The following is a 121,896-nucleotide window of genomic DNA, read 5'->3' on the forward strand; positions in this document are numbered from 1 at the left end:
TGCTCTGGAGCTGGTTTTCATCAAGGATCTCTCTGTCCTTTACTCTGTTCATCTTTGCCTCAATCCTGACTAGTCTCCCAGTCCCTGCCGCTGAAAAACACCCACGCAGTGTGATGCTGCCACCTCCACGCTTCACCGTAGCGCTGGTGCCAGGTTTCCCCCAGATGTGACACATGGCATTCAGGCCAAAGAGTTCAATCTTGGTTTCATCAGACCAGAGAATCTTGTTTTTAAAAAATGTAATCCATTTGAAAATAAGGCTGTAATTGAGCAAATGTGGAAAAAGTCAAGGGATCTGAATACTTTCTGAAGGACTGTATATGCCAAGTTGCTCTCTCATAATAGCATAATGGACCTGCAACTTTCATTTTCTCCACTCCACTTGCCTTTCTGCAATTTATCTTTAATTTATTTGTTTCCTCACATACATGAAGGGAACGATTTGGCATTTCCCATATAATTGATGAGGATCTCCATGTAGCAAATGTACAGTTCCTTACTAGATGTCCGTTATTAAAATAGGCCAACGGCCCCGGGTTGTGCACCAGGGCCCGCTCTTCCGGGAAGTCAACAAATGAAGTCTCTTGGACATTTGGATTCCGTTTTATCATTTTTTTCAATTGTAATTTTTACGTAGTTCAGCTACATTCCACCAGATGGCGACTGGCTGCTTATTGCAAATGGACAAAAAATCTCCAAATGGACATGGCCATTTCTCCTAAACGGAAAATACTTTGAAGACGAAACTCGGTGAGCACAGGAATGGCCAAATGGGCTTTTAGCCCAGAAAGAAGATGGCGTCGAGGCCTCAACGCTTTTTGAGTTAAGGCCCATTTTCTGGGATTAAAGGTCAAAAACAGCAATAGAGCACCAATTTGACCGCTTCACGTGAAAGTACATGAACCTACAGTGTAAGGAAAAAATGAACCAGCCATTTATCTACTGTAATTTACGAGAAATAATTCAATGTCCTTTCGGTGATGGTTAAAAAAATTACTTTTTTTCTTCCAAAAAAGTTATAGATCCAGTTTCAGACGAATCCGTTAAGGTGGGTTTCGGAGCTCTACGTGCTTTCTGTGATTGTCTGAGCTTTTCTGAACTCATACACACACACACACACACAGTCAATGGGGAGTGACACAGATTGGGGCTTGCAGACACACAGAGCCTGCAATAGTTACCTGCGTTTGAACTATCAAAGAACTGTCAGACCTAGAGCTTAAGAGCTTATGTTCTAGAGCTTAAGTCGATAGTGCACAGTGAGTTATGTGGCACTAGAAGGTTCTCAGGCCGAGAAACAGCCTTGTCCATTTGCATTGACTTCAATTAATTTTGATCATTGAGGAAATGACGACATTTAGAAAAGTCCCAGAATCACAAGACCAGGTGGTTTGAAACCGCCTCGGCCCGTAGAGACAGACCCTAAAGTTTCTGTCCGATAACTCATTCAGGGACCCTTTAGCAACGCCCGAAAAAAGTGACGCCTGGAAAAAATGAATTTTCAGCACTAATTAAGGTTGCTGCTCGGGCTCCGAATGATCTATCGAGCTGAAACTCGGGATTCGGGGTCAACTCAGCTAGGCCTACACATCATGTCAGACCTGGACCCACAGCTAGAATGTAACTATGTGTTTTAAGTTTTTATTATGGTTAAAACAGAAGGTGCTGTGAATTTTGGGCCTGCTCTGAAATATGTGATAGTTGTCTTCTAAACGTGTTGGACAAAGTGGGCTTGGTGTCAGGATGTATTAGTTTGGTGTCAGAATGATATCTTATTGACTGATGGACGCTGACTTGATGGCTGACTTTTGTCCATTTGCAATAAGTTTAAACAGTGATGAACCATCACCAAATGGACATGCTGAAAATCAACCGCAACGAGCGATAGAGAGGAACCACTATCACTGCCCGGCCATCCCGAGTTCAACCGGCCAGTCAATTGGGCATTTCTGCAGTAAATTAGAACTTGTCAAATTCGTGACGTTAAATGCCCATTGTAAGACATTGCAAATGGATCGCTGTGCATCTGGTAATCTGAACTGGTTACCAGTAGCACATTTTATAAATGTCTTTAAGGGGTGCAAGGGGTCATTGCACCAAATTGCACCAAATTCTTACTTCCTATGCCTTCCTATGATCAAACATGACAAATAGACGTTCTAGGTTGATTCAGGGCTTAATATAGTGATATATCATTTGGTCAGTATAAATGCCATTTGGACATTTCTTAAGACATTTGGATATGGTTTACTGACTTTTGGGTTCGGAAGCCAACATCCTATGATCATATATGGTAAATGGACATAACATCCTGATTTGGTACTTTCAATACTTATGTATGGCCTTTGGACATTTCCTATGCCATTTGGCCATGGTTCACTGACTTTTGTGTTCGTAAGCTGACTTCCTATGATCATATATTGCAAATGGGCAAAACATGAGCCTTACGGACAAACTCAATAAAATAAGACAAATGTATGTTCATACGGTTATTACATATGTATTATTGACAACAAAAAAACGAAAGAATTTAGTTTTTAAAATGTCGATTTTTTTTCATTTTTTTTTTTCAAAATTTCACTATTAGGTCTTCACTTCATGACCATTTGCCATATGACAGTCTACGATGAAGCGCGCTCGCCATCTTTGGGATTTTTGGGATGTGACACTTGGCAATTGCCATGTTCCACTTGCCATATGGTTTGGATTAACTGCGGTCCATTTGAGTGGTGTTTGCGATTGTTTATATGGTTCGGCAAGAAGTTGCCATTCAATTTTGTCCATTTCATGGGGTCTTCCCTCACTTATCCAAGGGGCTCTCCATTTGGAGGTGGGCTTTTTCTACTTTACTGGAGCTATGCCATGTGGTTTCACTTAATTTGCTATGAACATTATCAATTAAATCTTCGCAAAGGGATGGCAGAATAGGTAATGGAGTATTGTTCAGTCAAATCTGTAGCAACATCAGAGGTAAGATGGCGTTTCTTAACCTGTTAGAGCTCTAGGGGCGCTATTTCATTTTTGGATAAAAAACGTTCCCGTTTTAAGCGCGATATTTTGTCACGAAAAGATGCTCGACTATGCATATTCTTGACAGTTTTGGAAAGAAAACACTCTGAAGTTTCAGAATCTGCAAAGATTTTGTCTGTAAGTGCCCCAGAACTCATTCTACAGGCGAAACCAAGATGATGCATCACCCAGGAATTAGCAGAATTTCTGAAGCTCTGTTTTCCATTCTCTCCTTATATGGCTGTGATTGCGCAACGAATGAGCCTACACTTTCTGTCGTTCGCCCAAGGTCTTAGCAGCATTGTGACGTATTTGTAGGCATATCATTGGAAGATTGACCATAAGAGACTACATTTTCCAAGTGTCCGCCTGGTGTCCTGCGTCGAATTCGGTGCGCAATTGCCAGCTGCTTCTACTTTACCATTTGATTCAGGGGAGAAAGCATGTGTCCAAGAACGATGTATCAATGAAGAGATATGTGAAAAACACCTTGATGATTGATTCTAAACAACGTTTGCCATGTTTTCAGTCGATATTATGGAGTTAATTTGGAAAAAAGTTCGCGTTTTGAGGACTGAATTTTCTGATTTTTTTTGGTAGCCAAATGTGATGTATAAAACGGAGCTATTTCTAATACACAAGGAATCTTTTTGGAAAAACTGAGCATCTGCTATCTAACTGAGAGTATCCTAATTGAAAACATCAGAAGTTCTTCAAAGGTAAATGATTTTATTTGAAGGCTTTTATGTTTTTGTTAATGTTGCGTGCTGGATGCTAACGCTAATGCTAACGCTAAATGCTAACGCGAAATGCTAACGCTAGCTAGCTACTTTTACACAAATGATTGTTTTCCTATGGTTGAGAAGCATATTTTAAAAATCTGAGATGACAGTGTTGTTTACAAAAGGCTAAGCTTGAGAGATGGCATATTTATTTCATTTCATTTGCGATTTTCATAAATAGTTAACGTTGTGTTATGCTAATGAGCTTGCTGATAGATTTACACGATCCTGGATACAGGGGTTTTTTCATAGCTAAACGTGACGCAGAAAACTGAGCGATTTGTCCTAAACAAATAATCTTTCAGGAAAAACTGAACATTTGCTATCTGAGAGTCTCCTCATTGAAAACATCTGAAGTTCTTCAAAGGTAAATGATTTTATTTGAATGCTTTTCTGTTTTTTTGTGTAAATGTTGCCAGCTGAATACTAATGCTAAATGCTACGTTAGCCATCAATACTGTTACACAAATGCTTGTTTTGCAATGGTTGAGAAGCATATTTTGAAAATCTGAGATGACAGTGTTGTTAACAAAAGGCTAAGCTTGAGAGCTAGCATATTTATTTCATTTCATTTGCGATTTTCATGAATAGTTAACGTTGCGTTATGGTAATGAGCTTGAGTCTGTATTCACGATCCCGGATCCGGGATGGGGAGATCAGAAAGGTTAATAATGTGTTCAGTATTAGCCTGCACTATTGGCCTGAAGGTAATAAAATATACACAGTGGTGATTAAATAAAACAACATCAACAATAGAGGATATGTCTATAGAAATCCCCTTGGCAATAACCAGGTCCAGAGTTTGGCCGTGGTTATGGTGGACCAAGAACATTTTGGATAAAGTTCATAGAGCTCAAAAGATTCCGAAATTCAATGGCCTTGGAGTCAGTCTCTTCGTCAACATGTCTGGTCTATGTGCCCATAGGCGACGTCACCTATCTGGTGATGACCTGCCTTATAACAGGCAGGCCTACAAGCCCTCAGTCCAGCCTCTCTCAGCCTATTGCAGACAGTCTGAGCACTGATGGAGGGATTGTGCATTCCTGGTGTAACTTGGGCAGTTGTTGATGCCATCCTGTACCTGTCCCGCAGGTGTGATGTTCGGATGTACCGATCCTGTGCAGGTGTTGTTACACGTGGTATGCCACTGCGAGGACAATCAGCTGTCTGTCCTGTCTCCCTGTAACGCTGTCTTAGGCATCTCACAGTATGGACATTGCAATTTATTGCCCTGGCCACATCTGCAGTCCTCATGCCTCCTTGCAGCATGCCTAAGGCACGTTCACGCAGATGAGCAGGGACCCTGGGCATCGTTGTTTCAGTGTTTTTCAGAGTCAGTAGAAAGGCCTCTTTAGTGTCCTAAGTTCTCATAACTTGAGTCACTGATGTGGTCATCCTGTCTGGGTTGGCCCCCCCCCCCTTGGGTTGTGCCGTGGCGGAGGTCTTTGTGGACTATACTCAGCCTTGTCTCAGGATGGTAAGTTGGTGGTTGAAGATATCCCTCTAGTGGTGTGGGGGCTGTGCTTTGGCAAAGTGGGTGGGGTTATATCCTTCCTGTTTGGCCCTGTCCGGGGGTGTCCTCGGAGTGGGCCACAGTGTCTCCTGACCCCTCCTGTCTCAGCCTCCAGTATTTATGCTGCAGTAGTTTATGTGTCGGGGGACTAGGGTCAGTTTGTTATATCTGGAGTACTTCTCCTGTCCTATTCGGTGTCCTGTGTGAATCTAAGTGTGCGTTCTCTAATTCTCTCCTTCTCTCTTTCTCTCTCTCGGAGGACCTGAGCCCTAGGACCATGCCCAAGGACTACCTGACATGATGACTCCTTGCTGTCCCCAGTCCACCTGGCTGTGCTGCTGCTCCAGTTTCAACTGTTCTGCCTTATTATTATTCGACCATGCTGGTCATTTATGAACATTTGAACATCTTGGCCATGTTCTGTTATAATCTCCACCCGGCACAGCCAGAAGAGGACTGGCCATCCCACATATGCTCTCTCTAATTCTCTCTTTCTTTCTCTCTCTCGGAGGACCTGAGCCCTAGGACCATGCCCCAGGAATACCTGACATGATGACTCCTTGCTGTCCCCAGTCCACCTGACTGTGCTGCTGCTCCAGTTTCAACTATTCTGCCTTATTATCATTCGACCATGCTGGTCATCTATGAACATTTGAACATCTTGACCATGTTTTGTTATAATCTCCACCCGGCACAGCCAGAAGAGGACTGGCCACCCCACATAGCCTGGTTCCTCTCTAGGTTTCTTCCTAGGTTTTGGCCTTTCTAGGGAGTTTTTCCTAGCCACCGTGCTTCTACAACTGCATTGCTTGCTGTTTGGGGTTTTAGGCTGGGTTTCTGTACAGCACTTTGAGATATCAGCTGATGTACGAAGGGCTATATAAATAAATTTGATTTTGATTTGATTTGATAACTGTGACCTTAATTGCCTACCGTCTGTAAGCTGTTAGTGTCTTAATGACTGTTCCACAGGTGCATGTTCATTAATTGTTTATGGTTCATTGAACAAGCATGGGAAACCGTGTTTAAACCCTTTACAATGGAGATCTGTGAAGTTATTTGGATTTTTACAAATTATCTTTGAAAGACAGGGTCCTGAAAAGGGCCGTTTCTTTTTTTGCTGAGTTTAGTTTTTCTCTTTGCTGTCACAAAGGCGGTCGCTAAAATATTTTGCTTGCAAGGTTTGTCACCCACCCCCATCAAAGTTTCCCATCCATGTCCTAGTGAGTCTTTTGAGTAAATTTGAAATTAAAGATACACTAAATTTAAAGGGATGGCTTTAGATAAATGCACTGAAAACCGTATTGAATGAAAACTCCACTAGAAATTATTTTGGGATTGTTATCAGCGGTTGAAATTACATTTAGTCATGGTTTCATTTGGCCTTGTTTCAACTCTAGTAGGCATGTTCCTTGACGTAGTTATGTTGATCATCATTTGGCTGCTGATCCTCTGTTTCCACCCCTAAATGAAGGATGTTTTTGTTATTATTTGAGAGCGGCAAAAGGAGACATTGAGTGGAGGGCTGTTTATTTAAGCTTTATCAGTTAAGAACTAATTCTTATTTTTAATGCCGGCCTGGTTGTTATTCAGATAGTTAAGTTCCTTTTTAATGTTACGACTTGGATGTATGACAGATTGCATCCAGAAATAAGAAATTACACTTATAGATGAAAAATATCACCCTTACTGGCATATCCAGTCTGCAGCCAAACATGTGTTGATATTTTGTCAGTGATGTCATGACTCTGTGTTCTGGCTTATTTCAAACCCAGGTCAGTCAGCCGTAGAAACAGAGCGAGCATTCACAAGATTGCATTTATTACTGTAGGTGCAATGGCAGCCTTTAAAATAATCCCTGTTTTTTGGTCCAATGTGTTTCAGTTGGTAGAGCATGGCACTTACAACACCAGGGTTGTGGGTTCAATTCCCATGGGGGACCAGTACAAAAGTGCATGTACTACTGTAAGTTGCTCTGCTTAATGACTCAAATGTAACACAATAAAATGCATGAGGGGAATCTAGACCAATCCCTTCTTCATCAACACACATGTAGACCAGATATACAGAATCAAGTGAACATATGGAAACAAGTTCCCTTTGTTTTCCTCATCATGATTGTAATTTCACTGATCTCAATATGCTTCTGACAGAAGCAAAGACAAAAACAGACACTATTGCCGGCTTGTACAGTAAAGTTGGCAGAGATTCTGGGTTGAACGTGTGTCTGTTTTCTTGACCTTTATTCAGAGAGAACTGAAATGTCTTTATGATAGCAATGGTCGACATGGCCAATATGGCCTTTTCTTTTATTTATGATCATCCAATGATACCCTCTGACACTCAGTCACTGTTTTAACCCCTCTACTGCTGTACCAAGCCCACAGTTACAGTGTCACGATCATCGTCCTCCTCATCTGAGGAGGAGTAGTTGGAAGGATCGGAGGACCAAAATGCAGCGTGCTATCTGTTCATCGTGAATTTAAAAACAGAGAACACTTGCACAAACTATACAAACCGTGAAGCTATAAGAACTGTGCTGACACAAGCAACTAACATAGACAATCACCCACAACCCACAATGACCAAACAGGCTACCTAAATATGGTTCCCAATCAGAGACAACGACTAACGCCTGCCTCTGATTGAGAACCATATCAGGCCAAACACAGAAACAGACAAATTAGACATCCAACATAGAATGCCCACTCAGATCACACCCTGACCAAACAAAACATAGAAACATACAAAGCAAACTATGGTCAGGGTGTGACATACAGTATATGAAGGGTTACACTATACCCCTAACCAGAGTCTCTAGCAGATACCTTTCTGGGTCAACCATTACCACCAATGATGAATGTTAACTACAACTGTATTACCAATTGAGTAATTTTCTGGTTGTGCGGAAAGTAGGCAAATGAAGCAGGTCACAGTGCCCCCAGGACCCTGGCGGCTCATAGCAGGGATATGAGGTCATACTGCAGGCAGACTGCTCTAATGGCCCAGAGTAACCCAGCTGAGACCAGGCTCTTCCTGTCAGGACTGTTTGGATGTTGAGCCCTTACCTTTGGCCTGTGGAATGGTCCAGGTCCCGATAAAGTCGGGCTGCTGCTCTGTTTGAAAGGCTAGCGGTTGGGTTCCAAATGGCACCCTGTCCCCTATATAGTGCAGTACTTTTGACAAGAGTCCTACGGGGCCCTGGTCAAGAGTCCTACGGGCCCTGGTCAAGAGTGGTGCCTAGGCACCAGCTAATAGGAATCCATAAAAAATAGGCCTAACTCCACCCTATCTGAGTTATCTACTGCAGCCTTCATCCTCCACGTACAACACCCGTTCTGCCAGTCACATTCTGTTAAAGGTCCCCAAAGCACACACATCCCTGGGTCGCTCTTCTTTTCAGTTTGTTGCAGCTGACTGGAGCGAGCTGCAACTAACACTCAAACTTTCTTTCTGACCTTAGTTCCTTTATTTTGTCTTTGTGTTCGTTTGGTCAGGGCGTGAGTTTGGGGTGGGTAGTCTATGTTCTTTTTTCTATGTTGTATTTCTGTGTTTGGCCTGGTATGGTTCTCAATCAGAGGCAGCTGTCGATCGTTGTCTCTGATTGAGAATAATACTTAGGTAGCCTGTTTTCCCCATTTTAGTGGTGGGTGATTATTTTCTGTTTAGTGTTTTCTGCACCTTACAGGACTGTTTCGTTTTTGTGCAAAGCTGTCAAGGCAAAGGGTAAATACTTTGAATAATCAGAAATATAAAATATATGTTGATTTGTTTAACACTTTTATGGTTACTACATGATTCCACGTGTGTTATCTCATAGTTGTAATGTCTTCACTATTATTCTACAATGTAGAAAAACCCTTGAATGAGTAGGTGTGTCCAAACTTTTGACTGGTACTGTATGTACTTGTACTAACTAACTAACCACAAATACAGCGTTTCAGTCACAGACAATCATTATTCATGTTAACTTAAAAACAAGAGATATGTGATTTACATTTTGTTTGCTGTGGCTAATTCCCCCCCGACCACGGCATAGTGTCCCAGTGTTTCCCATAGTTTTACTACAGTTATTCACCTCACTAAACTAGTCCTGGGAAAGGTCTGTAGAGGGCATGTTTGCTCTGTTTAACGTCAGCTTGTTTGAGTAGCTGACTACTACATTAGCTGGCACAAATGACTGTAGCTGTGCAGCCTCGTGGTGACTCTGACTTAACTGCTATTAAACAGCTGATCGAGCAAAACATAGACTCTTGACCATAGGTTTTAATTCAGAGAGGTACGTTCATCCAAATGACTTATATAAATAAACAAGGTGCAACATGTATCACAGATCAAGAGCAATCCATCTTTTGAAATGTTTTTATCAAGAGTTCTGCACAGTTACTAGGGAAAAATGTAATTCTTCATCAATATTTTTGGGCTGTTACTGCGGGGGTTTTCTGGTATTTCCCTATTGTCCTAATATTATGGTCAATAGTATAATCAACCACACCGTCCTGACCCTGGCTCGTCTAATGTCACAATGCCATGAAATATTGCTCCCCAATTGGTCTCAAAGGTAGCAAATGCAGGGCCTAATAAGTGACCCATGTGGTAAAGTCATTTATGGTCATTATGTGTCCACCCCGCTGAGGTCATTGTAAAAGTTAAGAGAGTGCTGTTGGATTTAGTGACCGACCAAAATCTCATTATGTTTTTCTCTCTATTCGTGTTGAGTCTAAGTCCCCATATGTTTTCATTTTGTGCAGATTGTAACCTATTGTAAGCTAAGATGTAGTTTCTGCTTCCCCCTTGACTTGGCAGCTTGAATATCAGTGTCACTGCACACGCACACGCACATTCACATGCACACGCACACGCGTGTGCATGTGAATGTGAACTGGATTGATGAAGATGTGTTTCTCATTCAATTCCATCTTGCATCTAATATACTGTAATCATGCTTCCATGGCCAGATACAGTGCCTTGCGAAAGTATTCGGCCCCCATGAACTTTGCGACCTTTTGCCACATTTCAGGCTTCAAACATAAAGACATAAAACTGTATTTTTTCGTGAAGAATCAACAACAAGTGGGACACAATCATGAAGTGGAACGACATTTATTGGATATTTCAAACTTTTTTAACAAATCAAAAACTGAAAAATTGGGCGTGCAAAATTATTCAGCCCCCTTAAGTTAATAATACTTTGTAGCGCCACCTTTTGCTGCGATTACAGCTGTAAGTCGCTTGGGGTATGTCTCTATTAGTTTTGCACATCGAGAGACTGAATTTTTTTCCCATTCCTCCTTGCAAAACAGCTCGAGCTCAGTGAGGTTGGATGGAGAGCATTTGTGAACAGCAGTTTTCAGTTCTTTCCACAGATTCTCGATTGGATTCAGGTCTGGACTTTGACTTGGCCATTCTAACACCTGGATATGTTTATTGTTGAACCATTCCATTGTAGATTTTGCTTTATGTTTTGGATCATTGTCTTGTTGGAAGACAAATCTCCGTCCCAGTCTCAGGTCTTTTGCAGACTCCATCAGGTTTTCTTCCAGAATGGTCCTGTATTTGGCTCCATCCATCTTCCCATCAGTTTTAACCATCTCCCTGCTGAAGAAAAGCAGGCCCAAACCATGATGCTGCCACCACCATGTTTGACAGTGGGGATGGTGTGTTCAGCTGTGTTGCTTTTACGCCAAACATAACGTTTTGCATTGTTGCCAAAAAGTTCAATTTTGGTTTCATCTGACCAGAGCACCTTCTTCCACATGTTTGGTGTGTCTCCCAGGTGGCTTGTGGCAAACTTTAAACTACACTTTTTATGGATATCTTTAAGAAAAGGCTTTCTTCTTGCCACTCTTCCATAAAGGCCAGATTTGTGCAATATACGACTGATTGTTGTCCTATGGACAGAGTCTCCCACCTCAGCTGTAGATCTCTGCAGTTCATCCAGAGTGATCATGGGCCTCTTGGCTGCATCTCTGATCAGTCTTCTCCTTGTATGAGCTGAAAGTTTAGAGGGACGGCCAGGTCTTGGTAGATTTGCAGTGGTCTGATACTCCTTCCATTTCAATATTATCGCTTGCACAGTGCTCCTTGGGATGTTTAAAGCTTGGGAAATCTTTTTATCCAAATCCGGCTTTAAACTTCTTCACAACAGTATCTCGGACCTGCCTGATGTGTTCCTTGTTGTTCATGATGCTCTCTGCGCTTTTAACGGACCTCTGAGACTATCACAGTGCAGGTGCATTTATACGGAGACTTGATTACACACAGGTGGATTGTATTTATCATCATTAGTCATTTAGGTCAGCATTGGATCATTCAGAGATCCTCACTGAACTTCTGGAGAGAGTTTGCTGCACTGAAAGTAAAGGGGCTGAATAATTTTGCATGCCCAATTTTTCAGTATTTGATTTGTTAAAAAAGTTTGAAATATCCAATAAATGTCGTTCCACTTCATGATTGTGTCCCACTTGTTGTTGATTCTTCACAAAAAAATACAGTTTTATATCTTTATGTTTGAAGCCTGAAATGTGGCAAAAGGTCGCAAAGTTCAAGGGGGCCGAATACTTTCGCAAGGCACTGTAGTTAATTGTGTCACGTTTAACATTTTGAAGGGTCTTGAACGTAGCTCAGCGAGCAACACTTACTTACTGTATGTTTATTATGCCATTCAATAGGGGAGAGATGTAAGTTATCTGTGTTTCAAAACTGTCCTGTTCCCTGGCCCTCTACTCTACCCCTGTTTGAGAGACAAGGTGGTCATTAAAAAAATATGTTAAACACTTTTATTACAGGGATTTCTGGGGGCACGAATTACGTAACTCACGTTTCCTGCAGCTCCGCCAAGTTGTGACAAACTTTATTTAATTTAAAGAACAGTTTCATTTATTGTTTAATTAATTTCGCCTTAGTAAGTATTGTTGACATTGTTTCATATCTTGTTGCTCTTCCAAACCGTAATAATGTTAGTGAATTGCTGAATGGATGATTGCTGAAGTAGGCCGCAGCAAAGCCTTGGTTTTTCCTGAACGATTTACCAAGTGGAGAGGCGGGCATATTTGTCTGCTCCTGACACAGTTTCGGTTTCCTTGGTCGTCAGAATAGCCAAAGCAAGGTTTTTCATCTCGTTTCTCTTCTTAACAGTGAAAATAAGGATATAGTCAGTGTAAACACGACTTGACATAAGACGCCCGCATTCAGTTACCAAACTTTCGTCAGCAAGCTAGCACAGCCGCAAATGTAGCAAATGGTCATATTTCTGTAATTTAAAACCTCTCTAGTCTACAACTTAACTTCTATTGCTGAGCTTAATTTCCGAAACATAATCTGTCTCTTCCCAGAAATGGCCGATAAAAGAGACACTCACTCTAAAAGAGACGCCCCAAAGGAGGCCCCATTAAATAGTTAAATAAAGGTTAAATTAAACATTTTAAAAGGAGGCCCCATTAAAGCCCCAGTCTTGCTTGGGCGAGCAACCCCGCCAATCCACTTGCCAGGGCGGGAGGAGGACAGCGATTGCCAGGACACTGCCCTTAGTTTGAGGAAGTGCACAGAAGCTTTGAATGGGCTCAAAGGAGACATATATGATAAACTTCAAATGAAAATTGACACTCTCTCCACAACTCTCAGAAATGTCCTTAATTAAAGAAGAACTGAAATCATCTCTAGCTGCACTACAGGCAACAGTGACTAAACAGGGAACTACCATACTTGAACTAGAGTGCTCAAATGTGTCTTACAGTGATTACTTAACCTCCTTTAGGTCCCAGTGAATTCACTCTCATCTGTTAACCTCACTAGGGTAGGGGACACTATTTTCACCTCTGGATGAAAAGCGTGCCCAAAGTAAACTGCCTGTTACTCAGGCACAGAAGCTAGGATATGCATATAATTGGATAGGATTGGATTGGAAACACTCTAACGTTTCCAGAACTGTTAAAATAATGTCTGTGAGTATAACAGAACTGATATGGCAGGCAAAAACCCGAGAAAAATCCATCCAGGAAGTGGGATTTTTTATGAATGTAGTTTTCCATTGACTGCCTATACAGTATCCAATGACTTAAGACTCGGATTGCACTTCCTATGGCTTCCACTAGATGTCAACAGTCTTTAGAAATTGTTTCAGGCTTGTATTCTGAAAAATGAGAACGTAAGACCACTCTGAATGAGTGGATCCTGTAGTGTCCCAGAGCTGTTCACTGCGCACGAACCGAGAGCGCGCCGTTCTTGTTTTTCTTTTATATTGACGAAGCTATTGTCCAGTTGAAATATTATTGATTATTATGACTAAAAACAGCCTGAGGATTGATTATAAACATCGTTTGTCATGTTTCTACAAACTTTATTGATACTTTTGGGATTTTTTTGTCTGCCTGTTTTGACCGCCTTGGAGCCATTGGATTACTGAACAAAACGTGCCAACAAAACGGATATAAAGAGGGACTTTATCGAACAAAACAAACATTTATTAGGTAACTGGGAGTCTTGTGAGTGCAACCATATGAAGAACATCAAAGGTAAGTGATTCATTTTATCGCTATTTCTGACTTTTGTTACTCCTCTACTTGGCTGGTAGCTGTTTGTGATGTTTTGTTAGCTGGGCGCTGTCCTCAGATAATCGCATGGTATGCTTTCACCGTAAAGCCTTTTTGAAATCTGGATTAACAAGAAGTTAATATTTCAACCGATGTATAACACTTGTATGTTTTTACATTTTTTATTATGAGTATTTCTGGTTTTGAATTTGGCGCTCTGCAATTTCACCGGATGTTGGCCAGGTAGGTCGGTAGCGCCCCACACCCCCTAAAGAGGTTAAAGCGCTTAAAAGAAAAATGCAAGGCCTCCTGGGTGGCCCAGTGGTTAAGGTGCCATCAGAGACTCTGGGTTCGCGCCCAGGCTCTGTTGTAACCGGCTGCGACCGGGAGGTCCGTGGGGTGACGCACAATTGGCCTAGCGTCGTCCGGGTTAGGGAGGGTTTGGCCAGTAGGGAAATCCTGGAGTAGTAGTAGGGAAAGCCGGACAGGTGGGAGAACCTGGAGGGAGGAGACGGAGAGACAGCCTGGTGCGTGGTGGGTGGAGGAGGCACCGGATGGACCGGGCTGTGGGGGTGCACTGGAGCTCTGGTGCGCAGACTTGGAACCACTCTCCAGGCTGGATGACCGCTTTATCCTGGACCCTCCAGAGTGCAGGCACAGGTTTAATCGAGGTGTGGGGGAGCACTGGTGATCTGGTGCATACCACTGGCACCTCTCCCTTAGGCTCAATGCCCACATTCGCCCGGCACGGGCGGAGCGCAGGCATAGGGCGAACTGCACCCTCCCAGCGCCCCGGAGACACAGCACGCTGAGCTGGCACAACACGCCCTGGCTGGATGCCCACTCTCGCATGGCACTTGCGGGGGGCTGGCCTGTAGCGCTCCGGGCTATGAGCGCGCACTGGTGACACCGTGCGCTTCACCGCAATACACGGTGCCTGACCAGTACTACGCCTCTCCAGGTAAGCACAGGGAGTTGGCTCAGGTCTATCGCCTGACTCCGCCAATCTCCCCGTGTGCCTCTCGTATCTGTTGCGCTGCCTTACCTCATATCGCCGCCGCTCAGCTTTAGCTGCCTCCAGTTCTTCTTTGGGGTGGCGATATTCTCCAGCTTTTGCCCAGGGTCCCTTGCTGTCCAATATCTCCTCCCATGTCCATTTCTCCAGATATCGCTGCCTCTCATTACCACGCTGCTTGATCCTTTCTTGGTGTGTAGTTCTGTAACGATTGTCATCAGGAGAAGAGGACCAAGGTGCAGCATGGTAAGTATTCATAATACTTTTAATAAATACGAATACTTGAACAAAACATGACAAACGAACAGTTCTGCAAAGTGCAATGCACACAAAACAGAAAACAACTACCCACAACCCATAGTGGGAAAACAGGCTGCCTAAGTATGGTTCTCAATCAGAGACAATGATTGACAGCTGCCTCTGATTGGGAACCATACCAGGCCAAACACATAGAAATCTAACACACAGAACAAAACAGAATGCCCACCCCAACCAAACTAAAATAGATACATAAAAAAGGAACTAAGGTCCGGAAGTGACATCTGTAAACAATTGTTGGAAAAATGACTTTTGTCATGCACAAAGTAGATGTCCTGGTTGAAAAACGAGTTTTAATGACTCCAACCTAAGTGTATGTAAACTTCCAACTTCAACTGTATCATTCTTATTGAATGCCCAGTTCTCTTTTTCATTTGGCATTAAATATTTACACTCCCTGTATTTTAGATTTTGACAAATAAACATTTGTTGGATATATCTGAATGTCTACCATCCATTTGATGCTACAGAGCCCTATGTAGTTTATATAAATATATTCTGTGAATCCATAAAAGCAGACATTTTTAAAATATTGATTGAAAATATCCATATTTATTTTATGGTCCTTTATCTGGCTTTGGTACACTGGCAATGGTGTTTGGCATGGTGGACTGTGGAAGCAGAGTGCTTGTGGCGAATGGTCTCATCCAGTCTGCAGTACAGTGCGGTGCTAGATAAGACTGCCAGAAGGGGTGTAGAGCTTGTAGGCCTTAATCACCAACTGTTTGGACCTCTTGCAGAAGATTTGCTGGTACTGCAAATATCCTGGAAAGACATGATTGTGGTGTTACCATTTTACACTTTTTGTGGAAGGGATGTAGGGAAACACGCTTTTGTTGGTGAAGGTGTCAACCGATTAGGATCTAAGTGTTTAGAGACAGACTGTATTCTTTAGGGACAATGAGGGACATTGGGAGCTGCTTTTTAGAGGAAAGATCAGTCATCAAAGTTAATGCAGGTGCTTCTACACCTGCATTGACAGTGCTCAGACTGTCTGCAATAGGCTGAGAAAGGCTGGACTGAGGGCTTGCAGGCCTGATGTAAGGCAGGTTCTCACCAGACATCACCGGCAACAACGTCGCTTATGGGCACAAACCCACCATCACTGGACCAGACTGGACTGGCAAAAAGTGCTCTTCACTGCAGAGTCGCGGTTGTGTCTCACCAGGGGTGATGGTTGGATTTGCGTTTATTGTCGAAGGAAGGAAGCGTTACACCGAGGCCTGTACTCTGGATCGGGATCGATTTGGTTTGTCATGGCCTTGGGCGGTGTGTCCCAGCATCATCGGACTGAGCTTGTTGTCATTGCAGGCAATCTCAACGCTGTGCGTTACAGCGAAGACATCCTCCTCCCTCATGTGGTACACTTCCTGCAGGCTCATCCTGACATAACCCTCCAGCATGACAATACCACCAGCTGTACTGCTTGTTCTCTGCATGATTTCCTGCAGGACAGGAATGTCAGTGTTCTGCCATGGCCAGCGAAGAGCCCGGATCTCAATCCCATTGAGTGGATTGGAGGGTGAAGGCTAGGTAGCCTAGTGGGTAGAGTGTTGGACTAGTAACCGAAAGGTTGCCAGTTCAAATCCACAAGCTGACAAAGTACAAATCTGTTGTTCTGAACAAGGCAGTTAACCCACTGTTCCTAAGCCCTCATTGGAAATAACAATTTGTTCTTAGCTGACTTGCCTAGTTAAATAAAGTTTTTTTTTTGTTTTATCCCCCCAGAAATGTCTGGGAACTTGCAGGTGCCTTGGTGGAAGAGTGGGGTAACATCTCACAGCAAGAACTAGCAAATCTGGTGCAGTCCACGAGGAAGAGATCCAGGCCTGCATAGTACCTAACACAGCTGGTGGCCACACCAGATACTGACTTTTGATTTTGACCCCCCCTTTCTCCAGGGACACATTATTCAATTTCTGTTAGTCACATGTCTGTGGAACTTGTTCAGTTTATGCCTTAGTTGTTGAATCTTGTTATGTTCATACGAATATTTATACATTTTAAGTTTGCTGACAATAAACACAGTTGACAGTGAGAGGATGTTTCTTTGGATTTACTAAAGCGTTAGTTTCAGTTTGTTGACTATAATGTTAATGTATTTTGCTGGGTGGCTTTCACTTTTACCAATTTTGACCAACTAGGGTGAATGATGCGTCTTGCCATAGAGATCCAGCATGAACAAAACTACACTGATTGGCCCCAGGGGGGCGCTATAGTAATCAATTGTACGTACGTTAGTCACATGCAATATCTTTTTTTTCTTCTTTTTTTTGCCTGACTGCTCTGAAACAAGAAGCAACTCCCCAGGGAATTATTAACTTTTTCAGTCTCATTTAGCTTTTACCTCATATAATGACTTCCATGAAATTGATTTAAAAAATAAGCCTGGTTCATTCTATGGGTAATACGGAAGCTAGTGTAAGCCTAAGAGCTCCTGTCTAGCGATGGTTCAGATAAACATCAGCATTTATTTACAGCAAGCACGTTTATGTGAGGATGCATAAATGATTTTGTTTAGCTAGCTTGCTTGCTAACATTACCTAGCTGTGTAGCCTTAGGACTCCCAAGTGGTGCAGCAGTCTAAGGCACTGCATCTCAGTGCAAGAGGCAGTCCCTGGTTTAAATCCAGGCTGCATGACATCTGGCCATGATTGGGAGTCCCATAGGGTGGTGCACAATTGGCCCAGTGTCATCTGGGTTTGACTGGAGTACGCCTTCATTGTAAATAAGAATTTGTTCTTAACTAGTTAAAATAAATAGCAATATTATAACATGAATGACACTGTATTATATCATTACTTGTACTTCTATATTTGTATGTGAGGAGTAAATGTTCAATATTGATATGTTAACCGTTCTTGATCATGAAGCATTTTGTTAGTTAGCTAGCCGGAAACAAATTATTGCATTGGACATCCTAGAGTGTGCGGCTTGTCCTGTTCTTTTTAGTTTGTTAGCTAGCTGCTTAGTAGACGTTAGCTGTGTATTGCCAGCTAATTTAATGTGTAAAATAAACCCACTTGTGTATTGTTGCATTATTCAAGAGTGTAATAGGTTTTAGAAGAAAAGTTGCTTGGATTGTTAAGTACTTTGAGCTGACTGGCTAGTGGCTTCTGTGATATTTACAGTCAATTTGAGCTGCGGACCAAGAATGTCCCGTTGCCAGCCACAATGAAAGGTAAGGCAAGAATGTAATGTGAATTGAAAAGTAGAAATCTCTTTCGCCTCTCTGCTCCTCAGAGTCTCCTTCATCTCTCGTATTGAGCAGTGGGTGAACACAAAACACTACCCTGTAATGATAGAATTCACTCGACGAACACCTCAACCCAATTGATATATAGTATATGGCTCGGGCTTACACCTTTATATTGGGAAGTTGTATTAAGCCCATCAGATGAGAGGTTTACCAGCCAGGACAGTACTCTATCTTGTCAAGTAGTAAACTCCACTGTGTGAGGTCCTGGCTGCCTGCATGGATGCTGTAATAAAGAGATTGCGTTTCTACAGGGAAACCAGCATTTAATTGAAGAGGTGATTAGATTAGTGCATCTGCGGTTTGAACCCTTCCAGTTTATGTACAGATATGCTCATGTTTCCACAAAAGAAAAATGTAAAGAAAGGTTTCGAAACATGTCACATGGATATTTGTAATTAAATCGACACTGTGTCCAAATGTAAGATGGATATGTGCAGATTTCAACTGAGAGAAACTCAGAGGGTTAGGACATTTCCCCTTTGAAATGCATTCCTCACTTGGTTTTGTGAGTGTCTCGGGAGATTCCAGTGCTACAGAAGTGTTATAGCCCAGGGTATTCTGGAAAATTCAGAGAAGACAGGGAATGAGTTCATGTTCAGTTACTGTAATGTTTGTGTTCAGGGGTCATGACATGGTTGATTCTCCCTCTCTTTTCTGCCAAGGTGTTAGAATTGGCCCCTGAGGCCAGAGGGGTCTGTGTGTGTGTCTGTATATGTGCATGCGTATTTGTGGCCCTTATCCCCGGTTATACTTTTCTCTCATGGATCTTTCACTTGCAAAAAACCCACTATCCCCAAAATATTCTTACATGATTGATATGGGAAAGTTCAGTTTTAAAATTCATCATGACATATGCTCAGCCTCAGTTTCTATTACCTCAAGCATTCATTTTTAGGGGTTCAATGCTCAACTCATAAATTCACTCCAATTCTGCCCATTCATTATTTTTCATGTTGCCACTGCACTTATTATAATAGTCAGACGTTCTCAGGGGGAGGGAGTGATTAAAGAGATTGATTTTTCTTCTTGAAAATACTGGCTTTTCGAAGGTACCCAAATCATTTTCATGGTACTTTAGAGGTTATTGAGTTGTTATTAAAAATGTTGTCTCAAACCCCTCCACAAATCAACAAAACTATCGCAGGGAGTACTGTATCTCTTCTACCTTGTCACACCTCATCATTTCATATCACGTTCTTGGAGAAACAATCTCATGCAAGTATGAGTGGGAGTCACTTGTACTATTAGAGCTTCCTCACCTGTATAGTAGGACAGACCTGTGCATAATATGAGCAAATAGGGATTTGGTTAGGCCCTAAATCACTGTCTGAGCCTTACCGGAAAGTGATTTAGGCCGGGATTCAACAATTTAGGCCAGATGTCGACAATGCAGATTTTATAGGCAAGGTTACCGCGTTCGCAGAGATTACATTCACAGTATAATTTACAGTGAAATGCTTACTTACGAGCCCATTCCCAACAGTGCAGAGTTAAAAAGTAAGACAAATATTTGCTAAATAACAAAGGAAATAGTAACACAATAAAAACAATAACGAGGCAATATACAAGGAGTACCGGTATTGAGTCAATGTGCAGGGGTACAAGGTAGTTGAGGTAATTAAGTATGCACATGTGGGTAAGGGTAAAAGTGACTATGTAATGCCCGGGGTGTAGTGGAGGAAGAAGTCAGACGCAGGAAACAGAGAGTTCAGGGTAGCGATACTTTTAATTCACCACACAGGTGAAACCGACGCCAACCCAAACAAATGCCCCAAAACACGGGGAACTAAACAGTCCAGAAAATACACACATACACGGACAACCGTGACCTACAGTCGTGCACAGATGTACACAGAGAATAATCCCGCACACCCAGTAGGCGGGCCAGCTGGATAATAAAGCCCCACCAATAAACCTAACTAAACACAGGTTTAACTAATAAACAGACAAGGGGGAAAAAATAATCAGTGGCAGCTAGAAGGCCGGTGACAACGACCGCCGAGCGCCACCCAAACAGGAAGGGGAGCCACCTTCGGTAGGAGTCGTGACAGACTAGAGAATCAGGATATATAATATACAGAGTAACAGCAGCGTATGTAAATTGGATCTATGTGTGCGCGTGCATATGTGAGATGTCAATAAGCATGGGTGTGTGTGTTTTGTGTGTGTGTGAGCGTATTTGGTGTACAGTATGTGTGTGTTTGTGAATGTGTTGGAGTGTCAGTGAGGTACTGTATGTGTAAGTGTGTGGATTTCTCTGAGCCTACCCAACGAGCATATGTTAATTTCCTTTGTTATCTTCAAGTTTCATCTTACCCCTTTCTAAACCTCAATTGACCTCATTGCCACCTACTTTTGATCACTTGAACAAGAAATGTGTGCCAAACCATGCCCACCAAACAACCCTTAGCTTCCTGGACCTGTTTTAATGTACCTGTACCTCAGGTAAAATAGTCTGCAATTTCTTAGGAAACACGTCTGAATCTAAAATACTACAACTTGTATAAGAATGCTTTGTATCAAAACAGCTCATAGCTCATTCTTTCCTTTCTTTGTGGATTTGTGTGAGAACTTGACTAAAGCCATGTATAAAGCTCATCCCTCAGGAGAGCTATTTGTTCTGTGGTTATCTCCTTTCCTCTGAGCTGGAGGAGTCATATAGCTGCTTGCCTGTGGAGTCAGCATGGGGGAGGCAGAGAGGATCTATAATGAGTGGGAGGGAGGGAGGTGATGAGTAGAGCTTGGATATTTGAGGGAGGAGAGGGAAACACATTCCAGGTCACAGGTCAGCACTCAGCTCCTGAGATGGGAGGATTTAGTTCTCCTGGTCCCTTATAAACACAACCTTTCCTTTCTCTCAGATAGAATGAGAGGCAGTGTGAGGGACTGAGGGAAAGGGAAGGATGGTACTTCCCAGCTTGCACATTTGGTTACTTGGAAGTTGTGGGAATGTGTGTTTTTGGTTTCATATTGTTTCAGAGAATGGAGAACTACGTTTCCTTACCGCTAAAACATTCTTAGAACAAATATGAGCATTCCAGACGGTTCTGGGAACTTTTTTTGGCTGAAGGGAAGTTTTGATAATGTTTTACTCCAGTTCCTTGAATGTTTTCCTGTGAGGTTTTATTAATGCTCTGGGAACAGAAATTATTTTTAAGTTACCTTAAAGTAGTTAAAGAACGTTCTGAGAACATTATGTTATGGAAGTTTTGTTATGATTAATATTGAACGTTTGCCTAACACTCTGAGAGCGGATTGTAAAGGTTATTTTGGATGTTTTTTTTAATAACTTTCCTGAAAAAAATTCCATGTGATTTTAAATAACACTGCTAGCTTATTTTGGGTTATCTTTTTTTAACTCCAAACACAGATAGGACACATATAGGGAAATTAATTTGATTATGCATTAATAATCATGGTGGTGGTGGTCTCCGTTTTGCTCTACACACCCCACTCCTCTGAAATTGATGTGCCAACTTTTGTTTGTAGCATCCAAATCATTTAAAATCAAATTAAAGTGTATTTGTCACGTGCGCCGAATACAACAAGTGTAGACCTTACAGTGAAATGCTTACTTACAGGTCCTAACCAACAGTGCAATTTTTAAGTAAAAATAGGTATTAGGTAAATAATACATAAATAAAGAAATAAAAACAACAGTAAAAAGACAGTGAAAAATAACAGTAGTGAGGCTACATACAGTAGCGAGGCTATAACAGTAGCGAGGCTATATACAGGCACAGGTTAGTCTGGTTAATTGAGGTAGTATATACATGTAGGTAAGGTTAAAGTGACTATGAATATATGATAAACAGAGAGTAGCAGTAGCATAAAAGAGCGGTTGGAGGGTAGTGGGTGGCGGGACACAACGCAGATAGTCCGGGTAGCCAATGTGTGGGGGCACCAGTTAGTCGGGCTAATTGAGGTTGTATGTACATGAATGTATAGTTCAAGTGACTATGTATATATGATAAACATTTGATTACCTTTTGATGACCTGTTCAGGACCTGTTCAGGAGTCTTATGGCTTAGGGGTAAAAGCCATTGAGAAGCCTTTTGGTCCTAGACTTGGCGCTCCGGTACTGCTTGCCATGCAGTAGTAGAGAGAAGAGTCTATGACTGGGGTGGGTGGGGTCTATGACAATTTTTAGGGCCTTCCTCAGACACCGCCTGGTGTAGAGGTCGTAGATGGCAGGCAGATTTGCCCCAGTGATGTACTGGGCCGTACGCACTACCCTCTGTGGTGCCTTGCGGTAGGAGGCCGAGCAGTTTCCGTACCAGGCAGTGATGCGCTCAATGTTGCAGCTGTAGAACCTTTTGAGGATCTGAGGACCCATGCCAAATCTTTTTAGTTTCCTGAGGGGGAATAGGTTTTGTTGTGCCCTCTTCGCAACTGTCTTGGTGTGTTTGGACCATTCTTGTTTGTTGGTGATGTGGACACCAAGGAACTTGAAGCTCTAGACCTGCTCCACTATAGCCCCGTCGATGAGAATGGGGGCGTTCTCGGTCCTCCTTTCCTGTAGTCCACAATCATCTCCTTATTCTTGGTTACATTGAGGGATAGGTTGTTATTCTGGCACCACCCGGCCAAGCCTCTGACCTCCTCCCTATAGGCTGTCTCGTCGTTGACGGTGATCCGGCCTACCATTGTTGTGTCGTCTGCAAACTTAATGATGGTGTTGGAGTCGTGCCTGGCCACGCAGTCGTGGGTGAACAGGGAGTACAGGAGGGGACTGAGCACGCACCCCTAGGGAGCTCCAGTGTTGAGGATCAGCGTGGCAAATCTGTTGCTACATACCCTCACCACCTGGGGGCGGCCTGTCAGTAAGTCCAGGATCCAGTTGCAGAGGGAGGTGTTTAGTCCCAGGATCCTTAGCTTAGTGATGTGCTTTGAGGGTACTATGGTGTTGAATGCTGAGCTGTAGTCAATGAATAGCATTCTTACGTAGGGGTTCCTTTTGTATAGAGATGGCATCTTCTGTGGATCTGTTTGGGTGGTATGCAAATTGGAGTGGGTCTAGGGTTTCTGGGAAAATGATGTTGATGTGAGCCATTACCAGCCTTTCAAAGCACTTCATGGCTACAGACGTGAGTGCTACGGGTCTGTAGTCATTTATTCAGGAAGCCTTAGTGTTCTTGGGTGCTGGGACTATGGCGGTCTGCTTGAAACATGTTGGTATTACAGACTCAATCAGGGACATGTATATGTTTTTAAATAATATTCTTAGAAGTTCCTCTGAAAGTTACTTTAATTAACTGCTGAGTGAAAATTTCAAGATATAATTCTGTTAACTCAAACCCAAATAATGATGTTCTCTCGCCCTATACTCATATTTGTGGCCAAAGCATAAATTGGAAGAAAGAAAACACTTCAAAAACCGCACCTCAAACTTGTATCCCATACTCCTAACTAACCCATAACCCTGTGTGTGTGTGTGTGTGTGTGTGTGTGTGTGTGTGTGTGTGTGTGTGTGTGTGCGTGTGTGCGTGTGTGCGTGTGTGCGTGCGTGTGTGCGTGTGCACATGTGTGTCAGACCCCGGCCCTGCAGCTGTGGATCAACCACGCAGGTGGTATCATACTGTAGAGTTGGCTGGCGTTATGCCTACTCTCGGATACATGATCCACTGTACTCTGGATCAAATACTACAGACAACTTGCTGAAACTTGAGAGTGTGTTAAATATAACATTTTGCAAAAGAATAATGCACAATATTATTCCATTGTAAAAAAAAGTGTAATGTAATCTTTTTTCTGTTGTATTGAATTTGTTTTAATGTTTTAACTTCCTTCACTTCGGGTGCCATTACTGTTATATTTTCACATTTTGCAGCAAAGACTGAGTAGTGACTTCGTTGCACTACTGTATAATTATTCTGCAATTATGCTGTTGTAATGGAAACTATTAACACAATAGCCTATGTACAAATTAGGGGGGGAAAGCTGGTCAGACGAGCAGATCTAGCTGGACCAGTGTCTTAGACTTATCGGACCGTTTGTTCTGTGTGTCTGGGATACGACCAGACTATTTGAAATCGTTCAAGTACTTTGAGCCTTTTCTCTAGCGTGCCAGATGGGCTGGGTTGAATGTTTTGGGACTATTCCATTGGTTTATTTATCCAGGCATGCTTAATCAAGCACAGATTGAAGTATTTGAAATGATTTGAAATAGTATTTGAACCCAAGTCTGGAGATGAGCAGTGTTCAGGCCAGTGAGTGTGCCATAAAGCCGGGTCTTTCATTTGGCTTGGGCTGTCTTACTTGTCCACCACTGCTCCCCTGCTGTGTGTGCAGCTTCTTCTGACAAGTGGGGTGGGATGGAGGGACGGCCAATCTATGGCAGGCTTTGACACGCTGAGTACTCTCTTTGTCTGACGTGTCACCGAGAAAGACCCAGCAGCACTCGAAGTCGTGATTGGTGTGACGCTTTGCCATGGTAACTATGTTGTCGGCACTGTGGATGTGTGTGTCTGTGTGTGTTTTAGTAGGGATGGTGGCGGGGCATTTTCTCATCAACACCCCAAAACGTTGGATATAGAAGCTATAAATGATGTTATTATGTTTGAATAAATGTATGATCGGCGCTATGCTACCGTTTGTCTGCTCACAAGAAAGCTTGTTCTTTGTCAAACTGAACACACAGGAGACTCCCACGATGACCTGTTGTTGCAGGTTCAGAATATCCCCTTAAAGTTTTCCAAGAAAACTGAACTTTGTCATGCATCTGCTGCATGGTCTCACTGGTACCAAGTCCCACTGAACTTGTCACTCTCCAGACACCTCACAAGTCCCCATAGGCTGGAAAGGGACTATCCGACCACCAAAGGGACACACTTTGCCAAGGTAGTCAGTCACCCCCAGTGCACAAACTGATTGAATCAGCAATGTTTATTACACATTGTGTTGTGTTACAGCCTGAAATCAAAATGGATAAAATACTCTTTTTTTTCTCACACAATACCCCATAATGACAAAGTGAAAACATGTTTTCAAATGTATTGAAAATGTATCAAATGTATATCGTATATCTAATTTACATACATTACTTGTCAGTTATTACAGCTGTATGCTTTCACATGTGGATTGTATAATATTTGCCCATTATTCTTGTCAAACGTCTTCAACCTCTGTCAAATTGGTTGTCCTGCAATATTTAGTTTGAAGTGAGACCCTATATGGCATGACGCTGTATTTAATTTAAAGTCAGAACCCTTTGCTCATTCAGAACACATACATAAATACCTTGTAACATATTACGCTGTGCTTACTATAAAGTCAGACACCTTTGGTCATTCATAACACATACATGAATGCCTTGTATCGTATTATGCTGTATTATAAAGTCAGACACCTTTGGTCATTCATAACACATACATAAATGCGTAATGATGTAAACACAAACGTATTAACTATTAGGGAACTATCACTAGCAGCTGAAACAAATAAACATTAAAGACATGTTTAAATCATACATTTCCTTTTATTTGTAAAGTTTCAAATAGTCCAGCAATGCAATTACACTACCGTTCAAAGGTTTGGAGTCACTTAGAAATGTCCTTGTTTTTGAAAGAAAAGCACATTTCTTGTCCATTAAAATAACATCAAATTGATCAGAAATACAGTGTAGACATTGTTAATGTTGTAAATGACTATTGTAGCTGGAAACGGCAGATGTTTTTTGGAATATCTACATAGGCGTACAGTGGCCCATTATCCAATGGCATGTTGTGTTAGCTAATCCAAGTTTATCATTTTAAAAGGCTAATTGATCGTCAGGAAACCCTTTTGCAATTATGTTAGCACAGCTGAAAACTGTTGTTCTGATTAAAGAAGCAAGAAAATTGGCCTTCTTTAGACTAGTTGAGTATCTGGAGCATCAGCATTTATGGGTTTGATTACAGTGCACAACTGAGCAAGAGGACAAGTACATTGGAGTGTCTAGTTTGAGAAACAGACACCTCACAAGTCCTCAACAGGCATCTTCATTAAATAGTACCCGCAAATCACCAGTCTCAACGTCAACAGTGAAGAGGCGACTCTGGGATGCTAATTAGATATCCAATTTTGTTGTTAAAAAAGTGTGAAGAAAGTGTGATAAACCAGAAAGAAATGACAGTGTTATAAATGCTTTGTGAAGCCTCAATTGAATGTGATTCATAATGCCTTTATTAAGCAGTGCTTATGCCACCCTTTACATAGCATGTATGTCATATTTTATTTTGTGGGTTATGTCACATTTGACAATTGCGGTTATGTCACACAGCAATGTCTCTTAAAAGCTCTTTACAATGCATGATATACTGTTATAGACGGTTTATGAAGCCTTCATAAGCTGAATGCCATTTAAAGCAGGACCAAATTTCAACAACAACAACAACAAAAACCACTTTGTGTGTACATGGTGAGAACTTAAAACAATATTTGATCCATTTTGAATACAGGCTGTAACACAACAAAATATGGATTATGTCAACGGGTAGGAATACTTTCTAAACAGTGTTTTTTTCTGAAGGGTTCAATTTAAAAATAGACAAGGCATAAAGGCCTGTTCCTAGGCCGTCATTGAAAATAAGAATTTGTTCTTTAACTGACTTGCCTAGTTCAATAAAGATAAAATAAAATATTGGATTCACATCAAGCCAAAATCTATATTAAAGAATAGGCCAACATCAAAACAACCTTAATTTAAAGTGCATTTAAAGTATGATTTGATTAGATTTAATCTCATTCTTTCATTTAGACATTTGGTTGAGATGGAGACGTGAACCCAACATGTTAATGATTACATTTGAAATCAACCAAAGCTTGAAACCCTAGGCTTTTATGCAATTCAACATATAAATTATTCATTTGTAGACAAACTGGAATTCAAGCCAGACTAAGTCTGTTGCACAAAAGATACATCTCCTTCAAATGTTGATATTTTGTATTTATTCGTGATCCCCATAGCTGCTGCCAAGACGGCAGCTACTCTTCCTGGGGTCCGAACACACCAAGGCACTTCCATGACACGCAAAACAAAAAAGATGAAACAATGCATCATATAACACCGCTACACTACTACATATCCACAACACAAAATGCAAGATACCACCATACAACAATATTAAAATGTACTTGTGTGTAGAGTTTGGTTGCATTGACAATGACACACAATTCAATATCACTGTTGCACTACAGTAAACGGTAAATGGTTCTGTACTCCAGCACATTCGATTTGAAATAATACAATGATTCTGTGTGCACTGTCAGCTTTCATTTGAGGGTCTTTTAATCAGCTTTAATCATCTTTAGGGTCAGGTTTAATTTCAGGGGTCATCCATATCAGGAGAACCATTTAAAAATTACAGCACTTTTTGTATGTACGCTATTAGAAAAAAAGGGTTCCAAAATGATTCTTTGGCCCATAGGAGAACCCTTTGTAACAGTAGTTATTCAACCTTTGAATGAGAAACACAACCATGGCCACATTTTGAGAATATTGTAACTATATGTAATCATAGAACGTGTGCATTTTCAAGATAACATACAAAAGGTGGGTAAATCTGTGGAGGTCTTCACATTGCTATAATAATCTGTGCAGAATCTCGAACAGCCTTGATCACTTGCACTATTTACTTTGAATGTAATCTCAACTGCCATCCAGGTCGTTTGGTTGTGCTATTAGATGAAGCACATTGATAATACATTAAGTTGTTGTATTAATACACAATATCTGACATTGTATTCCCATTTTAAATCTGTTGTGCTTTTAAATGGTTTAAAGTGTTGTGATAACACATTTAGATGACAACTAAGGGCTCGTACCACCAAAGATCAGCGCTATAGCGCGATTGAAATTTAAAGGCAATGTTCCCGGGTTTGCAGAGAGACTGCATCCACGGTAAATGCTGCATTTACCGTCTCAATCGGAAATGACCTTTTACATTTCGGATTGAATCGAGCCCTAACCCCAAAAATCTGACATAGTTTTTCAAATTGGAATTTGGCTGTGCTTTTAGATGGCTGAAAGCATAGTGATGAAACAGTGGGAATTCCACAAACTTCTGTCTGTCTTTCTGAATGTGTGCATAAAGGATGAAATCCCACTGATCAACGTCTCAACCAAATATTACCCAAATTTCCACATTGAAATGACATGGTGCGCCCAGTAGGCCTTCTCCAAATTCCACATGACTTATATATACGTATATTTGTCATGTGATAAACACAATGTGTTCACTCACAGTGTTTTTACTACTTTATGATTGGCAAATAAAACAGAACCTACTCAATATTGCTATTGATTATTAGTAATTCCAGGACCATTAAGTGTTGTTTGTGTCCAAACAGTTATATCTTTATTGTTTTTCTTAATCTGATCTAATCTGAGTGAAACTTGAGATCTGGCGAGTGCATAGGCTGGGCAACAGACAGAGAGACAGGGGGGTGTTAGGGGTCTGGATTAGAGAAGTCTGGTTTATCGTTTTACACCTCCCCCAGGGAAAGCCACATGACCCTGCAGAAGGGAGGTAAAAAGATGTTGGGCCACGTTCTGAGCACTCAATGAGAACCACATGTGGGAAAGAGGGAGAGGAGGAGGAGGGGAGGTGGGCAGTGACTAAAGCCTGTCTCTGTGAGAGGAAAGAGAGTGCTGCTCTGAACGCTCCTCACATTTTCAACAGGCTGCGCAGGGGACAGGATCTAAGAGAACAGAAATCCCTGTGTGTGTGTTTCTGTGTCTGTGTGTGTGTGTGTGTGTCCGAGAGTGAATGAGTGGAAAAGGAGTACATAAATCTGTCTTATAGAAACATCCACGCTGGCCATTGGGCTCAGGACTGGAAGATACAGAGAGGTTATTCTGAGGAAGAAGAGGAGCTACACTGTCACATATTTATCTGATTAAAAGGGGAAGAAGAGGAGAAAGGAGACATGTCACGTGCAATCCCGAGAAGAAACACCAGCAAGCAAGGTTTGCAGAACCTCTTGAAGTGAGTAAAAATATGAATACAGTTTTTGGAGTACAAATAGATTGAATAGAGAAAGAGAGTTAAGCATGCTGTTTATCAGAAGGGAAGAGCTAGAGAAAATGATAAAGAAAAGGTATGCTAGACTCTCGTAAATTGAGTCATAGTGCTATATTATGTTTACAGGCAGCATGCTAGAGTAAATTGAGTTGTAGCTCCAGCCCCTTTCTCGAGCTCTTTGTTTTGTGGACACACGGCAGCAATCAGGTTAATAGTTACTGTGACTGAGGCACAGGTACTGTGTGGCCTAAACAGCGCACAACTCAAACACACGAAGCAGCTGGAAAATTCAAGACAAAATGCTGTATACTAATCTAGGAATGGTCTTCAATTACAGCTGGTGTTGGTGTTCCACATATGGACGTGAGTCAGAACCTGTCCTCCTTTAACTCAGAACACCCTTTTTTGCCTGAGGAAAACTGCTGCATTAATTTGTCTAAAATCCATATTTTACACAAAAAATACACTGAACTGTTTGATATACTGCATAATATCATCCATATGTTAAACCATGTGTCCATATATCCCCAGTTCTGGCTAGCCTCTCCTTAGTAAACATGTTTGTCTGATTGGGCACCAGAGGGAAGGATCAGTGTACTCTACTGTAGATGTGGGTCAGAGATCAGAGATCAGACCACACAGCAGCATACACAAAGCGTCTCCGAGGAGGAGTGCTGATCAAGGATCAGTTTTGCCTTTTAAATCACGTGTCTTTTAAATCATAATGACTAAGAGGGGGGACCTGATCCTAAATCAGCACTCTTATTCTGAGACGCTTTATAAATACAGGCCCTGGGCTTTCTCCTGCTGCTCTGATTACAGGAGGGGTTATTCAATGACCATTGCCCTGGGTCTTATCACCGTTGACACAACCTGGACAGGCACTGAAGCAGAGCGCCACTCTGTCACCAGAGACAGACCTTTTCATCAGCCCTCCTGACTGGGTTGTTTGTTGTTCATTTAGGAGGCTTGGAGGGTGGTGGAAGAGAGATAAGTAGAGAGAGAGAGAGAGGGACAGAGAGAGGGAAGAAAAGAGAGATAAAGAGAAAGATTATGAGAGAGGTGCATGGCACTTGCAACGCCAGGGTTGTAGTTTGATTCCCAAGGTGGACCAGTACGAAACAATTCTGCATAAGAGCATCTGCTAAATTACTGTAAATGGACATAACATGAGACATGAAAATAACATTGATTCCATCTAAAGAGAACCAATACAGTCCCATTAACGAACAGTCTTATTTACTTCCCAGTTTGAAGGAACACAGAATGCTGTTTGGGAAAGGGACCTTAAGACACTTCAACCATTATGATCAACAAAAGAATACGTGAAAGAGAGTGAATGAGTGCTGCATTCAGTCTTCAATGAAAATACAATCCTTTTGTTTTGATTGTGTAATCAGAGTTTTCCAGTTTTGTCAATGGGAGAGGAGAGGCAGGCTTGAGGATTTCAGGTGGAGCAGAGCAGGTGAGAGTCGAGGCTTAGGCTGCTCCGAGGGTGTGGAATACAAGATACATTTTTGTGGGTATTTTTTCAGGGCTGCCAAAAACGATATTTTCTCGCACAATTGTCTCTCACACACTTGTCCCTTTGAAATGCTCTGCCAGTTGCTTTGACATGCCAATGAGAAGTCTGTTTATCTTTAGGCACGGTGTTAAAGATGTGATTAACATCCAATGATAACATGTTTCAAACTGGTGTCGTCCCACAGCTTTTTGATGAACCTGATTATGGCTGTGTGTGTGTGTGTGTGTGTGTGTGTGTGTGTGTGTGTGTGTGTGTGTGTGTGTGTGTGTGTGTGTGTGTGTGTGTGTGTGTGTGTGTGTGTGTGTGTGTGTGTGTGTGTGTGTGTGTGTGTGTGTGTGTGTGTGTGATACCTTTTACTAGCCTTCTTGTTTACTCTGATGTTGCCATTTCTGAGTTAGGATGTTTTTTTTAGTGTGGGCGTATACCGTTCATTAGACCCGCTGATTGGCCAGCTCATCCTCTTCAGATGTATGACATCATATTCTATGAGTGAATAGCAAGCATTTTCTAAACGGTCTGTTTGAGAAAAGTTTGAGGTGGGGTTTTATGAAGTGTTTTTTTCTCCAATTTATGCTTTGACCACAAATGTGAGTATAAGATGAGTCAGCAACATTATTTGGGTATGAGTTAACAGAGCATTAACTTTTAAAAGTGAGGGCAGTGGTGGAAAAAGTACACAATTGTCATACTTGAGTAAAAGTACAAAGTAAAAGTAAATGCTATACATCAAATTCCATATTTTAAGCAAACCAGATGCCAGACATGACAATGCATTATATTGATAGGTGCATAAATTGGAACATATTGCTGTCCTGCCTGAGCATTTGAAATGTAGTACTTTTGGGTGTAGCGGACAATTTCTGGGAGTAAAAAGTACATATTTTCTTTAGGAATGTAGTGGAGAAAAAAGTAAAAGTTGTCAAAAATATAAATAATAAAGTAAAATAGATATACTCTCCCAAAAAATGACTTAAGTAGTACTTTAAGTATTTTACTTGTGTACCTTACACCACTGAGTGAGGGAACCGTTAGGAGGGGAGTAGAATGCTCTTCAACCAATGTGTTTAGGGAACAGTCATAAACACTACAGCCAGGCCAGGGAGTGCATCAGAGCTGTGTCCTAAGAAGCAGTTGGGCTAATCCTCAGTGCAGATGGTGCCACTCTGGGAGAGTGGAGAGAGATGGATGACATCAGCTTCAGACAGACACTCCTCCATCCCATCCCTTCCTTAGAAAGTGTCTGATTATGCCAAACCTCTCATCCGCTTGTCTAAAGGCTCTGTTGCCTCAGATATACTATCAAGTGAGTCCCATCCCATCATTAGAAGGTGTCTGACAATGCCAAACCCTTGTAGTCTTTTAGGAAGTGTTGTTGAAGTTTTGTATTATTTATTTGTTTTACAGATTTTCACCCCCGCAATGAAAGTATGGTTTTCAGTTTGTTCATGAACCATCATCATCTTGTCTAAATGTTATGTTGTCTCAGATTTACTATCAAGTGAGAAAGAGATATTGATGTTAGAAGCCAAACAAACTCAAAGTTTAGTCTTATTATTGTTTTTTTTAAAAAGCACTTACACAAAGCAATGAAACTGCCCTCTCAGAAAAATCACTTGACAGTAGTGTAGCTTTGCTAGCTGCGCTTGTGTCATAGAGATTTTTCTGAGATTGTTTCCATTTTTGTTCTGTTTGTTTTTGTCGGTATTGACATGCCGCTCTTTGAGGTACCAGATGAGGCCTCTAAACACGTTTTATCTCATGTTGTAACATTCATTTGAATGGGTCAAGAAAGGCATTTTGGTCTGTTTTGAATGAAGTGAGAGAGAGACAGAGAGAGTGAGGGCGCCTCCTCTGATAGATACATAAACTATCTAATCCCACACGGTGAGATAAGATGATATGCAAATAGTTTCACCAGAGCTGCTCATTGGACAGCTTTATCATGGTATTCCATGCAGTTGAGAAATTACGTGCGCATATACAGTTCCAGTCAAAAGTTTGGACACACCTCACCACATTGTAGAATAATAGTGAAGACATCAACACTTTGAAATAGCACATATGGAATCATATAGTAACCAAAAAAGTATTAAACAAATGAAAATATATTTTAGGTTCTTCAAAGTAGACACCCTTTGCCGTAAAGACAGCTTTGCATTCTCTCAACAAACTTTATAAAAACATATATATTTCACCTTTATTTAACCAGGTAGGCCCGTTGAGAACAAGTTCTCATTTACAACTGCCACCTGGCCAAGATAAAACAAAGCAGTGCGGCAAAAACAACAACAGAGTTACACATTAAAAAAAACTTACAGTCAATAACACAATAGAAAAGAAAAATAGAAAAAGCTATGTACAGTGTGTGCAAATGTAGAAGAGTAGGGAGGTAGGCAATACATAGGCCATAAAGGCAAAATAATTACAATTTAGCATTAACACTGGAGTGATAGACGTGCAGAGGATGACGTGCAAGTAGAGATACTGGGGTGCAAAAGAGCAAGAGGGTAAGTAATAATATGGGGATGAGGTAGTTGGGTGTGCTATTTACAGATTGGCTGTGTACAGGTACAGTGATCGGTAAGCTGCTCTGACAGCTGATGCTTAAAGTTAGAGAGGGATATATAAAGGCCCCAGCTTCAGAGGTTTTTGCAATTCGTTGACCAGTGCAATATACCTGCTGGAGCGCATGCTGTGGGTGGGTGTTACTATGGTGACCAGTGAGCTGAGATAAGGCGGGGCTTTACCTAGCAAAGATTATAGTTGACATTATAGACGACCTGTGACTACATCCAGTAGTCTACCACAGTAGTCACCTGGAATGAGGTAGTCACCTGGAATGTTTTTCCAACAGTCTTAAAGGAGTTCCCACATATGCTGCACACTTGTTAGCTGTTTTTCCTTCACTCTGCAGTCCAACTCATCCCAAACCATCTTAATTGTGTAGAGGCCTGGTAATTATAGAGCCAAGGTCATCTGATGCAGCACTCCATCACTCCCCTTCTTGGTAAAATAGCCTTACAGAGCCTGTAGGTGTGTTTGTTCATTGTCCTGCTGAAAACAAATGATAGTCCCACTAAGTGCAAACCAAATGGGGTGGCCTATCGCTGCAGGATTCTGTGGTAGCCATGCTGGTTGTGTGCCTTGAATTCTAAATATTCACAGACAGTGTCACCAGAAAAGCACTTCCACACCATCACACCTCCTCCTCCAGGCTTCATGGTGGGAACCACACATGCGAAGATCATCCTTTCATCTACTCTGCGTCTCTCACAAAGACACGGCAGTTGGAACCAAAAATCTCACATTTTGGACTCATCACACCAAAGGACAGATTTCCGCCGGTCAAATATCCATTGCTCGTGTTTCTTGGCCCAAGCAAGTCTCTTCTTCTTATGTGTGTCCTGTAGTAGTGGTTTCTTTGCCGCAATTCAACCATGAAGGCCTGATTCACACAGTCTCTGAACAGTTGATCTTGAGATGTGTCTTTTACTTGAACTCTGTAAAGCATTTATTTGGACTGTAATTTCTGAGGCTGGTAACTCTACTTCCTCTGCAGCAGAGGTAACTCTTGGTCTTTCTTTCCTGTGGCGGTCCTCATGAGAGTCAATTACATCACAGCGCTTGATGGTTTTTGTGACTGCACTTGTAGAAACTTTAAAAGTTCTTGAATTGTTCCCTGATTGACTGACCTTCATGTCTTAAAGTAATGATGGACTGTTGTTTCTCTTTGCTTATTTGAGCTGTTCTTGCCATCATATGGACTTGGTCTTTTACCAAATAGAGCTATCTTCTGTACACCACCCCTAACTTGTCACAGCACAACTTAATGTCTCAAATTCATTAACACTTTTTTTTGGTTATTACATGATTCCATATGTGTTATTGCATTGTTTTGATGTTGATACAATGTAGAAAATAGTAAAAAAAAGAAAGAAAAACCATTGAATGAGTAGGTCTGTCCAAACTTTTGACCAAATAAGAATACGAACAAAGTAAATTACATTATAATAGAATAAACATTTGAGCATAAGTATTATACAGGAACACACAATTTAAAATACAATATTTACATGAATATTGGGGAAGGGGGGATGGGGGCAAATGTATCAATTGAGCAGTATAATAAGAGTCTGGTAGCAACAGTTGTGATGTGTGCTAAGGTGAGGAGAATCAGAGCAGGTCCATTTCAAGTGTTCAGTAGTCTTATGGCTTGTAGATAGGAACTGTCTCTGAGCCTCTTGGTTGAGACCTCATGCTCCGTCACCGTTTGTCTGACGATAAGGGAGAGAACAGCTTGTGGCTGGGGTGTGTGGGGTCCTTGTTTATGCTGCCCCAGGGTGGCATGCCGAATTTCTTCAGCCGCCTTAGGAAGTAGAGACACTGTTGCACCCTCTTGACAAGAGTGGTGGTGTTGTTGGTTCATGACAAGTCCTTGGTGATGTGGATGCCAAGGAACTTGAAACTCGTAACTCTCTCTACTACAGTCCTATTGATATGGATCGGGGCATGTTCCCTCCTCTGCTTCCTGAAGTCAACAATCAACTGACACCAGTATGCCAGTAAATTTACCTCCTCCCTGTAGGCTGACTCGTTGTTTGGTTATCATGCCTACAACCGTGATGTCATCAGAAAACTTGATGATGGAGTTGGGGTCATGCAAAGGCACGCAGACATGGGTACATGAGTACAGCAGAGGACTGAGGACACACCCCTGGGGGGCTCTGATGTTAATAGTCAGTGTGGAGGAGGTGTTGTTGCCATTTCTCACGGCCTATGGTCTGCCCGTCAGGGAGTCTAGGGTCCAATTGCAGAGGGTGGTGTCCAGACCCAGGGCTCTGAGCTTGGTGTCAAGCTTGGAGGGAACAAAAGTGTTGAATGCTGAACAGCAGTCAACGAACAGCATTCTCACATAGGTTTTCCTCTTGTCCAGATGTGTTAAAAGCCGTGTGAATAGCGATGGAAATGGCATATTCCGTGGATTTTCTGGAGAGGTAGGATTGGAGTGGGTCTAGTGTGGCTGGCATCCTGGCATCAATGTGGGCCATGACCAGCCTCTCAAAGCACTTCATGATGACCGAGGTGAGCGTGACAGGGCACTAGTCATTTGGGCATGTAACCTTGTTTTTCTTGGACACCGGGATGATGGTGGTCTCCTTAAAGCAGGTGGGGACTACAGCCTGGGACAGGGACAGGTTGAATATGTTCAAGAAGATGACCGCAAAGAAGACGCCCGCCAGCTAGTCAGCACACACTCTGAGGACACAACCAGGGATGCCAACTGGGCCAGCGGCTTTTGAGAGTTTTCCTCACATCAGCCTTGGAGAGCGAAAACACCTGGTTGTCCAGTGCAGCGAGAGTCTCCCTGGATGGATTGTTATTTTCTGCCTCGAAGCTAGCATAGAATGTGTTAAGCTCGTCTGGGAGGGAGGCTTCGGTGGGCACCTCACAGCTGGATTTTCCTTTGTAGTCTATGATAGTCTGTTGACCTTGCCACATGTAACGCGAGTCTGAGTTGTCGAACATCAATTCAAGTTTGAGTCTGTATTGTCTTTTTGCACCCCTAATGGATTTGCGGTGCTCGGACCTGCTTGCCTTTTTTGCGTTGCGCACCACAGAGTCATCTGGGTTCCCAGATGTAGTAAATTAGCTGTGCTCCTCTCATTTCGTAACTTGTTCAACCACTTCTTGGAAAATTAATCTCTTCAGTATCGTCAACAACATGATATTGTGACTAGCTGATGTAATGGCCTCCACAAAGTAACTGTTCTAACTTGTTTCATGACAACCATGAGATCATCATGGAAAGGTTTCTCAGCACCCCCTCCTCAGTGTCTGTCTGTCTTTTATCAGGGGATGTAATTATTTAATAATTCAGCAAGTAAACAACATAACTTGTTTTGTTAAACATGTGCTATTAACCTTTCTAATTTACGCTAATAACGACTTTGTTTGTGAAATGCTTACTTTGTTACCTAATGCATCTGTAGTCAAGTATTACTTTACTACTTACAACGGTCAAGCAAACAGTGTGTTTTATGTACAAATTCTACACAACAGCCGGAATATATGTTCCTGTCCTCTTCTGATCTCTGTGGTCTCTGGGTGGCCAGTCTGGTTCTTTAACAGCCAGGTGTCAAACCTAACATGGGAGTCAGAAATTAGGGAATGAATTACCAGAGGGGTTCACATTTTTTGCCACATCATCATTCCAACACCCTCAGTGCACCTGAAAGCTTTATTGTTGGGGTAGATCATGTCCTTAACTTCCAGAGGGAAAAAGACTCAAGCTGCCAATATTTCGGCCTGTACTTTGCCAACCAAATACATTATCATGAAACATTGTAATTGCTTGTGATCCCCTGGCTGCTGTTAGGTTAGTTTTAGATCGCCAAACTTCCCCATCTCTGAAACTAAAGTCTGAAACCTAGCAGTGGCCTTCATCTCTGTGGGTTAAGGTTGTTGGTGGCCTATGCTCCAGGAGGAGTTAAAGCCCTCTGGCAGTTCCTGTTACGGGGTCTAGTTAATGGGTAATCAACTAGCTGTTCTGTTATCCAGACCCCGCATGTAGGGACTTGTACAATACTTGAACATGACTATTGAACTTGACATTCATGCCGTTTTAATGAATTCTTCTAACACATCATACTAAAACATGGGATCAGAAGTGGCTCGAAAGCCACGCACTTGTTATTTTTGTAGCTAAGTACAGTATAAGCTTAGTTACATTCCATAGTCAAAGAAACACTGTTGTCTAATGCTAAATACATTACAGCATAGTGATCACCTTGTTGTTAGCTGGCTAGCTAGCATCACCACTTACCTCGTTGACTGAAGGCAAAGAGATCTCCTATTCCATCGCCGTGGCAGTAAACAATCAATCTCCAAAACCTAAAAAAAATATGTTTTACCTTTATTTTCCAAGGTTAGTCTCATTGAGATTAACAATCTCTTTTACAAGAGAGACCTGACCACAAATGTTGCATACACTGTACAAAGTTGCATACACATTTACAACATAAAAACAAAGTAATACAGTTTAAAAAACATCAATTTACACAATGAACAGCAAGATGGTTTGGGAAAGTGTGGCGCAACTAGGGGTCAAAACATTCACAAAGCACCACTTAATTTTCCACTATAGTGTTTAACCTAGCTTCAAACTAATTTAAAGCAATTTCATCTGACAGAGTTGAGTCTGGACAATACCAAAGGCAGACTGCAGTTCTTCAAAGGCCTCATTCGGTAATGAAGCACAACAACTGTGTCATTAGCTTAAAATTAGCATTTGACACAATTCTATCAACAATATTAATATAGATATAGGGGTGGCAAGTAGCCTAGTGGTTAGAGTGTTGAGCCAGTAAGCAAAAGGTTCCTGGATCAAATCCCTGAGCTGACAAGATAAAAATCTGTTGTTCTACATCTAACAAGGCAGTTATCCCACTGTTCCCTGGCAGGCCGTCATTGTAAATAAGAATTACAGAACCCTATTGCACTCCTTTCTGGATAGTTAACATAACAGATAACTTGACATCAAACTGGACACACCGAAATGCATTCCTGCAATGCAAGTTGGATGAAGAAAGTAGCTTCATGAATACGTTCTCGACCCCTTGGAGTCGGAAACGCTGGCTCAAGCTCCTGTTTGTTGTCTCCGTGGTGCCTGAGGTATATCAACGCAAGCAGCCCAAGTTACTGGCTCAAAGCCATTTTACCAGTCGCTGATGATATCCTGATTGTAGGCTATAGTGGCACAACAAACAAGCAGAATGCAACGAAGTTGTCAAGCTTCTAGCACTGATGGAGCACTGCCGACTGTCACGCTGGTATAAAGGATTTGGAGACAGGCACAGGAATAAACAATTGGGTTTTTTAATATACACAAAACAAACACGTATACAAAACACTGGGATGTACCCAAACAAAAGAGCGAGGGTAAACCTTGTTGAACGATACGGGACGATACCCGTAATACAAAATATATAAAGCATTCAGCATAACAGCTTCACCAACTCATAGGTACTCACATCAACAATGGACATGGGAACAATAACCGACAAAGACAGAGGGAAGAGAGGGAACATATATAACATACTAATCAGGGGAAATGGGAACCAGGTGTGTGTAATCAGACATGACAGTCCAGGATTGATGATAATGAATCCTGATCAGTAAACCCTAGAAAGCCAGTGACGTAGACCTCCGGATCTGGTGAACAGAATGAGGATCAGTACCGGGGGGATCCGTGACACTGACCAGTTAAGGTGCGCCTTGGCCTTCTAGAAACTATAATTCAAAGTGAAAGACACTTCTATTGCCACATCCTCTCAGCCAAAGGCCTGCAGCCGGACAAAGAGAAAGTAAGAGTGATCCTCGTTATGCCAAACCCGACTGATGCAAAAGGAGAGCAGCATCTTATCAGCTTTGCAAACTATCTCGCAAAGTTCATGCCAACCCTGTCAGTAGTCTGTGAGCCTCTACGACAACTGCTGGACGACTGCTATCCAAACACGAGGCTGCGGTGCAGGAGATTAACTTCTCTAGGGTAGGGGGCAGTATTTTGACATCCGGATGAAAAGCATGCCCAAAGTAAACGGCCTGTTGCTCAGGTCCAGAAGCTATATGCATATCCAGAAGCTAGGATATCTTCTTGAGTGTAGGGGTCAGGATTTTTGTTTTTGGCTAAAAAACGTACCCAATTGAAACTGCCTATTTCTCAGGCCCAGAAACTAGAATATGCATATAATTGTCAGATTAGGATAGAAAACACTCTAAAGTTTCCAAAACTGTCAAAATCTTGTCTGGGTGTCTAACAGAACTGATATTGCAGGCGAAAACCTGAGGAAAATCCAACAAGGAAGTGCTGTTTTTCCTGAAAGCTCTCTGTTCCATTGGATGCCTTGCCTCAATTTAAAGGGATATCAACCAGATTCATTTTCCTATGTCTTCCTCAAGGTGTCAACAGTCTTTAGACCTAGTTTCAGGCTTTTATTTTGAATTATGAGGGAGAAAGATCACATTGTGTCAGTGGATAGCTGGGTGTTCGCAGAGTTTTGCTTGCCCAACAGAGTGGGGCAGCCATTGTCTCTCCCACTCCTATTGAAAAAGCTACAGTCCCGGTTGATATATTATCGATTGTATATTTTAAAGATTAACCTGTGTTCGTTTAAAGATTAACTTCTTGTTAAACCAACCACAGTGTCATATTTATAAAATGCTTTTAGGCGAACGCATACCTAGCCCAGAACATAGCTAGCCCAGAACAAATTATTTCAAACAGTAACCAGCCAAGCAGAAGCGTTACAAAACTCAGAAATAGAGATAAAATAGAGATAAAATTAATCCCTTACCTTTGATGATCTTCATATGGTGGCAATCAGAAGACATTCATTTACTCAATAAATGTTCCTTTTGTTCGATGAAGTGTCTTTATATCCAGAAACTTCAGTTTTGTTAGTGCGTTTTCTTCAGTACAGGCTCAAACTCAGTCAAAATCAGACAAAAAAATCCAAATTGTATCCGTGAAGTTCATAGAAACATGTCAAACGATGTTTATATTCAATTCTCATGTTGTTTTTTTAGCTTAAATGATAATATTTCAACCAGACAATAACGTTGTCAACATAAAAGGTAAACAAGAAATGCACATGCGCCTGAAAAAACACTGCGTCACGTTAGGTTCCACTCGTTCAGACTGGTCTTACTCCCTCATTCATAAGAATACAAGCCTGAAACGATTTCTAAAGACTGTTGACATCTAGTGGAAGGCATAGGAACTGCAAATTGATACTGTAATGGCATTGAATAGAAAACTACAAAACCAAAAAGAAAACTACTTCCTGAATGGATTTTTCTCAGGTTTTCGCCTGCTATATCAGTTCTGTTATACTCACAGACACAAATTTAACAGTTTTGGAATAGAGTAGATTTGCATAGAGTGTTTTCTATGCAAATCTACCAGTTATATGCATATCATATCTTCTGGGCCCGAGTAGCAGGCCGTTTAATTTGGGCATGCTTTTCATCCAAAATTTTGAATGCTGCCCCCTACCCTAGAGAGGTTAAGAACTTAAGAACATAATGTTGTGTTGTTACGTTTGCACTTTCTATTGAAAAGGATGATGTTAAGGGATATAGTTGATAGGTAATCAGCTAGCTGTTCTGTTATCCAGACCCTGCATGTAGGGACTTGTACAATACTTGAACATGGCTTTTGAACATGACATTTGTGTCTCTTTATTCATTAATCTAACATATCATACTGAAACCGTTCCCACTCCAGGAACTCCCGCTAATCACACTCACCTGTGACACACAACACTGACCCATCTGCTCTGGAGAGGCATTTGCCTGTTTGTCTTCAGTTTTGTGTGGCGACAGGAGTGGCATGCTCAGGCTTGCTCTGGTGTGAATTTACAAAGGGGCAAAAACCGCCCCAAAAACATTCCCTCAACAGTCTCACTGTCGGAGTCTGGCTCCTTGGCCCTGCGGCTGTTGCTTTTGAACGTTATTCAGAGGAAGTCGAGCTTAGACATTGATACAATTGTCAGGAAAGGCAACATAAGCCCCAATGTAAACCAGATTCTGTAAACCATATTCTTTGGAGTGTCTTTTCTCACTACTGTGAGAGTGAGTTCATGGAAATAAAGCTATTACAGATCGGTTACAGATCTAAAAGATGGAGTGAGAAAATGGGTCACTTAGATTAGGTTTAAATGAGAACAGATTCAGTGACTGAAAGAGGATGACAAAGAAAGAAAGGCCATCTATAATCCAGACACCAAAAGATGAATTACATCATCATCTGAGTCAGACATTTGACTTGTGCCAAGAATGAGATAATCCCATAATGCTGATTAAAGGAAAAATAATAAGAGGTTATAAAAGTTAAGTCAGAGAGCCTTGGTCCTGAAACGTCCACTACTACCATACCAACTGGCTGTGCTTGCGTCCTTGTCTCCACAATGGTTGTGCCCAAAAAGAATTGGAGACAAACTCACACAAATTATATTTTACCTCATAACTGATGTGTCAAATGTGCTATACTGTGAAATCGCCTTTGTGAAATCTTGAAATAGCTTCCTGATTCACAACTCAGTGGTTTTGGGCACTTGGTCATGTCATTCTCCCCTGGCCTCTCTCTCTCCTACCTATTCACGCTGACCATAACTGCTACGCGAATGGAAAACAGGAAAGAAAGAAAGTGCCTGGAGGCAAAGGGAGAAGAGGGGAATGAGGGAACGAAGCTGATGCTATTGCTTGTAACTGAAAATTACTAATGGGTGGTGGGGGGCTGATTTTACAGACCATCCCACCTACATGGCTCTTTATAGGGGGTGTTGTAAAATGGAGAGTCACTGAAACAGATGGGTTGAAGGTCTCAGGTGGTGGTAACAACACACCCACACACATACACACACACACACACACACACACACACACACACACACACACACACACACACACACACACACACACACACACACCACACACACACACAGGATCTTGGGTCTGGGACACATTAGGGCCCTATTAGTGACCTGAGCCTGCCTTAATTGATCCAGAAGCCAAATGGTTGTGCGTGCTGTCATCTGACACCCTGACACACAGATGGAACCTATTAACCACCAGTCCTCCTGCATTCACCCTCAGGCAAATACAAATGTATGTTTGTGTGTGTGTGTGTGTTTGCGTGTGTGTGTATTCACCCTGAGGCTAATACCATGGTCCCTTCGCTACACAACAGAGACATACAGCACAACAGACACGTCCATACGTGCTGTAGTATCTGCTCATCATAATTACAGAAAAATAGATGGCATGCACTTCCAGGCAATGTCTAAATGTCTAAATCAGCGAGGGTGAACTTTAAACCCTTTTTGCGTCCCATGGGGAGTTTGGTTTGTTCTGCCGTGGAGAAAGGGGAATAGACTGTTGTGATAAGTATGTTGCTGCAGTAAAATGCAAACAAAAGGACAGCCACATGTGTGTGCATGTTTACTGGTGAGGGGGATGCTGTGGTGGGTGAGAAAATCTCATCCGTGGCGAGCTGAACGCTGGGCTTAGCGGAGGGTTTAGGCATTGTTTTAAAAACATCTTCTTTGGAGAGCCCAGGCCGAGCCCAGGATGATGACTCAGAGAATCCATGTCAGCTATAAATATAACGCACAAAGACAGACGGGGCTAAAAACAGTTCCTTATTTAGGTTCTAAAGCTACAGTCTGTGATTTTGAAAGCTGTTCAATGGTCATTTCCATGATTTATTACATTTGTTCCCTAGTCCCATATCTCAGAAGTATACCGAAACAAGTGGCAAGGACCCATTTAGTTGTTTTTCAAATCTCAGACTATAGCTTTAAACAATGCATCTCTCCGGCTCTCCACAGAATCACCACCCAAAGGAGCGTTGAGGATGCAGAGGAGGTGGAGCGAGAGCGTCGGCGGAGGGCCCGGGAGTCCTTCCGCAGTATGGGCAGCAGCAGCACCTCGGACCCTGGAGGACTTTCACTAGACAATGTGGTCCTGGCCGAGGACGGCCTGTAAGTACCCAAATACAGTCTTAGGAAAAAAAGGTGCTCTCTAGAACCTTAAAGGGTTCCTTGGCAGTACCCATAAAATAACCCTTTGAAGAACTCTATTTGATTCCAGGTAGAACGCTTTTGGTTCCAGGTAGAACCCTTTTGTGTTCCATGTAGAACCCTTTCCACAGAGGGTTCTACAAGAACCTGCAGCCAAAAAGGGTTCTCCTATAGCGACAGCCGAGGAACTCTTTTGGAACTCTTTTTTTCTAAGAGTGTACTTTACTTTGACTCATCCAAGATGATAATGGAGTTATTGAACCTATAGTAGATCAGTCATTTGAGATGACTCATTTCCTGTCCCAAACATTACTCATTCACCCGCTCAGTCATGTCCCATCTCTCAAATCTAAACTACAGTGTCTCTATTACAGTATGTTTTGGATTGTACTGATGCAATGATTTATATTAAGGGGTGTTTGTCAGACTTCCCAGCTGTGGATGCCTCAGTCTATCATATCATGGGAGTGCTACTGGGACGGTTAGTTCCCCCTGCTTGCCATACATTCAGTTGTTTATGGATCTGCTCCACAATCCTGAGGATGCGTGGTTACAACAAATAAATATTTCCTTTGGGAAAAGCCATTAATCTCTGCATCTCCTCTTAATCCCTCTCTCTCTCTCTTCTCTCTACCCCAGTCGCTCTTCCTCCCTCTCTCTAACTCTCTCTCTCCCCTACTTGTTCATTCTCTCTCTTTTCTCTCTCTCTCTCTCCCGCACTCATTCCTTCAATCTCTCCGGGTGAAGAAGAACACACAGCTGCCTTCCCATTACAGCATCTCAGAAGAATGTTAACTACAAAGTGTCTTGAAAAATGACTACTATATCATGGCCCTTATGATAACTGCCACTTTTAATCTCACAGATTTAATAACAGACTGTCTCTCCAACACCTTCTTCAAGTGGGGAGAAGAGAGAGTAAAACAGCTGATCATGTCAATGGCTCCACGTTTCTAAACCTTTCTAAACCGGGTTATTTTAACTCTACCTATGTGTACATATTACCTCAATTACCTCGACTAACCGGTGCCCCCACACATTGACTCTGTGCTGGTACCCCCTGTATATAGCCTCGCTATTGCTATTGTTATTTTACAGCTGCTGTTTAATTATTTGTAACTTTTTGTTTCTATAATATATATATTTTTTTCATCTATTTTTTTACTTAAAACGTTTTTCTTCTTAACTTCTTAAAGCATTGTTGGTTAAGAGCTTGTAAGTAAGCATTTCACTGTAAGGTCTACTACACCTGTTGTATTCGCCGCATGTGAGAAATACAATTTGATTTGATTTGATTTAGTGAATGACTTGACGTGTAATTGTTGCTTGATCATAAAACAGACATTCGAAAATGTCAAAACCTTTTCAAGCACTCACTGTTCTCTTTCAGTTATTAATTTGCATATTTTACTCTGGCATTCACAAGAATCTCTAAGTAGCTCGAAGAACCAATCAAACACTTATGTCAGAGACAAACAGGTTGAGTGGCGAATGAGGGAGCCCCTCCCCTCTTACTAAAGAGCCACTCTCCCGCCCTCTGATCATTCTCACCTCTCTTCCTCACAGAAGAGTTCTACTCTAGCTCTCCTCAGCATTACTTGATCTGTTTTCCTGTTTAACTGTTAACAGGTTTGCCGTTGAGGTTAAGCCGCTGAACGCAGGTTTTTCCGTCTTTTGTGGTGGGTGACTTTACCGAAAGGAAAGTTTTTGCTTCCGTAAGTATTAGCCCATGGTGGGAAAAGTACCCAATTGTCATACTTGAGTAAAAAATATATATCTTAATAGAAAATGACTCAAGTAAAAGTTAAAGTCACCCAGTAAAACACTACTTGAGTAAAAGTCTAAAATTATTTGGTTTTAAAAATACTTAAGTCTCAAAAGTAAATGTTATTGCTAAAATATACTTAATCATCAAAAGTTAAAGTATAAATCATTTAAAATTCCTTAAGCAAACCAGACAGCATGATTTTTATGTTTTTTTTTATTTACAGATAGCCAGGGGAACACTCTAACACTCAGACATAATTTACAAACAAAGCATATGTGTTTAGTGAGTCCACCAGATCAGAGGCAGTAGGGATGACCAGAGATGTTCTCTTGATAAGTTTGTGGATTGGACAATTTTCCTGTCCTGCTAAGCATTCAAAGTGTAACAAGTACTTTTCGGTGTCAGTGAAAATGTATGGAGTAAAAAGCATATCATTTTCTTCAGGAATATAGTAGAGTAAAAGTTGTCAAACATATAAATAGTAAAGTACAGATACCCCAAAAAACTACTTAAGTAGTGCTTTAAAGAATTATTACTTAAGCACTTTACACCCCTGGAATTAGCTTGGTCTATTCTTCTTCCTTTTTGTCCTGTGATAGCTAGCATCACACTAGCTGCAAAGACTTGGCTATCCTACCGACTAGCTTTTCTACCTGGAAGGGAAGAATTACTAGCGAGCTCTCTCATTTAGCTCAACCCACTACCGTGCCACGTTGACTAGATCGACCTCCCTAGCTTTACTGCTTATAGGTCGAAAGCCATGCATTTGTTTGTCGCAAAATCAACATAGTGCTAGCTTCCTTTGACTAACTTTGTGTTAACTAGCTAATGTGGGGGAAAAAATAAGTCAAAATTGAATTTGTAGTATTTAAGCTTAACATGATGAACAGGAATGACATTTACTCTAACCAAATAAATCAAATCAAATGTTATTTGTCACATGCGCCGAATACAACTGGTGACTTTGCCGTGAAATGCATTCTTACGAATCCTTCCCAACGATGCGGAGATTAAAAATACAACAAATAACATAGTAGCACGAGGAATAAAATAAAATACACAATAATGGAGCTATATAGAGGGAGTATCCGTACCAGAGGTATGAACTATTTGAGGTAGATACGTTCATGAAGGTAGGGTAAAGTAACTAGGCATCAGGATAAAAAATAACATGAGTTAAATAAAAAACAGTGTAGCAGCAGCAAATGATGAGTGTAAAAGTGTGTGTGTGTGTGAGTGTGCATGTGTGTGTAATGTGTGTGTGTGTGCATATGTAGTGTACGTGAATGTGTGTGGGTTTTGTGCAGGAGTGACAATGCAGGGTATGTGAGTGAGTGTGTATATGGTGTGTATATATAGTCTAGTGAGGGTGTATATAGTGTGTATATATAGTCTAGTGAGTGTGTGTTGGCTCAGTGCAAGATAAGAGTCAGTGCAGATAGATAATGATTGGCCAATAATGTCAAGGACATGGAGGAGCTGGGCCTCAAATCAAAATAAAATAAATAGACAATGAATAACGATAATTTGGCTGTATATATGTGGTACGAGTACAAGTCAATGTGTAGGTGTATGAGGTAATTGAGGAAGGTGTGTACATATAGATAGGGGTAAAGTGACTAGGCAACGGCATAGATAATAAACAGTAGCAGCGCCCTATGTGAGGAGTCAAAATAGTTAGTGTTAAAAGGGTCCATGCAGATAGTCCGGGTAGCTATTTGGTACTTAGTATTCTCATGGCTTGGGGGTAGAAGCTATTCAGTGTCTTGTTGGTTTCGGACTTGGTGCATCGGTACTCCTTGCCGTGTAGTAGCAGAGAGAACCGTCTATGACTTGGGTGGCTGGAGTTTTGACAATTGTTAGGGCTTTCCTCTGACACAGTCTGGTATAGAGGTCCTGGATGGTAGGGAGCTCGGCCCCAGCGATGTACTGGGTCATACGTATAGCCGGAGTGAAGGTAGAAGGCTTATCTCTCATCTTGGTAGCCCCTCAATGGCAAGGCAAGCTCTGGATAGTGGAGAACATTCTTCTGCTGTATGGTAAGCCTTGGCAACTCCCGTTATTGAGGGATCTGCTGACCCAAGTGATCAGAGAGAGTTTCCCCCCTTAACCGGATGCCATATCCCTCTGGGCTTGGCCCATGAGAGGTTAAATCTGGATGTGACAGGCTTGCCTCCCAGAGTCATTGAGACTATCCAGAGTGCTAGGGCTCCTTCTGTTCCCTCACTGTATGGAAACAAATGGTGTGACCAAAAAACAAATCGTTTCTAACCTGGTGGGTAGGAGCTTTGGGCCAGTAACTGAAAGGTTGCTGGATCGAATCCCTGAACTGACAAGGTACAAATCTGTCGTTCTGAGCAAGGCAGTTAATTGCTAATGTCGATTAAGGCAGCCCCCCGCAGTTCTCTGATTCAGAGGGTTTGGGTTAAATGCGGAAGACACATTTCTGTTGAATGCAATCAGATGTACAACTGACTAGGTTCCCCCTTTCCCTGTGCTCTCTAACTGAGGTTTTATGCTTCCTGCAGGACCTTTGAAACTAGGGGAAGGCTGTCTTTCCAGCCACTATCTCGGCCTGTCATATAGGCTTAAACAAGGACAAGGTGGGAAAACACCCCTTGTTATGTCGTTTCATGAAAGGGGTATGTTGCTTATGTCCAGTTCCCAAGCTTTTAGTCCCGTCATGAATTTGTCTTTTGAGCTTGAAGCTATTTCACAGCGGCCTTTTTACCTCTGGAAAGTGTGGAGAAATATCTCTCCTTTAAGACCGCTTTAATGGTCGATTAGGTCTGCAATGCAAGTGACTGAACTACATGCACTGTCAGTTCAACATTCGTGACTACAGTTTGCCCTGGGATTTAACCTTGTTGCCCAACTTAGTCTTTTTACCTAAGGTCAGCGGCAATTACAATTGCCTCACTTTCTAGCTTGTGGCTTTCCACCTGCTGCCTTTCCCTTCTACAGAAGAGGAGCGGCTCCTCCGTTTGTGTCCAGTACGCGCACTGCGCATTTACTTGGATAGGACAAGAGCAATGCCAAGAGCGACCAACCCTTGTGTTCTGGGCAACTCCCTGCAAGGGGAGGCCCCTCTCTCGTCAACGGTTGTCACATTGGATTGTGTAAACTATTATATTGGCCAATAATAGCAGCTACAGGAGGGCCTGAGGGCTCACTCCAACAGAGGTATGGCTATCTCTTGGGCATTGTTCAAGGAGATTAAAGGAGATTTGTGATGTGGCTTGTTTGGCATCCACTTGTACTTTTATGAGGTTCTACCGACTAGACATAACTGCACCTTCATTGGCACATACTGCCCTCAGTGTCTGTCGGGGCCTCTGAGGGTTTATTTTGTGAGACTGCCTGGATTCGTAGAGTATGTGCTATACAGGAGTTGGCCATATCCCACTGTGAGGTATTGAAACAAATATTTGAAAGAGAACTTAAAGTTACTTGCGTAACCCTGGTTCTTTGATATATGAGTGAGATTGTTACGAATCTCTTTTGGCCCGACAGTCTAGGGGGGGATGGTAGTGAGACCCGTAACATAACTCATGTAAATTATAATAGTGACAAAGTAAAAGTGAACGAAATAACCACGACAACCGAAATAATACCGTCAAACTCAGGGTTTATTATAAACACACGGTAATGGGGGGGGGGAGCAGGAAAAGGGGCTGAGCTGGACCCAAGGAAAGAAACAAATATGCAAAAACACCCCTAAGCTAGGCTAGCCTATTTCAACAACAGCTAACTAACTAACCAAAGATACAGTGGGTGGTCCGCCCAGTTCTAACTAGTGTGTTTTAACAAAGTTTACCTACGGGTAGTGTATGCCCATGGGCGACTTGTCTTGGTTTCCCCTTTTTCCCACCAGCAAACACCATAAACAAAAACAATACTCACAGGAGATGACAAAGTGATTTGGAGGTGCTCAAACAAAAGAAGAGGTTAATTACACAAAGAGCGAGATCTACATACATGGCATTTACAAAGAGATTGTGCTACTGAAATCTATCAAGAGCAGAGATCTACCAACATGTCATTACAAAGATTTTAGCTCTCCTGACATCTACAAAGAACAGCTATCTACCAACATGGCATTACAAAGATTAAGCTCTCCTGAAATCTACAAAGAACAGCTATCTATCAACATGGCATTACAAAGATTGAGCTCTCCTGAAATCTACCAAGAACAGCTATCTACCAACATGCCATTACAAAGATTGAGCTCCTGAACAAACAAATGATGGGGTTTTTAAACCATGGGGAAGGAACTGTGATAGGGTAGGAAACAGGAGGAGGTGTGTCTTCTGATTGATGGGTTGATTGTTGACTGATTGGGGAGTGATGATTTTCACCTGTGAGGGGAGAAGGAGAGAAAAGAAACACACACAGGATACACACAGACACAGGATACACACAGACACAGGATACCTGTATCCGTAACACTCCCACCCTTAAAAGAGCAACCCTAGGGGGGATTGCGACTACAGTATTTAAATGAACACTCACAACAAATCAACAACCTTGCAAAACATACTGAAATCATCTTCACACACGAGACAAAGCATCTGCCAACACATTATCTGAACCCTTTTTGTGGCAGATCTCCAAATTATAATTTTGTACAATCAGCGCCCAACGCATAAGGCGCTGGTTCTGGTTGTACATTCGGTGGAGAAAAACTAAGGGGTTATGGTCAGTATACACAATCACTGGTAGGGCACTGGAACCAATGTATACTTCGAAGTATTGCAGAGCCAACAACAAAGCAAGAGCTTCTTGTTCTATTGTCGCATAGTTTGTTTGACATTTATTAAATTTACGTGAAAAATAACAAACTGGATGATCTACTCCACTCTTGTCCTGCTGCAGTAGAACAGCACCAGCACCTCTGGCACTAGCATCTACCTCAAGCTTGAACGGTTGTTCAAAAACCGGAGCAGCAAGTACAGGGGTACTACATAAGAGTGCTTTCGCTGATTCAAAAGCTCTCTTACAATCAGGGGACAACACAAATGGTCTTGCCGGACTGAGCAAATCAGTCAATGGAGCAACTACCGCAGAGAAATTTTTACAGAAGCTACGGTAATAGCCAACCATCCCTAAAAAGCGGCGTAGCTCTCGTCTAGTGGTAGGTGCAGGGAATGCAGTTATAGCCAAGACCTTGGCATCAACAGGGCGCACCTGTCCATGGCCAACCTCTTTACCGAGATAGGTAACAGTAGCCTTCCCAAACTCGCACTTTGCCAAGTTCAGGGTTAGAGAAGCAGTTGCCAACCGTTCACATACTACCCTTAGCAAGTCAACATGATCTGACCACGTAGACGAATAAATCACTAGGTCATCAAGGTATGCACTACAATTAGGAACGCCAGCTAATACAGAGTTAACCAGTCGTTGGAAAGTGGCTGGTGCATTTCGCATCCCAAAAGCCATGACTGAGTACTGAAGGAAGTTGTCTGGGGTCACAAAGGCAGAAATCTCAGAAGCACGTGAAGTTAACGGAACCTGCCAGTAACCTTTTAAGAGGTCCAACTTGGTTACATACTTAGCAGCACCAATAGTGTCGATACAGTCGTCCAGTCTGGGTAACGGGAACGAATCTGGCATTGTGACAGAATTTACCTTTCGATAATCCGTACATAACCTGGACGTACCATCAGGTTTAGGAACCAGAATGCAAGGAGAACTCCAAGGGCTTGAACTTGGCTTAGCCAGGTCATTCTCCAACAAATATCTCACCTCATCCCTCATTATCTTCCTCTTGGAAGCGTTGATACGATATGGGTGTTGCTTGATAGGAGTAGCATTTCCAACATTAATGTCATGTTCCAACACATTTGTGCGAGTAGGAACGTCATTAAAGAGACATGGAAAACTGTGTAGTAGCCTCACAATATCATTAGCCTGTCCATCCGTTAAATGAACCAGACCTGACTGGATAGACAGCAGCATTTCTGAGTTGGGCAATCTAACACACTGCTGTTGAGTATTGCGCAACTCCAAGCCATCAACATCATCAATTTGACAGTCCACTATCATAGCAGTAGTAGCAGAGGAGACAGCAGTACCTTCCTCAGTTTTTGAACTATCTAACTGTGTGATGGGTCGGGTGTGGTATGCTTTCAACATGTTAATGTGACACACACGAGATTGGCGTTTTCTATCAGGAGTTTGAAGCACATAGTCAGTTTCACTTATTTTCTTTTCAATTAAATAAGGACCAGAGAAACGAGCTGACAGTGAATATCCTGGAACAGGTAATAACACCAGTACTTGGTCACCTGGCTGTAGTGGACGAGAAACAGCCTCTTTATCATAGTGTCTTTTCATGCTCCTCTGTGAGGAAGACAGAGCTTCCTTTGCAAGAGCACAAGCTTGGTGTAGGCGCTCACGAAAGCGACTAACATAGTCCAACACATTCTCATCTCTGGTACACAACTCTTGGGACAAGAACTGTTCTTTAAGGACTTTCATTGGTCCTCTTACTGTGTGACCAAACACTAGTTCAGCCGGGCTGAAACCTAGGGACTCCTGCACAGTTTCACGAGCAGCAAACAAAACTAGAGGAACTCCCTCATCCCAATCTTTCTCAGATTCCAAACAATATTTACGTAGCATAGACTTCAGTGTCTGATGCCATCTTTCAAGCGCACCCTGAGACTCTGGGTGATAGGCGCTTGATACACGGTGCGTAATTGATAAGGATTTCAACACCTGCTTGAAGAGCTTGGATAGGAAATTGGTACCTTGATCGCTTTGTACCACCTTAGGTAACCCGAATGTCGTGAAGAATTTTATTAAGGCTTTACTCACTATCGGAGCTGTAATCCTTCTCAGAGGAATAGCCTCGGGGTATCTTGTAGCCATACACATTATCGTTAACAAAAACTGGTTACCCGATTTTGTCTTCGGTAACGGTCCGACACAATCAACCACCACATGCTCAAATGGTTCACCTATGACAGGTATAGGACAAAGAGGAGCAGGAGGAATAACCTGATTTGGTTTTCCTGTTATCTGACAGGTGTGGCATGTCCGACAGAACTGAGCCACATCTTGTTTTAAACCTGGCCAAAAGAAATGTCGAAGGATCCGATCATACGTCTTTGTAATTCCTAAATGACCAGACCACTGGTGATCATGAGCAAGGGATAACACATTTTGTCGAAAGGCTGTAGGAATCACTATTTGGTAAACAGCATTCCAATCTCCACCCGCGTCAACATGGGATTTCCATTTACGCATGAGGAGATTACCATCACTGAAGTAAGCCACATTCTTCTTCTTCACCTCTTCTAACGAGACAACACTAGAAAAACATTTAGCAAGCTTGTTGTCAACCTTTTGGTTAGCAATCAGCTGCTCACGAGTGACTGGTAATTGTATTGCATCAGCAATAACTTCAACGTACTTTGATTCTTTCCTGAGCTGTTTGTCAGAGGTGATCAGCTTCTCAGAGGTATCACACAATCCATCCTCTTGATCATCCTCTTTGAACAGAACAGTGTTCGACAAATCTATCACGTCACCCTCTTGTAGTGCCTGAGCACGAGTGACAGCACAAGCGGGGAACACATGTGGATAACTCTGTGCCAACTCATTCGAGAGAGAGTGGTCACTTTTATCCAATACTTCCAATACGGGTACTACCTTTCCTCCGGCAATATCGTTACCCATTATAAAGGTCACACCTTTCACTGGCAACATAGGACGTACCCCCACTCTGAATATTCCACTGATTAACTCAGAGTGTACTTTCACAAAGTGCAACGGCACTGGGACAAAACCCATTTCAATACCCTGCACTAACACACTGGAACCACAGTATGTATCGTCAGATAAGGGCAACACATCAGACAATATAAACGACTGCGCCGCACCAGTATCTCTAAGGATTTTAACCGGACGCTGAGACGCTTCGTCATTCGTTAGGGACACAAACCCATCGGAAATGAATGGTTCATAACTGCGGTCGGGGACTGGGTCTTTCAAACCACAGTTACCCTGAGGCACCTGTTTTGTTGCAGACCTCACAACCGTACGAATTAGAGCAACACCTGTTGGCGGCTTGGCACGAAGAGGCATCCCTTGTTTTCGTTTAAGTTTGAAGCAATCATTAATCATATGTCCCACTTTATGACAATAGAAACAGGAACGCTCATTCTTCTGGCGTGCTTGATATACTACTGCGGGCCGACTAGGGCTAAAGGTAGGAAACTCAGTGGTTCTACTCTCAGTTTGAGCCGAAAACACACTCTTGTGCGTCAACACAAACTCGTCTGCCAACACAGACGCTTCTGCCAGGGAGGATACTTTCTGTTCGTTTAGGTAAACTACAATGCGTTCGGGTAAGCAATTTTTAAACTCTTCCAACAAGATTAACTCCCGGAGAGAGTTGAAATCAGTTACCTTACTAGCAGCATGCCATTTATCAAACAGATTTCCCTTGTCTCTAGCAAATTCCACATAAGTCTTACTAGAAGACTTTCTATGAAACCTAAATCTCTGTCGGTATGCCTCAGGCACAAGCTCATAGGCACGAAGAACAGTAGCTTTGACCACTTCATAATTCAAACTGTCCTCCAGAGGTAGCGCTGACAAAACCTCTTGGGCTTTACCAGTTAATTTACACTGAAGTAATAGGCACCATACCTCTTCAGGCCACTTCAATGCTACGGCTATACGCTCAAATACACAAAAATAGGAGTCAACCTCCGACTCTCTGAACAAAGGTACTAAGGCTATCTGCCTACTAATGTCAAACGTGTTTGAGGACACAGCAGGTGGGGACGGCTCACAAACAGGCACAGTAGGAACGAAGGCTAGCCTCGCTGTCTCTGCCTCCAGTTCCATCTGGCGAATTTTAAACGTCATCTGCCGCTGTTCTCTTTCTGCCTCAATTTTACACATCATCTGCCGTTGTTCTCGTTCTTTTTCTGCCTCCATTTTACCCATCTCCAAATGCCGCTGTTCTCTTTCTGCCTCAATTTTACACATCTCCAACTGGAGAGTCTCTCGCCTAATTTGGGCTCTCTCTTCCACCTCTAGTTGGAACTGTGCTAAACGGACATCCCTTCTGGCATCACCGTTTGACAGTGGGGAGAGTGGTTCAAAATGGGACAATGTGGCTGGTGTTTTAGCCTCACCCTCATTATCAGATACCAATGGGCTTATAGGAGCAGTTACATCCCCTACAGGGTTAGTAGACTCAGGCAGCGGTAACACAAGCACCTGCTCTTCCAACAATACATTTAACACTAGCTGTTTAACCTCCGCCTTAACTACACTCTGCGGAATCGATATTGAGTAATGGTCAGCCAAGGTCATTAAATCAACTCTACGACATTTATCAAAAACCTCCCAAGAAGGGTTATCCAAAAAGGACTTCAAATCAAAAGTAGCCATCTTACACTACTTCACAAGAGCCAACGAAAATAGCAAACACTAATGCTACTTCAGCTATGACGCTCAACACTGAACTATACCACTACAACAATCTACATGAGCGGCATGGGTGTCAGTAAAGACAGATCCCGGATGAGGCTCCACTTATGTTACGAATCTCTTTTGGCCCGACAGTCTAGGGGGGGATGGTAGTGAGACCCGTAACATAACTCATGTAAATTATAATAGTGACAAAGTAAAAGTGAACGAAATAACCACGACAACCGAAATAATACCGTCAAACTCAGGGTTTATTATAAACACACGGTAATGGGGGGGGGGAGCAGGAAAAGGGGCTGAGCTGGACCCAAGGAAAGAAACAAATATGCAAAAACACCCCTAAGCTAGGCTAGCCCATGGGCGACTTGTCTTGGTTTCCCCTTTTCCCACCAGCAAACACCATAAACAAAAACAATACTCACAGGAGATGACAAAGTGATTTGGAGGTGCTCAAACAAAAGAAGAGGTTAATTATTACACAAAGAGCGAGATCTACATACATGGCATTTACAAAGAGATTGTGCTACTGAAATCTATCAAGAGCAGAGATCTACCAACATGTCATTACAAAGATTTTAGCTCTCCTGACATCTACAAAGAACAGCTATCTACCAACATGGCATTACAAAGATTAAGCTCTCCTGAAATCTACAAAGAACAGCTATCTATCAACATGGCATTACAAAGATTGAGCTCTCCTGAAATCTACCAAGAACAGCTATCTACCAACATGCCATTACAAAGATTGAGCTCCTGAACAAACAAATGATGGGGTTTTTAAACCATGGGGAAGGAACTGTGATAGGGTAGGAAACAGGAGGAGGTGTGTCTTCTGATTGATGGGTTGATTGTTGACTGATTGGGGAGTGATGATTTTCACCTGTGAGGGGAGAAGGAGAGAAAAGAAACACACACAGGATACACACAGACACAGGATACACACAGACACAGGATACCTGTATCCGTAACAGAGATATTTTACCATATTCTCCTACTTGCAAGAGTGTGAAGAAGTTTTGCATGCTTGGGAAGGAACACAGTGTGGGAGAGTGGCTCTTTAGTATGAGGGGAGGGGCTCCCTCATTCACCACTTGATCTGTCTGCCTCCGACAAACGTGTATTATTGGTTCTCGGAGCTAGTTAGAGATTCTGGCGAATCCCAGTGTGAGATACAGTATCTCACTCATAATATCAGAGAACCGGGGTTACACAAGTAACCTTAACCGGACCGCACACACGCCATCACGCGCATGTTGATTTGTCCCCCCACACCAGACGCGATCAGGACACGTAGGTTGAAATATCAAAAACTCTGAACCAACTATATTAATTTGGGGACAGGTCAAAAAGCATTAAACATTTATGGCAATTTAGCTAGTTTGCTTGCTGTTGCTAGATAATTTGTCCTGTGATATAAACATTGGGATGTTATTTTACTTGAAATGCACAAGGTCCTCTACTCCGACAATTATTCCACAGATAAAAGGGTAAAAGTTAGTTTTCTAGTAATAGCTCCTCCTTCAGGCTTCTTCTTCTTCTTTGGTCTTTATATGGCGGTTGGCAACCAAATTTAAGGTGCATTACCTCAACGTACTAGACTGGAGTGTGGCCCACAGTTCATCTTTCAATCACCCACGTGGGTATATGCTCCTAAAAACCAATGAGGAGATGACACGTATATTCGGGGCGGCAGGTAGCCTATTGTTTAGAGCATTGGACCAGTAACCGAAAGGTTGCTGGATCAAATTCCTGAGCTGACAAGGTAAAAATATTTTTGTTCTGCCCCTGAACAAGGCAGTTAAACCACTGTTCCTAGGCCGTCATGGCAAATAATATTTTTTTCTTAACTGACTTAAATAAAAAATAAATTAACATATGCTCCTAAAAACCAATGAGGAGATGGGAGAGACAGGACTTGTCGAACGTCACAAATAGAACTAAGTTCTATTTTAGCGCCTGGCTACGCAGACGTGCGTGAGCAGTGTGGGTGCAATGATTGAATAACATGTATGTATGCATTTATTTTGCAACGCTCGCGCACAGTCGCGTGCGGTCTGGTCAGCATGTAAATGTCCTCTTTGTCCCCAAGGGTCATAATAGTTCAGAGAGATCAAACTTCAAGACACCTGTCAAGATTGGTTTGGGGTTTGCTGTTATTCAATCTCTGTGTCGTTGACACTCGCGTGCTGCTCTCTCAACAACGTAATTACCAGCCCAGATTCAGACCTGCTTCCTTTCTCGTTGTTTTCAGAGTATCATGACATGTCAGAGCCATTGCATAAACATTCCTCTCCAACCGGTGCCTGTAGCCTATATAGGGCAGTGTCTTTGGTGCCAGAACGAACCCCTTCATAACATCTAAACAACATCTACATGACTAAACACCTGAAAAATCACACCACCACAATTACTGCCCATTATTTCTGATAATATATATAACCTGCCATCTGGAAACATCAATTTACTTTAGTAGCTAACCTGTTTAATCAACATTGGAATGTCTGGTGGGAGCATTCCATTCTGCCAGCTCCTACGAAGATGAAACAGACTTTCATTACAGGGCTGTTTTAATGAATGGGGGATAGAGAGAATAAAAAAGTAGGGAGAGGGATAGGGAGAAAGAGGTGCGCTGCTAATCTGTTAATCACTCTTTCTGGTAATTGATAGAAGGTTCATGGAGTCGTTCAGCCAGATGCAGATGTTTGGACTAACCTGGGGAGACCCCTGTGAAGTTTACACAATTAAATATAACTACTAAATGTCCTGTGGTCGTGTTGTATGAAAAGCAACACAGTATTGGTCTAGAGGCAAGTATCGTGCAGTGACTGCAGTAACGTTATAAGAAAAAAAATCAACACATTGTTAGTCTAGACTCTAGAGGTAGATATCGTGAGGTGACTGCTGTCTTTTTGTAACTAACATAAGAAAAAACCCAGTGTTTATTCAGCAGGTGTTGTGGTGAGGACAAAATGGCTGGGTGGTGATGAAAGGTAGTTAACATATCTTCTGTTGCGTCTGGACCACAGCCATGTCAATATTGAGCAACCTGGGGGAACACGGGGACAGTGCTCCCTTGTGTACTTAAAAAGAATGGATCTTCAAAAATGTAGGACATCTGGATTTTTGAGCTTTTCCACCATTTCAATACTTTGAAACAAATGAATAGCTCACAAAATAAAATGCTGATATGTACATTTATACTGATTGCATAGCGTTCTTGCCCTGTCAATTGGTTGTCAAAGAGGAGATGACGGTAAAATTCACAGCCTTATCCACTTTTATCACCATTTAGGCTCCCCACCCACTGCCCATCCACCATGGCCCCCACATGATTGCCTACCATGGCCCTCACATTGGGCTCCTCCTCTCTCTCTGCAGTTAGTCTAAGCCCTTGTTTACACTGGCTCTTAAGCGCTCATTACAGAAATCACTTCATTTAATGTCGGTTGACGGAAGGTAGCGGCTCTCGACTCCCAGGTGCCAGTTCATTTGTCCAGCTGTGTTGTCTCTGGGTCCCCACAGGGCCTGTTGTCCTCATAGGCCCCTTGTCTGTTTGACTCTATCCCCTGGTATCACCATTAAGATTAGCCTCTGTACTAAAATAACCCAGGGCTGATTCAGTGTTCAGCTGTAGCAATCTCAGTTATTGTCATCACTCCTCTCCCAACCCAAGTGTGAGTGTGTGTGTGTGTGGTGGGGGGATTCACCACACACACACACACACTTGGGTTGGGATAGGAGTGATGAGGTGTGGGTGGAAATAAAAACACACCACACCACATATACACTCATACATATGTTAGCCTGTGGCACCGGCTGTAGAGGAGGAATGACACCAGAGTCTAACAGAGGGCTGTTCCAGCTGTTTTCCTGCATTGTGTGTTTGAACTGGTCCTGTTGGTGTTAATTGATGGTCTCAGCAGCTCCAGTCCTCATTTACTCCTCTCATCCTGCTATCCATCCCCAGCACTCGCTAGGCCGCTGGGAGACAGCTTTGTAAGCTGTGTGTGGGCCACGGACGCTCTCACTGACACTGTAGTTGACATGTTTAGCCTTTACTGTAGAAGCCATGTTTGCCACATACTACAGAACACATTTGGCTCTTTGGGATGTTTCACGCCAACCAAAACATCTCACTGGTGGTCATATTACAAAGCTGTAGTCCTCTCTCCACCATCTGACTCAGTTTAGCTTTAAAAGGATCGTAATAAGTAGTCCTATTACCTTAATGATTGGATTTACAGGTACTTATTCAAAGGAAATTGAACATTATAGCCATAATGGTTAGTTTTATCCAGATTTGTTCTTCCTTGCCACATTCTTTAAGGGCTTCCTGACATTGTCGAGGGTTGTAAATGATTACAATGTTTTCAGGCTCAGTTAGGCAATCCTTGCACCTATATATATTTATATATATTTATTTTACTAGGCAAGTCAGTTAAGAACAAATAAAATTTTTCAATGACAGCCTGGGAACAGTGAGTTAACTGCCTTGTTCAGAGGCAGAATGACAGATTTTTACCTTGTCAGCTCGGGGATTCCGTTCTTGCAACCGTTCTGGTTATTACACCAACGCTCTAACCACTAGGCTACCTGCCGCCCTTCAGAGGCCTTTCATGTTATAAACTGTATCAAGCTAAATCTACTTCCCTCTCAGACCAGGGGTGAGTTTCCCAAAACATTCGTAGCACTAACATCCTTTTTTCGTCCATTGCCTACCAACGGACTTATAAAAGGTTAGGTCACCATTCAGATGAACATCATTAGCTATTGGTTGAGTTCCCAAAAACTTTGTGGCACTAAGATCGTTTTTATCTCTCCTCTTTGTGTCCCAGGTATGAGAGTGATCTGAAGCCTAGCAGCAGCTCTCCTTCTATGGAGGAGGACGAGGGCTTCAGTGACTGGACCCAGCGGTTGGAGAGACGCCGGCAGCAGGCCCAGCGCATGGAGGAGCTCAGTCAGGCCCCAGAGGAGCAGGACCAGAGGCCCCTGAACGGTGTCGCAAAGGCCCCCACACCACATACCCTCTCTGCCTCAGCCACTCCCACCACATCCACCTCTCGTCTGCAGAGACAACACAAGGCAGAAGCGGAGGATGAGGAAGAGAAGAAGTTGGTAAGAAAGGAAAGTGAGAAGAAAAGGAGGGAGCGAGAGGAGGTGGTGAGAGAAGAGAGGGTGCAAAAGGAGAGGGAGAGAGAAGAGGAGGGAGCGAAACAGAGGCAGGCGAAGATGAGGGTGCTCAAGAAGAGAGAGGAGGACCAAAGACCAGATGCTAAGGAGATGGTATTCTTGTGCATTATTTGTAATTATATGCTAATATGTGATTCATTAAGAATATTTACAAATTAGAATATGATTTTTCAAAAATGTCTGTCCTTGAAGTAGTCAACCATGTAAATGTTTAATGTTCTTCCCAGTTCCAGTTGAAGGAGAAGAGAAAAGATGTGAAGGTCTCCTACACATCCCAAGTCGTCCTGCAGACGGAGGCAAAGCATGCTAACACCAACGGAGACACAGCTGGGGAGGAAATTACTTCATATATGGCCAAAACCAAATTAAGAGCTCCCAGGTAAATCAGGGTGTATTATGGTATATGGATATGTATCACTAGATCTGTTTCCACATTCAATTACATGGCAAGAAAATCACATGGCAATTCACATTGGGACAGATACAGATATAGGAAACGTCGCCTTTCCTATGCGCTTACTGTACCTTATGCAGGTGCGTAACGGGCACTGCATGTGTGGTTTTCACTCAGCAGGGTTTTCAGGAAATGTCTCTAGCCATCCCTTTAAATTTGGTGTACTTTTATTTCTAAATTTTTCGACAGACTCAATAGAATATATGGAGAAAAACGGTTCAGAATATTAGGGATCAATAAAAGAAAGCCATGTGAATGCACACATATTCGTTTAATTTTCAGCATCAATTGGTAGATTTAAAAATACCGATCTTGTATACAGGGCATTTGGAAAGTATTTAGACCCCTTCCCCTTTTCTACATTTTGTTACGTTACAGCCTTATTCTAAAATGAATGAAATACAACATTTTATTCATCAATCTACACACAATACCCAGTAACGACAAAGCGGGGAAAAAAACACAGGAATACCTTATTTACATAATTATTCAGACCCTTTACTTTGAGCTAAGGTGCATCCCTTTTACATTGATCATCCTTGATATGTTTCTACAACTTAATTGGAGTCCACAAGTGGTAAATTCAATTGATTGGACATGGTTTGGAAAGGCACACACCTGTCTGTATATGGTCCCATAGTTGACAGTGCATGTCAAAGCAAAAAGTTCAAGGAATTGTCCATGAAACTCCTAGACAGGATTGTGTCGAGGCACAGATCTGGGGAAGGAGGCCCCAGGTTAGTAGGCCTCGCACACGCTTTTTCAGTTCTGCCCACAAATGTTCTATGGGATTGAGGTCAGGGCTTTGTGATGGCCACTCCAATACCTTGACTTTGTTGTCCTTAAGCCATTTTGCCACAACTTTAGAAGTATGCTTGGGGTCATTGTCCATTTTCCTGCCTCATGATCTACTTTGTGAAGTGCACCAGTCCCTCCTGCAGCAAAGCACCCCCACAACATGCTGCCTCCCCCGTGCTTCAAGGTAGGGATGGTGTTCTTCAGCTTGCAAGTCCCCCCCTTTTTCCTCCAAACATAACAATGGTCATTATGGCCAAACAGTTATATTTTTGTTTAATCAGACCAGAGGACTTTTCTCCAAAAAGTATGATCATTATCTCCATTTACAGTTGCAAACCGTAGTCTGGCTTTTTTTATGGCAGTTTTGGAGCAATGACTTCTTCCTTGCTGAGCTGCCTTTCAGATTATGTCAATATAGGACTCGTTTTACTGTGGATATTGTAACGGCTTTCTTCTATCTCCTCCTCGGACGAGGAGGTGTAGCAAGGATCGGACCAAAATGCAGCGTGGTTTGTTCGATACATCTTTAATGAAGACAAAACCACAAACTATACAAAAACAATAAACATACCGTGAAAACCGAAACAGCCTATCTTGTGCAAACGAACACAGTGACATGAACAATCACCCACGAAACACTCAAAGAATATGGCTGACTAAATATGTCTCCCAATCAGAGACAACGATAATCACCTGCCTCTGATTGAGAACCAATTCAGACAGCCATAGACTTTGCTAGAGAACCCCACTAAACCACAAACCCAATATCTAACAAAACCCCAGGACAAAACACACCACATACAAAAACCCATGCGACACCCTGGCCTGACCAAATAAATGAAGATAAACACAAAATACCTTGACCAGGGCGTGACAGATATAGATACTTTTGTACCTGTTTCCAACCAACATCTTCACAGGGTCCTTTGCTGTTGTTCTGGGATTGATTTGCACTTTTCGCACCAAAGTACATTCATCTCTAGGAGACAGAACGCGTCTCCTTCCTGAGCAGTATGATGGCTGCGTGGTCCCATGGTGTTTATACTTAAGTACTATTGTTTGTACAGATGAACGTGGTACCTTCAGGCATTTGGAAATTGCTCCCAAGGATGAACCAGACTTGTGTAGGTCTACCATTTTTTTCTGAGGTCTTGGCTGATTTCTTTTGACTTTCCCATGATGTCAAGCAAAGTGGCACTGGGTTTGAAGGTAGGCCTTGAAATAAATCCACAGGTACACCTCCAATTGACTCAAATTTTGTCAATTAGCCTATCAGAAGCTTCTAAAGTCATTACATATTTTTCTGGAATTTTCAAAACCTTTTTAGGGGCACAGTCAACTTAGTGTCTGTAAACTTTTGACCCAATATAATTGTGATACAGTGAATTATAAGTGAAATAATCTGTCTGTAAACAATTGTTGGAAAAATTACTTGGGTCATGCACAAAGTAGATGTCCCCAACCAACTTGCCAAAACTATAGTTTGTTAACAAGAAATTTGTGGAGTGTTTGAAAAACAAGTTGAATTGACTCCAACCTAAGTGTATGTAAACCTCCGTAGTCTCATTATTGTTATTTTATTGTGTTATTTTTCATTTATTTTTTACCTTAGTTTATATTCTAAATATTTTCTTAAATCTATTTTCTTAAAACTGCCTTGTTGGTTAAGGGCGTGTAAGTAAACATTTCATGGTAAAAAATACCTGTTGTATTCTGCATATCTGACTAAAAACATTTGATTTCATTTCATTTGAATGAAGGGTCTGAATACTTATGTAAATGTTATACCTCCGTTTTTTTCATATATATATATATATATATATATATATATATGGCTACAGAAGCATATAGCTTGGGTCTCCAAATTTCATCCAAAGTTATAAGGCCAGCATTTAATAAACTTCACAGTGGAAAAGGTGCTATGTTGCTGTGCTTCAGTTTGCTGTAATATGACTTGTTTCACATTTGTCTTTAGAAATCACAAAGTAAAATAGATCTAAAACAATTGTCATGTATATTTACAATCCCTCTTATCCAAACGGCTTACTAATTTACCTAGCTGCTTTCAATAGCCCTTATCAATTTGTAAATTACAGTGCATGGAGAATGGTGTTATTTCTATGGGGGAAAAGAAAGTAGATGTTGCTCCACTTGGAACCGACAGGTTGCTCGATGTTATTCATCGTTTCATCGCGCTTAAAGGTGGTGGAATTATGAGGGAATTAAGTCAAGGTAAGAATGCAGAGTATCGGTTGACACACTTTAATTTATTTGATTTTCACCCCAAATGAATAGCGGGTCAGGTCAGAATACGTGTAGAGAGAAAAGTGCATAAAAAGGTAATTACGTTCCCTTTACACGTAACAACGTCAGGTCGGAATTCCCCCCCGAAGTGACTCCTGGATGTTACACATTCTAAACCATTAGGAGACAGAGATATTTATTGAAATCCTGCCACTCTATGTACAGTGCCTTGCGAAAGTATTCGGCCCGCTTGAACTTTGCGACCTTTTGCCACATTTCAGGCTTCAAACATAAAGATATAAAACTGATTTTTTTTGTGAAGAATCAACAACAAGTGGGACACAATCATGAAGTGGAACGACATTTATTGGATATTTCAAACTTTTTTAACAAATCAAAAACTGAAAAATTGGGCGTGCAAAATTATTCAGCCCCTTTACTTTCAGTGCAGCAAACTCTCTCCAGAAGTTCAGTGAGGATCTCTGAATGATCCAATGTTGACCTAAAGGACTAATGAGGATAAATACAATCCACCTGTGTGTAATCAAGTCTCCGTATAAATGCACCTGCACTGTGATAGTCTCAGAGGTCCGTCAAAAGCGCAGAGAGCATCATGAAGAACAAGGAACACACCAGGCAGGTCCGAGATACTGTTGTGAAGAAGTTTAAAGCCGGATTTGGATACAAAAAGATTTCCCAAGCTTTAAACATCCCAAGGAGCACTGTGCAAGCGATAATATTGAAATGGAAGGAGTATCAGACCACTGCAAATCTACCAAGACCTGGCCGTCCCTCTAAACATTCAGCTCATACAAGGAGAAGACTGATCAGAGATGCAGCCAAGAGGCCCATGATCACTCTGGATGAACTGCAGAGATCTACAGCTGAGGTGGGAGACTCTGTCCATAGGACAACAATCAGTCGTATATTGCACAAATCTGGCCTTTATGGAAGAGTGGCAAGAAGAAAGCCATTTCTTAAAGATATCCATAAAAAGTGTTGTTTAAAGTTTGCCACAAGCCACCTGGGAGACACACCAAACATGTGGAAGAAGGTGCTCTGGTCAGATGAAACCAAAATTAAACTTTTTGGCAACAATGCAAAACGTTATGTTTGGCGTAAAAGCAACACAGCTGAACACACCATCCCCACTGTCAAACATGGTGGTGGCAGCATCATGGTTTGGGCCTGCTTTTCTTCAGCAGGGACAGGGAAGATGGTTAAAATTGATGGGAAGATGGATGGAGCCAAATACAGGACCATTCTGGAAGAAAACCTGATGGAGTCTACAAAAGACCTGAGACTGGGACGGAGATTTGTCTTCCAACAAGACAATGATCCAAAACATAAAGCAAAATCTACAATGGAATGGTTCAAAAATAAACATATCCAGGTGTTAGAATGGCCAAGTCAAAGTCCAGACCTGAATCCAATCGAGAATCTGTGGAAAGAACTGAAAACTGCTGTTCACAAATGCTCTCCATCCAACCTCACTGAGCTGTGCAAAACTGATAGAGACATACCCCAAGCGACTTACAGCTGTAATCGCAGCAAAAGGTGGAGCTACAAAGTATTAACTTAAGGGGGCTGAATAATTTTGCACGCCCAATTTTTCAGTTTTTGATTTGTTAAAAAAGTTTGAAATATCCAATAAATGTCGTTCCACTTCATGATTGTGTCCCACTTGTTGTTGATTCTTCACAAAAAATTACAGTTTTATATCTTTATGTTTGAAGCCTGAAATGTGGCAAAAGGTCGCAAAGTTCAAAGGGGCCGAATACTTTCGCAAGGCACTGTATGCTCCTTTTTTCCTTCAGCCGTCCTTCAATCTCTCTCTCCATCTCTCCCAGGGCTGTGGTACAAGTGGCAGGGGTCGAGGCTGAGGAGGAGGCGGAGGCCATCTTAGAGGCCAAGCTGGTGAAGATCCGGCGTAGCCAAGCAGAGAAGGAGAACCAGGAGCTTGAGCAGCTCAGACACAAGCAGGATGAGGCCGAGCAGGATCTGGAGGAGCTGAAGAGGAGGAGGGAGGAGAGACGCCAGGTCAGGGAGGGGGAGGAGCGCAGGAGCAGGGAGGAGGAGCAGCAGCGCCTAGCCAAGGAGGAGGTGATGGTCAACTGCAGTGTACAGTACATACGTAATGTGTAGCCTATGGCATTAAGAAACACAAACAGAAAGAGATGAAACTCAATATCTTACACATCAGCCGGTGGTGAAGTGCAGGGTAAGCCTAAGTAAGCACAGTTTACCCACCTTTTTTGGGGGAGTTACTCACCTTTTCTGGAAAAATGCATTGAAAGTATAGGGAGAGTGACTTTTTTCACCGCGACCACAGTCAGTTTAACCACCTACAGTATTATTATTTTTTTACCACTTAAATGTATATAAGGATGGGTATTCCGAGTCTTTTCGGGAAGCCAGAACATTTGACTCGGTTTAAAGAGCCGTTCATTTGGATCCCAATGGCTCTTCCATTTGGATCCCCAAACACAGGTGTGCCAAGCTTGTAGCGTCATACTCAAGAAGGCTCATGGCTGTAATCATTGCCAAAGGTGCTTCAACAAAAGTACTGAAAGGGTCTGAATACTTATGTAAATGTGATATTTCAGTTTTTAATTATTTTAGAAATTTGCAAACATTTCTGAAAACCTGTTTTTGCTTTGTCGTTATGGGGTATAGCGTGTTTGTTGATGAGGAAAAATAAAACAATTTCATTCATTTTAGAATAAGGATGTAACGTAACAAAATGTGGAAAAAGTCAAGGGGTCAGAATTCTTCCCGAATGCACTGTATATCTCCTAGATTTAGGACAAACACCTGTTTTTTATGATTTATTTTGTTGACTGTCGTTTTTGCCATTTTTTTATTTGTTATTTAATGCGTTTCTCTGGGCTATACTAGTAAAGGCCAAATTCAATATTTTATCAAGTATTTTTTTTTTTATATAGTCAAAGGTTTGGACACACCTACTCATTCCAGGGTTTTTCTTCCTTTGTACTATTTTCTATATTGCAGAATAATAGTGAAGACATCAAAACTATGAAATAACTTATGTGGAATCATGTAGTAAGCAAGAAAGTGTTAAACAAATCAAAATATATTTTATATTTTAGATTCTTCAAAGTAGCCACCCTTTACCTGGATGACAGCTCTCTTGGCATTCTCTCAACCAGCTCCATGAGGAATGTTTTTCCAACAGTCTTGAAGGGGTTCACATATATATGCTGAGCACTTGTTGGCTGCTTTTCCTTCACTCTGCAGTCTAATTCATCTAAAACTATCTCAATTGGGTTAATGTTGGGTGATTGTGGAGGCCAGGTCATCTGATGCAGCACTACATCACTCTCCTTTGTCAACAATTAGCAATGGAGACATGGTGACATCCCTGTGCAGTTTCAGACCTGTCCTGCAGCTCAGTTCAGAAGGACGACTGTGTTTTTGATGTGTCTGGGTGGTTTAATACATAATACACCACATTATTCATGTGAAGCTGTGAAATGTGAAGCTATTAGGGAAATCTAAAGTCAACCCACATTTACCACAGATATTACAATTGGGTCACGTGCAGCTGCACTCAGAATTGATGATTACTTGCATGCTGCCAGCTGAGAGCTTGTGGCCAGGATTGAAACAAACCAAACCTTAATTTATGTTGTGATGCAGTCACGACCACAAGTCTCACAAAATGTTGTTTTGTGTTACATTTAATTAACAAAATTATCTTATTTATACTTTGCAGTCAATTTTGACAGTATGATAAATGTTTCTGACTCATATCGATGCCACATTGGCTGATTTCTAAATGAGAAGTTGTTTTTTAGAGTTAGTTGCTCTTTAAAAATTGACACATGAAAAAAATAGCAAATTTCTAATGTAAAGCCTAACAGTTGGTTCAAAAGAACTTTTAGATGACCAAATTATTAAATTATGCACTGCAAAAATGAGCATGGACCTGAATGAGGCTCTCTCACATTACCTGTTGTTCCTGCAGTGGAAATATCCTCCAGATAATGTTTTTCTAAGTTATCTGCAGATAAATGTTGTCTGGAGCTCAAGAAGCTGTACTAGCAGCCTGCGAATCAGTGAGGCAAATGAACCACTCTTTCACCGATGTGATTCGGTTCCTGACGTTCACCAAAAATATTCATTGTGTGTCTTCCTGTACAGGAAGAAAAGAGGAGGATGAAGGAGGACATAGAGAGGAGGAGGATGGAGGCAGCAGAGAGGATGAAGAGCCTCAGTACCTCCAGTGTGGACGGAGATGAGTTGTTTAGCCCGCTCAATCCTAAAGGCTCCATCTACAAGGTAGCTAACGTTTCTGTTCCATTCATCTATACATCTTTATATACCTCAGGTTTGTAATTATTGCCCATGGTCATATATGACAAGCACCATTCTTGTGATGATATGGCAGTGAGTTTTTGAGATCATGGATAATGATAATGATACCTTTGGTTTTCTGTATAAAATAAAGTGCTCTATACAGTGGGGCAAAAGGGTATTTAGTCAGCCACCAATTGTGCAAGTTCTCCCACTTAAAAAGATGAGAGAGGCCTGTAATTTTCATCATATGTACACTTCAACTATGACAGACAAAATGAGAAAAAAATCCAGAAAATCACATTGTAAGATTTTTTATGAATTTATTTGCAAATTATGGTGGAAAATAAGCATTTGGTCACCTACAAACAAGCAAGATTTCTGGCTCTCGCAGACCTGTAACTTCTTCTTTAAGAGGCTCCTCTGTCCTCCACTCGTTGCCTGTATTAATGGCACCTGTTTGAACTTGTTATCAGTATAAAAGACACCTATCAACAACCTCAAACAGTCACACTCCAAACTCCACAATGGCCAAGACAAAAGAGCTGTCAAAGGACACCAGAAACAAAATTGTAGACCTGCACCAGGCTGGGAAGACTGAATCTGCAATAGGTAAGCAGCTTGGTTTGAAGAAATCAACTGTGGGAGCAATTATTAGGAAATGGAAGACATACAAGACCACTGATAATCTCCCTCGATCTGGGGCTCCACGCAAGATCTCACCATGTGGGGTCAAAATGATCACAAGAACAGTGAGCAAAAATCCCAGAACCACACGGTGGGACCTAGTGAATGACCTGCAGAGAGCTGGGACCAAAGTAACAAAGCCTACCATCAGTAACACACTACGCCGCCAGGGACTCAAATCCTGCAGTGCCAGACGTGTCCCCCTGCTTAAGCCAGTACATGTCCAGGCCTGTCTGAAGTTTGCTAGAGAGCATTTGGATGATCCAGAAGAGGATTGGGAGAATGTCATATGGTCAGATGAAACCAAAATATAACTTTTTGGTAAAAACTCAACTCGTCGTGTTTGGAGGACAAAGAATGCTGAGTTGCATCCAAAGAACACCATACCTACTGTGAAGCATGGGGATGGATACATCATGCTTTGGGGCTGTTTTTCTGCAAAGGGACCAGGATGTCTGATCCGTGTAAAGGAAAGAATGAATGGGGCCATGTATCGTGAGATTTTGAGTGAAAACCTCCTTCCATCAGCAAGGGCATTGAAGATGAAACGTGGCTGCGTCTTTCATCATGACAATTATCCTAAACACACCGCCCGGGCAATGAAGGAGTGGCTCCGTAAGAAGCATTTCAAGGTCCTGGAGTGGCCTTGCCAGTCTCCAGATCTCAACCCCATAGAAAATTTTTGGAGGGAGTTGAAAGTCTGTGTTGCCCATTAACAGCCACAAAACATCACTGCTCTAGAGGAGATCTGCATGGAGGAATGGGCCAAAATACCAGCAACAGTGTGTGAAAACCTTGTGAAGACTTACAGAAAATGTTTGACCTCTGTCATTGCGAACAAAGGGTATATAACAAAGTATTGAGATAAACTTTTGTTATTGACCAAATACTTATTTTCCGCCATAATTTGCAAATAAATTCATTAAAAATCCTACAATGTGATTTTCTGGATTTTTTTTCTCATTTTGTCTGTCATAGTTGAAGTGTACCTATGATGAAAATTACAGGCCTCTCTCATCGTTTTAAGTGGGAGAACTTGCACAATTGGCGGCTGACTAAATCCTTTTTTGCCCCACTGTATTTCTATATTGTTTTCCTACAACAACAAAAAATAACTCAAATCTCACTTTATACCATCTTTACAGCCATTTTGTTAGTTTCAATCACGTAAGTTGCATGGGAGTGTTATAAATGTCAGAATTTTCCACAGCACATGTAGTGCAGCAGGTCACACACATTCATCTATGGGTTTGCTGTGATGTGTGGGTTTGCTGAGACGTGTGTGAGACGTGTGCAACTTTTAGTTAGCTCTGACAACATGCCTTTATGTACAAATTGGATACCACCACTGACTGAAAAGTCAGAGACCATAATACAGGTGAAGTTGGAATTTTACATACACTAAGGTTGGAGACATTAAAACTAATTTTTCAACCACTCCACAAATTTCTTGTTAACAGACTATAGTTTTGGCAAGTCGGTTAGGTCATCTACCTTGTGCATGACACAATAAATGTTTCCAACAAATGTTTACAGACAGATTACTTAACTTATAATTCCCTGTATCACAATTCCAGTGGGTCAGAAGTTTATGTACACTAAGTTCACTGTGCCTTTAAACAGCTTGGAAAATTCCAGAAAATTATGTCATGGCTTTAGAAGCTTCTGATAGGCTAATTGACATCAGTTGAGTCAATTGGTGTAGGTGTGAGTCAATTGGTGTAAGTGTGGATGTATTTCAAGGCCTACATTCACACTCAGTGCCTCTTTGCTTGAAATCATCAGAAAATCAAAAGAAATCAGCCAAGACCTCAGAAAGGAAATGGTAGACTTCCACAAGTCTGGTTCATCCTTGGGAGCAATTTCCAAACGCCTGAAGGTACCACGTTCATCTGTACAAACAATAGTACTTAAGTATAAACACGATGGGACCACGCAGCAGTCATACCGCTCAGGAAGGAGACGCATTCTGTCTCCTAGAGATTAATGTACTTTTGTGCGAAAAGTGCAAATCAATCCCAGAACAACAGCAAAGGATCTTGTGAAGATGCTGGAGGAAACAGATACAAAAGTATCTATATCCACAGTAAAATGAGTCCTATATTAACATAACCTGAAAGGCCACCCAGCAAGGAAGAAGACACTGCTCCAAAACCGCCATAAAAAAGCCAGACCACGGTTTGCAACTGCACATGGGGACAAAGATCATACTTTTTGGAGAAATGTCCTCTGGTCTGATGAAACAAAAATATAACTGTTTGGCCATAATGACCATTGTTATGTTTATAGGAAAAAGGGGGAGGCTTGCAAGCCGAATATCACCATCCCAACCATGAAGCCATGCTTTGCTGCAGGAGGGACTGGTGCACTTCACAAAATTGATGGCATCATGAGTCAGGAAAATTATGTGGATATATTGAAGCAACATCTCAAGATATCAGTCAGGAAGTTAAAGCTTGGTCGCAAATGGGTCTTCCAAATGGACAATGACCCCAAGAGTACATCCAAAGTTGTGGCAAAATGGCTTAAGGACAACAAAATCAAGGTTTTGGAGTGGCCATCACAAAGTCCTGACCTCAACCCTATAGAAAATGTGTGGGCAGAACTGAAAAAGCGTGTGCGAGCAAGAAGGCCTACAAACCTGACTCAGTTACACCAGCTCTGTCGGGAGGAATGGGGCAAACCTCACCCAACGTATTGTGGGAAGCTTGTGGAAGGCTACCCGAAACATTTGGCCCAAGTTAAACAATTTAATGGCAATGCTACCAAATACTAATTGAGTGTATGTAAACTTCTGACCCACTGCGAATGTGATGATAGAAATAAAAGCTGAAATAAATCCTTCTCTCTTCTATTATTCTGACATTTCACATTCCTAAAACAAAGTGGTGATCCTAACTGGCCTAAAACAGGGAATATTTACTAGGATTAAATGTCATTAATTATGAAAAACTGAATTTAAATGTATTTGACTAAGGTGGTTGTAAACTTCAGACTTCAACTGTATGTCATTGTATTTCAGCTCAAGTCCAAATGGTAGCTGTGACAGCCTGTGTTTACACTGATCTGTGGTATTGTCCTTAACTCCTTCCACCTTGCTCTGCTTAAAAAGTAGGGTATTAAGTAATACAGGTAGTTGTCAGTATTGTAGATAGTGTTTCCATGGGTTCATTTGTTTGGATTCAGACGTTTGCACGGCATGGCATGTTGTGAAGCGTTGTGTAGTGTAAAATGTTCTTGTTTGTTGTCAGTTGATTAGACTTGTCAGATCACACAGGGATTGAAATCCACTCAGAGCTTAATTTACAAGCCTGGCTCATTACATTACATTATTACTGTTATTATTATTAAAGATGCATCTATTTATCTCTCATGAATTCACTTCTTGTATTAACACTAATGAAGAAAAACTCTGTCACCTTCTACAAAAAGGCAAGTTCAGCTAGCTACTATAACTTTTACTTCCTGCCTTCTGTTTCTAAGCTGACTTTCCTCTCTGGGTACAGGGTTGCTATGTTGGCGCCCTTGCCTACATCCTTAGTGCAGTCATGAGCATCCATCTGCTTGTGTGTGTAATTTCAGAGAGAGAATGATGAGAGTTTGACAGCAGAAAATACATTATTGGTGAGTTGGTGTCAACATGCTGTGCTCTTTGATTCAGGTCCAGGGCTGAACAGTGAACAGTAACATAAGGGAACCTTTTGTGTGGGAAGAACCAGAGCTTGGTGCTGGATACGTTGAAGTATGACCTCTTTGGCAAGCAACGGTAGAGGACAGGACATTATGACCCTGGCTCAAACTAGAACTCCTCTGATACAAATGTATTCGTATTTTGATAATGACTTGCCTAAGACTTGTAATCCCAAACACATTTTCTTTACTATGATTCCGTCTGTAATGCATTAAATACACAGATTCAAGATAAGTAATGGGTTTCGAGATGGAAGTCTTCCCACACCCTGATTGCATTATAATTATGCCTGCAGTAAACCGTGGACTGAAGCAGAGTTAGCGTAAATCTGTCTTTGATGATACGAACTGACCGATACAGGCGGATGGAAACGGTTGAGAAAGACCAGCAGAAGATTTCTCTGTTTGACTTGGAAGAGATATTTGCTGCGTCAGGCCAAATACAGGGCTGTGATTATCATCAAATTGATCATGATAATCCCGGTCTGACAATTCCAGAAGTCACGGAGCACTTCAACTGTTATATTCTAATCGCAAAACAATAACCTTTAACATCACCCTCATGTTTTTCAGATCACAGAAAGAACAGAATCCTTGAACCGGTCCCTAAAGAAAAGGTGACTATCATACAAGTATACAAGGCTTTTTCACAATGAGTAACACGAAGCAAACAAACAAATTCCACAGCCCCGGTTGTTCCACTTGTACTCTCAAATACCTTCCCTCACTAATGCTTCGTTGTATCTTGAGGTTGACCAAAGTACTACTGGGCCCCTCGGCAGATGCCTGGATGGAGAGCTGCTATCTGAGGCAGAACAGCAGCTATGCTGGCTAAATGGCTGGTGTGTAAATGTAAACATAGACAAAGAGGGCCAGTGGTGACCTCCAAATCTCTCTCAGTGCATCACCTTTGTCAGCCTGGATGATTTATGGCTTGGTTAACTCTGACCAGATGTGAGGGCTGGAGCCTGGGCTTGCTGGGTTCTCTCTGGTGGCTGGTGAGCTATAGCTCTGAACTGTGGGACGGCTCCATGCAGTCTGACTGCAGTAAGTAATCAGTGGTAAAGAGCTCTCAGCAGCTAGAGTAGAAGAGACCAGGCCAGAGTTTAATTAATATTAATACTGTGACTGAAAATAGGGTGTAATAACAACTTTATAGGGTGTGCACCCACATTGCCCAGAATGCACTGTGGTGAGGAAATTGAACTTCCTTAAGTTCTAAAATACACTTTACTAAGACATATACAATTATTCATATTCTGAATCATTCAGTGGAGTTCTTTCTCGAACATTTCATTAACAGTTTATCAAAAAAAAAAGTAGGATTTCTTAACCTAATACATCCCTAATACATCCCATAATAAGCACTGAGCTCTGTTGACAGAGTGGTGCAGCTTTCTCGCAGCAACATTGAGGATTTTACATGTTGTGGTGGTCATCTTCAAAGGGAGATTAACATAACACGAGCTGAACGAAATGTAAAAGGCTTGGAAAATAAAAAAAGCTTGCTCAGAGCTCAGTGCTCTGTTTACGTTTCACAGTGATAAGCTTGCTTTTGTGAGAAGTCTTCGGAAAAAGAACAGGCATTTTGCATTAATATGAAAAGCGTATACTAAAATATGAAAATACTACATGTAATGTCTCAAAATCGATATCTATCTCACCTCTACATTGTTTTACATCCTGCGGATTCGAGAAGAAATATGACGAGTTCAACGGGAAGGTGAGCCTGTCAGTTAGTTAATTCTCGCACAGCAACCTGCCTAGCTGAAGTGATGCTGTGCAATTTTCCTTATTTTTGCCCACTTTTTCCCTCTGGCCTCCATTGACTGTCACATTAACATTGGCCACCCTACAAGGTTAAAAACTCCAATAACTTAAGTGGATTATGATAGAGTCATGAGGTTAGACCATTGGCTTCCTTAGAGGATTATCTACACAATTAACATGTGTTTTAAATTTTAAAAATGACCCATTGGTCAAAATATGTTTTTTATTGGACACCGTAAACTTTATCTTCCAGGTGCAGGTTTGAGATCTGAGGAATTGAGTGTGACATAATGTTTAAGTCTAGGCAGGTTTTTTTAGGACAGAGGGAAGGATCACTGTGTGTTAGTCCTTTGATGTGGGTGTTCCACTCCCTTGTTGATGTGTGTAAAAACACTGTAAGACCGAATCAAATCTTTCCGGGGGAAGAATACGGTTGACAGACAGCTTTCTTCACCCCTTCACTTTTAACAGCCTCGACTCATGCAGATAGAAAACATGACAACATTCAGAAAACCCCATTTCAACGTCTTTGCAGAACAAAACACCCTCCAAATAAAGATTTGTGGGCTGTGCACGTTTATGAAGTTCAAATAATCCTACCATGCCTGTGAAGAAGCTATGTAATCCTCAAACTAACCAGCCATATCAGGCTAATGACTCACACATGCCTTTCATGGGAGCTCTCTTTTAAAAAATAAACGGTTTTGAGGCCATGTTGAAATGCAGGAAAAAGGGTCAGTATTTCCAGATTTGTCCCACACGGTTTGTTTTCCTGTTTAGTGTATATGTCTGAGATTAGGACTCTTGTGTAGTGGGGTTTAGGCAACTGGCAGCGTGTGTGTGTGTCTGGATGTGTGTGTGCGTGTGTGTGTGCGTGTGAAGGGGGCCTTTGCACTGGGTCCCACTGCGGTCAGTGAGCAAGCTTCATACTGGGCCTGAAAGACAGTCTTGACAGAAGCTGTAAGAGGTCACAAAATCCCACCCACTCTCTAATGGCAGTGTTGATTCAAGTGGCTCATTTATCCAAGGGGGGTGTATCATAACAATGTGGAAAATTGATATTTCACTCGGGGAGGGGATTTCACTTGCGGGCCTATAGCCAGTCAGATGAGATCTTTAAAATGTATTATTTTCTTCCCACAAACATTTTCACTGACCGAGTGTCTTTGTTTTGGATACAGCAACAGCTTCAAGAAGACACAGCCCCCTGTTCTCCTCGCCAAGATCGATGACAGGCTGGAGCAGTACACCCACGCCATTGAGGTTAGCTCCCACCTGGTAGCTCCCCCCTTCTTCCCTCTCTCTCTCCCTTCCTCCCGACAGACAGAGGCCCCATTGATGAAGGATGTGTGATGAATGCTTTCATCTGGTGACTATTCAGCCAGACTTCTCTGTCCCCTTCTCTTCCTCTCTAAAGGTGACGCGCTGCGTCAGTCTCACACACACAAAGTTACTGTATATACTGTAGTTAAACCTCAGCCTCAGCCTCACAGTCCGTCAAACCACCTCTACTCTATCATATGGGAGAGGATTGATGGGCACTTGAGGATAGGCTTAGCTTGCTTTCTCATCTCTGTGATGCCGGAGTCATACTATAAGTACGGTTGAAGTCAGAAGTTTACATACACCTTAGCCAAATACATGTAAACTCAGTTTTTCACAACTCCTGACATTTAATCCTAATAAAAATGATTTGTCTTAGGTCTGTTAGGATCACCACTTTATTTTAAGAATGTGAAATGTCAGAATAGTAGAAGAGAGATTTATTTATTTCAGCTTTTATTTCTTTCATCACACTTCCAGTGGGTCAAAAGTCTACATACACTCAATTAGTATTTGGTAGCATTGCCGTTAAATTGTTGAACTTAGGTCAAACATTTTGGGTAGCCTTCCACAAGCTTCCCACAATAAGTTGGGTGAATTTTGGCCCATTCATCCTGACAGAGCTGGTGTAACTGAGTCAGGTTTGGAGGCCTCCTTGCTTGTGCATACTTTTTAAGTTCTGCCCACAAATGTTCCATAGGATTTGAGGTCAGGGCTTTGTGATGGCCACTCCGTTACCTTGAATTTGCTGTCCTTAAGCCATTTTGCCACAGCTTTGGAAGTATGCTTGTGGTCATTATTCATTCGGAAGTCCCATTTGCGACCAAGCTTTAACTTCCTGACTGATGTCTTGAGATGTTGCTTCACTATATCCACAACATGATGCTGCCACCCCGTGCTTCATGGTTGGGATGGTGTTCTTCAGCTTGCAAGCATCCCCATTTTTCCTCCAAACATAACGATGGTCATTATGGCCAAACAGTTCTATTTTTGTTTCATCAGACCAGAGGACATTTCTGCAAAAAGTATGATTATTGTCCCATAGTGCAGTTGCAAACCGTAATCTGGCTTTTTTTATGGCAGTATTGGAGCAGTGGCTTCTTCCTTGCTGAGCGGCCTTTCAGGTTATGTCGATATAGACCTCGTTTTACTGTGGATATAGATACTTTTGTACTTGTTTCCTCAAGGATCTTGAAATGGTCCTTTGCTGTTGTTCTGGGATTGATTTGCACTATTCACAATTTTTTCTGAGGTCTTGGCTAATTTCTTTAGATTTTCCCATGATGTCAAGCAAAGAAGCACTGAATTTGAAGGTAGGCCTTGAAATACATCCACAGGTACACCTCCAATTCACTCAAATGACATCAATTAGCCTATCAGAAGCCATGACATAATTTTCTAGAATGTTCCGAGCTGTTTAAAGGCACAGTCAATTTAGTGTATGTAATCTTCTGACCCACTGGAGTTGTGATACAGTGAATTATAAGTGAAATAATCTGTCTGTAAACAATTGTTGGAAAAATTACTTGTGTGATGCACAAAGTAGATGTCCTAACTGACTTGCCAAAACTATAGATTGTTAATTAACAAGACATCTTTGAAGTGTTTGAAAAACGAGATTTAATGACTCCAACCTAAGTGTATGTAAATTCCGACTTCTCCTGGAGTAGAGTGTGTGTGTGAGTGAATAAGTGTTAGGGGCCCTCTTACTCTTTTCCCGTGAGGGCAATATTTCACAAGCCACTATTGCATCATCCGATTACTACCATGCCTTGTTAACCTTTTTCTAAAGACGAGATACAGTTTATTTGGAAAGTATTCAGACCCCTAGATTTTTTTAGTTACGTTACAGCCTTATTAAAAAAAATCCTTCATCAATCTACACACAATACTCCATAATGACAAAGCGAAAACAACACATAAAACATTTAAAACATAAATACCTTATTTACATAAGTATTCAGACCCTTTGCTATGAGATTCGAAATTGAGCTCAGGTGCATCCTGTTTCCATTGATCATCCTTGAGATGTTTCCTCAACTTGATTGGAGTCCACCTGTGGTAAATTCAATTGATTGGACATGATTTGGAAAGGCACATACCTGTCTATATAAGGTCCCAGCGTTGATAGTGCATGTCAGAGCAACAATCAATCAATGAAGTTGAAGGAATTGTCCGTAGAGCTCAGAGACAGGATTGTGTCGAGGCACAGACCTGTGGAAGGGTACCAAAACATTTCTGCAGCATTGAGGGTCTCCAAAAATACAGTGGCTGTCACGACTTCTACCGAGGGTAACTCCTCTACCCTGTTCGGGCGGTGCTCGGCGTTGCCGGTTTACTAGCCGCCACCGATCCCTTTTTCCTTTTCTGTTTGTTTTGTCTGTGATTCTTTTCACACCTGGTTCCATTTGCGTTTATTTCTGTGTGTATATAGGGTACCTATTGCCTGCCTTAGTTTGCGCGGGATTAGACTTGTATGTATTGCGCTCGATTGTATTTTGATGTTTGTTGTTTTCACGGTTATGGATGTGTATGTAAGTGTCGGAACTGTGTTTGTTCCTCCGTGCGTTTGCACGAGTTCTGAGTATCAAGAGTGTAGTTTTGTGCCATTTTTGTATTGTATGATTAAACACACTTCTCAGACATCCCTGCTCTCCTGTGCCTGACTCCTACTCCTCTCACTGAGACGCACATTAACACAGTGGCCTCCATCATTCTTAATTGGAAGAAGTTTGGAACCACCAAGACTCTTCCTAGAGCTGCCCGCCAGGCCAAACTGAGCAATTGGGGGAGAAGAACCTGATGGTCACTCTGACAGAGCCCCAGGGTTCCTCTGTGGAGATGGGAGAACCTTCCAGAAGGACAACCATCTCTGCAGCGCTCCACCAATCAGGCCTTTATGGTAGAGTGGCCAGACGGAAGCCACTCCTCAGTAAAAGGCATGTGACAGCTCGCTTGGAGTTTGCCAAAAGGCACCTAAAGGACTCTCAGACCACGAGAAACAAGATTCACCAGTCTGATGAAACCATGATTTAACTCTTTGGCCTGATTTTAACTCTTTGGCCTGGAGGAAACCTGGCACCACCCCTATGGTGAAGCATGGTGGTGGCAGCATGATGCTGTGGGGATGTTTTTCAGCGGCAGGGACTGGGAGACTAGTCAGGATCGAGGGAAAAATGAACGGAGCAAAGTACAGAGAGGTCCGTGATGAAAACCTGCTCCCGAGAGCTCAGGACCTCAGACTGAGGAGGTTCACCTTCCAAAAGGATAGCGACCCTAAGCACACAGCCAAGAAAACGCAGGAGTGGTTTCGGGACAAGTCTATGAACGTCCTTGAGTGGCCCAGCCAGATCCCGGACTTAAATTGATGAGGGGGAAAAAAACGATTTAATACATTTTAGAATAAGGCTGTCAAATCTGGATAAAAAAATACTTTCCAAATGCACTGTATACAGTGTTGACCGTGAATGCAGTCTTCGCGGGTACATTGCCTTTAAATTTAAATCATGCTATAACGCTGAACTTCAGTAATACAGATTGAATGTTACTCATGTTACTCATTATGTCTAACTATGTTATATTGTGGTTCATTTTTACTTGCTGTGCTTTATTTTCATACTATCTCATTTCCCCCTAATCAGACTTGATAAATATCAGTGAACAAGCTTGATATATTTTTCTTTTTGATCTAGAGTTCTGTTATTTCTATGCAAATTCCATGCAATTGGAATGTAAAGTATATCACATTGTTATGTTGTGCAGTACTCCCAGGAGGCCAAGGCAGCCAAACAGGGCCTGATGGACATCCCCATGTCACCTGAGGCAGTGTCCTCCAAGAAGCACTTGTTTGAGGCTGGAGAGGCTTGGAACCAGAGCCCGTCCAAAGGCACACCATCCAAGGCAAGGAAACACCAACTTGACATGACATACTATACACATGAACAAATATAGTCAAAGGCCAATTTATTTCTCACCATCGCTAATGACATTATACATCCACCAACATAAATAGACCCTTATCAGTGTTTCCCCTAGGATTTTTTTTCAGCAGCAGTGGCAAAGTTAGCGTAGGGGCGGGGCATTGTAGTGGGTGTGGCCAATGATGCTTTCCAACATTTCTAGAGACCCCCCTAATTGTTCGTCCTCAAAGATGATCTTATTTAAAAATATATAGCTCCATTATCTTTTCTACATACAGTGCCTTGCGAAAGTATTCGGCCCCCTTGAACTTTGCGACCTTTTGCCACATTTCAGGCTTCAAACATAAAGATATAAAACTGTATTTTTTTGTGAAGAATCAACAACAAGTGGGACACAATCATGAAGTGGAACGACATTTATTGGATATTTCTAACTTTTTTAACAAAAAAAAACTGAAAAATTGGGCGTGCAAAATTATTCAGCCCCTTTACTTTCAGTGCAGCAAACTCTCTCCAGAAGTTCAGTGAGGATCTCTGAATGATCCAATGTTGACCTAAATGACTAATGATGATAAATACAATCCACCTGTGTGTAATCAAGACTCTGTATAAATGCACCTGCACTGTGATAGTCTCAGAGGTCCGTCAAAAGCGCAGAGAGCATCATGAAGAACAAGGAACACACCAGGCAGGTCCGAGATACTGTTGTGAAGAAGTTTAAAGCCGGATTTGGATACAAAAAGATTTCCCAAGCTTTAAACATCCCAAGGAGCACTGTGCAAGCGATAATATTGAAATGGAAGGAGTATCAGACCACTGCAAATCTACCAAGACCTGGCCGTCCCTCTAAACTTTCAGCTCATACAAGGAGAAGACTGATCAGAGATGCAGCCAAGAGGCCCATGATCACTCTGGATGAACTGCAGAGATCTACAGCTGAGGTGGGAGACTCTGTCCATAGGACAACAATCAGTCGTATATTGCACAAATCTGGCCTTTATGGAAGAGTGGCAAGAAGAAAGCCTTTTCTTAAAGATATCCATAAAAAGTGTAGTTTAAAGTTTGCCACAAGCCACCTGGGAGACACACCAAACATGTGGAAGAAGGTGCTCTGGTCAGATGAAACCAAAATTGAACTTTTTGGCAACAATGCAAAACGTTATGTTTGGCGTAAAAGCAACACAGCTGAACACACCATCCCCACTGTCAAACATGGTGGTGGCAGCATCATGGTTTGGGCCTGCTTTTCTTCAGCAGGGACAGGGAAGATGGTTAAAATTGATGGGAAGATGGATGGAGCCAAATACAGGACCATTCTGGAAGAAAACCTGATGGAGTCTGCAAAAGACCTGAGACTGGGACGGAGATTTGTCTTCCAACAAGACAATGATCCAAAACATAAAGCAAAATCTACAATGGAATGGTTCAAAAATAAACATATCCAGGTGTTAGAATGGCCAAGTCAAAGTCCAGACCTGAATCCAATCGAGAATCTGTGGAAAGAACTGAAAACTGCTGTTCACAAATGCTCTCCATCCAATCGAGCTCTTTTGCAAGGAGGAATGGGGAAAAAATGTCAGTCTCTCGATGTGCAAAGCTGATAGAGACATACCCCAAGCGACTTACAGCTGTAATCGCAGCAAAAGGTGGCGCTACAAAGTATTATCTTAAGGGGGCTGAATAATTTTGCACGCCCAATTTTTCAGTTTTTGATTTGTTAAAAAAGTTTGAAATATCCAATAAATGTCATTCCACTTCATGATTGTGTCCCACTTGTTGTTGATTCTTCACAAAAAAATACAGTTTTATATCTTTATGTTTGAAGCCTGAAATGTGGCAAAAGGTCGCAAAGTTCAAGGGGGCCGAATACTTTCGCAAGGCACTGTATGTACATGTAGGTAGAGTTATTAAAGTGACTATGCATAGATGGTAATAACAGAGAGTAGCAGTGGTGTAAAAGGCAGGAGGGGGTGGGGGGCAATGCAAAAAGTTGGGTAGCCATTTGATTAGATGTTCAGGAGTCTTATGGCGTGGGGGTAGAAGCTTTTTAGAAGCCTCTTGGACCTAGACTTGCCGCTCAGGTACCGCTTGCCGTGCGGTAGCAGAGAGAACAGTCTATGACTAGGGTGGCTGGAGTCTTTGACAATGTTTAGGGCCTTCCTCTGACACCACCTGGTATACAGGCCCTGGATGGCAGGAAGCTTGGCCCCAGTGATGTACTGGGCCATTCGTACTACCCTCTGTAGTGCCTTGCGGTCAGAGGCCCGAGCAGTTGCCATACCAGGCAGTGATGCAATCAGTCAGGATGCTCTCAATGGTGCAGCTGTATAACCTTTTGAGGTTCTGAGGACCCATGCCAAATTTTTTCAGTCTCCTGAGGGGGAAGCAGTATTGTAATGCCCTTTTCCACCTGTCTTGGTGTGTTAGGACATTGATAAATCCTTAGGTTTTGTCGCGCCCTGTTCACGACCGTCTTGGTGTGCTTGGACCATGTTAGTTTGTTGGTGATGTGGACACCAAGGAACTTGTAGCTCTCAACCTGCTCCACTGCAGCCCCGTCAATGAGAATGGGGGCGTGCTCAGTCCTCTTTTTCCTGTAGTCCACAATCATCTCCTTTGTCTTGATCACGTTGAGGGAGAGGTCGTTGTCCTGGCACCACACGGCCGGGGCCTCTGACCTCCTCCCTACAAGCTGTCTCGTCGTTGTCGGTGATCAGGCCTACCACTGTTGTGTCATCGGCAAACTTAAACATGGTGTTGGAGACGTGCCTGGCCATGCAATCATGAGTGAACAGGGAGTACAGGAGGGGACTAAGCACGCACCACTGAGGGGCCCCTGTGTTGAGGATCAGCATGGCGGATGTGTTGTTACTTACCCTTACCACCTGGTGGTGGCCCTTCAGGAAGTTCAGGATCCAGTTGCAGAGGGAAGTGTTTAGTCCCATGGTCCTTAGCTTATTGATGAGCTTTGAGGGCACTATGGTGTTGAACAATGAATTGCATTCTCACATAGGTGTTCCTTTTGTCCAGGTGGGAAAGGGAAGTGTGGAGGGCAATAGCGATTGCATCATCTGTGGATCTGTTGGGCTGGTATGCCAATTGGAGTGGATCTAGGGTTTCTGGGATAATGGTGTTGATGTGAAGCCATGACCAGCCTTTCTAAGCACTTCATGGCTACAGATGTGAGTGCTACGGGTCAGTAGTCGTTTAGGCAGGTTACCTTAGTGTTCTGCTTAAAACATGTTGGTATTACAGACTCGGACAGGGAGAGGTTGAAAATGTCAGTGAAGACACTTGCCCGTTGGTCAGTGCATGCTCGCAGTATACATCCTGGTAATCCATCTGGCCCCGCGGCCTTGTGAATGTTGACCTGTTTAAAAGTCTTACTCACATCGGCTGCGGAGAGCGTGATCACACAGCCTTCCGGAAAAGCTTGTGCTCTCATGCATGTTTCAGTGTTATTTGCCTCGAAGCGAGCATAGAAGTAGTTTAGCTCGTCTGGAAGGCTTGTGTCACTGGGCAGCTCTCTGCAGTGCTTCCCTTTGTAGTCTGTAATGGTTTGCAAGCCCTGCCACATCCGACGAGCTTCAGTGCCGGTGCAGTACGATTCGATCTTAGTCCTGTATTGACACTTTGCCTGTTAGATGATTCGTCTGAGGGCATAGCGGGATTTTTTACAAGCTTCCGGGTCCCGCTCCTTGAAAGCGGCAGCTCTAGCCTTTACCTCAATGTGGATTTTGCCTGTAATCCATGGCTTTTGGTTTGGGGTATGTACGTATGATCACTGTGGGGACGATGTCATCGATGCACTTATTAATGAATCCAATGACTGATGAGTTGTACTCCTCAATGTCATTGGAGGAATCTCAGAACATATTCCAATCTGTGCTAGCAAAACAGTCCTGTAGCTTAGCATCTGCTTCATCTGACCACTTTTTTATTGATCTAGTCACTGTTGCTTCCTGCTTAATTTTAGCTTGTAAGCAGGAATCAGGAGGATCGAATTATGGTCAGATTTGCCAAATTGATGGCGAGGGAGATCTTTGTATAATTCTCTGTGTGTGGAACAAAGGTGGTGCATTCTCTGTGTGTGGAAAAAAAGTGGTGTATTCCCTCTGGTTGCACATTTAACATGCTGATAGAAATTTGGTAAAAACGGATTTAAGTTTCCCTGCATTAAAGTCCCCGACTACTAGGAACTTTGCCTCTGGGTGACCGTTTTCTTGTTTGCTTATGGTGGAATACAGCTCATTCAATGCTGTCTTATAGTGCCAGCCTCAGTATGTGGTGGTATATAAACAGCTATGAAAAATACAGATGAAAACTCTAGGTAGATAGTGTGGTCTACATCTTATCATGAGATACTCTCAGGTGAGCAATAGCTCGAGACTTCCTTAGATATCATGCACTAGATGTTATTTACAAAAAAACAAAGTCTGCCGCCCCTTTCTTACCAGACACCGCTGTTCTCTCCTGCCAGTACAGCTTTTAACCAGCCAGCTGTATGTTGATAGTGTTGTTGTTCAGCCACGAGGATAAGATATTACAGTTTTGAATGTCCCGTTGGTAGTTTAATTAATCTTCCGCGTAGGTCATCTATTTTATAATGCAACGTGGAAAAAGTCAAGGTGTCAAGGGGTCTGAATACTTAGTACCAGTCAAACGTTTGGACAAACCTACTCATTCAAGGGTTTTTCTTTATGTTGACTATTTCTACATTGTAGAATAATATTAAAGACATCAAAACTATGAAATAACACATATGGAATGATGTAGTAACCAAATAAGTGTTAAACAAATCAAACTTTTTGTTATATTTGAGATTCTTCATAGTAGCCACCCTTTGCCTTGATGACAGCTTTGCACACTCTTGGCATTCTCTCAACCAGCTTCACCTGGAATGCTTTTCCAACAGTCTTGAAGGAGTTCCCACATATGCTGAGAACTTGTTGGCTGCTTTTCTTTCACTCTGCGGTCCAACTTATCCGATTGTGGAGGCAATGTCATCTGATGCAGCACTCCATCACTCTCCTTCTTGGTCAAATAGCCTTGACACAGCCTGGTCATTGGGTCATTGTCCTTTTGAAAAACAAATTATAGTTCCACTAAGCGCAAACCAGATGGGATGGCGTATCACTGCAGAATGCTGTGGTATACATGCTGGTTAAGTGTGCCTTGAATTCTAAATAAATCACTGACAGTGTCACCAGCAAAGCACCCCCACACATCACACCTCCTCCTCCATGCTTCATTTTGGGAAACACACATGCGGAGATCATCCGTTCACCTACTCTTCATCTCACAAAGGCACCGTGGTTGGAACCAAAAAATCGAATCTCAAAAATCTCAAGACTCATCAGACCAAAGGACAGATTTCCACCTCTCTAATGTCCATTGCTCGTGTTTCTTGGCCCAAGCAAATCTCTTCTTATTATTGGTGTCCTTTAGTAGTGTTTTTTTGCAGCAATTATACCATGAAGGACTAATTCACGCAGTCTACTCTGAACAGTTGATGTTGAGATGTGTCTCTGACATGAACTCTGTGAAGCATTTATTTGGGCTGCAATTTCTGTGGCTGGTAACTCTAATGAACTTATCCTCTACAGCAGAGGTAGTTCTGGGTCTTCCTTTCCTGTGGCGGTCCTCACGAGAGCCAGTTTCATCATAGCGCTTGATGGTTTTGTGACTGCACTTGAAGAAACTTTCAAAGTTCTTGAAATGTTGTGGATGTTCATGTTTTAAAGTACTGATGGACTGTCGTTTCTCTTTGCTTATTTGAGCAGTTCTTGCCATAATATAGACTTGGTATTTTACCAAATAGGGCTCTCTTCTGTATACCACACCTACCATGTCACAACACAGCTGATCAGCTCAAATACATTAAGAAGGAAAGAAATTCCCCAAATTAACTTTTAACAAGGCACACATGGTAATTGAAATGAATTCCAGGTTACTTCCTAACTAAGCTGGTTGAGAGAATGCCAAGAGTGTGCAAAGCTGTCATCAAGGCAAACTTTGAAGAATCTCAAATATAAAATATATTTTGATTTGTTTAACACTTTTTTTGTTACCACATGATTCCATATGTGTTATTTCATACTTGTGATATCTTCACTATTATTCTACACTGTAGAAAATCGTAAAAATAAAGAAAAACCCTTGAATAAGTAGGTGTGTCCAAACTTTTGACTGGTACTGTATAGATATAAAGTGGAGTGGTGGCAACAATTTAGCAGCAGTGCTTATGGATACAAAACATGCTATTTTACATACAGTAGCTGCCTTGAGTTACACTGCAGACTAGAGACACAGACATACCTAGCTAGCGCTTTCAAAATACATTTTCACACTGTGCAGATGTCTAAATATATCAGTCCTAATGCTTCTCTCCATGCTATTGTATGGGTGTGATCTCACACCTCTGTTTATAGTCCTCCCACCCCAGGCCATAGCCCCTGACTCTCCCTGATGTGTTTAATTACTGCATCTCATTCGTCGTGTGCAGGCCAAGGTTCTTTGAGGTTTCCGGAAAAGGCATGGCAACTTGACCCGGGGCGAGTGGAATAACAAACACCCTGTGAGCCACGGCGGTAGAGATCAGAGGCACTTAAGGCTGTTTATTTTTACTCTCTACCACAAATGTGTGGTTTCCCCCAGCCCCTCTCTCCTGTACCTCAGAGGTATTCAATAGTATCTAGCAGTAGCTGTTAGCCTGCCCACCCAAAACCAAACCTATTGTGTGTGCTGGACAGCTACATTTATATGTCACTGTCACAAGACACTATCGAATACATAATGAATGGAAGTGTCTTGTTGAATGCCTGAGTTGACGTATGTCTGTGTGTGTGTCAGCAGAATGCTGAGGGTCTGAAGGTGGGTGTGGCAGACCTGATCACCCAGTGGGTGAAGGGGAACCCAGATGGCACAAGCAGGAACTCGCCCCCGAGACCAGCTGTAAGTTTATCTCAGAACAGAGCTATGTACAGTAAATATGGGTATACATTTACTGTATATGGCTCTGCATTTCACCAGTCTCCACCTGAGTAATCTTGGTTAACCCAGAACTAAAGTCTTGCATAGCTAGTTGGTCAGCTTCTTGATTAAGTTCTGGTTCCATAAGTGTTAAGAGAGGCGATGAAGAGATGCTAGAACAAGGAATGGAACCAGAACAAGGAGCTCCAACCTCTCTCTCCGCAAGTTACGGACAAGTTTATGGGCCAAATGTCCTCTCCCTTTCTGAAAATCAAGATGCCAACACCTGCGAAATCATGATTTGTCTAAATAACCTGTGACGAAAAACCCAAGCACTGGAACTAATGCTTAGCTATCAGTGCCCATGGTATAAAGAGATCTATAAAGAGATCTATGGTACCATTTATGTTTATGTATTCTGCTCACAAGAGATTACCTGTGGAATATACACTACCACAAACGGCTTCCCTGTCACTATTCTCTAGCACTGGCATCCCCTTTACATAGGTGGCTTAAGGTTGGACACTGTTGTACGATGACACACGGGGTGTCGCATCCCCTTTACAGAGACTGAATCCTTTTCATCAAAATACAGCATTAGTGAAACATTTGTATCTACTTCCTTTACTTTCCTTCCTCAGTCTTCTCATTTCAACTCTCTTCGTGTCCTCCCTTCTCAAGGTAACTGCTCTTTTCGCTTTCACTCCCTGTCCTCTGTTTCCTTCTGAACTCTTCCACACGTAAGTGTTTGCAGTACAGCTGTGTACAGGCATGCGGAGAATCAGAGGAGCGTTTGTGCAGTGAGCTTCATCCAAGGCTGCCCCCTTCTGGGGTGTAATTCTGTTGTGGCGGTTCAGAACCAAAGCCAAGAGGATTGCTTGTCTTGCATGGCTGACAAAATCATTTGATATACAGCTGAGTTTCTGTTTGGTGCTGTTCATTCCCCAGGATGTAAAAGCTGGTGACGTGATGCAGAAAAAGAACATGTGGGAGATCATTGGAGAAACATCCCCTGGGAGATTAGGGGCAAAGGTGAGCACGCTCACTCGCTCGCAGACATACATACACATACAGTATTTGAATATTCTGTGACAAACTAAATACAAAGTGTATTTACTGTGGCAAATGATTTCTGTTCTAAATCAGTCCCTATGCTTTTCAGGGCAATCCATCTGGTAAAAGGTACAAATTTGTGATGACTGCTCATGGCAAGTATGCGAAGATTCCTGTTGATGATGATGAATATATGGATGAATACACCAATGGAAAAGCAGGTGCGATGACTGGGTCTATACAATAATCATACACTTTAAAACATTACTGTAATTACCATGAGTAGTCCAATAATAACTCATATTTTCTTAGGCAAAAAAACACCTTTTTATTCTGCTGGTCCTGCAGATAAAAACCAACAATTATAGACAAAATACCAGCTACAATTCAATAATATTTATTTTATCAAACACCAAAAGGGCAATAGCTTTGCCCTTGACCTTGCTGTGACCATTAACTTCACTACAGAATACATTTTCTCTATTTCATTCTGTAGTTCAAGATGAACTTTCTATGTCAAACATCAACCAAAATCAGCATTTTCCTATTCAAGTTTTTTTTTTAATTTTCTCTTTTATCAAAAATATATAGAAAATAACATTTACTGTACACTTATACAGATAAACATCAGATTGCAAAACGGTTGAACATCACTCTGTCAATAGGAGATAATGTTCTTAATCTTTTTATATAGTCCATGCATGAAACACAAACGTAAAGCATCAATAACAAGCTGACGAACCTAGAGAACCTTAAGGTCAAATGTCACTCTCAGCTCTTGACTCTTCTGGGTACCTCGTTTGAAAGCTGCATATTTGAAAACTCTGTGAAACATGCTAAATTTAACTTTCACCTTAATCCTGCATTGATGTCAATTGGGAAATTTGTGGATCTCAAATTAGGAATCTGCCCTAAGTACTTACTGTATACATTTTTCTTCACATTTATCATCACTTGCCTCCATATCCCACAAGGCCTCCCGCTGACCCCTCATCCATCCATGCCAAAGGTCAAACACTTCCTTCATATAGTTTCCTCATCCCCCAGGAGTTAGCAACCCAAGATCTCAAATAACACTCTCAATGACCTGTACACCTAAAAAGGAAGATGGCAAAGCTGGCATTAGCATATGTAGTGTCATCAAACATTCTAACTTCTAAACATTCTAACTTCGCCAGAATATCTAAAGTGTATTTGAAAAAATGTACGGAAATAGCACCATTTGGAGAAATATACACTCCTTCTACTTTCATCCTCTCTTCCTTTTTCATCCTTATTTGGTTACATTACTCTGAATCCCCTGGAGTCAGATTTCTTCCGATAACCAAATCCTGCATCAATATACTGTTCAGTCTAGTTTTCAGTAGGTGGTGTGCCTAAATGTATTACACTACAGTCTCAGGACCACTTTTGAAAAAAAGATGTGTGGAGGTCTGCAAAAGTCATTCATTCTCCTATCATGGTTTAACAGTGGACAAAAAAGAAGCTCTGAGATTTACTTAATCTTTGTACATTTTAATCTCACGAGATGTCTGAATTCCTTTAAGACAAAAATATATTTTTCCTTCTGCTCTGATTTTCAAGGTAATATTTTCATACTGTCAGAGACAGAGACATTCAGACACATCCGTAACGTAGTCAGATGTCAAGTTCAGACCACATTCTTACTACTACTACTACTACTACTATGTCTACACCTGTACACAAAACATTTAACAGAATTTTTCAAAATGTTCTTCTGTTTCATCTTTACCAGTCCAAAGAGACATGGTTTAAGGACAGGTGAACCCTCTAGCTGTTCTGTTAAAGTCTTTTGGTTCCTCATCTTTATTTTTACGCCCTATGAGACCCATCTCAAACACTGTCGAAATTTTTGTAAGTGGCCTTGATGCAGCCTCTCTTAGCCTTTTGGCATCAAACTTTGGGCTGAAAAGGAGGACAGGCAGACGATGGGCAAAGGATGGAATTTCTTTTGGTGCATCCTTTGGCTGCTCTTTTTTCTCCTCCTCACTTTTGCTAGCTTCAATCACCTGCATAATCTTCTCTTTAGAGGAGAACATTTCAAAGAGAAGAGAATCCCACTTCTTTGCTGCCTTGGGAGGATCGTCAGCCGTTACGGCTGCCACCATGTCTTTAAATGACACCGTTTCATCCTTTTTCGCTTCACCTCCCTCCTGCTCAGTTCCCTTTGCGGTGTCTTTCATAGGATTTGATTCTGGGAACGTAGGTGGTTCTTCTTCCACCACCATATGCTTCTTGAGCCGTGACCAACCACTGAGTTTAGACTTCATCATGCCCTTTGGCTTTTGGATCACTTTAAGAAGGGGTGCAGCTGCTGGGAAAGAGTCTTTTCCCTCTTCCTTCTCTGTTGATGGTGTGGATGGAGCTGACACCGCCTTTTCAGGTTGGGCTTCTTGGTTATCCTTTTGTTTAGCCGGAGACTGAACAGCCACCGAAGGCTTCTCAGGAGCTGAGGTCTTTCCAAGTGGAGAAGAAGTAGTCGGCTTTGTCCCTGCTGGTTTAGACTCAGAGGTTGCTTTGGTGGGCGTTTTAGGCTCTGGTGATTCCTTTAGCTCTTCTTGTTGTACCCTGGCTTTAGCCACAGGAGATTCTGTTTTTGAGACAGGAGGTATTGTCTTGCTGGCATCTTTGTTTGCAGCAGAAGACACAGGGTGTTGGGTTTCTGTGGTGGGTGTCTTGGGTTTTGGGATGACTCCATAAATTGGCGTTTTAACCTCTGGTTTCTTAGCCTCGGGTGTTGGAGATTTAGCCCATGGTCTTGTGTTGGCCACAGTTTTAACCTTTGGTGTTTCTGAAACAGGAGTTGCCATTTTGCTGGTTACAGCTATGGATACGCTTGGTTCTGAGACATCTTCAGCTTGTGTAACAACAATTATTGGAAGCAGAAGCTTATCTGCTGGAGTCGTGGATATTATGGCCTCATTTAAAGGGATTTTTTCTTTGGAGGATGCTTCCTGGTTGGACACCATGGGCAAAGGATGTGTTTTTACAAGTAACTCTTGGGTAGGTATGTTAGATGCTTCCAACCCTTGCGTTGTGGTTTTAGATTCCTCTAGAGCATGCGTCTTAGACCTGGATATGCCGAATGAAGGTGAGACACGTTGGATTCCACCATGGGCAACATATGCAGCAGGAGTCAACCCATAATATGTATGGGTTGATTTAGGGGCCACATATGTTGGTGTATTGGGCATTTGAAATCCAATGGATGATACCCCAGCTGTGGGAGTCTTTGGTCTTTGATAACCTGCTGGTGGTTGTGGTCTTTGATACCCAACTACTGGTGTTGTTGACCTTTGATACCCGATTGTTGGAGTCATTGGTTTAGGCTCTTCATTCGAGGGTGTCTTGGGAATTTGATATCCATATGATGGTACAGTAGGCTTTGGTGTCTCATTGGTTGGAGTCTTGGGCCTTTGATACCCATCTGAGGGTGCTGTAGATTTTGATGTGTCTTTGGTTGGAGTCTTGGGTCTTTGGTACCCATATGAGGTTTCTGTAGGCTCTAGTGTTTTTTTTGTTGGAGTCTTGGGTCTTTGATAGGAGGGTGCAGTAGGCTTTAGTGTGATAATTGTTGGAGTATTGGGTCTTTGGTACCCATATGAGGGTGCTGTAGGCTTTAGTGTTTCTTTGGTTAGAGTCTTGGGTCTTTGATATGAGGGTTCTGTAGGAGTTGGTGTGATATTTGTTGGGGTCTTTGGTCTTTGATAGCCTAATGAAGCTGTAGAGGTCTTTGGTCTGGTAGACTCAACTATTAGAGCTTTTTGTCGAGGAGCCTCTGGTTTTAAAGTGTTTTCAGGAGGTGATTTGGGTGTAGGAGTCTCTTTTGATGTCACTTCCCCATTTGGAGTTCTTGCACCCTGACTAGTTGATGGTGATTTTGAAGGCTCAGACATTGGCAGATTTTGAGAACTAGACAACGATGGATTGGCAGAATTAGAACCAGGTGTTGGTGTTTTAGATCTATGTGCATCTATAGTAATGGGTGAGACAGCAAATAAAAGTGGGTTGGGTCTTGATATTTCAATAACAGGTGTTTTGGCACGGGACACATGATATGAGGGTGTCTTAGGTCGACCTAAATTAGTTCTTGGTGTTAAAAAGTCATGAGTTGGCGTTTTAGCTCTTTTCACTTCAGATGTAGGCGTTGCACTCCTTTGGATTTCAGGTCTGGACGTTAAACCTCTTTTTACCCCAGATGTAGGTGTTGCACACCTTTTGACTTCAGGTGTCGGTGTTAAACTTATTTTGATTTCCGATGTCGGCGTTGTACCTTGATTCATTTTAGACGTTGCAACTCTTTTGATTTCTGATGTCGAAGTTAAATTGCTTTTCACTTCAGATGCCGGTGTTGCACTCCTTCTGATTTCAGCTGTTGGTGTTATTACCCTTCTGATGTCTGATGTGGGTGTTCTACTCCGAGGTAATGTGTCTGCAGTAAATGTCTTTCCAGTGTAATCATGCAGGGGGGACTTAGATGCAGTATATACCCGAATTTGACGGACATCAAACATCGGTTTGGGTGCCTTTAGTGTAGCTTCGGTAGCTTTAAACCGTGGACTTGGACTTTTGCGGTGTATTACTACAGGGGCTAGTCGCAGAGTAGGTTGTGTGGCAGCAGAAGTGACTGTGACAAGAGCAACTGGAGCAGGGACTGGAGGAGCAATTTGAGCAGCAGTTGTGATTGTCACTTCAGGCACAGAGGAAGTTGGCACAGGCGTTGTGGGTGCCACTGCATGTGAGACTGGCCCTGGAATGGGTGATGGGGCTGTTGGAGTAAATGTGTAGAGTGGGGCCACATGATGGGGGAAGGTGGGTCCTGGAGCAGCATATGGCTTTGGGGAGAACCTTGTTGTACCACCAAAAGTGGCTCCTTGTTGTTGCGGGTAAGGGGATGGCACATGCCGATAGGCTGGCCTGACAGCGAATCTGGGGTGCTGTGTGTAGAAGGGTGCCTCTGGGGTTTTAGGAGGGGTTGAGTGATCACTGTGTTCCAAGTCAGGGCTTGCTTCATTCACAGGGGAGAGGTTTGAGCGGAAAGGGACCGGTGTCTTTGCCGTTTCAGGGGAAGCTTTTTTCTTTATTTTTTTCTCTGTTTTCTTGAGTAGTTTCTGGAGTCTAACATTTTCCTTGCCAGGCTTGGGCAGTAGAGCTGGAGGGTACTGCTGGGACAGCAGGCCTGGTTCAGTGACATTGCTATAACTGGCAGCCATGAGCAGTTTAACCCCCTGAAAAGAATATAAGACAGTGTGAGGAATATTTATTTGGTTATCAATGATACGGTATTGTGTTAGAAGAAAAGGGGCAGTTTACAATCAATTCAACCCTCCTTGGAGATGCTCTCCACCCCCAAATCCAACATCTCCTTAGAGCTGCTCTCCACCCCCAAATCCAACATCTCCTGAGAGCTGCTCTCCACCCCCAAATTCAACGTATCCTTAGAGCTGCTCTCCACCCCCAAATTCAACGTATCCTTAGAGCTGCTCTCCACCCCCAAATTCAACGTATCCTTAGAGCTGCTCTCCACCCCCAAATTCAACGTATCCTGAGAGCTGCTCTCCACCCCCAAATTCAACGTATCCTTAGAGCTGCTCTCCACCCCCAAATTCAACGTATCCTTAGAGCTGCTCTCCACCCCCAAATTCAACGTATCCTTAGAGCTGCTCTCCACCCCCAAATTCAACGTATCCTGAGAGCTGCTCTCCACCCCCAAATTCAACGTATCCTGAGAGCTGCTCTCCACCCCCAAATTCAACGTATCCTTAGAGCTGCTCTCCACCCCCAAATTCAAAAGCCCCTTAGAGCTGCTCTCTACCCCCATCTCGACCCATGGTATACACACTTAGAAAAAAAGGTGCTAAATAGAACCTAGGGTTCTTCATTTTGCTTAGGGTTCTACCTAGAACCCTCTGTGATGGGTTCTTCCTAGAACCTTTTATAAATGGTTCTATGAAGAACCCTTTTATTATCTTAAGATCCTTCCTAAAACCGTCTATGAAGTGTTCTACCAAGGACCCTTATCTTCTTCCTAGAACCCTCTGAACGGTTCCACCAGCCATATTAGTATTTACAATACATAACACATACCATAATGCCTTTCTTTGAGGGCCACAGTGGTGGTGTTATAAAACAATTATTTTTAATGAAAAAAATATTGGGCCTTACTGCCATTAGCCCATACAAACGCATTGAATAACAGATTCACTACATGAAACAAAAGATAGTCCTCCCCAAAAAAATCTAAAGGAAGTTTGTTCTGAAGTGTTTGTCCTATATCTGAGCGATATCTGAGCCTTGCAAAAGTATTCACCCCCTTGGCGTTTTTCCTATTTTGTTGCATTACAACCTGTAATTTAAATGTATTTTTATTTGGATTTCATGTAATGGACATACACAAAATAGTCCTAAATAGTCCAATAGGCCAAATTGGTGAAGTGAAATGAAAAATATTACTTGTTTCAAAAGAAAAAAAAAGAAAAAAAAACTGAAAAGTGGTGTGTGCATGTGTTTTCACCCCCTTTGCTATGAAGCCCCTAAATAAGATCTGGTGCAACCAATTACCTTCAGAAGTCACATAATTAATTAAATAAAGTCCACCTGTGTGCAATCTAAGTGTCACATGATCTGTCAGATGATCTCAGTATATATACACCTGTTCTGAATGGCCCCAGAGTCTGCAACACCACTAAGCAAGTGGCCAAGGAGACCAAGAAGCTCTCCACACAGGTCAGGGACAAAGTAATACAGATCAGGGTTGGGTTCTAAAAAAATATCAGAAACTTTGAACATCCCTCGGAGCACCATTAAATTCATTATTAAAAAATGGAAAGAATATGGCACCACAACAAACCTGCCAAGAGAGAGCCGCCCACAAAAACTCACGGACCAGGCAAGGAGGGCATTAATCAGAGAGGCAACAAAGAGACCACAGATAACCCTGAAGGAGCTGCAAAGCTCCACAGCGGAGATTGGAGTACCTTTCCATAGGACCACTTCATGCCGTACACTCCACAGAGCTGGGCTTGACGGAAGAGTGGCCAGAAAAAAGCCATTGCTTAAAGAAAAAAATAAGCAAACACGTTTGGTGTTCGCCAAAAGGCATGTGGGATACTCCCCAAACATATGGAAGAAGGTACGCTGTTCAGATGAGACTAAAATTGAGCTTTTTGGCAATCAAGAAAAACGCTATGTCTGGCACAAACCCAACACCTCTCATCACCCCAAGAAAAGCATCCCCACAGTGAAGCATGGTGGTGGCAGCACCATGCTGTGGGGATTCTTGTCTTCGGCAGGGACTGGGAAACTGCTCAGATTTGAAGGATTGATGGATGGCGCCCAATATCCAGGGAAATTATTGAGGGAAACCCGTTTCAGTCTTCCAGAGATTTGAGACTGGGACGGTGGTTCACCTTCCAGCAGGACAATGATCCTAAGCATACTGCTAAAGCAACACTCGAGTGGTTTAAGGGGAAACATTTATGTTTTGGAATGGCCTCGTCAAAGCCCAGACCTCAATCCAATTGAGAATCTTTGGTATGACTTATAGATTGCTGTACACCAGCAGGAACCCTTCCAACTTGAAGGAGTTGGAGCAGTTTTGCCTTGAAGAATGGGCAGAAATCCCAGTGGCTAGATGTGCCAAGCTTATAGAGACATATCCCAAGAGACTTGCAGCTGTAATTTCTGCAAAATGTGGCCCTACAAAGTATTGACTTTGGGGGGGTGAATAGTTATGCACGCTCAAGTGTTCTGTTTTTTTGGCTTATTTCTTGTTTGTTTCACACATTTTTTTTCATTTTGCATCTTCAAAATGGTAGGCATGTTGTGCAAATCAAATGATAAAAAAACAAAATTATATTTTAATTCCAGGTTTTAAGGCAACAAAATAGGAGAAATGCGGAGGGGAGTGAATACTTTTGTATGGCACTGTAAAAAAGATCAGGAAACATTTGTTATATATTTTTTAAACATGTTTTTAACCCCCTGTTTTTGGCACTAAACACCCAACATGTACATGTTCGTGAGAGTCTCACCTTTTGCACATAGTAGTGTGTAGCCCATACTGTTCAGATGCTACAGACAGAAGTTGGCAGATCAACTGTACCAACTTCAGACAAGTCCCAAGACGCTTGTGGGCAAAACGGAGTCATAGAGCAAAACGGAGAACACCATCATGTTCCATAGAGTGGTCATAATATACTGAACAAAAATATAAACGCAATATGTAAAGTGTTGGTCCCATGTTTCATGAGCTGAAATAAAATATCCCAAAAATGATTTGTCAAATTTTTTGGCACAAATGAGTTTACATTTCTGTTAGTGAGAATTTCTCCTTTGTCAAGATAATCCATCCATCTGACAGGTGTGGCATATCAAGGAACTGATTAAACAGCATGATCATTACACAGGTGCACCTTCTGCTGGGGACAATAAAAGGCCACTCTAAAATGTGCAGTTTTGTCACACAACACAATGCCACAGATGTCTCAAGCTTTAAGGAAGAGTGCAATTGGCATGCTGACTGCAGGAATGTCCACCAGAGCTGTTGGCAGAGATTTTAATGTTAATTTCTCTACCATAAGCCACCTCCAATGTTGTTTTAGAGAATTTAGCTGTCCATCCAACCGGCCTCACGCAGGCCACGTGTAACCACGCCAGCCCAGGACTTCCACATCCAGCTTCTTCCCCTGCAGGATTGTCTGAGACCAGACAACTGATGAAACAAGAAAATGTCTGTCTGTAATAAATCCCTTTCATGGGGAAAAACTCCTTCTGATTGGCTGGGCCTGGCTACCCTGTGGGTGGACCTAGCTCCCAAGTGGGTGACCCTATGCCCTCCTAGGCCCACCCATGGTTGCGCCCCTGCACAGTCATATGAAATCCATAGATTAGGGCCTAATGAAATTATTTCAATTGACTGATTTCCTGAACTGAAATGTAACTCGGTAAAATTTTTGAAATTATTGCATGTTGCGTTTATATTTTTGTTCAGTATAGTTTGCATGTTGCGTTTATATTTTTGTTCAGTATAGTTTGTAGGCCAAACCGTTTGGAAACTACAGATGATTTTGTGAGAAAAAACATTTTCGGGTCTCGTGGTGTTTTGTCATGGTCTGACAAAACACCACTCTAGCTCTGTCACCTTTCACCGCAGATGCAGAAGTGCGACATAGTCGGATGCGGTGGATTGCGATATCTCTAGCTTATTAAACTGACAGATTTTTATGGGGATTTTTTTATTATGCTAATTAGATTTCCACGGGTGCGGACATCGACCAGAGTTGTTTTTAATCACTTGCAACCTGCTTTCAGAATGACTGCCAGGGTAGGGAAAATGTATATATGAGACTACCTAAACCATCTAAACTGGAACAACCATCTCAGTAACGAGTGCAATAATTCTTGCTACTAACAGATTGGATTAGTTTAGAAAAACCTATGTTATTTATCTTTATGTGGCATAAGATCAGTCAATAATTGTACATGCAATAACACAGATAGTTAGGCAAACAATTCTGAAAATCGACCTGCTGTAGAGCATGCTGGAAAATATGATAATAATGGGCATGGTTTTGAGTGTTTTACTCAGCACAGAGTAAAAATAACACAATCACACTCCAACACACCAACACATGGGGTTATTTTACATCACTGAGTGTTAATTTACCTCTTTACAGAATTAGGGCTCTATTAAATCTGCGTTGCGGAAGTTCAGCATATTGAAATTTAAAGGCAATGTTCCCGCTTTAGAGGAGACTGCATTCACCGTAAATGCTGCATATCGGCCGGCTGCGACACAGCCCGGGATCAAACCCGGATCTGCAGTGACGCCTCTAGCACTGCAATGTAGTGCCTTAGACCACTGTGCCACTCGGGAGGCCTCAGGAAGAGTCTGGGTGGTTCCAAACTTCTTCCAATTAAGAATGATGGAGGCCACTGTGTTCTTGGGGACCTTTAATACTGCAGATTTATTTTGTTACCCTCCCCCAGATCTGTGCCTCGACACAACCCTGTCTCTGAGCTCTACGGACATTTCCTTCAACCTCATGGCTTGTTTGTTTCTCTGACATGCACTATCAACTGTGGGACCTTATATAGACAGGTGTGTGCCTTTCCAAATCATGTCCGTTCAATTGAATTTAACACAGGTGGACTCCAATAACGTTGCAGAAACATCTAAAGGGTGATCAATGGAAACAGGATGCGCCTGAGCTCAATTTCGAGTCTGAATACTTATGTAAATAAGGAATTTCTGTTTATTTTATTTTATTGAATTAGCAAACATTTCTAAAACCCTGTTTTTGCTTTGTCATTATGGGGTATTGTGTGTTGATTGATGAGGGGGAAAAATAATGTAATCCATTTTAGAATAAGGCTGTAACGTAACAAAATGTGGAAAAAGTCAAGGGCTCTGAATACTTTCCGAAGGCACTGTAGGTACAGTTTAAAACATTTTTTAAAACTCTACAGGGTTCAGGTTTAAACACTGAGGTAAACACTAACGCGCAAGTCACTAAAGAAAGAAAAAAAAATACAATAAAAAGCTTATTCAAATTCAGAAGGGTTCTATGTCGAACCTTGCCTTCCAAAGAACCTTCATCTTCCAAACCCTGGTCCCTCTGCAAATAACCCTTTTGGAACCCTTTTTTTCTAAGAGTGTAGATCAGTGGCTGACCTATTCATTAACCATCAAAAACACAATCGACACACCATTGGTAAACAAACATCTGAATACTTTTTTATTTCTTTTTCAGACCTACCCCATGGTGAATATTGAAAAACATGTGTTGGTGGCAAAGACTTTCTTCTCAAGACGGTATGAACTTCAACAACACCGTTTGCTTGTCAGCCAACCCTGTGATGATATCCTGAAGTAGCATACCTTTATACCTTTCCTACCACCTTTAGTAGGTAACTTTAGAGAATTTTTAAAAATGGTTAGCCGTTGCTTTGTTTTGTGTGTCTGTATATTCAGTTTGTACAAAGCAATGAGAACTCCCCAATTCCATTTCATCTCCAGACATGTACAAAACATCTGCTGTTTCCGTGACATAGACTGACCAGATGAATCCAGGTGAAAGCTATGACCCCTTATTGATGTCACTTGTTTAAGCCACTTCCATGGGTGTAGATTAAGGGGAGGAGACACATTAAAGAAGGATTTTTAAGCCTTAAGACAATTTAGACATGTATTGTGTGTGCCATTCACGCACCGGTTTGTGTCAAGAACTGCAGCGTTCCTGTGTTTTTCACGCTCAACAGTTTCTGGTGTGTATCAAGAATGGTCCACCACCCAAAGGACATCCAGCCAACTTGACACAACTGTGGGCAGCATTGGAGTCAACATGGGCCAGCATCCCTGTGGAACGCTTTTGACACCTTATAGAGTCCATGCCCTGACAAATTGAGAAAGTTCTGAGGGCAAAAGTGTGTGTGTGGAGAGGGATTAATATTAGGAAGGTGTCCTTAATGTTTTGTACACTCTGTCTATATTTGGTTTCTTGTCAAAAGTATATGCCACATATGTTTATGTATATACAGTATGAATGTTTGTTTTTTACTCAATGGTTGTTTCTCTTCTTTGTTTATGCCATTGAAAAGTATTAGGTGAATGCATTTACATGTATGTTGGAAATTATGCAGAAAGGAACATAAAACCCAAGCTTAGAATATGAAATGGTAACTCTTTGTCATATTTCCAGGTTTGGGAAGTTTAGTCACTGAGCCCGTTATTTGTAATATCATGTTTAAAAAATGTGTTTTTCTTCTGGCATTTATTTGAGCACAGAGATTATCCAGACATCAGCCTGAATAAGGTGTTAAACACTAGGCTACATTGGCTTTTAAGCGATTCATCTCTTTTTTTTTCATGCATAAAATTCTGCAGTGAAATGCCAAATTGTTTTGAGGTAACTGAATAACCTGGTAAGAGAACATTGCTTGTCTGTCGTATTATTTCCACTTTATTTCACACATACTAACATTTCATCCTGCCATTTAACCATGATTCTGTTTCCAGTGATGCACACTGGGGTTTTTCACATCCTTACTTATGCTACTAATGTGACAATATTGTGATTTCTGCTTTTTTTGTGTTAAAACTTTCTTTACCTTAAACCTATTTGTTTCTGACATTAAATAAAGCATTTTATACAATGATGTATGTATTTGGTTCGTAGCATTTTGTTCAGTACATTTTACGCAGCTAGACAACTGCCATTTGCAGAGGATAAAGAGTGAGTGGAAAGCGAAGGAGGGCAGTCAAGTTTAACACTCCCTGCAATTAAGGCCTCACAGCTGATACTGGAAGGTTCCTTGGCCTAATTTTAGGCAGAGAGTAGAGATGAGGGCAGCTGATCACCTGCTCTCTTCTATAGATGCTCAGTCATGTCCTGTACAGGCAGGGTGCATCACTTTCACTCGACGGGGACAGTAAATCAATGGCCGAGAAAATACCTGAGGGGCTGCTTATGCATATCAGATCCTAAGAGCATATATTGGTCTAATTACTGTACTGTGCATAACAACAAGGCAAAGTAATGTGTGAAGACACTGACACTTGTGCCTGTGGGTTTACTGTACAAATGACCAATAAAGATCAAATATACCAAAAACTATGTTGCTGGTATATTACATGTTTTTATATTCTGTATTACTGTGACACTATGAGGTCTGGGCAGTTAGATACTGTTACTGTGACAGTGTGAGGTCTGACTGGCAGCCATACTTGGCCTGCAACCTACAGGTCCAAGTATTGATTGAGAGTGAAAGTGAATGTTGAGCATTTGACCCCCGTGATGTCACTTGTGGTCATGGCCATTTGAGTAGGTCAGAGTTTTTTTTATGCACAGTAAACAAATGATATAATTGCAAGATCTTGACCCGTATCTTTTTTAAACCTTGATGGCTGTAAACCTTTTAAAGTTCAGACCTTGATAGCTGTATTTAGATTGAAAAGGAATGTCATAAGCCTACAAGTCAGGATATCATATTTATCTCTCACAACCTTCTGTCTTGTTTAATAATGGAAATTGCATGTATAATGGCACATCAAATACCTTTTTACTTAAATATTTTTTTTATGTAGGTTTGTATGATTTAGGCCAGGGACACTAAACTACTATTTGAGAAGGTACGGTCACACAAATGTCCTAGGTGGCAAAGGTCCGGATGGATATTGTCTATTATTGGTGTATTGAGAAAAAAAACTGCTCGCAACCCATGTGACCCCAAACTGTTAAAACTGTTTACACCCCTCTCGTTGATCATAGACAAAATGTTTGCCATTCTTGGGGCTAGGGGTCAGAATTTTCACTTTTGGATAAATAGCATGCCCAATTTCAACTTCCTGCTACTCATGCCAAGAATATAAGATATGCATATTATTCATAGATTTTGATAGAAAACACTCTGAAGTTTCTAAAACTGTTTGAATCATGTCTGTGAGTATAACAGAACTTATGTAGCAGGCAAAACCCTGAGGACTAACTGTTCAGATTTTTTTTTGCCTCTCTGTTCCCTGGCTTGTTATTGCCAAGGGATATTTCTTAGGAACCCGTTTGAGTTCCTACCGCTTCCACTGGATGTCACCATTCTTTGGAATTTGGTTGAGGTTATTCCTTTGTGCAATGAAGAAGTATGCCAACTAGGAACTGGGTACACTTTTGTGAGTTGCGCAAGACGTGAAAAGTGGCGCTGGTTTGTTTTCATTTCTGTATTGAACACAGATTGCCCCGTCTACAATTTGATCGATTATTAACGTTTAAAAATACCTAAAGTTGTATTACAAAAGTAGTTTGAAATATTTTGGCAAAGTTTATAGGCAACTTTTGAAATATTTTGTAGTGACGTTGCGTTTTTTGTAAGCTGTTTTTTTCTGGATCAAACGCGCTTTAGAAATGGACATTTTGGATATATATGGATGGAATTAATTGAACAAAAGGACCTTTTGTGATGTTTATGGGACATATTGGAGTGCCAACAAAAGAAGCTTGTCAAAGGTAATGCATGTTTTATATTTTATTTCAGCGTTTTGTGTAGCGCCTGCAGGGTTGAAATATGCTAACTCCTTTGTTTACTGCTGGTGCAGATGGTGCAGGCTATCAGATAATAGCTTCTTATGCTTTCGCCAAAAAGCATTTTTAAAGTCTGACATGTTGGCTGGATTCACAACGAGTGTAGCTTTAATTGAGTATCTTATATGTGTGATTTAATGACATTTTGAATTTTATAGTATTTAATTGAGTATCTTACATGTGTGATTTAATGAAATGTTGAATTTTATAGTATTTTCCCTGGCAATTGGCCAGTTGAGACATTTGAGTCCCGCCTATCCCTAACTAGTTTTAAAGCTCATTTGCTGCAATTCTACCTATTTTGCCATGGGGCGGAGAGAAAAGTGTGCAGTTTTAAAGCACATTTCCTGCAATTCTACACATCTTGACATGTCGAGGCCCCTGGGCACATAATATGGCCATGATAACTACAAGATTTAGATAGCTGGTTAGCCTAGCTGGTTAGCCTAACTTACCTACCTAGCTAACATGGGCTAATAATTGATCAACTCTATATTTTTGACATGTTAGAAATAGCTCTCTATGGTCTGTCAGTGAATGACATGACAAGAGGAAAACTGATTATGCACTACCAAATTTCGAAATTGCACCGTGTGCATTCCACTACTACAACTTTCAGCAGCATTAAGTTGAAAGCCCAGTACACGCGGTCCATGTTCCGGATCCGGACCGCGGTCCACCAGTTGAATATGGCTGTTTGAGGCCTCTGCTAGTAGTCAAACTCAAATGTAGGCCACTTCTGATCATGTTTTAAAGGGGCCACTCTGCTACAGTAACAGAGACTGGACCTGCCTCCTGATACGTGAGAGGAGGTCATCCTTTTAAGGCTCTGGTAGGTTAGGCTTTTGGAGCACCTCCAAGATGCAAGTTCAAAAGAGGAAAGGGTAATAATAGCCATGCATCATACAATGGCTTTTGGGTGTCCACCTTAGGTGGGAAGACAAATCTCCCATCCCCTACCCCTAAAAACATGCACATGCATTTAGTTTATGAGCACATGATCAGTAAAGCTATAAAAAAATATATAACAGCATTGAGCTTACCAGGTAATGCTTACTACAGTTGACAAACACGCCCGGACAGGGGAGTCCCCTTACATTTGAAAAAGCAAAAACATTTACAGATTCAACTTAAAACACTGTACCAGCTTGTACTTCAACAATAAACATTCTACCACCCTGTGTGTTATATGTTCATAGGTTAACATATGCAAGTAGTGTAGGAGTATCGCGTAGGAGTATCAGAACATAAACCATTATTGTTTTAACCATGATGCTATCTCGTTCCAGTTATGACTCCTGGAATGCAACACCCGAAATACAAAGCTTTAACATTGCATCGAAAATCCCTTTGCTCTTTGAAGACATGTCAAATAGTTTTAGCCATAATGGGGCTACAGTATACAGTACAGCCTCCTGGGGGCTGGCTTCAACAGCTCTAACACCTGTCTCAGTGCTCTACCACCCAGCCAATAGCATAAACACATTACTACGAGCTGTCGAAAATAAATTGTAGTGTATTTACCTGTGTGACTGCTGCTTGGGGGTCGGCAGGCTGCTGCCTGCTTGTCCCAGCCCGGAGTGTCAGAGCGGAAGGCTCATGTTGAGCGCAACTATACCCCCTTCCTACAAATGGAAGGGCCAGTCTCCATGGCAGTCCAAAAATAAAATCTGAGCCCTAAGCTCAGAATGTGCTCCGTCGTTACAGCGCGCTAACTGCGACCGTCAGCCAGTCAGGGGGTGGCCATAGCACCTTAGATATCACCACCCCTCGCTGCTGCGACCAGATCCTCCTCTCTGAAAAATACTCTTTCAGAGTGGCGCCCCCTGCAGGAAAGCATGAGCCAGCTCAGCTCAAGAAGCTTTTCTCTGCCAATTCGACCGAAATGTTAACCAATCACAGCTCCAGCCAGGGCACAGCATGGTCCGCCTAATAAATCAGTCCAATCAGGCACCCATAACACAGTTAAAGAGGGAAATTCATGATATCGCATATCTGTAAGGGTCTTAATGAAGCTAGAAAAATGAGAGACATTCTCAGTATGACAGTTAGTTCTTAGAGCCCTGGGCCCGTATCCACAAAACCTCTCAGGGTATGAGTGCTGATCTAGGATCAGTTTCATATCATAATAAATAAGATTATATGGACAGGTGGGGACCTGATCCTAGATCATCTCTCCTACTCTGAGACACTTTGTGGATACGGGCCCTGGTGAGAATCTAATGCACACAAATACAAGATACAGCTACAGTAATCTTCCCATTATAGAATACTTCATAAATAGGCTATAATGGGAAGATTACTATGGCTGTGTCTTGTATTTGCGTGAATTAGACCCACTGGTCAGTCTAAATAATATTTTAAAGCTGCTGAAGACCCTGAAAGTTGATTCAGCAAATAATGTAAAGTGTTAAAAAAGTACAGACTGTCCACAGATCCTGTCCTCATTTGACCGGGCCATTGACATACATTATGTTTATGTACAGTATCAATCTGATCTCCCACTCCTGTGGGAAAGGAACAAGTCTACCATCTGATTGCCTCGACTGACGTTCCTCTTGGGTTAATTTTGCTTGCCTAATGTGATGGCAAATATAGCAACAGGGGCGTTGGCTGTCCCTCTCCAAACTTGAGCCTCCCTCCCTACCCCACAATTTATCCATTTCCTTATTAAGTGCCGGGTGTAAGACGTCAAGCCATCCCCATTGGGGCCTCGCCTACGACGCTTCCTTGTCCAATAGGGACCTTCCTTGGATCAAGTGTCACTATAACAGAAGGACATAATCAGGGTTGTAATTCTGCAGAACCTTACAGCCAGTCTCGGCCACCAGGGAGCTCACTTCTTCTTTCCGCTATTCTGAGGTAAGAGAGAGAGAGTGAGAGTGGTTGGAAGGAAGAGAGAGTGAGTGGAACAAGAGAAGGAGTGAGTGAGTGAGTGAGTGAGTGAGTGAGTGAGTGAGTGAGTGAGTGAGTGAGTGAGTGAGATAGATAGATAGATAGATTGATAAAGAGCTTCAGATCAAGTGCACCGTTAAGAGCTCAGGGCCCCCCTAGCTGTCTCCTTTCAAGAACAGCTGAATCCACACGTGCAAAACCACTGCCACTGTGTTGGAACACTCAGGCTTTAAAGCAGTCGGCTGCTCCATAGTAATGTTGAGGTCAAGGGTGAAAGGACCCACCAGGGGGATGGGGACAGGTGAAGGGAACATACAGGTTTCTACATAAGCTTCTAGCTTAACTTGATCAAGATTGTGGGTGTCTCTTTGTGCAATAATATAATTCTTGAAAGCCACTTGGCATGTAAAATGAAGTGTCAACATTTTGTGTCAAGAAATGCTGGTATATGTGTGAAAGTCTGTTCTTGTTGTTCTTGTTAGATTACGCGCTAAAAGTGACTTGGGTGCTACAAGGTTTCTGGGGGTGGGGCCTGGCTCCAACAGGCTGTCGCAAGCCTGGGATTTAAAAATGGTCCTCGAAGACATGTAGCTATGTTGTGGAGCTGATCCAATGGTTTAAATCAAAATGGAGGCTAAGATGAGGGAATCTTAGAGATATGCTCCATGTTACCTCAATGTTAGGATTTGAGAACAGTCTTGTTAGCACTATACTGGTCTTTTGTGATGTGGTTAACAGATAGCTGGACACATATCTAGTGGACAGAAATGTTTGCGTGTTGTACGTCACAGCAAAGTCAGTGATAGTTTAATAGAGAGAAAGGTGTGACATTCTGTTATTCTGGAGACCTGTGAACTAGGGGAACGTGGTGGCACGTTGAACCTTCCATACTTATAGGCTAAACACATAGACACTCTATTAATGTTACAGGGCCCATTGAGCAATAGCCTGATTTGTGAAATCAACCCAGAAATCTATAGCTATGATAATATGATTGCAATTTCAAGAATCAACCTTTGACTTTCAGTCTTTCGCATTGTCAAACAGTTTCATGTTCTTTCATTATTCCCTATGACCCCGTTTTTATTTTTTATCTTTAACAAGTTAATACGACATAATGGAATCATGGAAAAGTGGTTGAAATGCCTATGAGAGGGAGATGTCCACATAAGGAAATTAAATGGGAATTACTGACACTATTCCAAGAGAAAGAACCTGATCTGTGCTTTGGAAATCGGATCCTGGACCCATTTCTTAAAGACATTTGCAGCTGTCTGTTTAGGAATAGTTGTAATGTGTGAGTAGGCCTCTAGGGTGGCCCAGTTATAGAAGTTCTGCTTTACAAATGCAAAGGTGAAGTGTTTTGTGAACATCCTTGTAATGCATGCTAATCAGTTCAAAATGTGTAACTTTGGGGATTTATCAGATAATGACACATTGTCTGACAAGATAACATTAAGTTGCAAAACAAACTAAATCAGAAGCAAAAGGCTAGCCATGGCTAGACATTGGTCTAGAAGGGACCGAATCCCTTTAAAATGTTGACAAAGAGTTAGATCGTCATGTTTCTAAAGATGCATGTATTCTAGCACCTATGTTGAGGCATGGAATTTGACCAAGATATTAAGTTAACTTGAAGACCTTAGATTTTGACCTTCACATTGACCTGTGGTCTCATGGAACATGGGAAGGGGGGGGGGGGGGTAAAAAGAAAAAGGCCATGAATATTTGCATGGGTACCTTCTCATTTATTGTCTGAGAAGCAGAATTGGCAGTGTGTTGAATTTCAGTATATTTTCCTAAATGTGCAGATTTAGAGCTTGGTAGATTCAAAAGCAATCCCTTTACAAATTCAGCAAATTTTTCTGTACCACAATTTATTCAAAAATGTCGGCAAAATGTTCCCCCATTAGGGTTGGGTTCTGGTAATGGGAGAAGACATTTTACAGTCTGGCATCGATCATAACCCCATTCTATAAATAATGCTAGTGACTTGAGTGTTGCCTCCTTGGCGTCTTAGTGAAAGTGTCTCTCTTTCTTCCCTTGTACCTCGTACCTCAGGTGCAAAGTCCACTGTCACCATGTCTGACACAGAGGAAGTGTAAGTATTTGCAGCATTATTTCTGCATCCTCATGATTACCTGATCCAGATTTCATTTTGGTGAGTTGTTTTTGACTGCCTGACTAAACTTGCAATATCTTTTTCTATCCTTTTTCTATCCTTTCACAGCGAGGGTAAGTTACATTATTACTATGTTATTGCCCTGTATCATTATTGTATCTTTCCATGATCATAGTCATTTTAAATGGGTAATTGTTCAATCGTATGCTGAAACATTCTGTATGTTTTGTTAACCAATGCCTAACTGATTTCAATCCTCAATGTAGAATAGTTAAACACAATGGAGAAACCTGGCTGGACTCCTTAGGTTTCAAGTTGTGTTCAAAACTGCCCTCTGTAGCACAACATGTAGAGAAAGCCATGACTTAGTCATGACTTATTGATGAATGGTTTCAGGGGCCAATGTTTATAACAGGCCATTGACTAAATTGAGCATGATGCATTTAAATGAATTAACGCATTCCTTTAAATTATTTTCTAAATGTCAGAGCACATCCATCCACTCGTCTGTTAGCAACAGGTCCCTGCAACTCTCTAGACCTTTTACAGTTATACTGTCCTCCTAGTTTGTACACATTCTGTCTGAGTAAAAATGCATATCTCCTCTTTATGGAGGGTTATAAATCAATCCTATTAAACTATCAGGCCTTGAAATCTTTTGTCTGCTCAAAAGTCTTCCCAAGAGACCTGATTTAACAGCACTTTGTGAACTGCCTATTGATCAGCTATGGAGGACTGTAATTGTGTATGCATACAACTGATCCCTACTGTACCCATATTTACAGTGTATAATATATATAGTAAATATTATATTATATACTGATATATTGGATGCAGACGGATTCTTTTGGTAACACTATTGTTTTACTCCTTTCTTTCTCCGAAATTGTTGTTTATATCCGTGGAGGCGAGGGAGAAGGTAAAAAACAATGACGCGCAGACAATGAAAATGTTCATGTCATCTATACTAATTTGTCAGCTGTGTCGCTCTTGATCCTCAGTGTGCTTGAGGATGTGTGTTCAACTCATTCGATCTTCATGTAGCTCATAGCATGTTGGATACTGCTAATGCTTCCACTTCACCTCACTTCATCAGACTTTAACTTGAACATACAATATGGTCATTGCGGAAAATATTTATCTACAGAGTAAGAAACTACAGGCTCATGTCAGACTAGATATACCAAATTAGAAGATACCTCGTCGGCAAACAAACCTTCGTAATTGGCAGAAGTGTTTGTATAGTAGAAAAGTAGCAAAGTCAATTTCAGGTCCCTGTATGTAGGAAACATCAACACATTGTCCAATATTGCCTCTATAGATCTATTTATTGAACCCTGAACTCTTTCTCCTGCTTGCTATTTTCTCTGCCTCATATAGCGCCACCCGGTGGTTACGCCCATGAACTCATCTCCTCTTTTAACCTCCATATCTCTCTTCTGTTCTAAATAACTCACCATCTTTCTCATGCTTCCATTCATTAACCTCTCCATTCACCTTCCTCTCCCTGGTTACTCACTGCATGTTGTGTAGCCATAGCAGAAGAAGTAGTTGAAGAGGTAGTTGAAGAGGTAGTAGAAGAAGAAGTGGTAGAGGAAGAGGTAGAAGTGGCCCCAGAGGCAGCCCCAGAACCAGAGGCAGAGCCTGAGCCAGAGCCTGAGCCAGAGGCAGAGCCTGAGCCAGAACCAGAGGCGGAAGGTATGTTGGCATGGGGTATTCTATCATCCTTTGAGATGCAGCAGTGCGCTCCACCTGTTACAGCCAGACAGACCTATGACTAATATAGCTAGGGATGTGTTCCAATGTCAATAGTAGCATACCCCTTAGAATCCAATACATTGGACATGTTTTATTATAAGTGGTATGCTAGTGTCGATAATGGGATACATATCCCTAGTGTACTTTCTTGTTCTACATTTACTTGAATGTAGTACCTTCCCTTCATAGCTGGCCAAGACAATGGATGCATGCACTGTATTATTAGTTGTATGTTATTAGCTATATGTTCTCATTTAGAATGTGCTAATAAATATGCCCATTTCGCTGTTCCGTTCCCGCTGCTTTTAGGCCTAGGACAAATTGCTTCCTCATTGCTACACAAAAAATGCTGGATTAAAAACAACCTAAGAACCAGCGCTGGGTAAATATTGGACAGAACACACAATGGGTTATTTTGACCCGAGCCAGTTGGGTTGCGTGAATAACCCAACATGTTGGGTTGTGGTTATCCAAACAAGGGTTAATTTAACCATCAGTTGGGTATTTTTTTAAAACTTTCACGCTGGGGTGACCTAGCAGCTGTGTCTTATTGTATGTAATCCTTAAATTATTTTCAGGATGTGTGGCTTATTATGGCCGTGAATATTCAGACAGCTCTTATTGGCCACCCGTGAGAGTAAATCTCATTCCTGTTCATCATGTCAATGTTCAACCTTAACATGTGATAACTATACAACAGAACAGATTAACAGGAATTACTTTTACTCTCATGGTTGGCAAAAAAAAGCTGTAAACCACGCCCCTACTGAAGTATGCTTCTAAACACTTCTGATCCACTGGGTCATACAGTGCCTTCAGAAAGTATACACACCACTCAACTTTTTCCAGATTTTGTTGTGTTACTGCCTGAATTTAAAATGGACTAAATTGAGATTTTTTTGTCACTGGCCTAGACACAATACCCCATAATTCAAAGTGTAATTGTGTTTTTCAAAACAATTCTAAAGTAATAAAAAATGAAAAGCTGAAATGTTAATTAGTATTCAACCCCTTTGTTAGGGCAAGCCTAAATAAGTTCAGGAGTAACAATTTGCTTAACAAGTCGCATAATATGGACTCACTCTGTGTGCAATAATAGTGTTTAACATTATTTTTGAGTGACTACCTCATCTCTGTACCCCACACATACAATTATCTGTAAGGTCCCTCAGTCAAGCAGTGGTTTTCAAACACAGATTCAACTACAAAGACCAAGGAGGTTTTCCAATGGCTTGCAAAGAAGGGTACCTATTGGTAAATGGGTAAAAAAAAAAAAAAAGCAGACATTGGATATCCTTTTGAGCATGGTGAAGAGGTTAATTATACTTTCGATGGTGTATCAATACACTCAGCCACTACAAAGATAAAGACGTCCTTGCTATTTCAGTTGCCGGAGAGGAAGGAAACCTTTCAGGGATTTCACCATGAGGTCAATGATGACTAAAATAGTTACAGAGTTTAATGGCTGTGATAGGAGAAGACTGAGGATGGATCAACAACATTGTAGTTACTCCACAATACTAACCTAATTGACAGAGTGAAAAGAAGGAAGCCAGTACAGAATAAATGTTTTCCAAAACAGGTATACAGTTTGCACTAAATTAATACTGCAAAATAGGTAGCAAAGCAATTAACTTTTTGCCCTGAATGCAAAGTTATTTGGTTGGGACAAATCCAATACAACCCATTACCGAGTACCACTATCCATATTTTCAAGCATAGTTGTAGCTGCATCATGTTTTGGGTGTGCTTATAATCGTTAAGGACTGAGGAGTTTCTCAGGATAAAAAGAAACGGGACGGAGCTAAGCACAGGCAAAATCCTAGAGGAAAACCTGGTTCAGTATGCTTTCCACCAGACACTGGAAGATTAATTCAGCAGGACAATAAACTAAAACACAAGGTCAAATCTACAATGGAGTTGTTTTTCCAAGAAGACAGTGAATGTTTTTGAATTAACATCAACAAGTAACAAGTTAATTCATTTTGAATTCAGGCTGTAACACAGAAAGTGGAATAAGTCACAGGGTTTGAATACTTTCTGAAGGCATTCTCTCTCAATAACCCGGCACCAATAACTCAGAAACAACAATCCAACCTTGCTCTTTTTAAAGAAAACAGCAAAACTAAGTGACCAAATGCCTGCAACCAAGCAGTTGGGTCAACCAAACAACCCAGCATTTTTTGAGTATATAGAATACAATTATTGTCTATATATATATATATATATATATATATATATATATATGCATTAGACTTCCAACTATAAGCTATAATAAGTCAACATCAGTGTATCAAAATATAGTGGATATCCTGCACTCTTTATTCCCATTACTCTAAAAGGAGCAAAAATACCTCTGTGCTTCTACTATGAGCCTGAAAAGGCATAATCCTGATTACACTGTAGATGCACTCTGAACATGTGTTTGTTGTGACAGTCCCTTCTTAAAGTTAGAATCCTTAGTTGCTACATTCTTTGGAGGTATAAATTAATGATATACACTGAGTGTACAAAACATTAAGAACACCTGCTCTTTCCATTACAGACTGACCAGGTGAATCCAGGTGAAAGCTATGGTCTCTTATTGATGTCACTTGTTAAATCCACTTCAATTTGTGTAGATAAAAGGGAGGAGACAGGTTAAAGAAGGATTTCTAAGCCTTGAGACAATTGAGACATGGATTGTGTATGTGTGCCATTCAGAGGGTGAATGGGCAAGAGAGAATATTTAAGTGCCTTTGAAAGGGGTCTGGTAGTAGGTGCCAGACGCACCGGTTTGTGTCAAGAACTGCAAGGCTGCTGGGTTTTTCACTCTCAACACTTTCCCATGTATATCAAGAATGGTCCACCACCCAAAGGACACCCAGCCAACTTGACACAACTGTGGGAAGCATTGGAATCAACATGGGCCAGCATTGGAATCAACATGGGCCAGCATCCCTGTGGAACGCTTTTGACGACATGTCAAAAGGTGTTCCTTATTTTTAGTATACTCAGTGTATACCCATTGATTCTTGAAGAATATAACTTATAAATGCCTCGTGAGCTTAGTTCGACTGTTGTACCTCATCAGAACCCAAAATATTCGCTATTTTTACTCCAATGTGTGTAAACAATGTAAATGTAAAGAGACGGTATAGCTTCAAAACATGGTTAAAACTGTCATTGTTATACCATGGATGGTCAGTCGTTGCATCAATAGCGCTGTCTATGAATCTGAGAGTGGTTACATTTCTCCAGGGCCATCCCTCAGATTTTACCGAAACAGAGGCAGGGTGCCGCTTTGTTTTAGTTTCGACTAAGGATTCTAGTTTTAAACTGAACGATACTTTGAGGCGCTTTTGTGTGAGACACATTTACAAATGCATTATTGTTCTTCCACAAACTGCTGAAGTGTCACGCACAAGTAAATCGTAGTGCTTAGCCCAACAAAAGTATCATTTCCATTTGAAATATTAAAATGAGATGACGCAAATGCCGAAGCTTAGGTAGAGTATGCAGCCTATGGCTTACTAGTCAGCCCTTGTTGCCATTGCTAACGCTGTTTATTTTGCTTTCATTTTCATTGCTTGCTGCATGCAGAGGTCGTTGAAGAGGAAGGTATGTTGATTAAAGATGAATTATCTGTGTCACGCTGGTTGGTATATAGGAATGCGTATGTATATATTGTCCATGTCCCAGGTCTGAGGTCTCGCTGTATTGGGGGAATGTCTGCTCTGTCATAACTGTTTGTCAGATTTAGAATTACTGTGAAATTGGCTGACTGGTAGGACAAAGAAAAACTACACATCAGTTAACCAAATCAATTTTTTAAATGGTGTATTTTGGGAAAGAAATAAGAAAAAGGATGGAAGAATATGAAATGCTAACATTTGCTTAACCGCGCAGTGACCCCACTGTTCAACCCTCCCTGCTATGCCCACTCACGATTAGCACGGCATGTACCAAACCCATAACAAGAGAAAGAACATGCTCTTCTAACAACGAAATCTGTGTTGTCTTGCTTGTGAAAATGGTGTGCGGGTCAAACGATAAACATGACACAGTTAGAACGTTTCTCTTTTAAAGTGAAACACTTTGCTTGTCTTACAGCAGTAATATTTTTCATTCGAATATTTTCCTGTAATATAAGTAGACGTCAATTATTCTAAAATAAGATCACACTTTAGAAATAAATCAAGCACACATAACACATGTCCACATTCTTCAATTGTGTGTGCAAAGCTGTTTATGTCATGTCTGAGAATTGGATTATTCTTTTGGTGGTTATTTCTCTGCTGATTTTCATAGCACTAACAAACATCCACCACCTCAAATTGAAAGCCAGGCATTTTTGGAATATCTACGTAGCGCAGATTTTTTTTTCTCTCCATTTAATGTAGAAACAAATCAAATATTCATTCAAGTACTGCCTGAATCTTTTTTTGCCTGATAATTACTCATTTGCTTTATGCTGATTCGTACATATCTAACCCAATAACATGTACTTGTCCTCCTCTTCATTTCTTAATATACAGCCCAAAAGCCACAGTTCAAGTAAGTCACCATTTCATGTAACCCCTCATTTGTTTGTACACATTTCTAGACGTGTATGATTACTACACAGAAATGGCTGCCTTCATATTTCCATTTCCATTTCAATCTCTCATAAAACAAAATACTACATTCTTAACTGTGGTAGTCAAAACCTTCAGCTGCCTTATTCTATATAGGCCTAACGCAACAAATATGAATTTTTCTTTCTTTTTTTTAGATATATATTTTGTTATTATTTCATTGTCCTTATTTCAGGTCAACATCGCATCAATTTGTAAACATGTAGATACATTTCATTACAAACAAGATGACATAAAACATAACAAAAGCAACAGAAAACAAAACAGTGACAGTAAAAAAAATTAAAATAAAATAACTGAAATTCAATTTCAGTTCTCTGCTGTCTTACAGTGTTGCATTACCCCTAACATTATACATTTTTTATTACGTGCGTAAAAAAATAAACGTTTTTTTTATTTTATTATTTTACTACCCATAGATTCACTGTATTTTTATATTGACACTTCTCAGGGCACCAAAGATTCCTGATGGCGATAAAGTGGACTTTGACGTAAGTAGCCCTGCACACATCATGACCATCTGGAGACAGCTGGCCGGATAATACCAGGGCTAATGTCAGAGTTGACGACATGTACTTAACACATGGCTCTACTTCCTAACCTTACAGGACATTCAGAAAAAGCGTCAGAACAAGGATCTTGTTGAGCTGCAGGCCCTGATAGATGCTCACTTTGAGCACAGAAAGAAGGAGGAGGAAGAGCTCATCGCCCTCAAAGAAAGAATTGTGAGTAAGAATGAGTAAATGACATCACTCTGCATACACATGGGTCAAATTTGAAAATGAATACAAGGTCGTAAATAAAATCAAGGTTTTCTTATTGGACAAGTTCAGGTAGTTCACTCCTGCTTGCTTACATTTAGTTCCTGGTGAATACAACCATGACAAAATGATAAGACACTGCAATGCCCACTGGTGACCAAAGGTAATACAACCATGACAAAATGATAAGACACTGCAGTGCCCACTGGTGACCAAAGGTAATACAACCAACCATGTGTATCTGTGTGTCCGTCTGCAGGAGAAGCGTAGGGCTGAGAGGGCCGAGCAGAACAGGATCCGTAGCGAGAAGGAGAAGGAGCGCGCGGCGAGGCGTGAGGTTTGTGTCCTCCGCCAGTTCCACCATCGACCCCTCCGGGCTTTCTTCAACGATCGGCATTCTGTCAACGTGGGACCGACAACTACAACACACTGACTCTGTGCTGTGATCTCTAATACAGGAGGAGAGGCTGAAGAGGGAGGAGGCAGATGCCAAGAAGAAGGCTGATGAGGACGCAAAGAAGAAGTCTGCCCTGTCCAGCATGGGCTCCAACTACAGCAGCCATCTGCAGAAGGTGACCTAGCGACCAGCCAGTCTTCACAGACCCATAACGTTATGAATAGAAAAAAATATCACTTACTTGTATACAACATGTAATTCAGAAGGAAAAAACAACAGAAAAACGAAACAATGAGTTGTGTGTTTACATGTGTGACTGATGGACTTGCCCCTTGTAACCACTGCCTTTCACTTGTAACAGGCTGACTCAAAGAGAGGTGGGAAGAAGGAAACTGAGAGAGAGAAGAAGAAGAAGATCCTGGCAGGCAGACGCAAGGCCCTGAACATCGACCATCTGAATGAAGAGAAACTGAAGTAAGAAGCAGTTCAAGTAACAGACTTGGGCTTTATGTACAGTACGGTGTGTGTGGTGGTTTGTTTTGGCGAGGAGAATCAGGCCTACAGCAGGAAAAGTCAGGTACAAGTACAATAGCTTTTGCAACTGTCTCTCGTTACCTAAAAGGAATGCACTTTAAGAACAACCTTCAGCCAATCAGAATCAAGTATTCAACCTCATGGTGTAAATATGGAATCTCCACAGAGAGTTTGAACTCACAGAGTCATCTTGCTTGCTCTGCTCTAGGGAGAAGGCAAAGGAGCTGCATGAATGGATGCAGACACTGGAGTCTGAGAAGTTTGACCACATCGAGAGGCTGAAGAGGCAGAAGTATGAGGTATGTATCCGATGTCCTGGTTAAAGAAAATAGAAATATACTATAAGTTATCCCAGAATCCACCATACATACATACAGACATACATACAGACATACATACAATATGCACATCTGAAAGAATTGTGGACTGTTGAAGTTATGATCTATTTTAAAGACACATTCAATTAAATTAGAAAGAAAAGAGAATTAATTAATTTTACTCACTCTAATCAAGAGCTCAGCTGATAATATGACTGGCTCCGTTCTTAGAGCATATGCCTTTGTACACGACCGCATTCCCCCGTGGCAGTATGGACGGTACTGTTATTGACCGTGATCTGATAAAAACGTCTAGCTCAGTCACCACATGATCAGTTTTTTCCCTAGATTTTTACAGACATGGGTCATACAAGATATTTTTTAGATACCCTGGAAAATTCCAAGTCTTACCCGAGTAAAATCAAGGGTGACAGCGGGCCACCAAGTCTCACCATCCGCTTGGTGGCCTCAGCCACACGGCCTCTCAGATATGAACACAACTCTGCTTTGATATCTCCTCCAGGTCACAACCCTGCGTAAGAGAGTGGAGGAGCTGAGTAAATTGTAAGTAGAGCTGGACAGTTGTCACAGCTCTGCCGTGCCACTGCGGTGCATGGTCTGAAACTTAATGAGAAAGTTGCATGTGAAACTTAACACAGAAGCGACTGAAACAGAGCAGACGGTTCCACGGTGGGTCGAGAAGACAAGAGAAGACGCCAAATTAAATCTGAATGAATATTGAATATATTCCACTCATTCGGGTTGAACACGCCATGTTACAGACAGGTTATGACACATGGCATACTGTACCATGTCATTCCGAAACATTACAGAGGTATTAGAGTGTGTCTATGTGCAAGCACAATAGATTGAGACCCAATCATAGACCCATAGGGAACTGCTGAGCTAAAAGCCAGTCACTAGTCAATTCTGAAGAAATGGTGTGATTCACAGGTAAGTGATTATGTCTGGATTTCATTCCCACTGAAAGAAAGTGACAGAAACTCAGTAGTGGTAGTGTCTGGCTAATCGTTTCTAACATGTCCTCCTCCCCTCAACTCTCTATCCTTGGCAATTTGGGGAGTCAATACTGACACACACACGCAGTCAGTCAGTCAGTCTGTCTCCTGTAAAATGCGCTGTTAAATTAGTCATTTCCAGGTCATCACTCCCAGGAACCGCATTGACGTGTTACAGAAACAGTAAGTAATGTAGCTTCCACCCCTATATCTTTCTGCCAAAACTGTTCAGGACAGTTTATGTCAGTTTATGGCTGAAAACATTACAGTTTAGAATCCACCAATGAGATGAAATGCTATTGAGTTAATCTCTCCCTTCACTATCTGACAGAAGAAACCAGTTTGCAATAGAACAAGATTGACATTCATGTTACTGTATTGGCAAACATAGCCAGCCATTCATTCTGAATTTACTATGACATTACTTATTTAGTACTCTTGGCCCTTTGGACATAAAAACTCTTATACCTTTGGCAAAACACATATACAGTAGACACTGACAATCCAAATAACAAAGGATGCAGACCTACAACCAGGTTCAACAAAGAAAGCCAAGTTCTCGTGCGTCACGTTCCTGAGCTGTAATGTAAGTAATGTAAGTCTCAAACCTTATTTTTTGGAATATACAGAGCATTTGAAATCTATTCAGACCCCTTGACTTTTTCACCATTTTGTTAGGTTACAGCCTTATTCTAAAATTGATTAAATAGTTTACACAATATCCCATAATGGCAAAGAAAAAAACACGTTTTTTATTAAGAATAAAACACTGAAATATTGCATTTACATAAGTACTCAGACCCTTTTTACTAGGTTGAAGCACCGTTGGCAGCGATTACAGACTCGAGTCTTCTTGGGTATTTTTTTAATTTATTTTTATTTTACCTTTATTTAACTAGGCAAGTCAGTTAAGAACACATTCTTATTAATGACGCTACAAGCTTGGCACACTTGTATTTTGGGAGTTTCTCCCATTCTTCTCTGCAGATTGTCTCAAGCTCTGTCAGGTTGGATGACGAGCATCGCTGCACAGCTACTTTTAGGTCTCTCCAGAGATGTTCGATCAGGTTCAAGTCCGGGCTCTGGCTGGGCCACTCAAGGACATTTAGAGACTTGTCCCGAAGCCACTCCTGCATTGTCTGGGCTGTGTGCTTAGTGTCATTGTCCTGTTGGAAGATAAACCTTCACCCCAGTCTGAGGTCCTGAGTGCTCTAGAGCAAGTTTTCATCAAGGATCTCTCTGTACTTTTCTCCGTTCGATCCTGACTAGTCGCCCAGTCCCTGACGCTGAAAAACATCCCCACAGCATGATGCTGCCACCACAGTGCTTCACCGTAGGGATGGTGCCAGGTTTCCTCCAGACGTGACGCTTGGCATTCAGGCCAAATAGTTAAATCTTGGTTTCATTAGAACAGAGAATCTTGTTACTCATGATCTGAGAGTCTTTAGGTGCCTTTTGGCAAACTCTGAGCGGGCTGTCATGTACCTTTTACTGAGTAGTGGCTCCAGTCTGGCCACTCTACCATAAAGGCCTGATTGGTGGAGTGCTGCAGAGATGGTTGTCCTTCTGGAAGGTTCTCCCATCTCCACAGAGGAACTCTGGGGTTCTGTTAAAGAGACCATCAGGTTCTTGGTCACCTCCCTGACCAAGGCCCTTCTAACCCCTATTCCTCTGTTTGCCCGGGCGGCCAGCTCTAGGAAGAGTCTTGGTGGTTGTAAACTTCTTCCATTTAAGAATGATGGAGGCCACTGTTCTTGGGGATCTTCAATGCTGCAGATATATATTTATTGGTATCCTTCCCCAGATCTGTGACTCGACACAATCCTGTCTCGGAGCTCTACGGACAATTCCTTCGACCACATGGCTTGGTTTTTGCTCTGACATGCACGGTCAACTTTGGGACCTTATGTAGACAGGTGCGGGCCTTTCCAAATCATGTCCAATCAATGAATTTACCACAGGTGGACTCCATTCAAGTTGTAGAAACATCTCTAGGATGATCAATGGTAACAGGATGCACCAGAGCTCAATTTAGAGTCTCATAGCAAAGGGTCTGAATACTTATGTGAATGAGGTATTTCTGTTTTAGATTTTGTATAGATTTTCGTTTTGTCATTATGGGGTATTGTGTGTAGCTTGATGAGGAAAACATTTATTTAATACATTTTCAAATAAGGCTGTAAAGTAACAAAATGTGGAAATAGGCAAGGGATCGGAATAATTTCCAAATGTACTGTATAAGACTCTGGTTCTCTTTAATTCATGTGTTTACGTTGTGGGTATTGTCACATTGTCAAATGTTTCAAAAGCAAAGAAAATATATGAAAGCATCAAATCTGATCCTGAGGTAACTTTACATTTCTTCATTGTGAAGTCAATGAAATGCCTGTCCAATTACTAAATAGTGTGCTTTCAACGTTGAGCTTTGGACTGCAGTTTCTTTGCTCTCTCAGTGCCCCATTCTAATTTCTCGAAGCTATCATGTGTTTTACTGCCACCAAGGACCGGCTGTTAGCCTGATAGCCATAGGATGCGAAAAGAGATCATTTCCTCCATAAGGACAGAAAATACTCCATGAATCCTCACGAGCACAGTGGGATAGAACACCCGGGTCAGTGAGAGAATCATGTTATATTTCCTTTGCTTTCATTCATTCCATCATCACCTCCATTCCATGGTAAGTGCTGCATGGTGTGTCGAAAAGGATAAGCATGACAACTCCATGACTTGTTTTGAGTGGTCTTTTGTGATTGATGATTGTTAGTTAGACCAATATTAACATTAGAACAGCATAACTCACACATTTGCATCCATATCTAAAGTAATTTGGAAGTAAATTCAGTAACTTAAAGTCAATGTAAGTCTTTATTTATAGATGAACATGTGCATTGATTGTCTCTTCATGGGATGTCTCACTCTGTTTCTCTGTCTTTGTGACGTCTTACAGCTCCAAGAAGGGTAAAACGGTCCGCAGAAAGTAAACGGTACCGTTCTGCTGCTTGGAGCCCAGACTGCCACCGTACTACCGGACACGAGCATAATGCAGCAACAACAACACACACTTACACTAAGATCATGGCTCGGACACGACTAACACTATGTCTTAATGTTTGCATATTCACAAAAGATGTGCTACGGTCTACAGACGTAGAACGGAGCCATTAGCTGCTGTTGTAGGAATTATCCCTCACGCTTTCTCTCCCTGGACTGTTTGGTTCTCAGTATTTTTGTAAATAAAGTGTGACTCTTCAACCTTGTCTGTAGATCTGTTATTAACCAAACCCTCCAAAATATATATATATTTCTTGCAGTGTAATTTTAAAGCAATTTGTTCATATTAATAATTATATCCACTCGAATAAGAGGCATAATGTTGTTGTGTTTGCAAAAATAGACCAAGATTAGCTTGTGGAATGATTTATGCCTATGTTAGAGCAGAAGAATTAGTGCATTATAATTAAGGTTTCTTCAACATACCATTACATCACAAACACTGAATATCAGAGTCATCCAAATGAGGTGTTCTGTCCCATTTTGAGGAAAAATGTAAGCATTTGAATTGCCATCACAATTAGATTGAGTTAGATTGTAACCTAGACTGAAATGTTCTGGTGTGTAACAGACAGTAACGTAAGTGGTTCACCACAGTAGCGTAGCACAGCCATTCCAAAACTTTTCCGTTGCGGGGGACAACCAAATCACTATCAAAACATCTAGGACCACCATTTGTGCCACGCCTGCTCCTGCTCTCTCTCCTTGGCCCTCGAGGGTGCCAGGCTGCCCAGCCTCACGCACTCCTGCCACCATCATTACGCACACCTGCTTCCCTCGTCACGCACATCAGCGACTCATTGCACTCACCTGGAGTCAATCACTTATGTTATTTCCTCCCCTATATCTGTCTGTCTCCCAAGCTCTATCCCCCGCTTCAGCTTTAATATGTCTTTGTATTACCCGGTTCTGACGCTCTTCCTGTCCTGTTCCATGTCTGTGCTAAATTAAATGTTCAACTCTCCGTACCTGCTTCTCATCATCAGCGTTGGTTCTTACAATTTGCAGAATGGCAGAATATTTTTAAGGCACATGCAGTCTTTGTAATTTTATTTTAAAAGATGTCTAATAAATCACTGTGTGTTTATTTAATTAAAATAACTTCAACATATATTTTTTGTATCATTTATTTTCCTTAGCCTCCTATCGCCCTTGAAATGTTCAGTCTGATCATGTGGGCGTTAGGAAACAAATGTGAAGATATTGATGTAATAAACAGCCCTAATTAGCTGATAGGATGGTCTAGAGTACACACCCTTACTCAGATGAACAGTCATTGGTCTATTGTAATCTAATCACATTGTGACGTCATGATGTGGGCCAAAAATTCCATCCGACCTGAACAGGCTAAAATGCCAGCATAAGTTTTTCAAACAGCTTTTATGGCCTAAACTCACCAAAGGCGAGTGTGTGAGGCGTTTGTGATTTATTTTAGAATGCATTGTTTTGAATTATAATGACCCAACTGAAGCCAGGGGTGGGGGGGGGGGGGGTTGTCCGCTTTGACGCATCGCTCAATTAGAATGTCTCTATTTTTGAATTTTTTTTTGCTGGCGATGTAGTCACACAAAACAATAAAAATGTTTTAATTATTCACTTTTTTTCTAGCTCATTTGCATGCTAAATTAGATCTTATGGAAACACAACATCACTAAAAGCAAAGATGATTGGAGATATGGACTATCCTGCTAGCATACAGTCGCTACTTGGCCTGATCCATCCTTTACACCAGCCTTGCTCTGCTTTCTCCGCACGCCCGCTTCTGGTGAAAAGGACATTATCATCATTTTCTGTTATGTGTTATTTCAATGATTGGAACGAATTGCAAAAATCACTGAAGCTGGAGTCTTATATCTCTCTCTCTAACATTAAGCATCAGCTGTCAGAGCAGCTTACCGATCATTGTACCTGTACACAGCCAATCTGTAAATAGCACACCCAACGACCTCATCCCCATATTATTACTTACCCTCTTGCTCTTTTGCACCCCAGTATCTCTACTTGCACGTCATCCTCTGCACGTCTATCACTCCAGTGTCAATGGAAAAAATTATTTCACCTTTATATATATATATATATATATATATATATATATATATAAATAAACGTCTTGTATCTCAAAATCATTGTTGTGAGGTTAACCTTAAAAATTCAAATTAACATTTTTTAAATCTGAAAGCTACAATTCAACCAGAGAGCTTCCTGTATAATGGGAAAAGGCCACACAGGACCGTTGCACTTGAATCATTCCCATGATGAATGGCTAGGCCTGCTATGCTATGAAACCGCACACTATTACAGAGACTTAGATATTCCCAGCCACAATTGATTTGGTGAAAACAATGTGTGGGGAGGCACAGAAACTCACATCAATACCTTTGTCAGATAACACTGTTAAACAAATAATTTATGCTATTGCTAGCAATCAAGAGGAAACTGACTGAACATCTTAAACTCCTCAGCTTATGCTCTCCAAATGGACATTAGCTGTGAGGGCCCAGATGCCCATGCATTGACTTTTGTTTGTGGCTGCAACCTGGTCTCTGAGCATTTCGTATTATTCTGTATGAGACACTCCCTTAGTATGATGATATTTAAACTCGCAACCTTTGGGTTGTTAGACATTAGTGTTATACACCAACCCATCCACCACGACCAACCACTCCGCTTTCGTTTTTGCCTTAAGTAACCATCTGTCTTATTTAACCATAACAAACGTAACATAACCAAACTATATGGAGTGTCTCAGATTTACGTACATAATAATATGAAATGCTCTGAGACCAGGTTGGCTATACATGTAGAGAGACGCTATTTACGGAGACAAATTGTTCTGTCTCCCGATTCACGAGCATGAAACGGCACAAGGATGTTCAGTGTGCTGCGTGGCTATATCTATGGCGGGATGGCGAGCAGGCCTCTGCACTCTAGTTATGAATGTGTCCTCCTCTGGCATATGGACGCATTGTATGATACACTGAGAGCAACTGGCGGCAAAAGAGCTGAGCACAGAACTCTGAGACATACTGCAACAGATAACTTTGATTGTAAACTACATCAAACCACATCCACTGCGCGCACGCTTTTCACAATACAATCTGGAGAATATGGGATCAGAGCATGACAAAGTTATATTTGACATCGAGGCTTGGTGGTT

The 121,896-nt window shown here is 41.7% G+C and overlaps 3 protein-coding genes across 8 annotated transcripts; 2 read left to right on the forward strand and 1 right to left on the reverse strand.

Annotated features, from left to right (window-relative positions):
- The first annotated feature begins 29,042 nt into the window (after positions 1 to 29,042).
- Positions 29,043 to 99,355, forward strand: LOC139369823 (non-muscle caldesmon-like). 3 transcript variants are annotated; one of them, XM_071109100.1, is made up of 13 exons: positions 29,044 to 29,395; positions 43,346 to 43,498; positions 59,591 to 60,038; positions 60,173 to 60,324; positions 65,292 to 65,544; positions 67,606 to 67,743; positions 72,709 to 72,752; positions 75,087 to 75,168; positions 78,991 to 79,128; positions 86,004 to 86,102; positions 87,069 to 87,152; positions 87,283 to 87,394; positions 97,949 to 99,355. In XM_071109100.1, the coding sequence occupies exons 1-13, from the start codon at positions 29,337 to 29,339 to the stop codon at positions 97,969 to 97,971; spliced, it is 1,785 nt and encodes a 594-aa protein (XP_070965201.1). In that variant the 5' UTR covers positions 29,044 to 29,336; the 3' UTR covers positions 97,972 to 99,355. The 3 variants fall into 3 exon arrangements, with proteins under 3 accessions (XP_070965209.1, XP_070965218.1, XP_070965201.1); XM_071109108.1 differs by lacking the exon at positions 78,991 to 79,128 and having other exon boundaries at positions 29,043 to 29,395; XM_071109117.1 differs by lacking the exons at positions 78,991 to 79,128; positions 86,004 to 86,102 and having other exon boundaries at positions 29,043 to 29,395.
- LOC139369845 (mucin-2-like) lies at positions 86,518 to 103,119 on the reverse strand. Of its 4 annotated transcripts, XM_071109148.1 has the most exons (5): positions 102,794 to 103,050; positions 102,313 to 102,361; positions 95,771 to 95,907; positions 95,228 to 95,322; positions 86,518 to 92,422 (listed from the first exon to the last, which is right to left on the reverse strand). In XM_071109148.1, the coding sequence occupies exon 5, from the start codon at positions 92,405 to 92,407 to the stop codon at positions 88,946 to 88,948; it is 3,462 nt and encodes a 1,153-aa protein (XP_070965249.1). In that variant the 5' UTR covers positions 92,408 to 92,422; positions 95,228 to 95,322; positions 95,771 to 95,907; positions 102,313 to 102,361; positions 102,794 to 103,050; the 3' UTR covers positions 86,518 to 88,945. The 4 variants fall into 4 exon arrangements, with proteins under 4 accessions (XP_070965249.1, XP_070965234.1, XP_070965227.1 ...); XM_071109133.1 differs by lacking the exon at positions 95,771 to 95,907; XM_071109126.1 differs by lacking the exons at positions 95,228 to 95,322; positions 95,771 to 95,907 and having other exon boundaries at positions 102,794 to 103,119.
- A 3,126-nt stretch (positions 103,120 to 106,245) lies between these two features.
- Positions 106,246 to 118,940, forward strand: LOC139377602 (troponin T, fast skeletal muscle isoforms-like). The gene is made up of 12 exons (XM_071120537.1): positions 106,246 to 106,265; positions 106,395 to 106,399; positions 107,820 to 107,984; positions 112,562 to 112,580; positions 113,112 to 113,151; positions 113,269 to 113,389; positions 113,640 to 113,758; positions 113,880 to 113,993; positions 114,180 to 114,292; positions 114,561 to 114,651; positions 115,193 to 115,233; positions 118,636 to 118,940. Exons 1-12 carry the CDS (start codon positions 106,246 to 106,248, stop codon positions 118,667 to 118,669), a joined length of 882 nt encoding a protein of 293 aa, XP_070976638.1. The 3' UTR covers positions 118,670 to 118,940.
- The last annotated feature ends 2,956 nt before the right edge of the window (positions 118,941 to 121,896 follow it).

The sequence above is a fragment of the Oncorhynchus clarkii genome, chromosome 2 (assembly GCF_045791955.1).
Source record: "Oncorhynchus clarkii lewisi isolate Uvic-CL-2024 chromosome 2, UVic_Ocla_1.0, whole genome shotgun sequence".
NCBI lineage: Eukaryota > Metazoa > Chordata > Actinopteri > Salmoniformes > Salmonidae > Oncorhynchus > Oncorhynchus clarkii.

What these genes read in the sequence shown, in the direction of transcription:
- LOC139369845 (XM_071109126.1), bottom strand. Translation starts at nt 92,407, where the DNA reads ATGGCTGCCAGTTATAGCAATGTCACTGAACCAGGCCTGCTGTCCCAG.
- LOC139377602 (XM_071120537.1), top strand. Translation starts at nt 106,246, where the DNA reads ATGTCTGACACAGAGGAAGT. An exon ending in CCTCAAAGAAAGAATTGTGA is followed by an intron (nt 113,390 to 113,639) that starts GTAAGAATGAGT and finishes TGGTGACCAAAG; the next exon opens with GTAATACAACCAACCATGTG. An exon ending in ACAGCAGCCATCTGCAGAAG is followed by an intron (nt 113,994 to 114,179) that starts GTGACCTAGCGA and finishes CACTTGTAACAG; the next exon opens with GCTGACTCAAAGAGAGGTGG.
- LOC139369823 (XM_071109100.1), top strand. Translation starts at nt 29,337, where the DNA reads ATGTCACGTGCAATCCCGAGAAGAAACACCAGCAAGCAAGGTTTGCAG. An exon ending in ACCAAATTAAGAGCTCCCAG is followed by an intron (nt 60,325 to 65,291) that starts GTAAATCAGGGT and finishes CATCTCTCCCAG; the next exon opens with GGCTGTGGTACAAGTGGCAG. An exon ending in ACTCGCCCCCGAGACCAGCT is followed by an intron (nt 86,103 to 87,068) that starts GTAAGTTTATCT and finishes TTCATTCCCCAG; the next exon opens with GATGTAAAAGCTGGTGACGT.